The following is a 129,658-nucleotide window of genomic DNA, read 5'->3' on the forward strand; positions in this document are numbered from 1 at the left end:
GTTTTTGTGTTACGGAAATCGATTACGATTTTGGACCGAGATCTCATTTAACTCTTGCATATATCGGACCCATTTGACCTATCGGGACCAAGTTATGTGGATGCACCGAGAAGCTCCCACATCCTACAGCAGGCCCCCCAAACCAGCTTTTTCACGGGCCCCTCTGTGGTTAATTTATAGTGTGAAAAAATCAAAATGTGATAAGAAACGTTCCGGCCCCGTCAGCCCTGTCCTTGTGGGGGTCATGCCGAGAGGTATGTATACGTATAATATACATATATTACCAGTGCTCCCAACACACATGGTCGGGGTACCCGGGGGATTGCACATATACCTTCATGAGGAAGTTAAAGGTTTCATTTGGATTCCTGATTTGGGTCCCTGATGGATCTCATTGTTTTTTGTTGTTTAAATTGCAGAATTTGCAACAGCGGAAGCCTGAGATAAAGCCAGTCTGTGTGGCACCACTAAAATTACGCGAATTGGTTGGGGGCCCTGGATTTTATTCGTTGGTAAAATGAATACAAATGAAAATTTTTCATGGCACTCGCAACTGGGAATGACCGACAAGCTACCAAGTCAGGGGCCCCCATGTTTACAGGTTTCATTTTGGGTGCCCTGGATAAATCTCATTCATCCATCTCTTCATTTCAAAAAATAATGCTGGTATTTGTGTTTTTAATGTATTTTTTTCACATCAAAAATGCAAAAACTTTTTTTAAAATTCCAAAAAAATGAATTTCCTTGTCGGAAAGAGCTATAAGACATATTTAGTGAAGTGTTTTCGCTCACTGATACGTATGAAAAAAAAATTAAAATGTTTAATGCATGACGATGATGTAGCCAAGTGTATCTACACTTTTTTCCTACCTAAGACGACTGCAAGACGAACGATAAAATGTGAAGAATGAGATAGAGGTTTTCGAGAAACTGTTGATGTTTCTGGGATTTCCCACCGAGGCAGACACTGAGAATTCCCCAGGATGATTTCCTAACTATGTCACAGTGAAATATCCCAGAGAGAACGTAATCATGCGTTTCTGAGAAGAAAATATTTTATCCCCCCCCCCCCCGTGTCACTCCCAGGGTAACTTCAGTACTTTTTTTCCATAGCTTTTCTGCGCCAGCGAATTAGATTGCATGTAGACATGCGCTGATGAAAAAATTGATCTACGACCCTAGGTTCTCTCCATTGCCAAAATTGTTTGTAGTGACGTAGATCACTCCTCTGATTTGTCACCACAGTCCCGATTTGGATTTCTAAAAACTCATTTGACCCATTTTTATCCTATACTTTATACTCTCTACTAACAATTCGTAGGCCGTAACAGCTCACTGATGCGAAAATGAATTAACGAAAGAAAAAAAAATTCAGCTGCCCTTGTGGTTATGTAAGAGGCCATTCAAATATTACGTCAGCATCGATGGGGAGAATAGGGTTTCCGATTTACTGACTTTTAATGACAAGGGGAGAGGGGGGGGGGGGTTTGGATAATGCTTACGTCATCAACCACCCTTTATTAAAATATGAAATATTTTTAATGGGATCTCTTACCCGGTGCCCCAAAACTGAGAAAAACCTTTCGATAGTTTGCGGGCGCTTGAAGTAACATCCCCCCTATTTATAAGTGTCATATAGAGCCACTTTAGTGATCTATAAATGTTTCGTGGATCCAATTGATCTGGAAATGTGTCCAGGCCGCTTAAGTGCTCTGGAACTGTGCCACTCATCACTAAAGTGATCCATAATTATATGCCGTGGATCACTTACATAATCTGAGAATGTGCCACGCATAACTTGAGTGATGTAGAACCACACTGGGGGCCACTTAAGTCCTCTAAAACTACGTCACATGTCACTCAAGGGATCTCTAAATGTGTCACGGATCGCTTAAGTGTTCTGGAACTGTGTCCCAGGTCATTTAAGCGATCTGAAAATGTGCCACGGTCGCTTAAATGCTCTGGGAATGTACCACGGGACACTTAAGCGATTTGCAAATGTGCCGCTTAGTTCATTTTTACAAAATTAGGTTTGAGGAGGGCAGGCCACATCAGATAACCCCAATGGCCATATTTGGTTCGCATGCCAAATGCCTTTATGGGATTTATCATTATATGGCTTAGAGGGTGGGTCGCAATGAATTTATTGAAGATAAATTTTGAGTTCATAGCCTTCAAATAACTGAAATTAACGGAAATTGGTTATAATTAACATACAAAAGTATTTTCTTCCGAAATTTTAATTAAAAATATTTTTTTTGCTTTAAAAGGTATATTTTTGATCGTCGGGTGGAGGGGGGAGGGTATGGTACGAGCCCCTCTAATCCCCCCCCCCCCATGCACGTCTCTGATTCCACCAATATGCGTTAGGATTCGAAGGGGCAGAGCTGATGAAATTAATTTTGCTGACAAGGGGGAAGGGTTCAGAGTTTTGCTGGCAGTGGGGGGGTGGGGGGTGTCTAAAATTTGCTTACGTAATACTTGAACGGCCTCTAACCTAAAATATGTGATACCGATACCCAATATAGATACCCGAGTCACACACACATTATATATACATTCATTACAATATACATTCCCGAAAAATGCTATAAATGCATCTCCTTGGAAAAATTAAAAAAAAAAAATTATTTGCATTAAAAATATCGAATGTGATATAATTTCTTTCTTTCTTTATTTTTTCGGTTATCACGTTCCTTTTAAAAAAGGTGCTCCCCAATTAAAAATCTAAAATAAGTCAAACTGATAATTATTGTTTCGCGCATTTGGCGTGAGAAGAGAGAGCTCACCCATGTTAAAATGTACTTCGCTTATAGAATCATAGCCGATTTTAGATAGGGAACGGACATAGCCAGGCACGGGCTTAGGGTAGGATCACCAGATTATGCGACTGCGAAACCGGGAAATATCCGGAAAAAAAACCGGAGCTTAACGCAAATTCACTGATAAAAAACGGATATGATCAAATTGTAGAGCGATTGATAACATTACCCATTGGCTCCAGAAATATCTCTTATACGATTTAGTTCAATGTTCTTCAACGGTTTTATCTTTTTTTTATTGCAGACCACTGAAATTAAATGATAATTTTAGCGAAAAGGCATAAATTGGAGAAGTAATTTGTGGACCAGTGGAAAAATTAAAAGATTAGGAGAAAATTTTCTAACGTTCTGATCACAGAGTATTTCATATTTTCATAGTTTTTTCTCTAAATATAGGGTGGGCGAAAAGTCCGTAAAAACATTAAAAATTCATAAAAACCGGAAAAATAACCGAAATAAAAAACGGTTTGCAGGGTTATCATCGCTAGGTCACGGGAATTTTTTTAAGACAGGAAAAAACACACAAAACAGCGGATAGGTGGTGCTGACGTACATAAGTCAAAGAAAAGATACGCAAATAACGAACAGAATGCCCCCAAATCGTTTATTACAGCAGTATGTGTTCCACATGACCACCCCCACAGGGGATAACATATCGCAGACGAGTCACAAATCCAGCAACGACAGAGTGCAGCAGGTCCACATACACGGTTTACAACGGTGAACTAATTGTGGATTAGGAGAGCAAGTTCTTATAACCGTCTCATTTGCATATTTCTACCGAAGTCGCTTGTTCCAGTGCCACCTATCGGCTGTTTTTGAGTTGTTTTTTTTTCCTGTCAAAAACATTCCTGTGACCTAGCGATTCTAACCCTGCAAACCGTTTATTTTTATTTCGGCTTTTTTCCAATTTTTATTAATTTTTAAAGTTTCTACGGACTTTTTGTCCACCGTGTACGAGAAACCGCATTAAGCCACGACTGCTGCTGTCACCTATTGAATAACAACAAAACTATCAGTTATAATTTTTAAAATAAAATGATCGGTAGTTTTAAACATGTGCAGAATGAAGATGTAGAAAAATGTAGCAAAAAATTATACATATATATTTTTTAATTTTTATGCTTCATACTGGCGTAAATTTCATGCGTCAAAATACCGGTTATTATATGTTTTAGAGTTCACTAAACGTCATTCAACACAATCATAGAGAATTACGCGGTATTTTGAAGCATAAAATTCACACCATTTTGCAATATAGCAGTAAATAATATATGGTACGATCGTATATTTTGTTCTTTTTCATGTTGCATGCCGGTTCCAAACCAACAACTAATATTACATTACTTGAAAAATTAAAATAAAATTTTGTTTTGTTTTGATAGCTGGCCGCATGAGTCATATATTTTTGCGATGTATGTTTTTCTGATATTTCTGTGTATTTCCATTTCCGCAAAAAAGTCAATGACTGCTAAATATTAGGTCCATGGCTGCCAAAGAAAGCATTTATATAGAATTTCACGCATGCGTGTAAGAGCCATTTGCATCATCATCCATGACATAAAAAAAACGAGTTTTAAATGCTTTTTATATATGCCCACATCAAGCATATGTCGATGGAAATATATGCCCAGTTAAAACGTTTCCGTGCATGCAGGGTTATTTTTCTAGCCCTAGGTTACACTGCTGCAGAGCATGAGTAATGTATTTTGAAAAAAACACAATTATAATGAAGGTGATAACGAAAACAATCCTAATAACCCCATATATATATAAAAATCAAATTTCATCTAGATGTTTTAGAAACACAGTAGTTTTGGGCATAAGGAATACATTTATCAACCGACATTTGTTTGGAGAGAATACGGTAAAAACCAACACTTTTTACGTTAATTTTATTCTGAAAATGTTTGCCAAATACTCAAATACCACAATTAATTTGAGTTCTTCACAAAAGAATGTTTTCTTCCGGCTTCAAACCGCGGCACTTACCCCGGAAAATACGGCGGAACATGTAGAGAGAACAAAGGTAAGTACTCACTCACATGTACAATTTAAGTATATATACATCGAAGCTAAAATATATCGATTTTCCACATTCCGCGAAATAAAAAGGAAAGAATTGCGCAGAAAAGAAGAAAGAAAAATAAAGCCTTAAACTTGTCGTTTCCTGTGAACACAAAATCCCATCGGGGCTCATTACGAAAGGTATAAAAAATATTAAGTTATTAGGTTGCAAAGGATACATGATAGTGAATTGGAGCATTTTTTCTCTAAGTACGGATAAAAGGTATTGGTACTTGCAATATCTGAAAATAAAACGGAAACTAAAAAGAAACATAAGCTTTTATTTTTCTCTTTACGATCACTAAAGCAAAATATCGAATTCGATAACTGCTCTTAAGATGGGTTTTTTTTTTCAGTTTTATCCGATTAATGTAAGTTTTCTAGTGTAAGACTTTTCGCCTTTAGTCAGTCATTGATTCTTATATTATTACGAGATATTACCTTTTAACGGCCAGTTTTCCTAATTGGGAACGTCGCTTTATTAATTAGAAAATTTTTCTTACGTAAAAAAACATTTGATTGTTTTTCTTGAATACGTGAGATTCCAAATTTTGCTTACATTCATTCCAGCAATAATATACTAATTATGTCAAATATTTTATACGTATCCATTTTTTTAGAATATTATCAAGATATTATCTAATGATAATAATTTTATAGATCGGAAAATGTCAGAAGAGGAAACTAGATGTTATAAAGATGATATGTTTAGGGTGAAATACTTTTTTTTATGATACACATTTTTGATACACATTGTTAGAACTACTATACCTTTGTTATAGTTCGCCAAAATTCTAGATGGAAATTAATTCATTTTAGTTGGATGTGAAAAATTAGTTGCTTTATATACACTCTTCATGTTTGATTTTTCTATATTATTCATCAAATTTAGCAGTCATTGAAGGGCATGTTACGTATAGAAATTCTGATGAAACTAGAATTATATTTTATTGTATTCATTGTCGCAATGGATTTATCTTTTAAGATAGGTAGTTTTATTTCATGGGGTCATTTAGGTATTACGTCATCATAGAGGGGGGGGGTGTTATGATATGCTGACTTTTGATGACAAGAGGGAGAGGGTTTGAAGGTTGCTCAACTCATCAATCAACAACCTTTTTTGAAGATATGAAATATTTTAAGCTGCTGACAAAATTTTGCTAACAAGGAGGGGGTCAAAAATGGCTAAAAATTTGCTGACATAATACTTGAATGGCCCCTATTCAATTTATTTTATAAATCAATTATATTTTATTAATCAATTTTATTTTATTCAGTGAATACTTCACTTAGAAACATGGAAATCCTTTTTTGTTCGCCTCGGGAGGGGTAGGGCAACAGGACGGGGGAGGGAGACTGTATAAAAACGAAGATTTTTTTAACTTTATCACACTGTATTTTCTTACTCTCGAAAAGGGATGGGGGGGGGGGGGGTACAAGGTGATTTTTAAACATATTTTGAGCATTTTTTAAATTAGAACCGTATCCTTACAACAAAGGATTGATGAGATAAAGTCCGGATTAGGACTTGCAGGTCACCCTGTATATCAACCATTATGCGCATAATGTTTACATTTGTAAATTATGACAAATATGTTGCTAGTTAGAACTCGTAAAAACTCGTTGTCTTTTGGTGCTGTCTTCGGTACATTTTACTATTTTATTTTTGTTCCCTGTTCATCCCATAGAGCGTGCTTTTTCAATAAAATTGAAAAATCTTTAAAAAAAATGAAAAAAAAATTGCACCAAAACGCCATGGCTTCACGCAGTCATGAAATTAGGAAAATGACCAAGAAAAGAATTTGTGGTTTTGCAACAAAAAATTGAAAGTTTTTCTCCCGCCAAACATAGATGGCAGCATTTGTTGGAGCGAATGTTAAATTTTAAAACTAATGTTAAATGTTTATTCACATCAAATCATAATATTTTCAATTTTTGAAAAACGGGAATCGTTTTCTAAAATAAAATTATAGTAAATTCGAAAAAGAAAATTATCTTTTTAAAACTTAAATGTATATTGTGACATAATTCAACAAATCTTTTGATTTTATCATTTACGTCCTCAAACGTCTATTGATATATATTCAGGTTTAGTTGTGTATGATATACGTCGAATCAATTGTCCGAGGACCAGAAGAGTTGCAAGCGTGCTAAAATGTCAAACCTAATATAATTAACGAAGAAATAAAAAAATTAACCTATAATAATTAACGAAGAAAAATTTTCGTAAAGAACTACCCAGGTAAGAGTTTTCTTATGAAGTATTTCATTTTCTTTTAAAAGTTTTTCTTATTAAAATAGACCTATCCCTTCCAAAGAAAGTGGACTGCGTATAGTTGTCTAGTCCTTTCTAAGACGGGTCATACCAAGTTCGGCCCTCTGAAATTAGTAAATTAGTTTGGTGCCCCCCCCCCCCCCCGCCATGATTAAAATATCTAATATTTTGAGAGTAAATACGTAAATTGGTTGGTCGGTACTTCCAGTCAGGTATATAGTGAATGAATTCATAAATGGAATAGGCTGAGAATATTTTGTTTTTAGAATACAAGTCTATTTTCTCGTATTTTACAAATACGTATTTTACAAAATAAATTGAAACAGGACAGGTATTTCATTAAAAATTGCTTAATAGTGGAGTTAAGAATCAATGTTGAGCAGCTGAAATGAAGAGTTGGCATTCGAAAGTTTTACTTTAATTTTCATTGTCAATTTCTTGGAGATTATTTTTTTGGAAACAAAAATTAGATGCTGCGTCTCTGTGTAAGCACGACGAGCCTTCAAAATTATGCTTTTCATAACGTAAGCAGCGTGGCGGATAGGCCAATAAATACGTTAATTTCTCCAGAACTCTCCGTTGGGAAGTTCGATCGCAGCAAAACTTTCATCGTTTCGCAGATAATTTTTGATATGTTACATGGATTTTAAAATAAAATGTAGAATTTACTTCTTACTTTTAACTTACTTTTACTTACTATACTCTTTTTGTACACTTCGAGTGAAGTACCCGTGTAAAATACCTTAACTGAAACATTTGACCTCGCAGTTACTGATAATCCGGTAGTATTTTTTGAGTGGGAAAAATCCAAATAGAAAATAAGAAAATAATAAACTCCCTAAAAGCAGCCAGACAAATTGCTGCCAAAACTAAGAAAATAGAGCTAATGTGTGTCTTCTACTAAATTCTGATAATTATCTGCTTTGACGTTGTTCAGAAAATGTTTTGACACTTGATAAAACACATCCCAGATCATATCACTCTGAGAAGTAGTTTCTCTAACGTCGGGTCTCCGAAAAGCTGTCAGATCTGGGGACTGACAAAAACTTCAATTTTCACTTCACTACTTCTCGGAAATTTTTCATGCAAAACATTGACAGCTGTTCCATTTTTGTTCTTGGTTTTCGACAACACCAAGCTTGATTTAAGTAGCGTGTTGTTTTTATTCCATTCCGCAAATTCATTGTGTTAAATATTCTTAAGGCCACGTTTATTTTTGCAAATTTATTCCCAATCATTACGTCAGATGTCCCATTAATTAACAGAGAAAGCAGCAATAACCCAAACGCTGCTGGAGATCCGTGATCTACTTACAAGTCTGTGCAAATATTGCAGGAATATACAGGATAGTAAGGGAAGTCCCTAAGAAACCTTTCCTGGATAAACCGTTGATCCTAGAGGCATACTTCCAGTAAGAAAAAGCATCCGAATAACGTGTAGGCAGCAGACGCGTCATTTATATTGCAATTGTAATGTTATTGTAATACAAAATTACCTTTTTATACTGACACCCTGTCCTCAAATACCCAATTAGAAAGTTGTTGCCCTGTCTATTCTGAGGCCAATGGCACGTTTGTAATTGCAATATTCACTGAAATATTTCATTTACAAAATTGGAGAAAATTGGGGGAGAGCAGCAGAACGGACAACGATTCTTTTCCTTATTTATACTATCCGCCCCCTCCTCCTGATTTTTCTCCATTTTTTAATTCAAATATCTCAGTGAATAGATAAAGATCCCTTAGAAACGTGAGATTTTTTTTCTTGTTGTCCTTAGAAAAGACAGGGCAACGATTTTCTAATTGGGGTTTCGAAGACATTTCGATAGTTCAAGACATTTCACAGGAAATTCATAGGACATTTCAAGTTTTCCGTATGCAAAGTTATTTTTTTGTATTTTAATAGCAGTACAATTTCTAACAACATGAATGACGCATCCGATGTATACACTATATTTGCATACTTTTTCTACTTGGAAGTATACCTCTAGGTTCAACGGTTCGCCAACAAAATAGCCTAAAGACTTCTCTTCCTACCCTGTGCACTACAGTGATTCCTCTCCAGTTGGAGCGTAGTTTGTCATGAATGTCTTCCACGAACTCTACTGTTACATGCCCAATAGTTTGGGACACCCTAGGATTATACAGGTCAAGCACACCATAATAAACACAGTCACCATGCTGCTTTTCTATCCCAGCGTTTTCCTCGCAAAATTTTGAATGCTTGTTTGCAGTTCTCGCTATTTTCGATTAGAAGTAGCCGCCAAAACTCTCAAAGATTTATAGGTAGATATAATCTCTTAGTAAAATGTGTTATCGGATATTTTAGTGCGATACAAAATTTTATTTCCGATATCCTGTCTTACGTTTTCGATAGGGAATACCATAGGACTATAAAGCACGCTTTTGTGTAGCGTAAAATAGTAGAATCTTCAAAGCGAGAGCCAATAAAACTTTTTATTGGGGAATTTGTTTTCAGGGGGTGAAAATCATTCAGAACTGTATATTTTTGTGATGGATGAAGTTTCCTTGTTGTTCAGTCTTATTGAAGACGAGTCTTGTGTTTCCGGCAATGAAAAGATAAAGGTGACGTTACGGAAATTTGGGTGGAGGAATGCAATATCAGGTTGTTAAAAATTGACAACAGTTGACAGAGAAGTTTTATTCTTTCCATTACTGACAGTACTTTAAAACACCACCATATTTAACTCCAGTAAAATCCCTTAAATACGTTGTGGTGTTGGTATTTTGATGTCTCAAGGCTGTAAAACTACTTTACAATCACCAGATGACAACACGTGTGTGGGACAACTAGTTTTTCTTTAATATGTTAATTAATAAAATCCACTTAAATGTTCCGCTACCTTCGTAGAAGTTTTTACTGCATTGTACTTTCGCGTTATGCGGTAAAATACTGCTTTTGCAAAATATTCCCTGACAAATGTAAAATAAATAAATAAAATAAAACGTTTGGTGGTAAAATAAATAAACTTTCCTTAATGTGTTATTCCACATACTTTGAAAATTGGTAATTTTTTTTAGAAGTCATTTTTAATAATAGTCGAATCACATTATAACGAACTCGAAAAGATAACGAAATTATAACGAACGAGAAATCACTTCGTTATAACGAAATTTCGTTATAAAGGAATTCCAGGTGTTATAATTGTTCCTACGTAAACTCATCAGGGATATTTGAAAATTGTTCGCTAAAACGAGATCTTCGTTATTACGGTATTCGTTGAAACGGGATTGGACTGTATCTAGCGTATGTCGCTGTGAAAACTTTCAAGTACCGGGTTAATTTATTCGTTGCACTAAATAATTTTTTTTTAATTTTTCTTTTTGTTTTTAGGTATAATTAGAAGTAAACTGACCTACCAAAACATGTTTACGATTTTTTACATTTTTTAATAATATTGTACTGAAGGGGTTAAGCTAGGCAACACGTAATCAAATATTGCAGTCAATTTGGAGTTTTGAGAAGAGGTTTGCTAGCGGGTCAGAATGTCCTTTAATATACGGGGTGTTTCAAAAAGAATCATCGCATTTAAGAAAATCATAATAAATAAAATGAACTACATGAGTCCGTATCTATTAAAGTTACAGTAGTTACATTTTCCTTTTTCAAAAATAAAAAGTTTATGGTTATGAAATGAAACTAATGAAATATTTCATAATCCTAAGTCAAACGAAATTAGTCAAATACGTAAATCTTGAATACAATCTCCGTTCTCTAATGTATTTGGAATTTGCAATCGCTTATTAAACCTATCACTCGAATTACTGGATTCTCTGTTTTTACGAATTTTTTGAGTGAGACTTGACCGTATTTTCTTCCTTTTTTTGGAATCATGTCTATAATATTCACAAATAGAAAAAATAATTTTTACTCTTAAATTTTCATAGCTTTGCATATGTGCAAAATGCCCTTTAAACGTTCATTACTGTAGCAAGCTTGAAGATATAAATTCAGAATCACCTTTCAACATAAGGTATGGTCACATTCTTTCGATTTTATTTTTGAATTTGCTGTTAGATGCCCCGTCAAACCGAAAGATACCCAGGCCACATCGCCATATGGCAATATCGGCTCGTTGTCCACAATGATGCCCCAATTAAAAACAGCAACTATTTGTTTGTTGGCCGTGATTCCGCTAATTTGTTAAATTTGTTTGCATTTCTGTTTTTTTTACCTTGAAGTTTGCAACCTGATTTTTTTTTCTTACAATGATTTGAATAACAAAAAGGAAGTTATATGTTTGGAAAGTTATATTACACATCGAAACATTTATTTTATGACATTTTTTAGGCTCTGTACGTACTCTTCGATGCCCTGTTTTAGCGGCGCAATTCGGAATGGATTTTTAAGTGATTTTTCCCGATTTCTTTACGCGTGAGTAACCTGGAAAACAATTATCAGCTCGAAAAAGAAATCATACACATAAGGGTAAAATGTGAAAAATGAATATTACATCATTAATCGATAAATTTCTGATTAATGTCACGTGAATGATATATTAGATTATTATTGTTATAGTGCTTTTTTTGAAGCACCATTGAACCAAAATCGTTTTTATCATTTCGATTGATAAAATGTGAAGCTGGAGAATAATCCGTTCAAGTGACTGTAAACTTGTTTTGATTACTTAAACTCTCCTGCAATTTTTAAAAAGCCATCTATGGTATCCGAGAACATACTGTGAGTTAATAGACAGAACTAATTAAATATTTCATTCTTTAGAATTTAAGATCATTAGTTAAGATTTTTTAAATAAAACTTGAATTTAGATACCAAGTTAAAGAAATCAAATCATTTATTAGTCAGTATTAATTTTATCTTTCCATTGAAACAAAATAATTTTGATGATAAGAACCACTGATAAGTTTTACTAGTATTTCAAGATTCACTTAATTAATTTTTCAGACACACATCTGCTGTTATATTGAAAAAGTTATAATTTCTTCACATAAATTTTCATAGCGGGGAGAAAAATCAACAGAGGAAATAATTAAATATCAAAAGAACTTCTGAAAAAAATAAAATAATTTAGATGCAAAATCGAAAATTATATAGAAATAATTACAATAATTTTTAGTTTTTTAATGAATCAATACTATATATATATATATATATATATATATATATATATATATATATATATATATATATATATATATATATTAATGATGTCTACACATAAAAAAGAAATCGATCGAGTTATAAAATGCATTTAAAATAATTTAATTTTCTATGGTTCGATTACCAAAAATAATTACTGTATTTCTCCTAGAGTATAAGGTGTTTCTTTATCAAAACAAATACACAAAAAATGCGCCTGATACGTTGGTACCAAATGTTTGACTTTATGCACAAAGTGCGTACAGAAACATTTCCGTCTATAGTAATTAAAATATTCTTTAAATTATACAAACAAATCAAGCAATACATGTTTAATTCAAATGGAAATATCTCACGGAATATGAATTAATTCAAATATACAAGAAAAAAGAACAAAAGACACACACAAATACTGGGATTTTTACAAAATTTTTATTTCGATCAAAACACAAACACATAACAGAAAAATAAATAAATCCAACATCAGCGTTACATGTATTCCGGATGTTAGTACATGAACAGTAGAATAAGCAGTATAAACAAATATACTCTATTATTTGGATATAAATGCGACGATACATTTTATTTATATTCAGTATAACATCTATTCTAATTTTGCATAAAGGTCCATGCCGACAGCGTATACGAATGTAATAAAAAATATTTTTTAAAGTAGAATATACAAGATAAAATAGATTATTCTTCTATTATCATCTATTATACATTTTATTATCATAATAAAATCGCATTACCTTGATAACTTATATTAAAATGATATTTATATACGCGACACTTATTTATAAATTACCTTTTATGAATGAAAGAATTTATTTGACATGCAATAATATACAGCGATATATTTCACGAATAACATCAAATTTGCATTCCATATAGTTATATAAATGTGCATCAGTTGAAATATTTTTATTTTTTAGTTGTTTTTCTTTTTAGATATAATGCGTATTTGAAGCTGCGTATTGTAAGATATCTCCACGCATACTTATTCAACATCGCATAGAAAATTGAATTTTATTGCATAGCGTGTCAGAATGAATGAGTTTTCGAATATAATGAAGAAATTTTATTCAATTTCAAAAAATATGATTTCATGATGCAGCTAGCTTATGTATGTATATATTGCTTCATGGTTGCCTCATCGCTAGAAGGCTTTTTTGGCGGGCGTCGTAGCCAATCATTTCTATTGTTCCCTGAAGAAGAGAGTTTCTGTGAGGATTTGCAGTGAAATACGCTTATCTAACTACGTGTGCGAAAACTCATATAAACTGGAAGATGAATATTTGTATATACCGTCATACAGATCAACCCGTTCACTAATCAATCAACTGGCACACGATCCCTTTCCCGTCAAATGGCACTTTGATTTCTGAAAAATCCTACGTCTTACGTGATGGCTCGCATTTCATTTCGCGATTATTGACATATGTATTACCAACTTGGTTCTTGGATCTTTGCATACATGTAAAATTTTTCAGTAAAGCCGGGGCCCCACTTGTGTCAAACCTGGCCCAATATCTGCCTTAACCCTGATGTAAAGAAGCAACAGCGCATAGGCTGGTTACACTTTTACCCAGCCTGGCCCAGTATTCCTTCGCGTGTACATGCTTCCAGAACAATTTAACCCACTTCATGTACGATTCTTTGTCAACGAAGTTGGATTATCTCTGTTTGACGAATCGGCAATAAATCTGGTAGCCTCGTTCCAAGCTAACCGTGCGTTAGAAAAGCGAAGGAGAAAATAAAAAGTGAATAGGTAAGGTAGACAAGAGAGGTCTTTTTAGACCCCTACTTTCAATTTCACCCTACGTGTTCTTTTTCGTTCTTACATGCATATAGTACAAAAAATATAATTAGCATATGTGCGAAAAAAATCATTAATAGGTATATAGAAAGAAAAGAGGGAAAGAAAAAGCAACTTCAGAGTTGATAGTGTTACTACTAAGCTTCACGATGGTGAAGATAGAGGAAAGAAAACTCAGGGAACTTGTTTGAATCCATTCATTTATCCTACTGGCGTTAGGACGCAATATTACGTCCGTGATCGTAAGGGGAAAAAACTTTTGTAAAGGGATAACGTGTTATAGTCAGATTGATTGGAAGATCGGGAAGGAAGGCGGTTCCTTTGACTTTGGTCGAGGCTGGAAGGTCCTGGTCGTTATCTTTGACAAGCCTTCGAATACGTATTGGAAAATTCAGGACACGACTGTGGCTCTGGTTTTAGGATATTGTTGCTCGGGGCTTGAATTGATGAGATTCCCGTATGACGTCGATAAAGACGTTGAAAACTGGAAGCTTCTTACACTTCTTTGACTGCGTTCTCAATTTTTAGGTAAACTTTTGCGATTACCTTCATGATGCCCTGCTGTAATCCGGTAAGATGCTCCTCCTCAACCATGAAGGTCAGCGTCAGGGTTCACGTGTTCAAACCGGGGAAAGAACGTACCGTGCCTGAGTGAACCACCGCGATAGATGTGCACCTTCATTTCCCACCTAACTCCATCGGTAGGAAATAGCCGTACAGTGAAATGACCGGAGTTGGTGTGCGATAAAGTAGTAGCAACCACACTTGTAGCAGCCAAATCTATTCTGGATGAATCTCATCCTCACGGTTTTCATCCCTGTTTACATCATGCAATATTTGATGCATTTCTAAAGCTAAAATTCTTTTATAAAAATTTAATTTGATACAGTAGAACCCCTTTGTAGAATTACCATCTTAAACCATCTTAGCTGGGACGGCTGAAGAATGGGGTAATTGATCTCAGCAGAATCCCAATTGTTCTCATTAAATTCATACTTCAATTCACTCTTGTTTTAAAAAATAATTTTTAATCTGCCAATCCAACCATTGAACCAAAATCGTTTTTATCATTTCGATTGTTAGGGTTTTCCATCCATAAAATGTGAAGCTGGATAATAATCCGTTCAAAATTTTCCACCTCCACAAACACACATCTATATCTCGACGCTATCATATGTTATTAGCTTCTCGTCTTTTCGTTCAAAGCCTTCTATTAGTTATATGGATTCCGATCTTTTTTATCGTCTTTTCCTTACTGATCAGCAGTATCTTGTAGAATATTGACCAGTGCTGTTACGGTCGATATCTTAAGTCCGCGAACTACCCAATGGACTTCAAATTTTACCCGTAACATAATTCTTTTCCTGACATTTTGCTGCACGTGAAGATGTGAATAGGAAAGATCTTAAACTAAAAAAGAGAAAAAAAAGTGGCAACCAGTAAAATAAATGACAGCTTATAGCAAATAATGAGCATGTGAACTGCTTACTTGGCTGAAACACGGCGAGGTTCAAAATATACCGCTTTCCGAAATCATCTTCAGAGAATTGGCCTTAGAAATGTTCGCCGAATTTATTTCTCCCCCGAAATAACAGTGTTTTATAACTGAGTTATTTTTTTACTTCGATGTTTGTATTCCTCATACACCGTCACTTACCAGTTCCTCAAGGGTGCTGGTAATTTTTAGAGGTGAATGACTCTTGAAATGAATAGAATTTAAGTTGTAGGCCTGATTGCTCTTCTCACAGGGAGTAAGTAATCTAGGCACTGCATTTGAAAAATTCATTCACAGGTGCAGGGTAGTTATGAACTAACACTGCTCACACGTATGTAGCGCCCATTCTGATGCAGCATTGTCAGTATAATTAAACTGAAACTACTCAGCTTGATAATACTGGCACTGTTCCCACCTATGTAGCACCCGTTGCGGTGGACATATTTCACTGAAATTTGGTACATCGTTATTTGGGTCATAAGAAAATTATAGCTGCGATAAAAGGCGTCATTTTTTACCCGGTGGTCAAAAATTGAACTATTTTCGATAGAATCTTTCTTTACCCCAGTACACATATCATATATACAAAGTTTCATCGAAATTCCTCCCTCAGAATGCACGCTACTTACGTCTGCAGAGTGTAGGTTTATCTATAGCCACCCTGTACAACATGCAAAATAACCTGCCGAGTTGTTTGCTTTTGAACCCGGAAGGTAGGTGGCAGCACAAGCGTTCCTCAGAAACAAACTTCACGTTAGGTGCAGAAAACATACACGGCACATTGCAAAAGTAGTTAGAAGATTCTCGGAGGAATATTCACGAGGTGCATGTGCGGGGTAATATTAGTATAGCCTTTTTCATTGCCAACTCGAAATGAACGATACAGCCGAATCTCGTTAAAACACTCCCGGTTGCTGCTCCAACCCCGCTTTGCGAAAGGAATTTTCAGTGAAGAAATCTTTCGTTTCTAGGCTTTACGCATGTAAAAACCAAGATTCGATCCAACTCCAACCTTGGTATAGCTCCAGAATTAAATGGTGACTTTAAATCGTGAAGTAAATGGTGACTTTAAATCGTGATTCAACTGTTCCTAATACCTGATGGTCCCCTACTGAGATAGCAAAAAAAACAAGCACAGTTCAGCGATGGTTCATTAATGAACGGGTTTATCTTAATGAAGTAGTATTTATTTACTCTGAAAACACATGAGAGAGAAAGAGTGGGAACAAAAAATCTGAATCTCTTATTAGAAAATAAAAAAAAACACCATAACAAATCAAACTGAAACTCCGTAAACTGCTGTACACAGTGAAATCGAAATTAAAAAAAAAAACAATTTCACCGATTGAGATATTGCATCTCGTATTGCCACTATTAGATTGGAGAGAGCGAGAAAACCAATCAGTTTCAAAACAGGTTTGCCAAAATTAATCAAAATCATGGGAATGAGGGTTACAGATAGGGAACGATCACAGCCGAAGAATATTGGCAATGTGATGAGGACAAATAACAATTTACAGAACACCGGCATATCTTTTGGCACTCAATGGGTGCCGTTATCAAGGTGTGGAAAAAAAAAGTTCTGTCCCGTTGGAAAACGTGGTCAGAATGAAAGAGTGTCTGTGGTGGTCAGCTATTTCCTTCCTTCACCTCAGTATTTTTATTCTCAGTTTTGACGTCATAGTTAGTGACGTCGTACGTCCAGCTTTTGGCCCCATCGAATGTTTTTTTTCCCCCAAATGAAAGTGTTCGTTTTCACACCTCGATAACGGCACCCATGAGTGCCGAAAGACATGTCTGTGTATTGTAAATGGTTAGTTGTCCTCATCACACGTTGCCAATATTCTTCTATAGTTACGTGCAAAGTAATTCTTTTTGATTAAGATCACAGTCGTCCAATGATGTGTGGTGCATCGCTGTCATTTCCTCCAGCTCTGTCGCCTTTCCTTTTCCTAGACATCAGTAGAAAAGCGATGCCGCTCATTACAAGGAGCAAAAATGTGATCCAAGATATTATGAAAGAATAACCATAAGTCCATTTGGCTCCTTTTGGATGCCGGTCCAACAAATAGTTCTCTTCGTATCGAACAGAATTCACCACAACTTCTATTACGACGAGTATAGCGACGGCTATTTTGGAAGAAAAAAAACAACAACGAAAATTAAAGATAACAATTACTTTAATCAGCTGCGCATGTAATTTTTTCAGAGATAATTCTGAAAAAAAAATTAATTATATTTAGTACTCTTTTCAATCCCCTAATATTAATTTTTTCTTCATTTTTTTTGATTTTCTTCATTGTAATTTGAAATTTAATTACACCAATGAATAACTCGTATTTCCTCAAAATCGTTTTTTTTTTTCAAAAGATCTTGACTAAAAAAGTTTTCTATTGTGGAAATTATTTCTTTATTGAGTTTATCAGCTCTAATTGTTGCTTTAGTTTGATTAAATTCTGAATTTTTATTGCCTACCCTAATTACTCCAGTTCTGATCATGTTTCTCATCTTGGTGATGAAAATGAAATGAAGTCCCGATGTGAGGTTTTGAATTAGTGGCCACTGTTTGCGTGATTATGAGAAATGCAGTTGAATCCCGTTATAACGAACTACAAGAAATCGGAGAAATCACTTTGTTGTAACGAAATTTCGTTATAAAGGAATTCCAGGTTTTTGCACTGTTCCTATGTACGGTACCTATCTGGAGATTAGAAATGCGTTTGTTAAAACGAGATTTTTCCACTATAACGGTATTCGCTAAAATGGGAGTCGACTGTATGATTGGTTAATTTCTGTCATGACAACTTATTTGATTGGTTAGCATGATTTGTTGATAAATCTTTCTATCAACCGAGCTTGATATGACAAGTCGCGATGCGAGTGCTTAGAAAATTTATCCCGCAAAAGGGCTAGGCATCCCCTTAAAATTTTTATTCTGGTTCTGGTTCTGGTATAAAATTTATATGATTACCAATTGGTTCAAACAATTTAGGCATGTATGTTTGTACTTCACAGGTCTTCATATTTCGCATTTACAAGTTAATAAAATACTTTTTCATAAAAAATACTTTTCCGGTCTCAACTTCTTTCTTTTATTGACTGCCCTTTGATATCCCCTGTCTCAAACTGTTCTGTCTACAAACACAACAAATTGTTTCTCTTGACGCTTAGGTGAATTTCAAAGAAAAACCACCATGCACCACTTTTAGCCAATAGACATGTTTGAATAGAAAATATCTTTAGGTGCGGTTCTTGATAACGCCTGTGGTTTGTGTGGACATACACGCACGCACGCACGCACGCGCGCGCGCACACACACACACACGTGGTGTGAATTTCAAGTTCTTTTCAAACAAATATCCGTTTTAACGGAGCCCAATGTACTCTACAATGAAAATAAATTAGTCAATGATTAATACCTCCTATAAAATAGACACCACCAGCCAGGCGCTTGTAAGTGTAACGTGGGTGTTTGAAGGCGTATACTCCGAAACCCAAACCCATAAACATCAAACAATAGCTTATGATAGAGAAGGCAACTTCGGTTCTAGTATAGTCTATAACAAAGAAAAAAAAAAACAATTCATGAATCGCAATATATTCATGCATATATTTACATGCATCAATATTTATCTTCAAAAAAATTTTCAATAACATATTCAAATTTCTACTACAAAAAAAAATGAATCCCATTAACTTTTTGTGAACCCTTTCATAAAATTTTTTGAATATTAATTTGGATTCACTTGTAGAAACTCCATAGCAAAAGCATTTATTGATTTAAGTAAATCAGAAAGAAAATTGGAAAAAAAAAATGTAATTTTAGCATGTTAAAAACACGAATTACCTACAAATTAAAAATTTGCTTTTATCAATTTTTACTCTAACGAAATTTACATTGTAACGTCTTTATATTTTGAGGAAAATCGAGTAATGGGATAAAACACACTATACAAGTAATTCGATACGAATAAGTCGATTTACACCGATATAAAATGAATTATTCGTATTATTAACCCTTTATTATTCGAGAAAATTCTCTTGAGTGATTGATGAATGATCGATGATCCCGATCACTTTTCTTTTCCTAAAAATGGCACGCCTTTCTTTTTATTGATCCCTTTTCTGGAAATCCAATAAATGCTGCATCAACGTGTTCTCAAATACAAACAACAACAACAAAAGAAATATATAACCAGTAAAATACTGTATTATATGTAAACACAAAAGATTTATGCGACGTCATACGAACCGAGTATCGTTCGATCGACTTCGGGATTTTTTTGAATTTGCTCTGATGTCGGAAAAAGCCTGTGATTGTGACAAGTTCCTGAAAAATAGAAATGAGTTTGCATTAATATAATGTAGGTCACACGGTGAAGCAGCAATAGAGTTTCAAATACGTCAGTCAGAAAAAAAAAACCGTCTTTTGTTTTTCAATAATCAGTTCAGCAATTTCAGTATAAACTAACACTAATCAAAGCTTTTCAAATCCTTCAAATCAATCAGACTCCTTCATATTGTAAAGGATGTGTAATAATTACAGTGGAACTTAGATAACTCTACACCCAAAAAGGATCGAAAAACGTCAATTTAAGTGGACGTCAAGTTGGCAAGGTTTTATTTCATTTCATATTTAACAATTTTTATAAATCGTTTGTGTATACAGGCTGCATTGCTAACTCCTCGAACCGCATATAACTGGTGAACTGTTGATCCTAGAGTCATACTTCCCATTGGTAGAGATATCCAAATAACGTGTAGAACTCAGATACGTCAATCACGTTGCAAGGGCTTTTATGGTTATTAAAATAAAATTATATGCTTTTTTACACTGACACCCTGTCCTCAAAACCCAATTAAAAAGTTGTTACCCTGTCTCTTTTGAGAAAAAAAAATTCAACGTTCCTAAGAGCAATATTGAAAGAGATATTTTATTTTTAATTAAAAAATTAGTGAAAAGTTGGGGAAGGAAAAGAAATGTTTTCCGTTACTTTTATGCTGTTCTTTACCAACTTTTGTCCGATTTTTTCGACAGAAATATCTCAGCGAATGTTGCACTCAGAAAAGTCGATTTTTTTTTTTTTGCTGGCCTCAGAACAGACAGGACAACTAATTTCGAATTTGGTTTTGAGGACAGGGTGTTTGAATAAAAAGTTAGTTTTTGTCTTTTAATCTGTATACAACCCTTTTCAACGTGAATGACGTGTCAGCTCTGCACGTTATTTGGATATTTCTTTGCTGTATTCATTTTTCGCTCTTACTGGGTTGCTGTATTCATTTTTTGCTCTTATTGGATTGCTGTATTCATTTTTTTCTCTCATTGGGTTGCCGTATTCATTTCATTGTTCTCATTGGGTTGCTGCATTCATTTTATTGCTTTGATTGGGTTACTGTATTCATTTTATTGCCCTTATTGGGTTACTGTATTCATTTTATTGCTTTGATTGGGTTGCTGTATTTAGTTTATTGTTCTCATTGGGTTGCTGTATCCATCTTATTGCTCTCATTGGGTTGCTGTATTCATTTTATTGCTCTTATTGAGTCGATGTATTCATTTTATTGTTCTCATCGAGTTGCTGTATTTTTGCCACAGTTTAGACATATATTCAACATCCATATATTTTATGGACCTTATTTTCAGTCACCTCGTGGGGCATTCGGCCTGTGTGGGCCATTGTATTTTCATTTGTATTGAGTAAAATATAATGACCACATACTTCCTGAAACGTGACGTATTCTTCTCTATCTAAACACAACGGGGAAAACCTTTTGTGGTTTAAACTCATTTAACTGGTTGCATATACGGGAGGGTGACCGTAAATAAGTCTTACCTTTTACGGTTAGAAGCCACCAGACCAGAGAGCTAAAACGCGACACCCACTCACATGCAAGACCACTGAAATGCATATGCGACGCCATCGATCCAAACGCAGAGTGGGGAGGGGGGGGGAGAGAAGTGTTAAGCTCATTATCGTGCCTCCTGTTGGGAAAACTATAGCTTAAGTGAGGCTCATGAAACTACTTCTCATGATACACCTCTTTCCTCTCCGTGTATAGCTCTTACCCGATCTCCAACTCTCTCTCCGTCCATCTAGTGCAATACAGATAACGCCAAAAACTGACTTCCAACTTAGATAACGTCTACGCATCTACAGTACCCGAAATTTCTAGCAAAGATACTTTCCCGCTAAACTCCGAAGGCACTAAAATGATACCTCGGAGGAGGATTTAATTTAATTTCGGCCCACCATTTGAATTCCCAGACCATAAACAGCCCGAGGAGAGCAATTAAAAGACTTTTGAGGGTCTTCAAATCCGTGCGTTTTACACGTGGATATATTTGCACATAAATAACGCGAATGGAGATCTAGAACGCAATTAAATCCGCATGTCTGTGTAAAACCTGTATATCTGTAGCCAACGAAAGAGTTATTTTTCAATGGGTATTGCTTACGAGTTAATCTCCACGACGCCGCCGTATCTAGGATTTTAAGATCTGGCACAAAATAAAAATCTTGTATATTAGCCATATACATTCAAACTCGGTTTATAACGACCTCTCGTATCACAAGACGCATGCCATAACGCCAAAAAAGGTAACCCAGGCTGATTCCTTAATGAACGTAATTGCTTTTACTGCCAAAGAGAATGCAGTGATTCGAAAGTAAAGTTACATTTTTTCAGGATTTCGCTTCCGTGGTTTTTACCAAGAGATATTTGGAATTTGAGCTCGAAGCACTCATAGAATGTTTGCCTGAATTTTCTTTTGATAATAATGACGATAAATGGTATCTGCATAACTAATAATAATTTTTTTTTTCAATAATAACGTAATCCCAAGGTGTGTGTGTAAGAAAATTCAACTACCTCTGCGGATCACTGAGATCAACTAACACGTTCTATAGCAGAAAGCCTCTTCACACTCCTGCAGTCGGACTTGTTAATCTGTTATACAAATGTATATAGATATATATATATACAGGATGATTCAGAAAAAGATGAGAAAAACATTAAGAGGTGACAGTACACACCAATACAAACAAATATCATCAAAGAATGCATGGTCTAACATGAATCGCAAACCCGATAGCGCGTTTCGAAAGGGCCGCTCCGCAAACGTTAAAACGGCATCCGTGTTCAAATGTATCGGGGGGGGAGGGGGGGGAAGAGCACATGCACATGTAATCTGGGGAAGAAGAAGAAAACGTATGCAAATCTGCGTCACAGTGTGAATAAAAGGCGCGGATGCCAGTCCTGTGTAGTTATTCCGGCGTGCGCAACACACACACACACACAGTGCTAAGAGTTGTAACGTATGGGATAACGGCGCACTTAAATAATACAGTAGAGAACCCCCCTTTAACGGACACTCTCCGTTAAAGGACACTTTTCGGATCTCCGGTCCTGTGAAATAGGGCTTTAATGCATTTCACTTCCCCTTAGCGGACAATCTCTACAGCGGACAGTAAAATTAGACAAACTAATTTTTTTCCAAACTCTAATGTGTGAATTTTTGTTCATAATCGAGACTATCATGCTCATCGATCGTTATGTATAATTCCAAGCTCGTGTATATAAATATGGAAATCCGTTAATTAACTACTTGATTAATAGAACGTAGCTATGGTCCAGGATGCTGATTCCGAATGGTAATGTCGGTTTTGTTTGTCCATGTTGATATGTGTGAAGAAAGCCAACATAACTAACTGATAATGTTGTTCTGAGAACGTCTGTTTCTTCCTAACATTTAATTTAATTTAATTTTTATTGCAGAATATGTGCAGTGCACGTACGGATGAAAATAATTAATTGGTTTAAAGAAGAGAAGAAGGGTTGAAAGTTTTTCCATATTTATCAAACTTTATTTGGAATTTATGCATAATCACCAGTAAAAGTGATAAATGTAGTGAAATTTAATCAAACTTTCCTTATCGAGACGATTGTTGACTATGCAGAATCACTGGCGTATCACTTTTACACACAGTAACATCGAGCACCGGTTGAGAACCGCTGCTCCGCGGAGCCCTTGGGGCTCCTTGTGTACTCTCCAGGGGCTCCGCGGCCACTCGAGGAAATTAAAAAACCAGCAAAATTTAAAAAATAGTTATAAATATTTTTAAATAGTAAAAATAAATCAGTAACTTTTTAATGAATCAAAATGGGCCTACGGGGCTCCGCGAGTCAAAAAAGGTTGAGAACCGCTGACATAGAGGAACCAGTTGCGACCAAAGCCAAACGTCGTATAAATGTGAAAGTCGTATAAACGGGTTTATGCTGTATATCGTACCTCCCCAACAGTGAATTCTCTATTATCGAGAGGTTCTACTGTACTGAGTCCAAGCCTTTTATTCACTGTGACGCAGATTTGAATACGGTTTCGTCTTCTTCCCCAGGTTGCATTTGCATGCATGGTGTGTACTTTTCCTCCCGATAAATTTCAACAGGAATGGCGTTTTAACGTTTGCGGAGAGGCCGTTTCGAATCGCACTAGCGCGTTGGCGTTTCACGTTAGACCATGCATTCTTTGATGACCAATTGTTTGCATTGGTGTGTACTATCACCTCTTGGAAGTTTTTCCCCATCTATTCTAAATCACACCCTGTGTATACATATATTCATTTAATAAAAATTCTGGATGCACCCATCTTTCGGGAACGCTTCGATAACTCCTTCGTCTGGGAAGCGGGTTGTGTCCGGTCGTTCTATGTTCAATGATCAAGCAGGAAGCCTTTTCTGCGCGAAGCTCATGACGTCACTGAAGTCACCCATTTCACCTATAGTCATTCGATATACTGCAAAAAAGGTAAAGATTTCGCATGTGTCGACTTACTTCGGGGCCGTTTAAGTATTACGCCATCATCGATGGGGGGGGGGGGTTCCGATTTGCTGACTTTTGATGACAAGGGGGGGGGGTTGGATAATGCTTACGTCATCAACCACACTTTATGAAAATATGAGTTAGGATTCAGAGCGGCACAACTGATGACGAAATTTTGTTGACAAGGGGGGCGGGTCAAAAATGGCTAAAAATTTGCTTACGTAATACTTGAACTGCCCCTTTATGCTTTATAGAATGGCTACAAGTGAAATGGACGACTTCATTGACGTCAAAAGCTTCGCGAGGAGGCTCTCTGCTATAGAAGGTGTTGGAGCAGCTGATTCGCTGCGTGATTCGAAATTTTATACACCAAGATTATCGATGATCACTCGATTAATTGACGATTACTAGGTTTTTATTCGTTAGACGGCTATATACGCCATTACCTTATAATCGTTTTTTTTATAATTTTAATCGCCTCTATTGACGTAGTTTGTTAATATTTATTTTCTGTTGTATGATTTTCGATTGACGATTGCTGGGATGTTTCACCGATTATATCGATTTATTTTTTTGCTGTCTTTGCCCGAGGAAGTTATACAGGGTGTCCTGTAAGTACTAATGCGGCCTTTATCTCATCAACCGGCCGTCGTATAGGTATGATTCCAATTTAAAAAATGCTCAACAGGCGTTCGAAAATTACCCTGTACCAGTTCAGAGAGCGAAAATACAGTGTGTCACAAAATAAAAAAATTTAAATTTTTATGATGTCCCCCATGTTCTCTAACTTCCAATTGGAAAGTTGTTCCCTTGTTTCTCCTGAGGCCAACAAAACCATTTCAAGTTTTCAAGTGCGATATTCGCAGAGATATTCGAACTCGAAAACCGGAGGTAATTTGGGAAAGAATAGCGTTTAATGCGAAAAATCCGTTTTACCCGCATTTAACGCTGTTATTTCCCAAATTTTCTCCGTTTTCTGAATTTGAATATCTCTGTGAATATAGCACTTATAAACGTGGATGATTTTTTTTTGGCATCAGGAGAGGCAGGACAACAACTTTCTAATTGGAAGTTAGAGGATGGGGGAACCGTATAAAAATTTATATTTTTTACTTTGTTATTTATTACTGTATTTGCTGAGAAATTGAATTATCTGGATGTTAATGCCGAAACTGATATTTGGAAAGAAACGTGATTGCAAGGGGACACGGATTCGATTCCCGGAGGAGGCAAATCACTTTTCTTTCCAAATATCAGTTTCGGCATTAACATCCAGAAAATTCAATTTCTCAGTATATTTCAGGCCGAAAAAATGCCATCTCTGACTGTATTTGTTTTTATTGGAATTTTGCATTTTTGCATTTTTTTTAAATTGTCATCATACCTCTACGACGGACGGTTTTAGAGATAAAGGTCGTGCTAGTACTTACAGGACAGCCTGTATATTCCTTTGTTTTCAATAAAATTTCGGGATACACCCATCCTACTGAAAACGCTTCGACATTTCTCCGGGGTGTGTCCAGTCCTTCAATGTTTCCGTGTGATGTAGCAGTAAGATGCTCGTCTTCCACCACGATGGCTATCGTCAAGTGTCCACGGGTTCGATCCGGGAAAATAACAAAAATAAAGAATAACAAGTTATTTATATATCTAGCCTGGGATTACCACCGATAGGTGGTGGCTTAATTTCCCACACATCAACACTGGTACGAAATTGCCTTATGGTGATATGAACGGAGTTCATCTGTAGAAAATTAGAAGCCTTGCGGGGAATCAAACGAATGCCCCCCCCCCCTACTTGCAGGGTGAGTGCGCTAGACCAATACGCTAGAAAAGCAAACAACCTCTTTCCTTAGCGTTCGTGTGCCCTGAATGGGCCCTGAGTAAGGCCTAACTCCTAATTGCTGACACTGCCACCAAATGGTGACTTATCCTTTGTAGCGTAGTGGTCTGGAGCACTCAACTGGCAAGTGGAAACACGTGGGCTCGATTCCCCGCAGTCTTCGTCGAATTTTCTTTCCTGAATTCATCTTCACATCAGCCATCTCTCAAAACCTTCGAATAACGTAATCTTAACATTTTCCAAAAAGATCCGTGCAATTCTTTCAGGAAAACTGTTCTCCAGTTTCCATTGGTGGTGCATAGAAAAAAGTCAATATACCGCCAGGTTTCACAGAAGCCATAGCTCCTTATTTATTCTGTGTTCGTTTTTCTCCATTTTTAGTACCCATAGCGAGCTACAAATATGTCTCCAGGCATCGAAATCGTTTTTGCTGGCTCCGTATATTCGTTATTTATCGATATATTAAGGTTTTGTTAGAAGGGACTACTAGAATTCAATAAAAGCCTACTTCAAAGATTAATGTTAAAAAAAAAAAAAGAGTGCTTACTTATCATTTTTGTGACAAATGTTTGGATTTTTAAGTTGTCTTTTGTGCATCTCTGTTTAGAAAAACCATGGTTGCACGTGAAAACGTTGCAGCATGAAAAAGCTTAAAATTTTAAAATAAATTACAAATTTATTTTACTATTGATAATAAATGTTACTATTGATTAATAAATGACAAACATTTTGTCGATGTTGACCATTTTTTGCGTTAAATATACTTGACATTTTCAATTCAATATGATGTGAACCTGAAAGTTTCAAGCATGTTGCTTGGTTTTTAGTTCGTTGCACAGCTAGAGCAAGCAAAGTACAGTGGAGAAACAGAATTCCGTTTTCGGAAACACTGTTCTGTTTTATACCACTCGAAAATACGGTGGGGGAAGTTTCGTATACATATTTTGAAAAATGCTTAACCAATGCTTAAGTTTTTCGCGAAGTGGGAAGCAAAAAAAAAACGGTCGCGCAATGAAAAATTGTATTAGAACATTTATTTTAGATGATTAAAAATTCGTTTTACAATAATAAATAATAATAAATAATAATAACCCCAGAAGGCATGAAATGCACTTATACTGGAAGAAAAAAAAAAAAAATAGTCAGAGTACAGGAAGCACTTCGCATACGGAGCCAGGTCGAAATCCCCAATAGTGGAAGCGAATCTTGCGTAGGAGGCACATACAAGTTCTGATGGAAGACTGTTCCATATTCTTGCCACACGGCATCTATATCCGAGGAAAAAGCAATCCCTTCTAGCCGTTGGTATTCTTATTTGGAAGCGATGCCTACGTAGGTTAACACGCCTGTCTATGATCTCAAAGAAAGGCTCTCTCGATGGTAGATAAACAATTTGGTGGACTAGTTTGTAGCACATCTTCAGATCTGCAGCGATTCTCCGCCATTCCAGTGAGTGTAAACCCAGAAATTGAAATCTCTGGCAATAAGATAGACCGCTCATGCCAGGTATTCGTTTAGTAAACGACCTCTGTGGCTTTTCGAGGAGCTGTATGTCCTTGATTTTGTAAGGGCTCCATACTTGCGAACAGAACTCCAGAGTCGGGCGAACGTACACACAGAAAGCATATGACAACGTATGCGCATCACACTTACGGTATGCCGTACGTAACATATATGAAATTCTATTAGCTTTGCAGACTATGCCATGATAATGATCAGTGAAATCCAGAATGCGGCTCATTGCAATTCCTAAATGAAATAGGTAGCTTATACTGACAACTCCACTGGAAAAGTTGTTGGCATGCAATTCCTAGGCCCCTATGTTTCCACTGGAGAGAATAACTTCACGTCATCAGCGAATTGCAATAGAGAGATGGGTGTCACAGCCTGAGTAATATCGTAAGTGTACAAAGTAAATAAGATCGGGCCTAACACCGATCCCAAACTTCGCTTCTAGTTTTTGTAGAGACAAAAATTTCCAGTTTTAGATTTTAGAATAACTGCACTATCAAATGAATACTTTTTTTTTGTGAAATTAGTCATTTGAAGGCAGGCAGTCGCCTTAAAATATAATTAACAAGATGAATAATAATGACATTGCAAAATAGGTACTGTATTTCCTCCGCATTAGCCGGTATGCCGGGAAACATCGAGGAGACCAGTATGACGCTAATACACGTCTTGGTAGGTTGGTGAGTCATGAAGTCAGAGAAGGGGGAGAAAAAAAAGAAAGAGTTCAGAGTGCATGGGTTCAAACCCACCCACAGGAAAGCGTCAGATTTCCTACGCCCGAGTGGCGCGATGTTACCAGAATCAGAACCAGAATTAGAATTTTAAGGGGATGCCTGGCCCTTAAAGCGGGCCATCTATCCCCATACAGGCTGGCGGCCCTTGCGTCCCCCTGATGAAGGGAAAGACAAGGGAGTAGTGTATGTGCAATTGTGTATGTGCATGTATGACGCTGGAAAGTTTTTTTGACAAATTCGGTAAAAAAGTATTAAATGGTTCTTGGCTTAACGATTGATAATTTAAGCGATTGAAAAATGCCGCCACTGCCTTACGTGTTTAGTATTATTATTATTAGCTTCGCTGTGAAGAAGCCCGGTCGGGAAACGTTAGATGTTGTCCTTGTCTAGATGTTAGATGCTCGTCTTCCGCTATGAAGGTTGCTGTCAAGTTTCACGGGTTCGAATCCGGCCTGAGAACATCAGGAAAATGCTCTTTACCTACCGAACCTGGGATGACCACCGATAGATGGTGCCTTCATTTCCCAACTCTATTGGTTGGAAATTGCCGTATGGGGACATATGTCCGGAGTTGGTGTACGGTAAAGTGCGTAGCTAATAGCCGTATTTTCCTGCATAATATGCCGGGAAATTCGAATCACAGATTCCAGAAAATCCTTAAATGTCTTTATTATAGAACTGAATCGGCTATTTTTAATATATATAATTACATATAATTATATTTATTGAATCGCCTGATTGCATTCACTGATCCTTATTAAACCTCTCTTTAACTGACTAGACCTCAACATTCAAATCTGGTGGTCTACGGCATGCCGGCTAATGATGGGCAATGCGGTAAATAGCTTCAACGAAGGGAGTTTGAGTGCGTGCAGTTCGAATTTTGGCAGATTTTTGCAATCGCTGGGGTTTGGGAAGTGAGCCATGGATCTCGTCCATCTTGAGTAAAATTAACTTTTTCTTTTTTAGAAGTAGATTCTGGAAGCCATCTCTGATAATCCCTCTTCGTTTTGACCTACGATCGAATAACTATTTGGTTCGGGATAGTTATAATCATACTTCGAGCATTATTTAACTTTCTTTGAAGGCTCTATCTATCTTGCTACTGTTTTCTAAGATAATACAGATGTTCCACAACCATCTAGGCGTTCTATGTGACACACCTGTTGTGCTGCACAAGCTCTATCACACATTCAATTTTTATCTAGCTCCGCTTCTGTTGCCAAAAGTTCGTGACAAAACTGCTTGGACTACTCGATCACAAAAGTCTTTGTTCTTGTCTCCATTTCACAAGTGCCGGTAGAGGTAGGGAAGGTATGTACAAACGAGGAGTTTTTGCAACGCCATTGTCTGGTTCCATTACATGACATTTCAAGAGTGCTGCCACTTTTTTTAAACCCTCGTATGAAAGAAACATTTTTTCCATTACTCATTCAATACCATCGATGATTCAATGATCTCACGTTCCAGTTTTAGTATGACGTCAGCATGAGAAACATCGAGTAAACACTCACACAATCATTTTATGACGTAGTAGTGGTTGTTTCCACATCGGATGTTACTTCCATACTTTTTTTCCCCCGATAATGGTGGAAGTAAACAACTCTCACATACACACAAGCAAAAAAGGAACTTCCATCATCCCCTTGAGGAATATTCCGATAGTAATTCGTCCTTGAACCAATTCCATTTCCCTCTAGAAAATGTCGTCGGTACCCATTCTCGAGCTCACGTTGAAGATAAATGCTCCAGAATCTTCTATATATATAAAGCTCCAATTTTTCCCGGTTCCAGAGAGATCTCTCTCTTTCTTCTCTATCTTACTTTTCTTTCAAGAAAATTCGGAATAATACAAGTAACGTCCATGTTCAAATATTCATGTTTAGATTCTTTCATTTCGTCAAAATAAAGCTCTCTATTTTTCAGTCCTCGTAAGCGGATCAGAATCATTCGGTCCAGAAAATTCTGGATAAAGGATCCGAAACGAAAAAAAAAAGGCTCCTTATATATATTTTTTCATATTAATCCTTTTCTTCATTTTTTTCAGTAATGAAATGGTACTTTTTAGACTTATATAATTTTTGTGATTTATCAGAAATAATAATATTTTTTCTTGCTAATCCTCCTGAATCCTATCGCTAGCATTTTTGGAAATTTCTTTCTTTTTTGATTGACTGACCCGTTGGAAAATGTCAGGGACGTTTTGACCTTTACTGTAGAAATCTTGCCCAAGTTACGTAATTACACTGGACAACAATTGAATTGCGTCCCACATAAAAATATACAATTCTGAATGGTTTTGACTTGCTGAACACGAATATAACCATTAAAAAGTTTTATTGCACATCATACAGGAACATAGACAGTACAGATAGGGTGTGGGGGGGAGGCTTGTGACACGCCATTCACGAAAAATGCTATCATTAGCATAGGCGGCAGGGTGAAAGAAGATAGTCAATTCCTCCCCGATCACTATGCACACACCTCGGTGAACAACGCCCCCCCCCATTCGGAAAGCATGTATCCGCTTATGTACAGAATCCAAATCACTATGTCCAGCAAATCACGCGCGTGACGCGCTGAGTGGACACAAAACCGTTTATAGTCGATCCCCTCTCCTCTCATAAGTGAAAACAACACGGGCGGGGGGCACCTGTGGACGACTACTAGAGAATTAGGTCTAAATAGCGGACTTATCAATAGGGGGGGAATGTTAATTCAGATGCCCACAAACTAGGGAAAGAGTTTCCTTGTTTTTGGCATACCCAGTAAAGACGTCATTAATTAAGAATATTTCACATTTTCATAAAGAGTGGTTAATGACGCAAGCATTATTGAAACCCCCTCCCCCTTGTCATTAAAAGCAACTCCAACCAGCAAATCCGACCCCCCTTTTTTCAATCGATGCTGTTGTAATACTTGAATGACCCCAGTAGGTGTACTGTATATGTCTCTTAGGGCATATTGGAGAATTTTTAAGGAATATTTTTTATTTCATGCATATTTCGGTACTTTTAAATACGTAGTTTCACAATTTTTATGAATTTTTCTTTTTTTCCTGTCACTTTTTAAAAAAATGCATATATTTTTTTTTATTTCTGCGTATATTTTCCATTTATTAGGCCCATACTTCGCCATTATTAGGTGAGCTTATTATCATTTCTCTCACATATTTTTGATTTCATAGCGTAGCCTATCTCGGCATATTTCAGCATTTTTAGTGCACATTTCAACATTTTTTGAGCATATTTTCCAAATTTATTGCGTATAATAATCAACACTACCTACCGAATAGAAGATGGATCTTCTCTGTGATATTAAACGAAAGGATTCGTTTAAAGTTATCACTTCATTAGACTTTGGATAATGTTTATTATTTATTTTTTCCGTCAAACGTGTTTTTTTGTTTTTGCATTCTGAAGCTAATATTTAACCAAACTTATATTTTTTCCCCTGTAAGTTATCGTTATCACGCTACAAAACTATGTAGAAGGCTAGAAGTTGTTCTCCTTCACTATCCATGTTGACTGACATTTCCGTACTTAATACCGGAATCGGTCCGTAGTATACGTTGCGATCCATGTATGTGTGGAGCCGCTTCTGTAATGACCTGTTTATAACGAAGTCAAATGTGTGACGGAAGAAAAAACATTTTTCGTTCAGTTGTCGATCAGTTTCTTTCATTTGACCAGATTTAAATTTCGTTTCCCGAGGGACTTTCAGCAATGGAATATATGGAATGTTCTGCACATTATGAAAGATATTGTGATTTTTAATACACATTACAGTTTCAATCTGACGAGCCTCACAATGGCTGAGTAAACAAAATGCAGCATTTTAGCTTAAAGGCAAAAAAGAAGGCCCATTTTGGAACAAAAAAGAATCAAACGAGCGAACATTCTGCAACCAATTATTTTTAACGAAAAAGAGTTGTGCCGTTTTAGAAATACCAGTTTACCACACATCCTGTTCGACCGAACGGGATGTGCTATTCGGATATAGCTATTATTCGGTTATTTTTATTATCAAACCCCTGAGTCCCGATGTGATCGTATTAAGTGACGTGGACTATATATATATATATATAATGGAAATTTGTGGTTAACTATTAGCGTTATTCATTCCGTGAACGTGCTCGTTATATCCGAATAGCTCGTATAACGAATCGAACTTCTCCTAAGGAAATAATGTAAACTCGGATGATTCGTTCCACAATTATTCAGTCACATAAAAATGACTAATAAAAGCGCTTCATCAATAATGCAACACAATAATAATTTATTTAATAATGCAATACACCATATAAGTAAATATACGATACAATAATTTTCCAACGACCAGAGAGAAAGAGGAGGACTATTTTTTAGGACTAAATTGTAATCTGCTGGCTCACCAAGCTTTATCTTTTTGTACGGAATTAAATGACGCTTGCTTTTGACTCATTCTGAGAATTTTCGAGGATATGAAAGATTGCATTGTCATTGAACAAATTCATTGCTCGCACAATGCTACAGCTTTGCGTGGATGGTTCTTTACCACAAAATTTTGCTCGGCTTCTCTCATCTCTATAATCTCATTTGAAGTGAGGAAATCTTCCTTATTTCTCTTTACTTCAGACAAGAACTTGTCGGTAAGCTCTTGCACGCGATGGTGATCCATCAGTTCGTCTGTGGTGAACTCCTGGCTATGTCCCTGCGCTAGTTCTTGAATGTCGTTCTCTTACACCTCTAGTCACATGGTCTTGCCCAAGAACGTAACCTCTTCGAAACTTTACTTATTTATTTATCATTCCAACAACAGAAATATCCAGTTACAGATGAGGAAAAAAAATGAACACATTTGCTACAAACAATATAAATAGTAACAAATAAAGCTGAAAAATGAATTACATGAATAAAAATAAACAGGTGTCTACGATCCGATATAGTCTTAATAATTTACATAATTACATAAATTTGTTCTGTATCTCTTAATTGCGAATAAATTTATAAGATCTCGTTTGGTACATTGGAACATTGATATTAACTTCCTGTAAAATTTGCATACAATCAATTTTATTATGGAACAGCTTATGGAAAAATGATAGCAATAAAAAATATCTACGATCACTTAGACCAACAACATGAAATAACGAGAGTAAAAACGTACCAGTAAGAATATCATGATTAACACCGAACTTCTTGAAAAACAAATGCTTGAGAAATCTGTATTGGACTGACTCCAATAATTTTATTTGGTAATCATGAACTGGGTTCCAAATAATGCAAGCAAATTCAAGTTTAGATCGAAGTTTAATGCTCATGAGCTAACCCCTCAAAGTCACGTTCAATAATGTAATCAGCACACAATTTTCTTCAAACAGAATTAAGAGTCACTCTATCCTCAGTCATCTCGAAGCATTGCTGCACAGCTCTTTGGTTTTGAGCTCTTTGATGTCGGATATTATATATTGGTAATTGCAGATCGGAAATTTGAGACTGAAGGGGGGGGGGGGATATTTTTCAGCCAACTCGTTGGGCAATTTTCCAGTTATATATAGCCTTTGTATTTGAACACATTTGTATATTACACACAATTCCACAGTACGTGCGTGGACGAAAGCGGAAAACCATCGGCTAAGTTGTGATGAACAACTGGAAACTAAATGAGCTAATAAAAATGAATGAATGAATTGAAACTAAATGAACAAAGTGCAAAATTGTTGCTCGCAATGCGAATCATCGCTCGTTAACTGAGTCAAAGTTTAAATATTTTGCTCGTTATGCGAATTACTCGTTAACCGATACATTCATTATCCGAAGTTCAACTGTACTTGATTGGCTTGAACTGTTGTAAAATGTCAGGAACGTTTCGACTCTCACTACAGAAATCTTTTCAAAGTTATATAATTATCGAAAAACAAGACAGCATTTTATTGGCTTTCCGATAAATACCATAAGAATTCTTCTCCAGAATGAATTGCGGGATTCTTTTACGAGTCCTGCATTAAGTTCTTCATTAAGTGCACATTGACATTCACTCTTCGAAAATGTTCTTCTTCTTTATTTGTTTTTTGTTGAATACTATGTTTTCTAAGAATTTCGTGTCGGAAATATTTCTTTTTCGTAATAAAAGGAAACATTCTCAACTGAAAATGTTTGTTTCAATAAAAATTTTCTTTCCGGGTAGGGTGAGGGGAAAGAGAAGCCATTAACATTCATGAGGCAAAGTACTGCTTGACAGCTCGAAGAATTTTCTCATGAGCAATTGTATTGATTTCTTGTCCCTGAGTTCTATCAGAATGCCTAAAGAGGAAAGTGTTTTTGTCACTAATTGCTGAATTCGACGAACGTTGACGAAAATTTAGAATTTGTTGCATTTCTAAACACCATCTCTCAATAGTTGTAAAAAATTTATATTTCATACATAATGAAGCTGTAAGTTAGAGCTTACAGTAAACATCTTCATGTTGATAAACTGAGGAAATTGAGCCAAAACCACACGTGCAAATCTAAAGTGTGGTATTGAGTAACGCGAATTTATATAAAAAGAATTGTAGATTATTGAAAAGTCTTATTGATGGGGCGGTAATACGGGGGAAAATCCCCCTCCGCAGCGTCAAAGGTAACGCCGACTGATCTAATACATTTGCGTATATATGAATTGGCATCATCATCATGCCCCCTCCGCCCACTTTCATGTCTGTACCTCCTATGATCTTATTTTATTTCGATAGTATAGTATTACGTACGAGTTGTATGGTGTCTCTATCCCATATGCAAGTAGAGTCACCGATTTGGTTTGGGAATTCTCATTGACGAGCGGCTTAGGTTTTCTGAACATTGTTCAGCGGTAGTCAAAAAATCGAATATAATGCTTGGTTTGATTTTCGAAAAGGTCTCTTCGCGTTCTACTAAATTCATTCTTACCCTTTTTTGAGGCTTAGTTTGTCCTGGACTGGAGTATGCTGTAAGGTTTTGGAGACCATACCTACAGAGGGACATAGACTTGGTTGAAGGGGTGCAGAGAAGAGCTACGCGTGTCCTGAGACTTCATTTTTTGAATATGTTTACATTGGATGAACGCATGTGTCAAGGCGATATGATCGAAGTGTTCAAAATTTTCAAAGGGATAGATAGGATGGACCATGAAATTTTAGTACACCGCCAATGGACTGCTTTTACAAGGGGACGCCAGTATCGGTTGGTGAGGGACAATACGAGGTTATGGTGTCGCAGGGAATTTTCTCTAATAGGGTTGTTAATAAATGGAATAGCTTACCCCCGGAGGTAGTAAATTGTAACACAATTGACACTTTTAAAAAGAAATACGATAATCATGTTGGGGTAAATCGAGAAGCTATCCATACTTAGAATAAGACAACCTAATATTCTTTATGGACATTTTATAATATTTTATCCTGTGTATATATTGTTTATAATTTCTGTGATTGTGTTTTTAATTGGGTTGCTGTATTTTTGAAATATATGACATCCATATTTGTTATGGATATCTTTTTCTCAGCCATCTCGTTGGGTATTTTGCCTGTTGTGGCGTTGTATTTGTATTTGGATTAGGGGAAAAAGTGGTTGAGCGTATATATGTTAAAGTAAACGGGATAAATCGGTTATTATGTATAACATCCGGTTATCATGCATACTTACCAATCGAATTGGTGAATTTGATAAATTTATCACTTTTACCTCTAAATATGCATACTACCAAAGCGTCGTAGATAAATTTTATAAATATGAAAAGAAAAATCCAAATTAGTCTAATATGTGTGATGAATAATGGGGCTAGGATTTTTATCCTCTAAATACTTCTGAAATATGCTCTGAAAAAATGCATTTATGACCTTAAAAAACTGTAAATATATATGCCCTATAAAACGAAAAATATGTATAATTTTTTTTTATTCCTATCTCAAACAACATTAGTTTTAGCAAAATAATATGATAATGAGAATTGTTCATGCAGTCCAAATTATCTTGTACTTATTGTATGCACAAAAAAATTCTTCGTTTTTCCCTACAAATTCAGAATTAATGGGCTGCCATCTATAGGTGAAAATACCTAGCCAAGTACGGTATTTAGCTTTAGAAAAGCATTGCAGAAAATTTTAAAAACAATGTTTTAATAATTATTTTTATTTGAAAAGATTCTCAAAATTTCCCACAAACGCTAAAGAATTCCCCCATTTACCAATTTTTGCCAACATTTTTTCCCCACGAGCTACCATCACCGACTCAGATGATAAATCTCTTTACAGCCACACACCAGTGTCCTTAAATGGCTAGTGTTTTTATGCTAGTATTTTTTGCCTATTGGTTGAAAAACCGGAATTTCAGATTTTTTTCACCAATCAGCAACGACGTTCCATTTTTAGTGAATAAAAATCCTAGTCAGAGAAAGGAAATGCAAAAATCAATCTGAAGCGGGATTGGAATATCAAGGAAAAAATTTCCGTTTTATCGAAAATTATGAAATATGCAAAATATGCCTTTAAATTTTTAAAGCTCTATCACGTAAAAAAAGTAAAATAGTGCAAAGTTATAGAAATCCAAGAAGTAGGGATGATATTCGCTACCCGATATAAAGATAACAAATTTTACGATCATGCCCCTATATAATGATGACAAATTTCATGATTATACCCCAATATAATGATAGAGAACTTTATGATCGTACCTCGATATAATGATACATGTACGAATTGTCACGAATAGTATGTTATATAACATGATTTATCATGGTTTACCAACGACGCGACGATTTGGTAATTATGCATAATTGCCAGTAAAAGTGCTAATTTTTAGTACTTATTAAATTTACCAACGACGCTTGGGTACTATGCATATTCGCCGGTTAACATGATAAATTTGTCAAACTTGTCAAGACAATTGATAAGTATGTATAAAAACCGCATTCACCACATTTACCGTAACATGTATAAGCGTGGATTTATATTATTATATATATAATTATTTTTTTTGCTGTGGCAGTAGAACAAGTAAAAACGAATATGATCAAGTTAACACGTGTGTTTTGAAGTGTTTCACGAAGCCGTCAATATAGGCAGAATATGAGAATTAATCTTAATTATTTTTCGCGAATAGAATATCGATGAGAGCTTTCAAGTGTTAAACTATTACGAATAACATTCTCTATTGAACAATATGATGAGGGTGACGTTAGAATTTAATTGTATTTCAGAGGGTGTTGCTATTTATGAGCATTTTAGAAGAAAAAAAAGCAATATACGTTTAGCTAAGAGTATATGCACATAACTATGATACAAGATTTCTCTGCTAAAATGAAGTGAGTCTGGAAGTGAGGAAAGCAAAGGCTGGTCTAGACCATAAAAGGAAGTAAAATAGAGATGACGTGTTCAAAAAATCCCTGAAATCTGAGGAGAAAAAAAAGCTCAAATTCTTACCGAAAAACCGATTTTTTCAACAAGTTTGACATGCAATGAAGAGTCCATCTACCCAACCTATGGACAATCTTGCTATGAAGAATGAGACTCAATATATAAGAAGTGGGTAGCTCTGGTTGAAAAGTTGCGGTTATGCACTTACGACTACTGTTAAATCTTTGAGTAAAAAGCACTCTTGGCCACCTGTACTGCGTTCTCTTACCCGACAATCGAAATTAATTTTTAGAACTTTTTCAACGATTTTGCTCATAAACATTTTCAATTTTCATTTCTCGTGTCATTGGTTTGATAAACTGTGTTTCAAGAAATTTCTATGACTCCATTTCTTCGAGAGTCAGCTTTCGGGACTTTACAAACGCCAGTCACCAGACCACTATTTTGAATAAAATGTTGGTATTGGCACCTATATAAAATTTTTTTTGGTGTAGTAGCTAAATTGAAGTCTAAGAATAGCCATAAGATGTTTGCAGTTTATAGGAGCATATATGCCAACATGAAAGAGGGCCACTACGCCATGGAAAACTCGGAAGAAACATTATTTTGAACCTGTTTTTTCCAGTAAGATATTGCCGTGATAATCTCGCGCGATAGAAGTGAAACTTCTAGGTTCTTTAAGTCTGATTCGACATGACTAGATTCACCTCGCATCACATCTATCTTTTACGGGTCGCAAGATATCGAAGCGTGGAAAAAACACACACAATCCTTCCTACTCTACCCTAACCCAATTTTCTTTTCATCCAAACTGTGTGCATTGCCCATCCTACCATATCCAAAGGGGACGTTCTATGATTCCAGCGGGTTCACGGAGTTATGTCATTTCCGTTTCACTTTTTCTGATGTGGATCTAAAAATTCACTACCCCGCCTATAAAAGGTTTCATTTCAAAAAAATTTTATCTCCTAAAAAATTGCTCTGGAATATAGATATTTTTTTGCGCTTTGGCAAGCCCTGGTCAACTTTATAACAAAAAATCCACAGGCTCCGAACTCTTAACCACCTTTCCTCAAAGTGGAATTAGGTAAGTTCATTTTTTTGTATTCATTAGTTTACTCATATATCAGCAGACAGAGCCCGATTAGATAGATGGAAAACCTGGAGAACAAAATTAAAAAGTGCAATGAAGTGATACAGAAAATGCAATCAAAAATTTATTTAAAAACAATCCTATGATATCCCGATATGTGGCCTTCTATCAGTTTTCTTTGTCGTGTGCGCAAAGACTCAGTCACGGACTCATTGAAACTGAACCTTCGTGGCTCTGTTCCAAACTCTTAGATACTTCTCAAATCAGAAGTCGGCGCAGTTGATTTCGTTAACCATCATACGAAAATATTCGGTTTTTAATGATTTAAAGAGCTTTCTTATCTACGTATCCATGGAGTAAAGCAGCAGCACTATAAACATTTTCAGGGACAAACTTGATGAAATTCAACGTATGGGTTCTTTTGGGTTAGTCTTATTGTAACTGTGGTTCGTAATTATCGTGGTTCTATTTCAGTGGTGCTCAAACTTTTTGAAGCGTGACAACCTTTTGACCAAAACAAACTTTATGCGCTACGTAGGATGACTGTAAGTCCCGGTTTTCCGGGACATTCCAATTTTTGGCGGGTAGTAAATGTGCGGTCCCGAAAACACTTTCCGGAACGCTTGTTTCGATTTTAATTAGGCGTTATTGACTTCCAAAGATATCCAATTTTTTTAATTATCATATAAATATTTACTTTTGATACACTCAGTGTCTCTTATGCAAGATGGAAGTGCAGCAAGGTGTATGGTCTTTGAATTTCGTATACAGGTTGATTAGGAAAGAATCATTCGATTTCAAAATCATAGAACGGAGACAAATTTTCTCCCAGTTATTCACATATTACTTATTATTCTATTCTGTGTTTTTAATTTCTAAGAAATATAAAATTTTGCAAAATCGGGTGATTCTCTCGAAGTCACCCTCTATAAGTACTAACTTGATATCGTCCACCGCATGCGCGCCCCAAAAGCACGAATGTGCAAATTCCTTTCTTTTTTTTTATCAGCTGTTTGGATACCTTGTTTTGCTATCTAAGTTGTGCCTGAAACGCGAATGTCTATCCCTATTGAAACACGTTTCAAAACATTTTATGAAAATAATTTCCATAGAAAAAACATGAGTAGATTAAAAATTCAAACGGCATTTTTTACGCTTTGTTTTTGCAAGGTAATTATACATTCGTCATTCTGGCATTACGGGGCCGATATATTGATTCCTGTAAAAGTAGAATTTGATAATAAAATTACATAGTATGATACACGATAATTAGTTCAGTTGAATAAAGACATTCTTTAGTTTTGACATATTTTTAAATAAGAATGATTTTATAATTTGAAAGTTTTTATTTTGGAGAATCTCATGGTTTGCGCACCACTGTTCTATTGCATGGTGAAGACCATTGATCTGGTCGGTGGTAGTCCATTGCATTTGGTGTACTGTTGCTCTCCAAAGTCGAAGAGCGCATATTTCTCAAAAACTAGATGACAACAGCATCGAATACAACATACAACGAACGCCGTGAAGCTTCTGGAACTAAATATTTCTACGAAATTTACTTCTACGGGCTAAAAAGCGATAGCCATTGCCTCACAATGAATACAGCGTTTTAGGCGGTTCATAAACGAAACTTTCCGCTATTGCAAGGTATTGTCAGAGTTAGTATGTCATTCGTCAGCAAGTCTGTCTGCGATGCGGAATGTTTCTCCAATTCCAAAGCTAAAAATACACGTAGAGAACTCGGAGACAAGTGACGAGGATCATGAATGTCGTACAGCTTAGAAATTAATCTCGCGAAACAAGAGTTTCCCATTCCAACGATCAACACAGAAAATAAAAAGTGAACAAGAACGACTTACAATGATTATATGAGGGCTCTTTCAAGTACCGCGGTGAAAATACCACGTAAAATCCACGAGGATTATATCAAGTGCCGGCTATGCCAAGAGTGATACACGTGATTTCATAGAACTTGTAACAGAGCCAAGATATACAGTTTCTACTGTTTGCCAATCCATTAACACCACAATGCTTATATCACCTTAGCTTTTGAGCTGAATCAGATGACGATTCCATGACAATTGACAATTTCTACGCTACAGGACAAATTATAGAGTGCAGTGGAACCAAATTTCAAGAAAACATTTTCTGTGTAACTTTTTAATTTGAACACTGATGGTTTAGTGCACAAATGCAGTAAGTGGCATTTTTTTGCAAAAATGGAGTGAGTGCATGAGTTGGAAGCCACACAGTTCCAGATATTCTAATGCACAAATGTAGTAAGTGATAAGTAAACAGGGAAAAGCTGAGTTTCATCATTCATTGATGTGCTATGTGAATTATTTGTAATTTGATAACTCACGCTATTCAGTTTCAAATCCTCCCTGTTTGTACGAAATTATTCTATATAATGTACAATTCTTCAAGCCAATACAATCAAAGATAAAATGGGTGGGGACAGATTTTAGTGAGAATAAAACGTGTATTTATCCACTCTCATAAAAAATTATTTTATTGTTCTGTGTTCTTGTGGGGTTGCTTTCTTATCTCAAAGCGATTTCACTTCACAAGCGAAAGAATGGTGTATTTTTTTCCATAGAACCTCCGACGCAATATGGCGTCAGAAAAATTGGGCAAGTTAAGGAACTAGTTTGTGGCTTGACAGTTTCAGAACTTGCATGTTTCTTTATGGCAGAGAAGGATTTCGTTACACTGCTCAACACTGATTTTTTTTCTCAAAAACATTTCTGTGATTTTAGAATAATTTTGGGACGCTGATTTTGAATTGGCATTCGTTTTGTCAGAATGACATTGGTTTCTCAGATAAAATGAAAATTAAATTACAATGGCAATACATAAGCGTAGCCTACAAATCACATTGAATCTGTGCGTTATCAAGTCATACAGTAAAACATTGGCAAATATATTTCAGTAATTTTATAGTGGTTCCAGGAAGCTGATTCCAAATCTGGCATGGGTTTTGTCATATTGGCTTTAGTTTTTGAGATAATGCGTACTCTCAACAATATGCGATTTAGATGCTGCTTATTACCATTTGAATTTAATTTCCACTTTATTTCAAAAACTAGAGTCAATCTGACAAAACCAACGCCGTATTCGACAGCTCCAAAATAATTAATACTTAATCAAGAATATTTAAAAAGCAATTCTTTTGTTGAGCAGTAATTCATTTAATCATCGAATGAAAATATAATTATTTATGTGAGATATGATGTATAAACTTAACTATGTACTTACTTATGATGGGTCCGTGTAACGTCCCATTAATCACATATTTACAAATGGTCCATATCCCAGAATGGCTCCTCACAAAAAAACTGTTTGTTCTATTCATGTAAATGTAATTCTCATCGGGCGAACTGACGTGGAACCAGAAGTTCGTGGTCACTGAAACTGTCCACAGGATGATCGCGATGATGACCGCTATCATCGCTACGACTAGGACTCGGGCCTCAAACACGAGTCCCGACGACGTAGCGGGGACTCTCTTGCGAAGCTTCTTCATGGCATTGTCCGTTGTTTTCTTCTTCGGTTGGTCAGCTGAGGTAGTTTGGGAGCCAGAGTCCGTTTCTGGTTGTCGAATCGAACCAGGTCGGGATTCAGACATAATAAAGATGATCGACGAGGTGAACACTGATTTGAAACGGAAGCTTCAGAAAGATGTTGAATGGTATTTAATTGTTTGTAGGCACAAATAATTATGAAGGTTGAATCACATCCATCATATTTTGAAACTCATTTACATCTTTTAGCAATGCTAAGAAACCATCCGAGAATTATTCCGGTGAGGCTTTGAGCTCCTGTTACGCCAGCAACAGTTATGAGGTATATTCAGGATATGCCGATTTCTTGACTAATTATCGTCTTTCATTCATTCCTGTAACATAAATATAAATTTTATAAATCAAAGACAACCGTTATAGAGTACTGAATTTTGCGGCAAAAAATTATAATTCGGTACATTTGAAAATACATTTCATCAAACTTTAGTGAAAATACAGATGGATAACGATTACTTCTTGGCAGGATTGTTTGGTTTAAACCATGGTTTAAACCTTGGTTTTAAAAAATCTAACCAAGGTTTTTCAAAAAATCAAATAAAAGTTGCCTAAATATCATTTTTTCCTTGAAAAATATCATATTGATTCATTATTAGCCAAAATGTTAAATTTTTACCACATTTTATATCCTTGGGGTACATTCTGATGGTATATCTTTAAATGACATAAGATTTTATAAGTGGTTTTTTTCAAAAAAGTCTCATAAAAGTGGCCAGAATATATTGTATATATACTATATATATACGAATATATATTTTTCATATGAAGTATCTTAGTTATTTAAAGTTATATACATAATCCAAAATTTCTCATTCTTGCCACATTTTCTAACCTTTGGCTACATTCTGATGCTCTATCTTTAGCAAATTCATGAAAATTTCCCACATGTTGGATGATGTCATTAATTTTACATTTTTAAGTATTTTAAATTAATTTTATTTGATAAAGGGGAAAACCTTCATCAAATAAAATTGAATTTTTTCCGGAATATTCATGTCAATTTTCAAGTCATTCTGACAATCGTTCTTTTTTTACAGCGTTTTGAAATCAGAACCTTAGTTATAATCACCCTGTATATCGTAAATCATTGTTAATTAATCTGCATTATTTATGCTTCATTAAATACATTATATTCACCCAATTTTTATTACTTTTTGCAAAATAGCTTCCTAATTAAGTATACTGAAAGTAACTGGAGAAAAGTCTTTATATATATTGTATGACTAATAATAACATTACAAGAATTTTCAAACACGCAGTAATCCATAGAGTTAAGCAAAAAATAATTAAATTGCAAAAGTTGGTTTTTGTTAAAATGTAATAAGTATTTATTGATTAATTAGCATGGGAATAGTGTTAATTACATTAATAAACATTTTATTTTAGTTAATTATTAAAGTTTGAATGATTTTTCAGAAATTTCATTGTTTTTAATGTTGATACCATTTAAAACAAAAAACCGGTTTAAACCAAAAAAACCCGGTTTTTTGGTTTTTTTACCAACCCTGCTTCTTGGCCCACGATACATCAAATCAATACGCTTTCCGGATATCATGCCGAAGAGAATTTGGGGAAACCGTTCTGTTGTCTCTACAGGGAATTGAACATTGAACCTCTTGCAAACCGGGAAAGTGCACTGACCATTACTCCATAGAGACGTGAACTTTTTTCTTTTAAAACACGCACAGTAGCGTGACTTGCTGAGTATAGACATTGCTGATTTTACAGCTTCAAGGTGCGAATTCAAGCCGGTCACCCATTTGAAAAAAGGCTCTTCGCAGACAGGCCAACAACACGATGTTGGCATAACATGAAAATTCAAGCATTCACATCTTTTTACTTCAGAAAATGGAAGACAGATGGCAGCACAAATACAAAACAACAACATAAGCGCAACTCAACAACATAAGTACGTTAGGGCCACACATACACTTAGAACACTCATTCCGGCACGTGCCGATCCGTTAGAAATTCCGTAGAGGAATGTGTACGAGGTGCATGTACGGTTAAATAGTAAGTAGTTGCCTCTCTCAACTTCAGCGATTGGCCTCTAGGTGGCGGCAGTAGAAATTAATAATGTTTTTTTTTTTTTTCGGGGGCTGAGAAAACTTCGTTATCCATCTCTTCTCTACCAACTGGATGTCATTCACTCAAGTTAAGAGAGGCTACAGTTTCGCAAGACTTGCGAAACTGGCTTGCTACTCGCAAGTCACGGTACTGGACGTGTTTTAGAGAAAATAAATCGCGTCTCTAAATGCATGTAATATGTATGTATGTATGTATATATCTTCATGTAAAGGTCATTGCGCTTGGCCTGAGTTCCAGGGTTCAATTCTTGCTAGAGACAGCGAAACTTTTTCTTCCCAAGTTCGCCTCGGCATAATATCCAGAAAGTATATTGATTCAAAGAAATAGTTTCTTTTAAAAAAATGACTTTTTAACTATTAGTAGAATGTTTTTATTGGAGTTGATTTATGTGTGAGCTGAAAGTTCATTTATGTTAATTGTGACACATCACTATAGCAATATAAAGTTGAATTTGGTTGCAATGACCTGAGGTATAACGTCAATAATTGGCGGTTCCGACAGATTCCCATAGAGAATAATGCTAATGAAATTTATTTATAACGTCAATTAAAACGCCTAGACCTCGGATGTAACGACATACTTTTTATCGCCAACCGCATTGTTTCTTACATGATTAAGGTGATTTAAGACATGTAAACGGGGGAGTTATTAATTTTGTCCTGCCTGAAGTTTTTTATGAAAATGTAGTCTTTTTTTTTTTAATGAAGCATATTTTGATTCATAATCCTTAGCAAAATTAGAGATAAATATAATTTGCACAAAATTTAGAAATTATTTTGCGCTCCATATTCCTCTCGGATCTGAGCATTCATTTTTTTTTTGGAATTTTCAATATGTTTTTGCATTTTTGGTAACCAAAAATACATCAACATAAATATCAAGAACGCTATTTTTTTTAATTTTTTCTTCAAATTTTAATTTTTTTGTGAAGAAATAATTCAATTCAATCAATTGTTTTTCAGCCAAGTTTATGCAGGATAAATTCAAATAAAATAAAATACAATTTTTCTCTTAGAATTTTAAAGTAGCTACATGTAAATGATTTTAATAGAATGCAGCAATAATGATACAACAATATTTTCCAAGTACCAAATATGTAGCCACAGATTCATTTTGATGAGAAAGAAAACTATATTTTATAAATTTAATTTTATTAATTTAATTCAAATCAATTTGCATTTTAATCTAATCTGGTAGAATCTAACGAATTTCAAATAAATAATGTAACGAATAATTACGTTTCAACAACAATCATTAGAATGCTTATAAATGAACAATTACAACTTACGATTGAATCTTACATTTACATTATGATTTATGTGAGCATCAAATTCTATTCAAAATAAAATTTAAATAAACAATAATAATTAAGGAAACAATTATTTTCTGGATATTATGCTGAGGTGAGCTAGGAAAGAAAAGTCATCACGTCTCCGCCGGGACTCGAACCCAGGCCCTCTTGCACACCGGGCAAGCATGCTACCATCTACACCACTGGAGACACATGAATCGGCCTTCCTAATTTCACGCACTGTGTCGTGAGGCGCTGAAGTAGAGGCAGTAGTAGCCTCTCTTAACTTCAGGAAATGATATCTCTGGCTGAGAAAAAAGCCATCTATATCTCTCTAAACCGTCCCACCCGGGGGCCATTTCCTGAAGTTAAGAGAGGCTACTAATGCCTCTACTTCAGCGCCTCACGACACAGTGCGTGAAATTAGGAAGGCCGATTCATGTGTCTCCAGTGGTGTAGATGGTAGCATGCTTGCCCGGTATGCAAGAGGGCGTGGGCTCGAGTCCCGGCGGAGACGTGATGACTTTTCTTTCCGAGCTCACCTCAGCATAATATCCGGAAAATAATTGTTTCCTTGATATCTCTGGCTGAGAAAAAAGCCATCAATAATAATTAAGTTTGAAACAATCAAAAAATAGACACAGGTTTTTTTGATACTCAAAAGATATATTAAAAACGTATGTCAGCGAATCTTTATTTTCTTTTTCAAAATTTTAATTTTTCTCAAAGTATATTCACTTCGTTCAAAATTTTTCAACCAAGATGATCCAGGGTATACTCATCTTAACGTAAGAAAAAATCTAGAATTTTAATACTAAACATTATGCAATAAATCATACTTTTCCCCCCCCTGAAGGCGCTTTCTCTTTTAGAACCCATCTTACAAAACCCCTGGAAGTTCAACTTCAAGTGCTGCCCTCTAATGAAAGCCCCAAAAGTACATATTCACCGTATTTCTATTTCAGAAGTTACTCAAACATTCAAGTCAGAACTCAACTTCCTGAGGTCAAAATAAAAATCTTCTGTGAAAAAGACAAATAGTAATCTACACAATACCGGCATCAGAGACTGTTAGGAACATGTGTATATATAAATACAAACAGTGATATCTTGACGTCAATGATTACGTAAATACGTTCGAAGCATTGTTTTAGTATTCTACATTACATATTGCACTTGCCGTCATTGACAAAGCAGAAAATATTTTACAGCACTATGAATTTGGCTTAGGGGATATTTTGTGGCCAGATTATGTTGCGGGCAGAAACTTTGTGGCTTTGACAACTGGGATTATAGATTATATCAATTAAACCAGATATGGACCCTAACATTTAGTCTCATCTTGTGGTTCATTTTTTTTTCAATAACTTATTATTTTAATGATTTTCATTATTTTCACGTTATGCACAGGAGGTGCTGCTAAAATTTACACTAGAAATCTTCGGGAGATGCCAGGAATGGATTAATTCATTTCACATTGATTATTATGAGGAACATTGTTTCGGTTTGCGAAGGATTCTACTAACGAACGGACTTCAGGAATGAATCAAGTTCGTAAACCGAGAGTTGAGTGTACTCATATCGGCAAATGATTTTCCACCCAAAGAATTCTAAAGGAGGAGAAACGAACAAAATTAAATACGGTGAATGCGAAGTCAACCATCCCAGACTATTTTCGTGAAATCGGTTTTGGGTGACCAAAGAAAAATGGAGCCTTTGCTTAACCATGTATTCGCTATTTTAAATTTTTTCCTTGCGAAATATATTTTTAATCACCTCAGACTTGCTGTAATTCTGCATTTGCCGCCAAGAGTTATTCATAAGGAACATAGTTGACAATTTCACCTCCGATTGGCGACATTTTCAGCCAGGATCGGTGAAGTCTAGTATTTAAGATACCGATTTCCCGTATTTTTTCTCGAACAAATGTGGTCATTCCTAATCATAATTAAATAACAATTTCAGGCACAGTAATTGATTCCACTGATAGAAATTTCCAGTCTAAAAGTGCGTTGAAAACTTCAACCTCGTGTATAACGACACGTTGTTTATATCAACAAAAATTCGCAGAATTTTCATCGTCATAACCGAGTTTGACTGTAGTTTTGGCTACGAAACTTCACTGGTAAGTTACTCAATGACTCCAATGTTCTCCAATGACTCTATGTAGTCCGTGCCGTTTCGTATTTCTTCATATTACCACCTGAGCTACTAAAAAATATTTTACCCTTTGTCGTTGATTTGGGTACTAAGCAACTGAGTACAATATATTTTAATTTAAGCCGTAAATACCATAATTTATGTTTTGAAAACAAATACACGTAATCACTTTTGAATAAAAATAATTAAATGCGATGACTTTTAAAGAAAAGGCGTCAATAAAATAGTTTCGTGATCAATCGTTGCCAACCGCTGCCTATAGAAAATATTCGTAAATGTTCGCTCAAACATGCACCTCAACTAACGCTGTGAGAATTCCAATCCGTATCCCAGAGATTCGGTTAAAACTATCTGCTGGATGACTAATGTCTATATGTTTCTCTGTAATTAAAGTTGGCGCGTTCTGAGCTGTCTACAGCTTTGACAATACATCAGAAAGCTGTAAAACATTTTAAATGTCTTAATGCAAGGGGTTCTCAACCTTTGTCCCGCGACGACGGCGTAGGTGATCAGCAGGCAGACTTGATAATTCAATTCTAACTGCATTGAAAATAATTGAATTGTTGTAATTGTTATAATAGTAATATCGATATCGAGATTCTCAAATTGAAACTGCACCTTATAAAAGGAAATGCCGGAAATCGCGACGGGGTATCACTAATTCGCAGCTCAAAAATTTAATTTGCGACAAATTTGCTAATTACGGCAAAAAGAGGTGAATGTTGAAGAAATGAAACTATGTTAAAAATGCAGTAAACAAAAATTTGACAGAAAAAAACCGATTGAAATGACCCGATTACTGTGAAATACGGGACGTCGAAAATTGTCTTTAAAATGCAGAAATGTCCCGTATAATACGGGACGCAAGTGGTCTGTTGACTTGTTTCAGACATTTTACTGTGCCTTGGGTTCAGAAAAGTTGAGAAACACTGCCTTAAAATGAAAGAGTAGGAAATATTTTCAGTGGTAAAATCAGTTTTCCGGCATTCAATCCTTAAAAGTTATTTTCTGTAGAAATTAGCGATATGTTAATATTTTAGTGAAAATGTTACCAAACTGCTCAAGCTCCAAGTCATTACCTAAATATCTGAAACATAACAATTTCCATTCCCATGTCTTAACCAAAGGGTACCAGTTAGTAAAGTTTACAAAAACGCGGTTCGCTAGCGAAACATTTTTACGAACACGAGGATTCTGCATATTCAAAACTATGTAGAGATTCCCGGTCTTTGAAAAGGCTTCAAAAATTCCCCCAGTCTCTTTTCATTAATTCGTTCCCAAAGTTTCATAATCTTTTCATGAGTAGTTAAAGCTGTAACCGGCTTAGATAATACGCCATCTCTAACAATTAAAGTAATTAAGTATAATTATTTTAGACGTCCTGTGTATAAGTGGCTCTCAAACTGTGGAGGAAACAAACTTTCTTCGAAAAGAGGTGAGGATTTCTGATTTTTCATAATTTATTGATAGAAATAAGACATGGAAAGTGAGCGAAAATTTTAGAAACTCAGGAAAGTATGATCGAATTTTGGAAGGTAAGAACCAGTCAGGCGCAAAACAGTGGGGGGGGGGGGTTGCGTTAAGAGAGAAAGCCTCTTGTAACAGCCAGGAAAATAATGGTGTTGTCCCCCGTGAAATACGGGACGCATATTCAACGTACGCCCGTCATTCCCACTAATGCACCCTTCCCGAAATATAGTCTTGGATCTGCACTTTGAAATATCTGTAGCAAAAGAAAAAATTAATATAAATACAAATACACTGCTCAAAACAATGTAGATTTCAGATGGCGTTTGGACGCAATATAATGTCCTCGATCGTAAAGTGGTTATTCTTTGGCGAGAGAAATGCTGAAAACTTCAAAATCAGAAATATCTCCGTTAATATTACATTTAAAAATATACACTATTTTTGTAAATGACTTATCACAGCTGCATTTACCTATTAGAAGTTTTAGCACACAGGGTCTACATAAAAAGTAATTTTTTTTCTTTTTTTTCCATACAAACGATCCCTTGAGACATTTAAAACTTTTTGAGTAACTATATGTCATTTGAAAAGATTTTGTGGTTTATAGCATAATTCTGAAGTCTACGGTCGCAGAGATATCCGGCATACAAACAGTTTGAGACAGCCTGTATAATAATGCACGATTATTTTTGTTTTTGGTCAGATCGAAACCACAAACGAACATTACACATTTGTTCGGGTGGGTTCTCGAATATACACTGTTCGGGTAAAATAAATGCTATAATCGATTATGTGATTATTATCACAATGCTATATTAAGGCAATGGGCAATGTTTTCTTACTACACTGAGAAAAAAAAAGTTCCTTTGATAACGTTGTTTGTGTGTTCTCCGAAAATAACCCAGCTTGGGATTATATATTTCTCGCAATTACAACTTATCATTCATTTCTATCAATGGTCAGACACCACGTAACGACGCTTCTTCAAGCAATTCATCGCCAGTGGCAACCTCAGTATACACAAACAACTCATAGTTGAATACGCACGGCGTAAATCTAATATGAAGTAGCTCTCTGCACTCTGGGCATTGTTTGTGATTTTTGTGCTACGAAAAGTTTAAAATTTTACGTATTATTTATTCTCCGAAATGCCACTGTTGAAACACTTTTTTTGAGCACTTTCAAAATTCTGTCCTTGTAGAATTTAGTGATTGAAGTGAAAAAAGAATATATACATTCATGTGGCTTGTGACAATACAGTCACCCCTCAGTTCACGGACGGCTTTGGTTTACGAACACACAAAAAAGACAATCTCGAGTGTGGGAGGGATGTGTCCGAGGCTTTTGATCACGTGGCTATTTGACACAAGAGTTGGGTGAAAAATTTTATTTCATCTGAGTAATATAGTCACGGCCCCAAATACGACTCCTATTATCGATCGCTTTATCAGCCGGTCATTTCAAACTTCAAGAGCTCTACATCACTGTACTCTTTAAAAAACGTTTTACAATAATTTTTGGCATAAAATTAACACTGACTTCTCAAATCATTATTTTAGTAACCTACATTGCATATGCTTTTGCTGTCATTGACAAAGCTTAGCAGAAAATATTTTACAGAAATATAAATTTGGCTCGGTGTATATTGCGGCCAGAAATTTTTTGGGCTTTGACACTGGGATTATAGATGGTATCAATGACACCAGACATCGCCCTAACATTTAGTCCCATCTTGTGGTTAATTTTTTTTTCAGTAACTTATTATTTTAATGATATTCATCGTTTTCCCGTTACGCACAGGAGCTGGTGCTAAAATTTACACTAGAAATCTTTGGGTGCCAAGAGTGGATTAATTCATTTTGCATTGAATATTATTAGGGAAAATTGTTTCGGTTTACGAGGGATTCGACTTACGAACGGACTTCAGGAACGAATCAAGTTCGTAAAACGAGGGTTTGACTACTCGCATCAACAAATTATTTTCCACCCGAAGAATTCTGAAGGAGTCGAAAGAAATAAAATTAATTACATGGTGGATGTGAAGTGAGACATTCCAGACTATTTTCATGGAATCAAGGAATCGGTTTTGGGTGACCAAAGAAAAATGAGGCCTTTGCGTTTTATAAACATCATACACCTAATATCGACCCATACTCCTTTTTCTCCTGATTAGTTTCTTGATATAACTGTAATGTGTGTTTTCAGAATTGTTTGAAAGCTCTTGGAAAAAAAATTGTGAGAGGTCAATTTAAGGGTTTTCATTTCCGATCTGTTTTTGGAGGAATAGCCATTTTTTTGCCACAGACCCATCCTCTCTGATATTCGTCTCCTGAAATTGAAATTACCCGATTTGAAACTGTCAAACTGGAGCATCATCTCTCTCAAATAATTCTAGTTTTTGAGCATTGACACATTTATTGTTTTTTAGTAGTATTTGAAAAGCGACTTTTGATGAGTCATATTTGAAACCTTAAAAATCATATATTCATAGTTCATTTCACGCGGAAATGAACAGAATACTTTAAAAGTTAATGAAAAGAATAATATCAGAATTAATGAAAATTAATATCAGAATTAATGAAAATTAATATCAGAATTAATGAAAGGAATAATGTCATAATTAATGAAAGGAATAATGTCATAATTAATGAAAGGAATAATGTCATAATTAATGAAAGGAATAATGTCATAATTAATGAAAGGAATAATGTCATAATTAATGAAAGGAATAATGTCATAATTAATGAAAGGAATAATGTCATAATTAATGAAAGGAATGATGCCATAATTAATGAAAATTCAGAGCTAATGAAAATTAAGAACAAGTGAAAGGAACTATTTCAAAATTAATGGAAAAAATATTTCAGAATCAGTGCAAATTCAGAATTAATGTGAGGAATAAGTTTAAAATCAATGGAAATTTACAACTTTTGGGAGAAATAATCTAAAAATAGATGACACTTCATAGCAGATTTAAATGAATAATTTTCGTGTAATGAAGAAAATTTGCAGTATGACAAATGGAACAAATTAAAAAAAAATTAAATTATATGGAATTGCAGTGTAATGAAAATATATGAAAACTCTATAAATGAAAAAAGATGATTTCAAAATTGATGAAAAGATCACTTCAGAAGTCATGAAAATATGACTTCAGAATAAAGGAAAAATATGATTTTTCAGAATAAATGTAAATCCACGTATTAGGAAGAGTTTTGGATACACATGAATGAACGAACGAACGCCAGAACTTTGCCACTGGACTTATCCCGTTGTCGAGATCTCTTCCAGCCCAGCTTCGTGGCAGAGTCTGGAACACTTTATTTAGTGTCAAAAACAAAAAAGAAAAAAAAAACATACAAACTTTTTTACAACATATTTTCCCCGGACAATTGGGTACTGTACGCTAATTTTGTGGTGATTACAGACGAGATGGGATCGGGAGTTGAAGAAGTTTCAGGGTTTAGTTAATATGAATGTACACATATATTAGGATGGAGGTGTGTTTTAAAAGCAATTGAGCACCTCCCCCCCCCCCACCATGCCATCTCATCTGTTATCTTACACTTGCCATATTATATACACAGGGTACAAAAAAGAAAAAGAAATGAGAATCTTATTGTGAAATATTATATATATATATATCCATCGTAGCGAGTCATCTCTCTCGCTTAACACCTTATTGGTGAGCAAATAGGTTTGATAACTTGCGACTAGAAGCAAGCATCAGTTTTATTGGGTTGAGTTCTCTCGCTCCGGCGGATTTAATGAAAATATACAAAATAGAAGTATTGTGTGGGGGAATATATACAATTAGGGAGCACCCGTGACATCTCGTTTAGCACCTTATTCGGTGAGCAACATGAATACGACAATATGTGTACGCACGTGTGTTGTGGACATGAAATGCATGAACAACTTGAATAGAGGATTTTTGATACACAGAATGAATGAAAGAATTCGTAAAGCATAAATAAAATGAATTAGTTTTGAAAATGAATGAAATAATTTCTTCCAGGATAAATAAAAGAAGTTATCTATTATATGAATGAAGTATTGTTTTAGAATAAATGAAAACAAAATTGTTTCAGAATGAATGAAATTATTTAAAAATTTTAAAATTATTTGAAAATGAATAAAATTAAGAATTGAAAATGAATAAAATTAAGAATTGAAAATGAATAAAATTAAGAATTGAAAATGAATAAAATTAAGAATTGAAAATGAATAAAATTAAGAATTGAAAATGAATAAAATTAAGAATTGAAAATGAATAAAATTAAGAATTGAAAATGAATAAAATTAAGAATTGAAAATTCAATTCATAATAAATGATAAATGTAAAATTCAGAATCAATTTAAGTCCTCAAGGTGATTAAAGGTCCTTATTCGACTCGTGGTCCTGGGCCTCGTTGACTTTCCCTTAAAGAAATACTAACTATTGCCAAGCGATATTTCGTTAATAGAATACAAATACGTAGAACATTTACGGTTACGTACTAAAAATGTACAGGGTGTCCCGTGAGTGCTTTCACGGCTTTTATTTCATCAACCGTCCCGCCTTGGAAGTATGATTCAAAATTTCAAAATGGTCAACAGGCGTTCAAAAATTACCCTGCGCCAGTTCTAAGAGTGAAAATACATTGCGCAACAAAATAAAATATTTATACGGTTTCCCCTTTGCTCTATCTCCCAAATAAAATGTTGTTGCCCTGTCTCTCTCTTCTGATGTGAAAAAAAAATTCCTCGTTTCTAAGTGCAATATTCACAGAGATATCCGAGTTCAAAAAACGAAGCAAATTCGGGAAAGAACTACGTAAAATGCGGGTAAAACGATTTTTCCGCTTTTAACTCGCTTCTTTCCCAAATTTTTTTCGTTTTTCTAATTAGAATATCTCAGTGTATATTGCAATTAAAAACGTAAAATTTTTTTTCTTTTGACATCAGGAGAGACAGGGCAAGAACATTTTAATGGGTTTTTAGGGAAAACGGAGAATATATAAATATAGTTAATATTTTTTCATTATAATAACTATACAGCCCCTTGAAAGACAAATGGCATATCTGCATACTACACATTATTTGGAAACCTTTTCTAATTGGAAGTATACTTCTATGATCAAGGTTCGCCGCTAAAATGTCATAATCCCTGTTTGCAATGCGCACTGTATATTAATTATGAAAATTATTTTAGTATGAAATTGGGTGCCAGTTATCACTGAAGATGAATCGCTGAAGAAGTGTCGTTACGTGGTGTCTGACCATTGATAGAAATGAATGATAAATTGTAATTACGAGGAATAATCTCTCACGCTGGGTTATTTTCGGAAAACACAACGTTTATCGAAGGAAATTTTTTTCTTAGTACAGTAAGGAAACACTGCCCCATTGCTTTTTTTAATAGCATTATAATAATAATCAATATAATAAAACTTCAACGAACTGGATTCGAACCTCACTCTTCTGGTTCACAGTCTGCTACACTACCACCTACGCCAATTCATTAACATGTTCTCATGTGGGGTTTTAGACACCGGAGGTGGGTAAAATCAAGGGATAATTTCGATTAGTTCTATTGGGAAATATATGACATAGTCTACTACTCCCATGGAACATTGTAAAAACAATAATAACAACAGTGGTGTGTTAATTAACAGTTATGTGTAGTGTCTTTAGCGTGTGGGGCACATACATTCGAGGGGGAAGCTATGTGGGTAAGTGTGTGATTGAGTGAAATTATCATACTTCATAATACATTTTCCTTCGAATTCTATGTAAAAATATAGAGATGAATAATATGAATATTATTCTAGACATTTCCTCGCCTATACCATGTATGTGAGAAGAATTAAAAGTCCACCTACATGTACATGTGATCATACTTGCAAACTTATATCTCAATATTTATGTCATTCATGTGTTCACAATTTAGCTAATTTTTCCAACTTCCCTTTACATAATATCGGTGATAACATTTATTTTAAACGGACAGTGTATATTCTAGAATACACCGAAACAAATGCGTAATGTTCGTGTGTGGTTTCGATCTGACAAAAAAAAAATCATGCATTATACAAAAAAAGTCGTGTATTATACAGGTTGCCTGAAACTGTTTGCATAGTGGATATCTCTCTCTCTCTCTCTCTGCCACCGTAGACTTCACAAACTTACTCTATTACTCTTACACTATTTTTATTGAAATAATTTTTCCGAATGAATGAAAATAATTTTCAAAACGAATGAAATTATTTAAGAATTTAAGAAACTATTTAAAAATAAGTTATTTCATTCGCAATTAAAATTCATAATGAAGGGGATACGATAACTTCCGAATCAATTAGTGTCTTTAACGCGATTAAGCGTCCGTATTTAACATGGTTCTGGGTCTCGTAGTTCCGCCCACAAAGAAGAAACACTATCTATTGCCACAAAATGTTTATTTAATAAAACACAAAGACAGTAAATTAAGAGTCACCTAATAGAAAAAAAGATTAATGCTCAAATTATTCTAATTTCAGTTTAAAAACCAAATTGTTTTTTAAATCCAACATATAAATCAATACTCAAGTTTCCCAGTTTTATTCAAACATGCGCAGAAAAAAGTCTGGGATATATATTACATCAATAAAACATAGGCTCTTTTTATAATCCTTACATCTATTCGAGCAATTACCTCGAATAACTACGTCAATCTATCACGAAAAATTATAGATATATATTCACGTTAGCTCCTTGTTCTAATTCCAAGAAAAAGAAAATATTCAAAGAAAAATACACGAGAGAAGCCGGAAAAGACAAAGAAAGCACTAAAAAAAAATACACAATACCATGGAATGGAACAAACGGTAGTCAATCATACTGTCAAATCCTTTTTTTTTTAGGGTCCCAGTTCTGGGGCAACGCCCAAAATGGATTGATCGTTTCACACAATTCCACGGAATTGTACAATTTTCCTCTTATTTCTTGCAATATCTTATAGTTATATAATAAATATCTGATAGTTTCTTTTCTATTTAAGGGAATCTTCCTGAGCACGCGATTCCCCATTTACTCTGGAATATAAATAAATAATAATAAAAATGTACTATAAATAACTTTGAGAATTTTTTGTTGTATCTTTTAAGGTCATTTCTGCGAAGAAAAATGGTTTTTGTGGGTGAATTATGTATGCAAAAATAGCTGTCTTTAATTAGTTTTTTTCCGTTTCCTTAGAAATTGTTAATTAGCATATTATGAATTGAAATCCTTTATAAGTATGAAAAGAATGTCTTTTGCGTAAGTAATTTGTATTCATTAGCTGCGTAATTTGCATAGCTTCCTGGAACATTTTTTGAAATAGTTTTCATTAAAATCACGGATACATACTGATTAGTATCACTAATGTTTTTCGTTTGACATATACTTCTGTTTTTTTTGTATCTTTTTAATGGGTTGAAATTGTAGAATATGGAAGATCCTATTTTCAGATTTTCGGAATCAGTGACTAAGAAGATGTATCAGGTTGTCAGATTTGATTGAAATGCAATGACCATATTTGATGTTGGACTTTAATCGATACTGAAATTAATGTTTGCCTGTTTATTAAACTACAGGGTGCTTCAAAAATAATCACCCGATCTGAAATGCGTATGTTACGAAAAATATTGAACATTAGACACTTAAGATTAATTTTATGTTACATGGCTAATCATAAAGTTTTTTTACAAACCAAATTACAGGTGCTCAATATAACCACATTGGAATGCACGGCATATGTCTATACGGTAGCATAGCTGCCAACTTTTGAAAATGAAAATTCGGGAGATTTTCGTGCAAACCTGTATTTTATGCTTAAACCACTCCCTAATAAATACAATAGGGATTTTCCAAACATAAAAGTTAAAGCGTAGGGAATAAAATCCCTACTCAAAAACTGAAGTCAAATTAAAATAGGGATTTTACACACATGGGAGTTAAACCCTTGGGAATAAAGTTCCTGCACGAAAAACAAGTGAAATTGGAGGCCAAAACTTTAATGATGTAAAAATAAATATTGTGTTTAATCAGAAACGCTGTGAACAAACATTCTGCGCGAATGACCCCAAAATCATCGGAAGATGAATCGAAAAAAGCGTCAATTTTTGAAGAACACTGACTTTTTGTGACACTTGCTTGATGTTTTTTTTTTCATTTCACATGAGTGATGATGGCAGTCTTTCCATGACCGATGTTTATGTCCGTAACACATGTGCAAAAAGGAAAAATCGGCCCTTTTCTGGAACGTTTGATGAAAGGAAATTCATCGGAATAAGTATCTTTAAAACTGATTAAATATGTTTTTTGCTTATCAGTATTCATTTTTTGTTATATCGCACGTACGTAACTTCAACAAAAGAAATTTTGACCATACGCGCGTCACTATAATCTTCAATTATTATCCAGGACTATTGGCTGCTAAGCTATTTCCCTGCGCGATAAGACAAACAGCTTTCTTGTTACCATCAGAGGGTTTGTAAAACTTCCTTTAAAAGGGAATTTCCCCATTTACGACGTGTGACGTCATTTCGAAAGGGGGGAAAAAAGAGTCTTCATGCCCCAAAATAAATTCCTTAGGGATTGTTTTCATAAGCGGGGATTTTTTTAATGAAGTAGGGAATGTTTAGGGATGTTAGGGATCCCTAATGTTTAGGACAATTAGGGATTTTTTGTGATTTTCTTAAAAATCGAGAGATTTAAGAACTTTTCGGGAGGTCGAGCGATGAAGCTAAAATTCGGGAGATTCCCGAAAAATTCGGGAGACTTGGCAGCTATATGCGGAAGTCAAATTCGCCCCAAACATTTGCGAGCATGTTTGCATCCAATGCGAGTGGATCTCTGTGGACTACGTGCGAAACTCTGTCGGATGCGCTCCGCATTTTCGTCTGAAATGCGGGGACGACCAGAGCACTTCCATTTAGACAGACAACCCGTATTATGGAATTGTTTATACCATCGCCTAATGCTCTGAACGGTAGGAAGTTCAACACGAAGGTATTTTCGACGAAAATCACGATGAATAGTTGTTACGGACTCACACTTCGCGAAGCTTAGAACACAAAACGATTTCTGTTGCGTAGTCGCCATCTCGACAGACACTAGAATGGCGGCTGAAGGAAGAGAGTTAGCGCTACCTGTCGCATACTGTGTGAAACTCGTGATTTTCCTCTTTCTACCTATACATTATTCGATCAAAACGGATTAAAAGCTGAATAGTTATGACTTATTAAATCGGATGATTCTTTTTGAAATACTCTGTAATACTACTACTAATATTTAACCGTACATCGACCTCATATACATTCTTCGGCAGGATTTCTATCGAATCAGTACATGTAGAAAAAGTTTTGCGTGTATATGCGTGGCCCTCGCCTAGTCATGTTGTCAGAATTGTGCTTTTTCTGTGCTCTTGCCAGTGCTGCTATCTGAGCTCCATATCTTAAAGTAAGGATGACAAATGCTTGAATTCTCATGTTATTCCAGAATCGTTTTGTAGTTTTCCCTGTTCTCTGCGGAGAGACCTTTGTTGAACTTTTCATACAAATCAGCCTTGTTATCAAAAATGAAAGCAATCACGTTTTTGCCTACAGCATAAGAATTCATGCATTTATAGACATTCAATCGATTGGCAATTTGTCATATTCTAATTTGAAATGTAGATGGTGGCATTTTCTCTGCACATACAGGTGTATGTGATAAGCCATTGTGGAAATCCTTCCTTCAAATTTTTTACAATTTCTCATGGGTAATAGCTCCTGAAGGCCAACATCTGGAGGCAAAAGAAAAAAAACTCTTCACTGATGCACAATAAGCTACGACGAATAAACAATCCGACGATAAACTATACAGGGTGTCCTGTAAGTCCTCATTCGTTCATTATCTCATCAACCGTGTCCGTCGGAGAGGTATGATTCCAATTTGAAAGTTACCGTATATTAGTTTTGATAGTCGAATACAGTGTATCACGAATAAGTCAGCTTTTGCCTTCATTTTTCCAGATTTTTGTTTGCAGTACGTTATTATAATTTTCTATGCTGAGATAGTGTTTTAAGTATGTTATATCGACAGTGTATGTTTTAAGTGGGGTATGTAATAACAGCGGTAAAAATATATGGGAGTGAATGGGCCAAAATTCAAGAATTACAAAACCGTATGTTATATCCACGATACATTCTAAGTGTACTCGACTCTAGTTCACGTGAAAGAAACGATTTAACCCTTTAAACGACAATGACGAGATATCTCGTCTCTATAAAAGCATCTTATTTTAGCATTGACACAAGCTAAGATATTTTATAAAGTTCATTTCTCCGTGGAAAACGTATCCTTATACCCCTTAGTTTGCACCCGTTGAAAATCGGAAGAAAGTCTGCTTCATTAAAAAGGATATGGAATTTTGAGGGGGGGGGGGGTTAATCATTTCTAATTGCCGCTTATAAAGGTTTAAACTTGCGTGTGTGAGTAGAATTTACTGCTGAATACATCAGAATCGATACACATTAAATTTTCGGATGATGATATCTCAGTGGGAAAGACATCCGTTTCGATTCAGAACACACGCACGGGTTGGTAATGTTTCGGGACTCGAATGTAACAGGTCTTAGAATAGTTTTGAAACAATAGAACGAAATGAAGAAGAAAACAGGAATGGGAATTCCCATCGTCTTTCGAGGGATTCTAACCTCTTTTTAAAATAAGAAAACGCTGAAACAATACGACCATTGCCAAAAGGAAGAAACGCTGCACCTCTCAAATGATAGAAAAGGCCCCTCACCTTTTTTTTTTTTTTTTATCCTTTGGGATTTATTTTTAGGGCTTTTTCTGGGGCTTTTCAACACGGCCGTACGCTAACGGGGCGAGAATGTTATTTCACGCAGTACAGACATGCACTTTGACAAGACGCGTTGTAAGAAAAGTTCGTATACGCGCGTGTGTGTGTGTTATTTTTCTACACATTTAAGACATATTCTCTCTTCCGCAACTTTCCACACGGATGCGTTTTCTTTGCTTAATACGTTATTTTGTACGTTTTGGAAACAGAAAAGGTCACTTATAATACCTTATGAAACCTTTTTTTTGCTCGAAATTCGACGAAGATTTAGTTGTTTCAAGACATTCTTTTTTTATATTTCAGGAAATAAAATAAGAATTTATTCGAATTTTTTTTGTCACAATTTTACTGGTTTTTACGGGTTTTTTTTCACTATTATCAAAAGTGTTTTGAAAGAAACTATCGTTGTGTCAAATGACGAGAAATGTGTTTTCTTGAAATGATTCCAATCGCTATTCGGGCTTAAAAGGACTGAAATGGAAATTTGGGGGAATATTCATAAAATACTTTTTTTTCTGCGCTACATAATGTCGACCCCATTCATGGGAATACAGGGAATCATACAACAGAATATTGTCCATTTTCATTTTCTGGGTAGTAGTAGAATAAAAGAATTGAAATATATAAATATACTGGGTGTGATCACATGATTCTCCCTGTCTTATTTTACTGCCGAACCACTGATCCGAAAGGCATACTTCCAATTAGACAAAATATCCAAACAACGTGAACTCAAATACGACATTCATGTTTCAAAAGGTTGTGCAGCTGTTAAAATATGAAAATTAACTTTTTATACTGACACCCTGTTCATAAAAATCTGATTAGACAGCTGTTGCCCTGTCTGTCCTGAGGCAAAAAAAAAAAAAAATAATCCACGTTTCTAAGTGCAATATTCGCTGACATATCTGAATTCGAAAATCGGAGAAAAATTGGGAAGAACGGGATAAATGACAGAAAGAAGTGTTGTCCATCCGTTATTTTAGAGACAGGACAGCGACGTTTTTAATTGCGTTTTGAGAACAGGGTGTTCGTTAATTTTGACATATGAATAACTAGGCAACTCCTTGCAACATGAATGGCGTGTCTGAGTTCTATACATTATTCGGATACTTTTTCTTTCTGGACGTATGTCTCTAGAATCAACGGTTGAGCAGTAATTTGCGTCAATGGGAGCTATGGAATCACCCTGTAATGTTTATATCCAGAATTGTTTTACCATCAAACGTAGCTTTCTTAATCTTGAATAAGAAGTTCAAACATAGTTTAAAAACCTCAATGAATAGGGGAATGGATTCATCAGAGTTTTGTTACGAGCCAGTGTTTTCATGTGTCAGTGTAATAGTTACTTTTCAGTTTCTATTATCATCTAAACTGACAGAGCGGCGGCCTCTTTTACAATGTCTGAGTGCAAAGAGAAGACTATTACCAGACTTCACATGTGACCGAACCTCCTATTATATCTGGATGTGCAATCTGTCTATCGAGGATATGGGGACTTTGCCAACATTCACACCCGACAAACAAATGCATCCAAATACGCAATGAAATCGCTCCGACGAACCTATTGCCGTGGAATTTAGGAGAGAAAGAACGTTTTTTTTTTTCTTTCTCGTTCCAGAGCTCTAGATGCACTTTGCCAAAACGAGATAGCTTTTGAATTTGTAAACAAAATTCATCGCACACAGGTTGGTCTAAACATGTTTCATTGCAAACTTTTTTAAAAGTTAGTTCCACACCAATCACTACGTTATACAGCCAAAACTCTGTATCCACTTAAGAGTTCAGACATTTTCTCGCATTTCTAGAAATTACTAGTTGAATATCTCTGAAATTTCTGCCATATATACCTTATTTTAGTACTCACGATCTCCAGTGAAAATTTAGTCAGGAGTGTCATTTAAGGAACCAATAACAAATTAAATATGAGGACATGTTTTTGATCAATCCTGTAACAGAAAAAACTACAAATGACGTGTAACTTTGGCAAAACCTTGTACTTTATGCAATATTTCTGTGAATTTTTTTGAGAATCACATGTGTATTCATGGAAATATAAATGTTTTCTGTAAAAATTCCAATCTCCATCGCATGTCTTTTGCTTTATAACACGCGGAATTTTCAACCAATTTTTACAAAATCGGAAAAAAATGCGACACTATACATGAGACATACAGTATAGAAAATTTAAAATGCGACAAATTATTATTCAATGAGATATGAGTATATCATTATAACGATTATAATAATAAGTAAATGATTATTAATTATGTATGCACAAGAAATATATTTTTATTATTATTAGAAATATATCAATTTTATTTTTTCATAATTGAGCAAAAAAAAGCGATAAAAATTAGAATTTATGTAGAAAATATTTATATTTTCGTGAATGTACGTCCACAGAAAATGCACAGAAATATTATACAAAATTAGTACAACATTTTGCCAAAAATTGGTTTGAATGAAGTCATTTTTAGCTTCTTCTAAGGCCGAGATTAAATGTAAAAGTTTGATAAAATCACTTTTATAAAACCTAAAAAATGTAACCAATTTCAAGCAAATGCAATCGGTAAGCATATTGGTTAAATTTTTCCAGTTTTATGAAATAACTGTTAGAAAACTTTTATAGTGTAATGCCGGATTAATACAAGGGTTTATCAAAAACATTTTTCTTTTTCTAATTTTTTGTCGCCCCCCCCCCACCTCCTTAAATGTACCTGTGAAAAATTTTTCACTGGAAATGGTCAGTACCAGCATAGGGTATATAGAACTGAAATTTCAGATCCGTTCAGTATTTTTCTAGAAAGTCAAGAAAAATTTTAAACTGCTAAGTGGACACAGACTTGTGTCTTGATCTGTGTCTTTTCAGCATAGACACAGTGTTTTATAGCATGGACATTTTTTAAATCACGAACGCTTGGAAAAACTTTTACCAAAACCTCTCTTTTTTGCTTTAATGAAACATGTTTCCATAAAATGCGCATCAAATTTTGAAAAAGATGCGTTGTAAGGATGAATTATCCAGACCTAAACAATGGTGGTATGTTTTAAAACTAACAATAATAATAGGGGATGTAATCTAGAAATTTCTCTTTTCTAGAAGACATTAATCTTCGTCATCGAACCAGGATTAAGCCTTCATCCTGTCAGGTCATCTTGACCTTAATGATGTAGAAAATGGAGTCCTAGATGCCCTATCTCTTGTGTTCCAGGACCATGTTTCTTAGAGCACGAGGTTTCTAACGATAATGAATTTCACTCTGTATCGGAATGAAGTTTCATGTTACCGTGGTTCATGAGAGATTTTTCGTACAAGATCTAATTTTAAAACCGTTATACTAATTGTGTCTAATTCATGTCCAGAATGAATATTTCAAGAATGGTTTTAATGACAAAAAAATAAGCCTTTATTGTTTGCATTGTAATCCATATAGTAATTAAATGATTAAAAAAATGTTTGGTTATATTAGCCGGATTTTTTGATAGGAAAACATGAATAGCTATATCGATTACGTTTTCATGTTGGTCATATCATCAACCAAAATAGATCAAAGTCACGCAACATTTAGTGCTAAAAAAAATCGATCTATTTCATATGACATTAAGAGTCGACAAATGTTTGTAAACACAGATGTTGTTTTTTTGATGAATTGTTTTTTTTCGTCATTTCTGCAAATAATGTTTTTTCTAAAATGTTATAGAAAATTCAAAAAAAAAATTACAGTAGAAATATTTTTCAATTTTTTTTCAAATTAAAAAAGAAAACAAACTTATATGCATATTTGTTTTTTATTGTTAAAAAGACAATGTGTTTTTCTTCTTTTTTTTCATTCATGAATAGCGCTTTTATCCAAAAACAATAGACCCTCACTAATCCGGCACAGATCAGACCAAGGGATGCCGGACTATCGAAATCGTCGGATTACTGGAAGTTAGTTTAAAAAGCCCATTTGAATAATACAATAGACGCCGCTAATTAGAATTATGGATAATGTTATCATTGAGACATTGTTATGACTTTACAGACCAATATCATGACATGGAAAACATTCGTTCATAGTTATCAGGATTCCGGTTGATGTTATCACTTATTTTCTATCACTTTTGCGTTGTTTGACGATGAGGTTGAACCAAACTTTCTTTGTCTACAAGACGTAGGAGGTCAGAAGGTGTACCCTTTTCTTATCAACAATCATTTCTCTACTCGGTTCACCATGACCTATTTGTAGTAGTAACAGATATAATCCATGTACTCATGAAGTTTCTTTTGCATTGGTCCATCTATAGTGGAAACAGATGTAATTTAAAAAAAAAAAAAATCCTTCCTTCAGTTCTCGGTCAGTCTTTCAGTTACGCGGTGACAAAGATTTTCTCAATTGATGTATGGAACGTACATTAAGAAATATAATTTGTTAACCACATCAGCCAGTTCCATTTTACTTCTCACTAATGGCAGAATAATAATAAGAAATGCAGGATTTTAGCTTAAAATGAAAAGCTCCTGTTTCAGAACAATGTGAAAAAAGAAAACCGTAGATTGAATATTTTTCAATCATATGTATGGGAAAAGAAGAACGGAGTTCTCCCGTTTTCATGCGTCCCGCTCAATTTAAGTGGAGGTATGGTCATCAAATTTGCTTATTAATTGGTTATTATTATCAGAAATGTCATGCCCCAATGTGAGCACATTAAGCGGCAGACACTGTATAAACTTCTGAGCACAGACATGTTTTCCTCTTCTATGCTTGAAGTTAAAACGGCGGTTAACAATCAACGCACGGCCGTATTATCGAGAATCTACTGTAATTTTATTTTATTTTCGGGAACATGATTTTATATTGTTTAAATTATCAAAGAAATGATGCTAAGCTTTGATACTGTATTTTATAAAACTTAATTTCTGGACATCCACGCTGCATTCATTTGGAAAATCTTCTTTTGAAAGTTTCAGGGAATCTCAGGTCTCGACCAATGCATGTTCAGCGACGTGCGGCGTTTACATTTTCAAAATTCGATTTTTTTTGAAAAATCATCTAGCTTAGGTTAGTTTTGAAAACATAATCACACATAGGCTCACTTCATTAGTATTCTTCGAAATTGGTTTTTTTATAAAAAAAATATGGTGATGATTCATGCTTGTTTCAATTAAAAAAAACAAATCATAAGCCGCACTTAATATTATTAAAAATCCCCTCTCATTATTTTCAAAGAGCCTTTCAATTAATTTCTATTCAAGGACCCATATCGAAATAGATCTCATTAGCAGGTACTTCATACATTTTAGCATATTTGGACAACTTGTGAGGCACTTATTCCGAAAAATTATATAAAAAATGCCAATTTTCTTCCACCTGTATTCACTAAATTTATTGAAAAAAATATTCAAGAAAACTGAATATTCATTAAGAAATGCTACATTGAAGGGAAAATTCACATAAATATATGCGTTTTCACGTTTTTATAATTTATAGTCATTCTATTCAAATTGCGTGAAAACTCACAGTTACGATATTCTCGTCTGAACTGTCAATAATGACAGTCTCATTTAGTTTTAAATTAATAAAATGAGAGATAATTTCTTACAAAAATAAAAGGTTGTATTTTAAAAATACATGTTTTTCTAATTTATCATAAAAAAATACATAGAAGGAGTATTATTTCTAATGTATTTTGCATAATTGAGGGTCGTATCTGAGATATTTGTGGGAGGACAAAAGTTATTTATATATATATGCAGGGTGTCCTGCAAGTGCTAATGTGGTCTTTATATCACCAACCGTCTGTCATAGAGGTGTGATTCCAATTTAAAAAATGCTCAAAAGACGTTCGAGACCAGTTTTAAGAGTGAAAATACAGCGCGCCACAAAATAAATAATTTTTATATACTCCCCTTGTCCTCTGACTTCCGGTTAGAAAGTTGTTGCCTTGTCTCTCCTGAGACCAACAGGAAAAATTCCATGCTTCTCCGTGCAATATTCAGAGCTATTCGAAGTCGAAAATTGGAGAAACGTTGGGAGAGGATAGCATAAATAAGAGAAAGAAGCGGTGTCCGTTAGTGTTTTTGCTGTTTTGTCATAACTTTTCTCCGATATTTGGATTAAAATATCTTAGCGAATATTGCACGTAGAAGCATGGGATTTTTTCTGTTGTCTTCAGGAGAGACAGGACAACAACTTTCTAATTGGAGAATAGACGAAAAAGCGACCGTGTATGAGTTTATTTATTTGTGACGCACTATATTTGCACTCTAAAAACTGGCACAGGGTTATTTTTGAATGCTTTTTGAGCATTTTCTGAATCGGAATCATACCTCCAGGACGGACGGTTGATGAGATAAAGGTCGCATTAGCACTTACGGGGTACCCTGTATGCACTGTAGTTCTAAAAATAATAAAAAAGCTCGCATTTTTTTTACACATGTCGTTTAAATTCATTGAAAACAAAATATGTAAGGAAAATTAAATATTAATTAGTTAATGTTTCTTTCACCCCCCAGAAAACAGGAAAAAATATGTACAATGTATCTTTGAAGTTAAAGTTTACGAATTAGTATAATATTTTATTAAAATTGCAGAAAAGTTTACCGCAGAATTTTTATCTCATCTTGTAACAATGATGGTTCTATCTACTTTTGAACGAGTAAAATTAGAAACAATTTTCAGCAAACAATGCGTTTTTGTAGTTTTGATGCGTTTTGATACCTATATTACGCGAATTTCGTATTTTATCGTAAAAATATTTACTTAATTAAGCATAAAAGCTTATTAACTAAATATCATATATACTCTTGATACATCATATCTCTTGATTTCAAACGCGGGAAACAAACGTTATTTCCATAAAATAGAAAGAAACAGATGTGACGTATATGAAAATGGAAACACAACAAGGCTCTTTTTTATGTTGTTTTTGTATGCTCGTAATCATTATTGAGTAGTAAAAATACAGACACTGACAGCAGCAGAAGAAAGATAACACATGAAAGTAATAATCTTTCTCTTCATGCTTTTGGGGTCGGTAATGATGTTGTAGCCTTGACAACGCACTAGCAACAATAATGGACGCAAGTGCGTTGTAGCTGCTGCTGCTGCTGCTATTTAATAACACTGGAAGTAGTAGCTTTATGCGAACGAACATCACCATCATCAGGTGAATTTGTTTCCCCCGAGAACAAAATTAAAATTAATATTCCTCACGAACACACACGAGCCCTATAATAAAACTTTTACCCGGAGCAATATTCTTGGGAATCGATTGAGACGTTATAGGGGTAGCCATTTGCATTTCGTGTAGACATAAGAACGGGAAAGATTAAAATAAATTGCATTTGAAGACTTCGTGGTGTCTGGCGGTAGGTTATGTAGTCGCGTAACATGACCGAATATTTGTTTTCGGCCGTTTATAAACGTTTACCCGAGGGGAAACGGATTTAATGACGGAAAGTAAAACGAAATTTACATCGTTAAGGCAATTTATTAGGAACGGATATGTAATTATGTAACGAAAATAATGTTTCAGAGAGGATTCATGGTTAATGGGTGGTTCTAGTTTCATCATCTCTGAATGCAACGTCGTATCTGATTATTACGCGCAAAATTCGTTTTGTTGATTTTGAAGGATCAGATAATGAATCCATGTTTTAAACCAGCCCCCCCCCCCTTTTTCTTCATGCCACACTCTCGGACCATATTTTCATTGCATGGCTCCTCGTTTTATCCAGGACCCACCTTCTACCTTCATCGGTGGTAACGACATCCTTTCTACTTACTACTTAATGTTTGCTTAATAGAAGAAGAAAATAACCCAACAGGTAGCATGCAGAAATGGTAGAAGAATATTTAAATACTAATGGTTCTTGATCAAAATTCAAGAAAGTTGTTCACATTTGAATTTTAGAAATGTTTCGCTTTGAAAGATAAATAGTGGAAATGCTACCTTTTGATTAAAATTTGAGCTGGCCAAGTCTGAAAAACTGGAACCTGTTGATTCTAGAAGGTTCTATAACTAGCCCAGGAAAGTACCCTTACTGCCCTCTCGTCATTAACATAAGAAACACGACCATTCTACAGTGAAACATAGCATAACGGACACTCCCGTTGGAGGACGCCTCCACTGACCGACATAGTTTTGAATTACATAGACGGGACTCGTTGTATCTTACTATCCATCAACTTTCACTTCTCATTAGGGGTACAAAATTTTCTGTCTCACGGGTGTTCGTTATCTAGAGATTAAAAACACCGAGGTCTATGAAGATAGCGGATATGTTCCTTTTTGAGAGAAACAGCTAATTAAAAAAAATAATTACTTGTAAAAAATTTACAGTGTACTTTATGCCAAAAATATTTCCGTTTGAATAATCCCGGTTGCATCTTGTCGCAATTGGTTCTTATAGGGTATATTTACAGTGATAAAACATTTATAAACAAAGTCGATTATATACCGGACCCTGGGTTACGGACTCCAGTGAACTTATCTCTTGAGACGGTTCTACACGAGGCTGTTTAAACAGCAGGAGTTCCTTGACAAAGTGATACTCTGGGAAACACTTTTAGCTGGAAGTAACAGCTTATGTTCTCAATAATCGTGGTACCAGATCTCTCATCACGTAAGTCCCCAGGCAATACCTGGATAGGTGTAAGGGTTGACATGACAGTGTTTATATAAGCAGTTCTGTTAGCTAATGAAAGTAGTTATACTTTTTCTATTATATTTCACTTACAAGCTTTATTTCTGAATTCTTCCACAGCTTTAGTGCCTTTCTCTTAACAACCGAGCATATTGTGCGCTCTTCTTCTTTATCTTCATCTTTGGCCTAATTAAGGAGATATTTCGTCAAAAATGACCCTATTATACTGGTTCTTTCCATTGAAATTATTGAGCTTCAGATTTTGTGTTTGTGAAACCACTAACATAGTTATACAAAAACCAGTGCGTGTAAACTGGGTAAAAATTTGATGACGATGACTACCAATTTTTTTAAACTGCAAATTAAATTTTTTTCTAACCTGTTCTACAAGTATTTACTAATGTTTTCAAAAGGATTACTGAGACGCTGTCTGGTTGTACTCGTCAGGTTCTTACCATGGCCTACACCCCTCGGGGTATCTAACTTATATCCCCCTACAGCAGTGGTTCCCGAAGGGTGGGTTTTGGAGCGGTTCTTCAAAATAAAAACGTTCAAATAAGAAATTAATTTTTATTTTAAAATATATATAAAACTAATAAAATGTCTTTACTGAGCTGAACTAATTACCATGTATCATAAAATGTAATTTTATCAAATTCTACTTGTACAATAATCAATGTATCAAGTTAATACTTTTACACGGTGAGTCAGAGAGTAAGTATCACTGGATTAAAAAAAAAAATTGCATATTTCACAAAAATTGAAAACACAGAATATGATAAGTAGAGTTCGGGAGTTCAGGTAAAATGCCATAAATGCCTTTTTTTTCACTTGGTTTTTTTTCTAAAAATGTCTTTTTTTGAATTTTCCTGCCGTAAATTCCTATTTCGATATTGTTATATGTTTATTCGTGAATTTTAGAAGCGATATTCTGTAGAACTTAGATGTTTTTAGCATTGAGAACTTCAGATTTTTTTTAATTTTTAACCCTTAGTATTGAGGGGTTCGGTCGATTAGTTTCTAGATACAAAGGTTTGAATTTCAAACGTGTCGATTGTCCCCAGCCGGATTTTCTTCATTGTAGGTGATGGAATGGGGAAAGGGATTTTGAAACTTCTCACGCATGTTATTTAAGTAACCAGTAATTCCATGTAAAAATTATGCTCAATTTGGTTAAGAAATTTGTAGAGCTATCACAAAAATGTGTTGATGATGAGCTATCATGTGAGGAAGAACTACCAAAAACATTGTTTTCACTAGCGTCCTCTGCTGTTAACTTAAAAAATTAATATTGAACATTATTAAGAACATGTTTAATTCTTTTTTTTTTTAGAAAAATTTATGTTTTATGTTGAAAATTAAATAAAATCCATTATAAGTGAACTCAATTATAGGGAAATTTGATTATTTTGCTGGCTAAACGAATTTTGTTTCCATCTTTCTTTGTGTGACGTACTTATGAGAATATTACTTTCTAGTTTTACACGCATTGGTCTTATTTTGGTCCTATTTTTTAGATTATATGCTTTTTTGTTTTAATTCGAGAAATCAATTTCTTAATAATTTCCAAAATAATTGATTATTTGAAAAAGTTGCGCCCACTTAAACCGAAACGAGCTTTCCGAAATGTGCTTTCTGGACAGTTCATTTACTGGCAAGAAAACAACAACGTCCCGGAAAACCGAGACATATGGTCAGCTTGTGTAAGGACCGACCATATGTCCAGGTTTTTTCGGGGCGTTCTGCGTAAGGAGCGCCCGAGTGCTGCCGTGGTAAGATGCTCTTCTTCCACTATGAAGGTTACCACCAAGGTCCATGAGTTTGAATCCGGACATAGAACGTTAGAAGTAAGTTATTTACCTACCGTGCTTGGGGTGACCACCGATGTCGATGGAGCCTTCATTTCCCACCCAGCTCCTTCGGTTGGAAAATGGCGTATGGTGACATATGACCTGAGTTGGTGTGCGGTAAAGTAGCCTGTGTAAGGAGCCGCCGATAAATATTTCGGACAAGAGAAGAGGGTCGCGCTAAGTTTGGGATACACTACCCAACAAGGACAGAGAGGGGGCTGGTTTAAGATCATAAATTGGTGAAGACTTCTAGTCTATTTGGGGCTCTCTCGGCGCCCTATCAGTTACAAACACAAACTCATGGAATATGAACTCGGCAAATGTTGGCCAGTCTATTTATGTAACTTTGATTCGTAAACATGGATAGTATTTCTTGAGACATTGATTTGCCCACAATTTATCAAATTGTTCTAGAAACTGGAGAAAGCCAAGGCGATGGACAAAGAGGTACATTAAAAGGCCCCCAATAAAGACATTTTATATATTAGCCTACGTCGGCGGATCGCATCTTTCAGTTCCGACAGATTGGAGGAACCGGATCGATACTCCCGGGATTTCAAATATCCCCATAACAGGGATGCATGGTGATGCATGGCGATGATCAGGTGCCTGGCTGTTCATGTACGATCCGGTTCAGCGCAAACGAACTCCGCAAGTGAGAGGATATGGGTTCGATTCCCCGCTAGGGCAGAGATGAAATTTTCTTTCTTGGATTTATCTTCGCATCAATCAGCTGTCGAAACCTTCATAGAAAGTGGGGAAAAATCTCGATGGAATGGCCCGGAAGGTGGAATAGAAGCTGAAGGGGTTTAGTATATAATTCTATGGTCTGGCTTGAATTGGTGGGGAGAGGTATAAGAGTATAACATAGGATCCCATGTATTCGCTTGAGTTAGGGAGGGTGCGATGGAGAAAAATAATTTCTGAAGGAGGGGAGGAGTGATGTGGAACGAAACAATGACCTAATATTAAACACTACTCGATACAACGGTACCCTTTACTACGATAAGGTCATACTTTACTAATAATATACCTCTATAACGATGTTTTTAGGACATTTTGAAATCGGTATATCAAAAAAAGCCAATATTTTTCTATATTTTGATCAAAATCATTTCGAATTTAATTTTAATTTCGTCGCTTGTTTAGGTTCTTCTGAAGGCGTCTAATAATATCGATATTTGCCACTAAAAACATCAGTGAAAGTTAAAGGAAGTTATTCGTATTGCTTATTTCTGTGTAAGACAAGATAGTGATATATGGTAAACGTCTTTACAGGGGCAATGCGTCAAAGTGAATTTTCACAAAAAATAATTAACACATTTTTAAGACAAAATTTCTAATGTTTGACAAGTGAATTTTACCAATGAACGAATCAATTAAAATTTTTTAGCGGCGAATGCATACATAAAAACGAACTTTCTGATGGTATTAACAGTGCTGATGAAGAAATGATGGCAACAACAGCATAAATTTGACCACACGTGAGGATAATTTTTCCGCTCGATAGAACGATAATCCCTCTACAACGATACTTTTTCCTGGTACACAGAATATAAATAAGTCCGCAGAAGGTGAAATCGTTATATCGAGGCTTCACTGTATTTATTTATTTCAAGTTGAAAGGACTTTCCTATGTCCCGATATGTGTCCCGTGTATAATGCCAAGAAATAGCAATCACAATAGATATATTTAAAAAAAAAATAAAATTCCCTGTTACACTTATATCCAAAATAAGCGACACGTTCATGAACAAAAATGTAAAAAAAAAACTAGTTCGTGGGTAAGTATTCAAGTTGTCAATTCTTTCGAGCAATACTTTTCCGATTACACAGAAAGAAATGGTATAATCTTCGGTAGAGAACGTCAAAGAGCTTCGGGGTTTTGCAGAAAAGAAACTACAGTATGTGTCAAAGATCTTGACGCGCTATTCGAAGAAACGTCCAAAAATACATATAAAAAAATACCGGATATTTCTTTACTCGGTTTTTTTTAGTTATTTTTCCATGACAATTACTATTTTCATTTCAACCAACTTTCTCTTTCTTTTTTGACAACTTGACGAGAAAGAGTCGAAATTCGATGGAACAGGAAATGACTCAGGACACGGAATGCGTTGAGAGAGATCTTTGGACATGAAAAAAGAAATTCATGTCATGATTTAGGAAACGATAAAAAGAAAGACTTCGAAATTCATTTCGGCAGTTATTTTCTTTGACACTTACGTAATGAAAATATATATAAGTCATAAAATTTACGAGATTCCTTAGAAGTCTCTTTTTGTGATTTTGTTTCTGAATTTCGATCTGTCGGATGCGTTCCTAAAATTCTAGAAGATGTCTGTGAAAAAATTCTGTATCAACGCGTGTCATTACAATAAATTCGTTTTCGTAACCTCGTATTATGTGTTCAATACTGTATAGGGGGGCGCGATAAAGAAATGGATGCTTTCAATATTTCGTCGAAATATAAATTGTTACAGATGTATAGAAATTGCTTTTACTGTATTAGATTGTAAGATAAATCTCTTAAAGAAGATAAATCTTTGCGAGAAAGGTTTCTTGGGAATTGAATTATGAATGTCTCGAAGTGGAATGAACTGAAACATGTTATCAGACATGAAATAAGTGGCAAGGATTCGGGTAGAAAGCGTGGCGTTGGGTAGAATGGGTTTCAGAAACAATGGTGATTCTGAAATTATTTCTTCTTTTATTTGTTTTATTACGTACTAGCTATAATACCCGGCGCTGCCTGGTTTTTTTTTTTTTAATGAGGCTTTCTGGATCACGTGATATCTCCCTCTTTGAGGGACATGCAAACCCTAAGTTAACCAATATGGCGACTTCTTGCCTGAATCATGAAATAAACAAATCTAGATTTAAAGAAACATAGAAATGGATGTATATATTTTTCCTCTTTTAAGGGGGTACTAAGTATTTTGATCCTTCCCCCCCCCCCGCGAGCTTCAAGTTACCCACCCGCCTGTTTCAGCTTCCAAGAATGCTTAGTTAAAGCTGTGGAATTTTTTCGACGTATATTTTACAGGCCCATAATTAATTCTAACCCACATGAATTTATGCAGTTGAATATCAAAAGACGATACGGAGACATTTTTATTAAAAATTTTCATGCTTGAGAAGATATAAATAAAAAGTTGAAATCAATGTTATTGCATGGATATCCAACTCACAGGTAGGTCCAGCTAATTACTTCATATTTAATTTTCTAGGCTTCGTATATCTCTAAGCGAACTCACTATTTCAATAATCGGGAGTTCTATACAATTTTTAAAATTATTTATGCGGCGGAAAACCCCACCAAATTTTCCGCATTTCTACAGTAAAATCGGCAATTTTAACACTGATTTCTATGAGGATCACCCTTTTCCCGACCCTCAAAGTGATGCTGATGGTGATTATGACGTCTATCCAAAAAGCCTCATTACTGGGAGTATTGAAAATGTGGCAAAACCTTGTGGAAAACGCATTGCTAGGGAACCACGGTAACCAAAGTAAAAGTTCCGAAAGTGATTGTTGAGGTCCAAAAACTGTTGTTGCCCGACGATTTTTTGCCCATTTGGGGCATTTGCCCTGCTCTGACGAAATTTTAAAGTACCCTATCGTTCAAGTCGGGTCCCATTTGGTATATATGCAAAATTTGGTGACGATCGATCTAAAATTGTAGATTTGTATAGAGAACATACACACACACAGAAAATCAATTTTATATATATAGATAAATTCTCATTCTTATTTTTATTCTAAGGTTGGGTATTTATTTTATGTACAGTCAGCCCTCGCGGTATTCGCGGGTTTCATATTTCGAGGTTTCCATATTGCGGTCTCTTTTCTAGTCTTCCGGAAAACACCGTTATAGTGCTAATAATATTCAAACAGTAACATTCAAAAGTCATTTCGAAGTTCAGTAAATTTAAACATTAATGCTTCTAATGAAGGGGGACGATATTCAATTAGCTTCAAGCAGGCGGCCTTTATTTCTTAATATATTTCTATCTTTGTCTACATCCATTCAGTGAATAGATGCGTAAAATGAACAGAATGAATTTTAATAGCATCAAATAATATTATATAGTTATCAACACTTCGGTGGCTATGAATGAATAGAATTTGAAAATATTCGATTAAAATTCGGTTAATCGGTTAAATTTTTTATTAACCAGTTAACATTTTTAATCGATTCTCAGCCCTAGTTTTAAACTTAATTTCTTTTATTCGTTCTAAAGTTACTTTCTTCAAAAAATTCGGAAATTGCTCATTTTTTCCCCTTAATTCTGAAATTAAGAGTATTTCTTCTACTTCCGATTTGAAGTCGTCGTCATTTTGGAATTGAAGTTATTTTCATTGGACTTATTCATTATTTCAATCTTTCTTTATGATTGAAGGCAGACACTCTACACAGAAGACGAAAATGCATACCCAATCTTATACAGTACAAGCAAACACACAGGCACACATATGTGTACGCCACCTATACGCCATTTTAAGAACCTCACCTTAAGCAAAAAAAACTCCATTTTCTGAGGGTTAATAGCGGTGAATTTAGACATAAACAGGGCCACAACTAGATGCTTGGCCACCCGTGGCAAGCGCGCATTTTGACGCCCCTCCCCCTTGTAATATTGAAGGAGAGGTTTCAGAATGAAATTTGCGTTCCCTCGGGTCTAGCGCCCGGGGCACGAGACCCGCCTGCTCCGCCCTAGTTGCGGCCCCGGACATGAATGTTACCACTATCTACTGAACATCGCTGACGCACACAACATAGTTGCAGTTGCAGATATAATGTTTAGATTCATTCTATATCTTTTACTTGTTGTATTTGTTGTTTAGAATATTCTTGATGGATTAATAAACTAAATTAAAATAATTATATATGCTAAAAATCCAAGTGATTTCACCCTTACAATTTTTATAACGTTCGACAAGACTAAGTATAATACACTACTAGTCAAACTTATCGACATGGGTTCCACAGCTATCTTTAGGAAGAACCTTATCAAACGTGTACCCAGTAAGAGCTTCAGTTCCGCAGTGATCCTGTTTGGGCCCGCAGGTCTTCTTACTTTATATTAATGACATTCTTGCACCTCTGGTAAGAATCGTAACATTTTTTTGCTGACGATTCAATCATACTCACCAATCATAGGAAATCTAATAAATGCCGTGAAAATCTTCAAGAAATCGTCGAGGCCATTGAGGATTGGTGTCGCATCAACGTCACTAAGCTGAACCCCAGCAAGTGCCAATTTATTTTGTTCACAAGAGAAGCGGATCCAGGAAACGCTCCCATCTATATCGGTTGAGCGGCCGTTGAACCAGTAAGAAAAGTGAAATACCGAGGTTATATTCTGAACCGGCCAATGAATTTTGGTCCGCAGATTGACTGTCAGGAACAAGACCACCTAAGCCCTAGGCATGCTCTCCAAAATGACATTTCCCCTAGCTCGTCTCTCCTTAAAGAATAAAGTCGTACTACATAAATCTATACTTCGACCAATTATGACATATGCAGCCCCGGTCTGGCTGCAAGTCATAGCAACGTGCAGAAACTACAATCTCAGCAAAACAAGATTCTAAGGTCTCTTGTGAGAGCAACTAAATTTATACTAGGAGCTGACATTAGGAAAGATCTGGGTATAATCCTTATACTGGACTTCATCAAGGAGCTATCTACAACCCACTATGACAAACTGCAGAACTTTGAATATTTTCATGTCAATGAGATAGTGGATTACGACCCATTACAGAGAACAATATACCATAGGCCAAAAAGGGTATTGCGTACTGACTGGACAATAGCCTGATAAATAAAATTATGTATTCTATTATTATTTTTGCTATAAAGTTTTCGAGAAAAAATGAAAAGAAGGAAAATGAAAAAAAAAGAAGAAATTTAAAAAAAAGGAATTAGAAAAAAAGAATATATTGGTAAAAATGTGTGTGTGTGTGTATATATATATATATATTGCGCATTTCTATTTTTATTGTTCTGTATACGTCATCATATTATATCCCACTTTATGTACTTTGCTACTGGTATGTTGTACTCCTGCATCCGTATGGTGTTATCTCTATATCTTATGTGTTATATGGTTTTTATGTACCAACGGTTTTTTAAATGTTGAATATTTTAATTTTTCCCCCTTCTTGTGATCTTTTTAGAGCACATACTACATTTGTACTTCGGACATGACGTTGGACTGGATTTTTGTTTACACAAACACAAACTCATGCTTTACACATACATGTACAAACTTGTCTTTCTTCTTCACAGCCTCAGAAAGGGTATTTGTAAGTCGCCAGACAGCCTCATTGGTCTAGGAAACGACGAAATATCTTTTGAAGTGACTCCAGCAGTGAATTTTTACATGCGACTTTAATATAACCACATAATAAACCACACAAACCACAATGATTAACCATATAAGTCTAATAAATCACATAATTTTAGGAAAGTTTGATTAATAAAGTTTACAAATTTGCAGCAAATAAATATACGATTTCAGATAATATTTAAATTTAATTAAAACGTCATTCTTGTCAAAATTCCTCGTGTATATCTTGATATATTCTACATTTTTTCTTGGATAACATCCAAAAAGAAAAGTGACTGACGTTTCACTTACCATTTCAAATTAATCATCACAATTGCTATTTTTTTTTATTATTTTCTCTATCCATTAAAACTTATGGAGTTAAATTCGTAAGCCATTTTATTATCAGGAATGAGGTCTTGGGCCAATGAAAATCCCGAGTAGAGAATATCGATGAAAGAGGAGTTTTACCGCGGCATTCTTTACCGCCTTGAGGGTTGCACTCACTGTACGTGGAGGATGATTTATGGTGCTCATAAAATTGTGCGAAATTCTCGTAATGGTTATTCTTGACAAGATAAGTGACAATATTCCGAACATCTATTAAATATTCAAAAAATGAATACGAGAGGAAGAAGAAAATGCAGATTTATCCCCTCAAAAACCGTCCGTAATTTTATATGTTACGGTAAATGTGCATAGTAATCGGCTTATGCACAATCGCCGAAATTTTTTAGTTTGGTAAATTTGTCTAAATTTATCATTTTTATCAACGGTTACGCACAGTAACCAAGCGTCGTTGGTAAAGTTAATAAATGCTAAAAAACATTATCATACATTTAACCCGCGATTATGCATAATACCAAAGCGTCGTTGGTAAGCATGATAAATCGTACTAAATTCATCGCATTCGCCGGTTATTATGCATAATTGCCATATCGTATTAATAATTGTGGCAATTCGGTCCGAATGCCGTGATCACATTAATTATTTAGATTACTATACTTGCGAGCCAGAGTGTGAAGTGGTCATAATAAATTCTGATTTAACGAATTTTTCCGAACATCTCCGAAATAACTCCTATTTGAAGAATTCTGAAATCGAACCTCAATATAACTCAATCTCCTATTCAAAAATTTTACGATTGTACCGCGATATAACGAACTCTCACTTAAAAATTCTTTGATTTCAAGATTTTGTACAAAATTTTGTGAGTATATAATTAGACCCCGATATAACTCCTATTGCACGTATTCTAAAATCGACCTCGATATAATTAACCCTTTTTGAAAAATTCTAAAATTGGACCTCTATATAACGAACTACTGGTTAACAAATTCTACGATCGAATCCCGATATATTGAACTCCCACTTGACAAACTTTGCGATGGTACTTACCATTTTACTAAATTATCATTACATTCAGTTTTTTCAGCATTTTTGGAATATATGAACGATACTTGGGTATTATGCATAATCAGCGGTTAAATGTAATAATTGTCTAGTATTTTCAAATTTATCATAATCGCTGAAAAATGTGAAAAAATTTATCTAACCTACCAAAACGATTGGCGATTACGTATAATAAGTGAAGATTATGCATAATAAGTGGCGATTATGCAGAATAAGTGGCGATTATGTAGAACAAGTGGTGATTATGTAGAATAAGTGGCGATTATGAATAATAATTGGTTATTATGCATAACAACCGATTTATCACACATTCACCTAAACAGATAAATACAACTGAAAATATTTCGTTCTGTTTTGAACAAATAATGCCGCAGTAATCATTGTTATGAATTTCTGAAAGCATTATTACCTCTTTCAAATCATTTTCCACTTTAAAAAAAAAATGATATCATCTAGATGTCCTTTGAAATGACAAGATGTCTTCTCATGTTTGTTCTATATTTGCAATTATCAGTGGAGTCATTCCAATGAAGATATCAATTTCCTCTTCGAATAAAAGAGGAAATGTGAAGTACATCAAAGCAATTGATTCAGGGTATTTGTAACGTGTATTCAATCGGAAAAATTGCTTCACATTAGCATTAATAGTTTGAGACCTCAACTGCAATTCGATACGGAGTCTGTCATGCATATGGAAACAGATTTCAATGAGATTCCACCACTCAGTATGAACTGTGCGAACACATGCAACCTTTCACACATAAAGAATGGAAACGACATCAAATCACATTAAAGCTTCGTGTTAATTTGACTGAAGATTTTGTTCTCACAACTAGAATTCACATGGAGATTGTGAATTGAAATTCAACGTTGGAAGTTGAAATATTTTTGTTTTATGTTTTATTTCATGATACCAAAACCCCATAAAAGGTTGGAAAAAATGGTAGTTATTTAGTGATTGGTAAACTATATCACGATGCAAATAACAGATTCCCAAAGTTTTCTAGGTATATAGAGTTCTCATTATAAGGAGTCTATATCAGCTTACGCCAACCTCCAGACCTCGCGGATTGGTGAAATTTTTGTTAAAAATTAACAGATAAAAATTTGTCTAAATAACAACTAGGGGGTCCCCGGGTGAAGCGATGTTCTTGAACCAACATTTACACTTTATTTGGCAATGTCGCTCTCAAAAGCATTATGAGTTACAAGATTCATCGAAAAACTGGTTATTTGTGGAGATGAAGATTACAAGGAAGAAAATTCATCACTGCCCCCACGGGGACTCGAACCCCGGTCTCTCGCTTGCCGGACGAGAGCGGCAAGCGATCTACTTAATGTTTTACCTGCCCGGTCCCTGTCACCTAAATGCACATTATTTTTAGCTTTGGGGATATTCTTAACCCTCTATGATTCACCCCATAAAAATTTATTGTTTTTTTCATTCGTAGAAAGCTCTTGTTACCATATTTTTAATTTAATCAATACACCAAGACGGTAACTTATTTAATTAGAAGGGATTTTTCAAATAAAAGGATAAAATATACAGTTTTATTTTTATTTTATTGTTATCCATAAACTGATGAAGTCTTGCTCAACAAAGTTGAATAGCTTTTATCTTTAATTTTATTTTCAATTTCCTGAATTTGGTTTGATTCTATAAATTTTTGAACAAACAAAATTTCAGCAGCTCTCACGAAACGACACCTACAAGAAATCAATTTTTCCTAGCTAACAAGGTATAGCACTTATATAGTTATATAGTTGTACTTTTTACTGTGAAATGACACTAAAAAACGTACTTCCAGAAATACTGAAAAAAAAAACTGAGAAAAGAAATTGGTATAAGGGGTTTGTTTTATATCATGGAATTTCCGTGATATTCAAATATATACCGGACTATGTACAGGGTTAAAAACCCGGTCTGCCAACGAAAAGATATTTTTCAAATTTGAAACATAGCTTGTTGTTCCATGCGCACAACATTTGAAAGCATGCATTACGCTCGATTGTTGAACACGATATATATCAAGATTTCATAGAGTAGCTTACAATGTCTCGGCCATCGTGTTGAACCTGTTTCGATCTCATTAGAGAAATAACGAAGTATTTCAATGTAAAGTTCTGAATAACACTGAAATACACCCCCCCTCTAATGTTGAACTTTAGAATTAATCTTTCATTTCGGCATAGTTTACCCTCTGATTATCAAGACAATAGAATTTCATATCTTTCTAATAAACTTTTACGGCTGTATACAGCTCAAAACGAGATATAACTTATAGCAAGATAGTTATAGACAACCCACAAAATACATGGGGGTTTTTCCCAGGCGTGTTTAATCGAGCGAATTTAATTTGTATGAACGTCAGTGAAAATTGGAAACTAAATTAGTCTAAATTACACGGGAGTTTAGTGACAGAATCGATAATGAGAAATCGATAATTAACATTGTGATCTATGTAAACGTATTTAGCAGGGAAAATAATCAATACTTTTCAATGGCATTTGCGTTAGCTATGAATGACACAAATTGTTAACTGAACATTACATCGCACTACGATTAAATGTTTCCAAACAAGTTTGGAAAAATTTTATAAGACAACCATAGGTATTCTTTATGGGCATTGCATATAATACTTTAACATGTATATATATTGTTTCTAGTTTTTGTAATTGCATTTTCGATTGGGTTGCTGTGTTTTTGAAATATATGACATCCACATTTGTTATGGGCATCTTTTTCTCAGCAAACTCGTTGGGCATTTTGCCGATTGTGGCCTTGCATTTGTATTTGATGTGCTCCAGTTGTTAACTCTATATTGTTCAACCTCGCAAAAACCCTTTGAAAAAAAATTATTTCTTGTATACAAAAACAGATGTAAATAGTCACTGTTAGCGTAATTTTAATTGAAACAATTACATCAACACAACAATTCAATCAATCAGGGTGGATTTTTTTTATCAGTTACAATGACAAATTGAGAGTAAATATACAGTTTCCTTTCATACAAGATATACAGAAGACTGGATGTTGTGAAGATATTTATTATTTTAGATGTTAATTTTTTAAGGAAGGAAAAAACTCATCTCTGCCTCTACCGGGAGTCGAACGCGGGTCCCTCGATTGCCGGACGAGTGCTCTGACCACTAAGCTACAGAGGAGATAGAGATTTTCCTTCGCTAGAGCGTATATGTGCCGAACGGAACCGTGCAATGGACGGTGAAACCGATCAGCTAATAGATCATGGACGACGAGCCACCAGATGGCTATATATATGACATGAATGTCGCTCTCCACTTGTTAATATAAGATATACAGAAGACTGGATGTTGTGAAGATATTTATTATTTTAGATGTTAATTTTTTAAAGAAGGAAAAACTCATCTCTGCCTCTACCGGGAGTCGAACCCGGATCCCTCGATTAATTTATTTAAGATAGATTTATTTCTCGATAGTTTTATTTCAGATTTCCTCAATTTTCGGTGGGATTTTTATAAATCCCTAAACACGTAAAATTTCAGCAGCTCTCAAAAAATGACGCTCACTAGAAATTAACTCTTTCTGGATGAAAAATAATTGTTCTTATACAGCCATATTTTGTACTCAAATCATGATAAAAGATGTACTTTGTCAAATGCCAAAAAACTTTAAAAAAAAATAAATTAGTGTGTTGTTTTTCACCATTATTTGCCATATATATCCAAATATACTGACCATAGATGTTTAAACAGGAGGACAACGCAGAGAAACACGTTGTTGTGGGGAATTCATGGGTGCGGTAGCCCAGGTTGATAAGATACTCACCTGAAGTACCAAAGGATGTTTAGAGATGTCGCAAGTTTGATACACGGTTCGTTCTTGTCAGAAACTTTCGTGACACAAGGGTACAACAGAAATGGTGATATGACCACAGAAAAAGATTGCTACCGCATGGAAGTCCCCCATCAATGGGTTAGAGCACCAACCTCTCGAAGAGTATAAAAAAAAGGGTGGCGTCGGATTCGGAAATAAATTGTAGGTCCCGGTCTAATTATTCCTCGTGTGCAGAAAATGACCGTGGTGAGACAAAATTGATCAAATGGGATGAGTGGGAAATTCATGTATACACTAAATCAGGTATACGTTAGGGTTTACGGAAATTTCTGAAAAAAAAATACCCCCACAAAAAGCATGGTTCTTTATTTAAACAAAAAATCTAATTAAAAAGAATATTGCTTATTAAAAATATTTCCAACTAAGAAATTAACTTGAGAGTATTTCACACCCACACAAACTGATTTTTTTCCGAAAAATATATATTTTATAATGAGTTTCTAAAACTCATTTCAATCTTTTCCTCTCAGTATATATACATTTTTTTTCAATTCTGTTTTACGTCATCATTTTTTTTTAATTACTGAACAAATTAGTTTCCGAATTATACCAAACACACATTTAAATTTTTTGAGCTCTCGGATATTTCTGTGTGTTTGAATTTTTATATATTCCTCTTCCAAATACAGTATATTTCTCTTCCTTTCATTTCCACAAATTTTATTCACAAATTCTACATGGGATATTTTCTGCAAATAATGAAACTCAATAAGTCTTCGTGAGTAACGGAATCATGAGTGGAAATGTATTTATCGACGCGTGTGTCGTCGATGGTAATTTAACTCGTGAACGAGAATTTGCGTTGGGATGTGATATTAATACATCAAGATGGATGTCATATAGTGTAGTATTCAAATGATAAAAGTACGCGTGCGATAAATATTTATATGAATAGGATTTACGTATAACATATAGCATATAATATCTGATATACCACATATTCATGACAAAGGGTAATATTCGATATCATATCTATAAATTTCTAGCCCATATACCCACACGCATTCAGTCTTTTAGCATTTTAAAAACTGTCATTTTTACAGGAGTTCGGAAATTTTCTTATTCGGAAGAGGAATTACTGTTGAATAAAATCTTTTATGTCAGAATTGTATATTAGAAATATTACGCAAATGGTTTTCTTATTCGTTCTTTTTTCAAAAAGTACAGTAGATTGTAAATTAGACGGTCTAATGTAGCGAAAGGATGGGTCCGATAACGGAAAATCGAATAGGCCGAAGTTCTACCGGGTGATTCAGAGAAGATAGGAAAAGACATGGTAGTACATACCAATACAAACAATTGTCATCAAAGAATGCATGGTCAAACGCGAACGTGCTAGCGCGTTTCGAAACGGCCGCTCCGTAAACGTTAAAACGACATTCCTGTTGAAATTTATCGGGAGAAAAAGAACGCCATACATCGAAATGTAACCTGGGGAAGAAGAAAAAACCGTATGTAAATCTACGTCACAGTGAATAAAAAGCGCGTACGATAGCCCTGTGAAGTTATGTGAAGTTATTCCAGCGTGTAACCGTTCTAACATTTGTGACGTACAGGATAATGGCACACTTTAGTGAAAGCTACTGAAAAAGCAGACATGCATTTCATTTACGGAGCTTAATCAGCTTCTCCAGATTACATTTGCATGCATGGTGTTCTTTTTCTCCCAAAAATTTCAACAGGAGTGCCGTTTTAACGTTTACGGAGCGACCGTTTCGAAACGCGCTTGCGTGTTTGCGCTACATGTTAGACCATTCATACTTCGATGAAAATTGTTTGCATTATTGGTGTGTACTATCACTTTAACCGAAACTCGCTTTTACTCATTTTTCCGACCTACAAGTACTGGCGAGCACTTGATAAATACTTGTTATGTACTGAACTGTGTACGTATTAAACATTTATTACAGAATAAACGGTCCAAGATTAAAAATATTGGACACATTTTAGGATAAATTCTACTGCCTAACTTGATTGTAGGAAACATAAAATTATCTACACTGTACAGTATGAACACAAAGTGTGTGCTTTTATAATAAACAAAACATTAACACAAAATGGAGGATTAGTTCTTAAGAAAATTAGTTAAATTTATTTCACTGTTCATTGATGAATGAATACGCAACTGTCAAAGACCTCAAAGGTAGGCCTAAAAGGAAAGAGTCAGAACCTAAGATGAAGGTTGAACTTCGTCAACCTCGTCAGCGACGCAATGTCCCTTCACTTACGCTCCAACTCACGCAAAAACCGGTCTTGAGGTGTGGCTTGCACAGCGCGGGAGATTTTAATGGTAGACTTCGCGCAGCCACACCCCGAAACTGGTTTTTGTGCAGCTTTGGAATCACAGAGAATTATTATGTATTGGTTTGTAACTAGGCCGGATAATATATATTCGAGAGTCTGCTGTACATCAAAATAAAATTACCACTAAAGCTTTACTTTTGAAAAAACATTGTTTGCTGAACCATTTTTTAGCACCATAACAGTGATATATTGAACGTATTGAGTAATACGGAATGAAAACTTGATGAAATATTAATATAAGCGAAAGAAATTTGTAAAAAAAATATCAATATTGAATTTGTTTTTTAAGGAACATTCTTTAAAGAGTTTGTTGAAGATTTTTTATTTTTCCCAACTGCAGAGTATTTTCCAAATGATAGCTCAGTCATTTTATAAGTTGCTTCGAAATTTACATAATACCTCGCAAAAAGGCTGTTCACAATACACCACTTCACAAAATAGTTTTTGCTTGAACCATCTTTAAACAATAGATTTTTGAAATACCTGAAAATCAAATTCAATCATGTTTATAAAAACTAATTCCCGATCTTAATCTTTTATCTATCGTATTATGAAAACTAGAATAAGAAGAAAATGATAATAAATATTATTAAAAATACATAAATATGGTCATAATAATAAGCAATCATGTTGTAAATTACTTGTTAGATCATTTTATTTGTGATTAAAGATGAAAAAATGAAATAAATACGGTTTCTCTCTCATACAAATTAGTCAGTACACAACAAATTATCTAACTTGGTACTCTAAAGCAGTGTTTCCCAACCTTTTTGATAACGCAGACCTTCCTTAGAAAAAGTTGGTGCATCGAGAACCCCCCTCCCCCTCCACCCCACTTCTCCACGGTCGATACCCATAAAATCCAAAATATATAGTTTTGGGTAATTTGCATTGTCTTAAAAAAATTGATGCAATAAATTCTAATGTCACAGCGGTGAATGTGTCATTCATGCAATGGCAGTGAATGAAAATGATACCGCGGACCACAGGTTGGGAAACATTACTCACTCTTAAATGCCGTCGGTAGATATTGAGTTAATATTATACAAAAATGTATTTCAAACAATGTTTTTTTCTTATTCCACCTCCAGCTAATAATTTTCTAAAAGTGATTTAACAATGATTTTAACAGCATTAAATTTTTAATTGCATCACTCAAATTTGAAATATAATGGTTTATTTTAAAATATAATTTTTTTCCCTAAAGTTTCTAAGAATCTTGATTAATTAATTCATTATAATACATCTTATTTGAAGTTTTTTCTGTGGAACGGAAAGTATTTTAATTTTTTTATTTAGGTTATTATCTAATCTTACTTGATATCTTTGATATATACAGTATTGAAATTGAAAAGTGATTTATATCTTATTAAATAACATGATTGCAATGGATTTTTATCAGAGTGTTGCGCTCATGTGAAGTAAAATACTGGGCACTTATAATGTCCATGATGACATGATGAGAACTACTTTAATAGCGAATATATTTTGTTCCTTAATTATGGCTCAAACCGCTTTTTATACACTTATAGGAAAGTTTTAATTTGAGATCTTCATGAATCCAACCTCTGTGATGAGAGTGATTTATGAAAGATGCTTAAAAAATGATTACAGAAATTCCTGTTGATTTATAATCTTAATCCTCCCAAAACATATGTTTTCCAGCTGCGGATAAATCATCTGTTTAATGAATTAATGCCAGCACTTAGTGATATTTATGATGAAATTCTCGTAGGAATCAAAGGATTTCGGGGATAACTTATCATCTAATATTAGTACAGACCTAAGCAAATTTATTAAAGCCGGAAAGTTAGTTAATGTCGCAAAATTAGATTGCTTTTAGAAATGTCAGAATGCAAAGTAATTGATTATTCCTGCTCTAAGCAATTTATTCTCATTTGATGTTTAATTTGCTCTCCCTCTATCCCATTTTCGTACATTAAACGCTGATAAATCATCCAAACAACATGACATTTCCAGTTCAACAAAGTGAAATATCTAATTTACCTAAGATTGGCGAAGATATTTCAAATATATGTCTGAAAAAAATTCGTTCATGTCTATATAAAAATGAAGTGAAATGTCATCTACATCAGACGTCAACAATGTTTGATGTGAACTTTTAAAATTTCCTATAACATACAAAAAACTTATTCTTAAAAAGCTTAAAAATGTGAACTTCCCGAGACAAGGAAAAAAATATTCACTGCAAATATTTGATTTTGCTACACATTTCACGAGGCTCATAAAAATTTCTGAGCTATTCGAGGGGAGAGGCTGCGAAATTCTTCTCGGAGAACGTCGTCGTAAAAGGCTCAGTAAACTTAAATTTATGGACGGGAAGTTTTAAGCAATTAAATCTCCGAGAAATGCGCTCGCACGAAAGTAATATGATATTAATACACGGGGAAAGTCAAATATTCATACGCGGATATATTGCTCCTTGTGGAACGCTTTCAGTATGTGCGTCCTACGTTTTATCTTTCGTACTATAAAGCTTATATTGTGTCTTAACATTGTATACTAACTCTGTATTTCTTTTGAAACAAGTTTTTTTAGTGGGTTTATGAATGTAAATTCCCTCCTGAAACATAAAACACACAGTCATATAACAATTCTGGGAAACGCTATGATGGAGGCTGTTCTTATTTTCCGGAAAGATTTGTTTTGGAATAATTTTTCACCTGTCTTTGGGACATGTGCGCCATTTTTCGGCAAGTGTTTGCAAAATAATTTATATCATATTCTACGTATTGTCCGGCATGTCGCATAACCAGGGGGGATAAATACCAGCTTTTTAATATTGGACTCCAGCCGATTATCGTCATACCGGGAAAATCTAGGTCTAACGAAGATCACAGAATACATTCAAAACAGACAAATAGATTTATATTAAGTGCTGCACAAATAAGCGTATCATAATGGAGTAATCGTTTTTAATTGCAGCAAAAGCGTTTTGCCGAGAATTTTTATGATGATGATGATGAAAATTCAGCATTCACTCATTGTGCTAATTTAATAACTGCCAAAATTATACGAAATAATGTACAGCCACCTTGGACATTTTGCCTGTTCTGGCCTTGTATTTGTATTATTCTATACTTAGATATTTCGCGTTTTTCATTATTCAGCGACTGAAGAAATATGGCACGTCGCTTTTGTATTATAGCATCATGTTTTTCATTCAATTCTTTAATTTATCACCGTGTTTATTTCAATTTTACACATGTGACCAAAAAATTCAGAAATTCTTTTCAGGCTATTTGTATTTCTATTTAACTCATGTAACATACGTGAGAAATAACATGCTTAATATCAGATATTTTTGATGATTGTGGCAAAAACAAGCATATAGTTTGAATTATCTGAACACCGTTATATTAAAAAGAGAGGATTCTAAAATGCAGGTACATTTAGCCTGCTGATACAAAGTTTACTCGTTTCTAAGATTCAATGTACAGGGTGTCCTGAAAGTGCTAGCATGACCTTTATCTCGTCAACTATCCGTCGTAGAGGTATGATTCCAGTTTAAAAAAATGCTTAACAGGCGTCAAAAAATTACTCTGTACCAGTTTTGAGAGTGAAAATACAGTGCGTAACGAAATAAAAATCTAAATTTTTATGCAGCCCTCACTGTGCTCTAACTTCCAATTAGAAAGATGTTGCCCTGTCTCCCCTGATACAAACAAAAAAATCCCATGTTTCTAAGGGCAATATTTACAGAGATGTTCGAATTCGAAAAACGGAGAAAATTTGGGAAAGAACGGCGTGTTAATTTCGGAAAAATCCGTTTTACTCGCATTTAACGTTGTTCATCGCTCTTAAAATCCGGAAGTGTCAATCTTTGACTGTAAATTGCTTGGATCGCTTAAAACGTCTGATGAGGACGGAAGTGCGTCTCTGAAGCCGTAATGGATTCATTGCTTTTTGTTTTTTCAATTTCAGTAAAGCGTACAAAGATTTCTGTAAAAAAATTATCACTGCCATCAAGCCCAAAGCAGATATTTTCAATTGACAGATGCATTTTCACTGTCATGGAAAATTGTCAAATTCGCATCTAACACACTGTCGAATTCAAAATAAAACTATCTACCAAAGATTGAAAAATACAGTTTCCATCATTCGATTCTATACTTTGATGGTGGAAATACAGAAATAACGATGGGTTCTTCACCGATAAAAATAATTAATGTGCAAACAAAAACAAACCAGCAGTAGAGAAGATTACAACTTACATATATTCAGAATAAAATATCAGATTCATAAGTTTCCCCCCGTGTTTCTTAAATATAGAAATATTCGCTTGCATTACAAAAAATAATCTATTAATAGCGTGTAGCGATCATTGAGAAAATACTTCCCACGCGTACATTCTTGAGTTTCAAGTGATCGTCATCGACGTCAAGTGCTTAAATCGAATCATTTTATTACAGAAACTTTTTGATAATCGATTGTAGAGAAATGATATTTTTTTTTTCAAGGAATACGCGCGGACGCAGAATTTTTCAAAAAAAAAATGATTGTAATTGCAAAGTGTTTTTGGAAAATAACATGCAATGCTCTAGTTTCAGAGAGAGAGAAACATGTCTTAACATTTGCTCCCATGAAAATTCTTCTATAATGGATCTCATTTTCCAGAGCGTGATTGTTTAATTCTCCCTGAAGCATTTCACTGGTGAACCCTTGAACCTCGAGAGACATACTTCCAATCAAGAAAATTATCCAAATAACGCGTATGGAACTCATACATGTCAGTTATATGTTGCATGGGATTGTATTATTATCAAATAATAACTTATACGCGCACACCCTTGGCCTCAAAAACTTAATTACAAACTTGTTGTCCTGTCACTCCTGAGGCCAACTAAAACACTTTTACGTCTCTAAGTGCGATATTTAAGGGATCTTCAACAACAAACGCTGAGTCTGCCGAGCTGTTTCGTAACATTTTTATAACATACACCCGGGATCGCAATAAAGTGCCACATATGGTCCATGGTGTGCCAGCGATTGGAAGCGACTGATCTGCAGGGTGATTACTTAATTCCCCTTGCCGCATTTTACTGGCGAAACGTTGATCCTAGAGGCATACTTCCAGATAGAAAAACTATCTAAATAACGCGTAGAATTCGTATACATGTCATTCATGTTGCAAGGGATTGTATTGTCAACAAAATAAAAAAAACAAAATAATCTTTATACTTGTACCCTGGCCTCAAAAACCCAATTGCAAAGATGTAGCTCCGTCTCTCCTGAGGCCAACAACAAAAAAAAAAGCCCCTACACGTTTCTACGTGTAATATTAGCTGATATATTTGAATTTAAAAATTCGGAGGAAAGTTGCGGGGAGAGCAGCATGAACAAACGGGCAACGCTTCCTTTCCCCTTATTTATGCTGTTCTCTCCTAACATTCTTGCACATTTTTTTGAATTCTAATATTTCTACGAATATTGCTCTTAGAAACGTGGAATTTTTATTTATTTTTTGGCATCAGCAGAGACCGGCTAACAACTCTGCAAATGGGTTCTTGAGTACAGGGTATCCGTATAAAGAGTTATTTTTGAATGACGTATATGCGTTCTACCCGTTATTTAGACACATTTTCTAGCTGGAAGTATGCCTCTAGGATCAACGGTTCACCAGTAATGTTAAATCATCCTGTTTAAAATATTAATTACACTAATTATTTTTCTTTTCAAACATTATCTGATGGCGACAGAAAGCAAAATTTAGAGTACTATGTGCCCCATAAATTGTTGGTATATTTGAATGCGGTTTGCAAAATAGTCATTCTCACGAAGGAGGGATTTTTACTTGGTACAGGAAAAAAAATAGTTTAAACTTTCGTGAATACAGGACGCTACTCGCCAGTTCAGCAGGAGTGATTGGAACCTGAATATTTCTTCAATCTGTTCTATGTCTGAAACATTCCTAAAGCGTCAACTACCGATTCGTGTGGTTGAGGTCACACAACTTCACCAACTGTGCTTTATCAAACAAATGCCCACAACACATTAAAAAACCGTATGTCATCGCCGGTAACAGAAAAATTCATAATCATCTGTTAATCGTACACCATACATTTTATAGAACTCTGATCTGCATGTTTCCATTGCTTTTCTTTCGTGCTGCGCCCTCTATCAACAAATATTACAATTATTTCTTTTTTCTGTACCAAAAGAAAAAATCCCCATGAGAATAACTTTTTCACAAACTGCATTCAAATCTAGAATTTTCTTCACTTTTTATGAATCTTTAAAACATTTACGTATTTATGGGCCACCCTGAATTGAATTTACACGTGTAACCCATTTTCTGTCTAGATGATCTTCAGGAATGTAGACAATATTTGACTGATCTTGGTAAAATTTTTGGACTACACTAAAAGTCGACGCTGCCGCCCTGGTGCACCGCAGCCCTTGCACCCTCACTTAAGCTGCTCTTGGGGAATATCCTCGACAATAGTGTTCGGGATATTTCCTTTCATATGGTTCCGAAAAAGGAAAATGATTTAAAATGGTTCCAAAGCTGGTTTTCAATAATGCAAAGACGTACTATATCCCTTTAAAATTTCATTGTAACTTCTTCAATGCCTTTTACCTTTTGCGGTCTTATGTCAAGGTGGATTCGACATGGGTCTGCATCAGGAAACAACGGTACTTCATCGTTAAAAAGGCCCCCCTCCGTGAATTCGGCTTCTTAGCAGAACTCATAATCTATATAGAAAAACCGCAAAGGGACAAATACTCATTGGCCTTCCTCATTGTGGAAAAGGTGCTATAGAGTACGAAATGTACCCAACGGAGTGTGGTTCAGAAAACCTCTGAACCACTAAGAGTTCAGCCAGGGGTCTTCAAAGCATGGCCCGCGAGCCACATTCAGACCTCGGAGGTTTTTCCTCCGAGAAGGAAAAACGATTAATTCGAGAATTAATGAAAGAAATAATTCTAAAATTAATGAAAGGAATAATTCTAAAATTAATGAAATAAATAATTCTAAAATTAATGAAAGAAATAATTCTAAAATTAATGAAAGAAATAATTCTAAAATTAATGAATGAAATAATTCTAAAATTAATGAAAGAAATAATTCCACAATGTGAATTGATGAAGGAATACTTCCAGAACTGATGGAAATTCATAATTAATGAAAAATAACTCCAGAATTAATGAAATTGATGAAAGAATAATTCCGTAATTGATTGAAGAATAATTTCGTAATTGATTGAAGAATAATTTCGTAATTGATTGAAGAATAATTTCGTAATTGATTGAAGAATAATTTCGTAATTGATTGAAGAATAATTTCGTAATTGATTGAAGAATAATTTCGTAATTGATTGAAGAATAATTTCGTAATTGATGAAAATTCAGAATTAATGCTAATTCAGAATTGATGAAGGAACTGATGAAAGTTCAAAACTTTCGAAAGAAATAATTTCACAATTATCGAAATAAATAATTTCAGCATTATCGAAATAAATGATTTGAGAAGGTTTCTAACAAAACATTTTTGGGAATTTTTGAAATAAATAATTTCCGAGTTTGTGAAAAAAAATAACCAGTAAAACAATGAGAGAAATAGTTTCGTAATTTGAGATAGAAAAATTATTTCACGGTCAATAAAAAAAAAGAATAATTGCATGATTTGAGAGAAATAATTTCAAGATATACATATTGAGGAGGAAGAAAATTCTGAATTATTGAAATAATCACACACACAATGATTTAACGTGATTTCAATTAACCCGGACCCCAATTGGCCCCTTCTATTAAGATGTCGCTATAAAATGCATGAGAACTCTAGCAAATGTATATTATTCTTGCAATTAAAAAGTAAGTATCTCAGTATGAGTTGGTGGCCCGCGGGATTTGTGGGAAATTTCAATTTGGCCCACTGTGTCTGAAAGGTTGAAGACCCCTGAGTTAAGCGTATAGATTAGCGGTTTTCAACCTTTCACAGACAATGCGGCGCAAATTAAAATTTAATTTTTCATCAAGCCAGCGGACCAACAAGTCATCTATATAATCACACTATGTACTCTTAGCTGGGGGGGGGGGGGGTTCAACGGGGACATATTTTTTCAGAATTAAATTTATTCTAATGCTATTTTTTCATTTTAAATGTGAACTTCATTAATTCTGAAATTATTTTTCATCAAACGTGAGTTTTTATTTGTTTCAAAAAAATATTCTTCTGAATAATTCTGTGAAAATATGTCTTCATATAATCCTAGAAATATTTTTCATTAATTATGAATTTTCATGAATTGCGAAGTACTTTTATTGCGATAATTCTGAAATTATTATATTATGCTGATATATTTTTGGAAGTTACTTGTTCAGCCAATCGTGGAGTACACACGTTTTTTCTGCAGCACTGCTAGTAATTACTTCGTCGGTGGGCCGCTATAAGTAAGATCTGAATATCACTGCTATGCTCCCAGAAGAATTCGCAGCTTACTACATGTGATTTTCAGATTAGCACACGCGCTAAGTTTGTTTATAAATTTATATAATAGATTTCTACAAATAAAATTGAACGGATAAACAGGGTTTACCACAAATTTGTAAATAGTTTAAGAATCTATAAAAATAAAAGGCCTCGATTAGTATATTTCAATGCGATTTGTAAAAAATGTATTTATTCTCAAGAATGAGAAATTCTTTAATTATGACATGAAGAAATTCAGTTCAAATTTCTGTTGATAGACAGCACTGCACAAAAGCTCACTCGAAATATGCAAATCAGAGTATGTACTATAAAATACAAGATGTGCGATCAACAGCTTAAATTTGAATGTTCCTGTTTCTGGCGCAAAAGAGGTTTTCATTGCGATGTTGACATTTGTGGATGAAGTACTATTTCCTTAATTGTGTTACTCTAGTCACAAATCACCGGCCGAAGCTTTACTAACGTTTCAGATACAGAATAGATTGAAGAAAGGTTCGGTCCTGTCACTCCTATCAGACTACTTCACCAAACACCAACTCTGGCCACATCGCTATATTGCAATTTGCTGCCATTAGTGAGATGGGTTGGAAGTGAAGGCGTTGTCTATCGGTGGATCTTACTGGTTTTTCCTAAGACTTCTATCGACGAAAACTTGAACTAAATATTTTTCTGTTCCAAAAAAAAAAAAAAATTCCTTCATGAGAATAAATTTTTCGCAAACTGCATTTGCATATGCCAATTCCTTCAATTGTTTATGAATTGTAGAATTATTTACTAACTTATGCCCCCTGCATGTAAATAGAATAATTTACAAATCCCTTGGCTCTATATTTTAACTATAATGCGTATATATAAATTGCATTTCTTTATTCCATACCAATCTAAGATATTAGGTGTATGAGAAATTCTCAGAAACTTTAATTCACAACAAATACCAACAGTATCAATATTATCAGTGATAATAATGAAAAATTCCGAAGAGAGAGAATTGAAGCTTATTCTCAGACCCAATAAAACATGAATTTCGAAACTATTCCGGAAGTATAAATTAATGTAAATAGATATTTCGAAATGTTTCCAATTTAAATCATTCGAAAGAAATTCCATATGTAATTCCCGAGTCACTTTATGATAAAAAAAAATCACTAAAAAAGTCATTTAAAGAACATTAGGAAATAAAAATGTTTCCTCTAAAATTTCTTAGAAATTTGTATCTTATTGGAAACATTTTCGCGTTTGTGTAATTCCAGGAACAGATGAGATACCTACATGTATATCTAAAGTTTAAATTCAATTCCCTGTTCATCATCTCATACGGTAAATGATTGAGTGTGGAGAAAATTATTTTCCGGTCTCGAAAAGCGAGATGAGTTTCCCCACGACCAGATGAGAAAGAGCGAGAGGATTAGATGCATGTTTCGGCATCTTGGGAAAGAAAATGAGCCATGCATCTTCATCTGATATTTGTGCTCTCATCCATCAAAAATTCCCACGATGAAGAGATGCACAACCAAAATGATTAGAAATAAGGCTTCCCTTCTCCTGTAGAATGGTACATGCTATCGTTCAATAAACCATCGAGGGAAAGTAGATACCAAATTCCAGTATAAAAAAAAAAAAAAGATACACGTTTTGATTATACCGTGTATCGGGTATAAAAAGATACCTCTCTCTCGGCGCAAACTGCTTGGGGATATTTTATTTCCTTCCGATATCATTTTTCCCCCATTATGTTTTCTTACTGTTGGTATAACTATCTCGCAAAATACGCCGGAAAAGTATCAATTATGTATGTATCAATCGCATAATATAAATGATAAAAGAATATACTAGATTACGTTGATGAAAGAAACTATAACGTCTTAGGTGAGCTTTGTAATAAAAATAATAAAATGCCTAGGGGGCATATATAGGGTGTCCTGTAAGTGCTGATGCGGCCTTTATCTCATCAACCGTCTGTTCTAGAGGTATGATTAAAATTTAGAAAATGCTCAAAAGGCGTTCGAAAATTACCCTGTACCAGTTTTTAGGATGAGAATGCGGTGTTTCATAAAATAAAAAAATTAAATTCTTATAAGGTCCCTTTGTTCTATAACTTCCAGTTAGAAAGTTGTTGCCCTGTCTATTTTCTGAGCATTAGTAACAAAAAAAATCACATTTTCTTAACTAAGATATTTACTGATATATTTTAATTTAAAAGTTGGAGAAAAGTTGAGAAATAATAGCAAAAACTAATGGACAACGTTCCTTTTTCCCTCATTTATGCTGCTCTTTCCCAACTTTTCTCTGTTTTTTGAATTCGAATAACCCAACGAATATCTCACTTAGAGACTTGGAATTTTTTGTTTGACAAGAAGCAGAGGAACAACTTTCTTATTGAAAGTTTGAGGATAAGGAGAAACCGTATGAAGGTTTAGATTTTTTTTTATTTTGTGAAACAATGCATTTTTCACTCTCAAAACTGGTACAAAGTAATTGTTTCAGCACATATTCAGCATTTTTAAAAATTGAAATCGCACCTCTACGATAAACGGTTGATGAGATAAAGGCCACATTAGCACTCTTACAGAACACCCTGTACGTCCCAGTAACAGCGAAAGGGTTGAAGTTGAATTGAGCATAGTATTTCAACTTCGTTAATATCCTTTTAGATCATTTTTTTTTTTCAAATCCCATCTTCTATAGATGATTTAGGAACCATAGTTTCTACTGATATATTTTTATTTTTGCCATCTGTTGTCAATATATAAAGACTTAAGTTTCGAATTTAGTTTTTGTTACAATGTTCATTGGTATACCAATTATTTGCTTCAAGTCTTTTAATAGCTGAGAAATCAAGATGATTTCTATGGATACAAAAAGTTTTACGTTTCGTTGGATAGCAGTAATTGTTAGAAACATAAGCACTGTTTCTGTTGTGGCATTTTAGTGGCGCCATCTGTCGTCGAATAGTTAAGAATTTAGTTTTGTTTTTAAAAATTTCCACAAATTACCATCATTTCATAAAGCATTCAACTGTTTGATTCAGTTTTTGATTCTTTTACAGTTAATAAATGAGCCGAGATTATTTTCGGAATATGTGACAAGTAAGGAATTTTTATGGCACCCATTATGAGTGATGGAAATGAGTTACGATTAAAATTGCTTTTAATTGCATTGGAAATATAACATTTTATTTTTGTTGATGGAGTAAAAGATAATTTTAGTCACACAGAAAAATATTCTGGGACACTTTTTTGAAATGCAAGCTGCTTTCGCATAATAGCTAAACTTATCACTCGATCGGCATATTCTCACCAACAGTTTAAACTGTAATCACAGGTGTAAGGATTGAAGATCAAAACGGATTGGTTAAATTGAGGATTTTATTCAATCTGTGTCGATCGCTGATCCTTTTAACTGCGATTGTAGTTTAAACTGTGTTGGGGTGAATACGGCCATTAGTCGAAAAGCATGAAGTCATCCAGGTGACAAAAAACCCGTGAAATCCACCAGAAATATTATAAAAACATTGGTTAAATGTTTATTTATTAACATAACTATTTAAAACTGGTATTCGAGATGCATATTAATCACTGTTCTTCTGTTGAAAAAAATTAAGGGTGATACTTAAGCCTTCCTGGGTTGGATACCGATGAATTGAATGGTTTTCGTACATTCTGATAGGTATAAATGCAGTACATATATTCTTATTGGATGGATTTCATAGTGATGAACACAAATAAACAGAAATATATTAAAATAGAAGCGAACCGAAGTGATAGAAATTTAATTCAGAAAGATTCAAAGGGATAGAAATTATAATTTTAAATTATTAGTCTATACAATATCTGTGATTTTAAAATAGGTATCTAATATTGATAAATCCTGAACAATTTATTTCAATATTTTCGGTATTAAAAATGAAGAGAAAAAAATTAAATAATTACGATGGGAAATCATGACTTCATATTTATATAAATAATATCTCTAGGCTTACGTTTTTCCCTTCCCCGCAATATGCAACCAGCCTTCTGTGGATGTAATTAAATGAATAAAATAATTTAATTATTTAGAGTGTGACTTATTTTTAGAATTGTCAGTAGGTAAAACATTTTAAGGACATGCTATTATATGAAGAAAACTGCAAATTATAGAAACATTATACAAATTCACTCAATCTTCGACGGAAAATATATTTTTGTCTCTAAAATTTCGCTTACAAGAATTTGGTGTTTCAAAGAGAGAGACATTAAGCAATTTTAAATAGAAAAATATTTTACGTGCCGAAATATATAAAATTCACACGCAATAATCCAAGATATGAATTCCACTTACACCTAAATACTAATTAAATATTTTTATGTATAACATTCAACTAAATACAGGAAAATGCTCTTGAGTATTTTTCCGTCTATTCTAGAAAAATTGTCATCAATAATCCAAAAAACTTTTATCAATAACTGCCTTTTTTTCAACGTACTAACAAATATGAAATAATGATTATTATTTGACGATTGGTTAGTAATATATGTATAAATTACAAATGTGTGAAAATCTTCAATTTTCACAAATTTTTACGCTTTCTTATTACTATCAACAATTTTATCAGATGTTTAAATAAAAAATTTGTTTCTCTTCTCTTTTTAGGATGAAGAAAAACTATAAAATCTGATAGCAAAGTCATACGAACCTAATCATTACACAAGTTGATCACTCTGTGATTACTAGTTATTCAACCAAGAGCGCGTAACTCAACTCCACATTCAGCATCAGGTGTTTTCATTAACGTTTTCTCTTCTCACTGTTTCAAACCTACCGCTTCTTATAGCACGAGTTCAAAATCTAAACAACAAAAGACGGTAAAAAGGTACACTCCGAGAAAGATAAAATAAAAATAGGTTCGAGTTATTTTGGCTGACTTCTCAGACTCAGACTCAGCCAAATATCACCAAAAACCCTGCCAAACGAATAGGAAAAACCGAACAGCCGCGGCTGAGTGAAAACCCACAGGTAGCTTCGGAATTATTTATACCTGGCGAGTTTTTGATGGATTTATCATCCGATATCATATAATATTCCGAATTTCTCGGTGGTAGCTACGGATATACTGTGAATAACGCATTTATTTTGTTTTTCGGAAAATATTTTCAGTATTTTTCTAGCATTTTCATACTTTTTTAATCGATTTTTCGAGGTCGAAATTTTATTAACATCGTCGATTTTTTGCAGTGACGTGCAGACCACGAGTAGAGTATTGAAACTGTATAAATAGCTGTTTAAAGTCATGAAGATGAAAAAAAAATTGGTATAAAGTCTTAAACAGATTTCTTTATCCAGAATTTAGTGTGTCCTTGCACCTTATATATAGTATATATTGGGAATTTAAGAAATTTACTTTTTTTCCTCTCTATCTTCATCATATTTTTTGTATTTGCATAATGATAGAAATAAATTTGATTAAGTTTGAAAGTGTCAAGTAAACAAAAATTTTACAGACAACCTGATTTTTCAAGTCCTCACTCTTAACCTTGAATGGTCCACTCCTATAAAAACGTATTTCAAAAAAAGTTTTCACAAAAATGTAGGTAAATTGGAGCTGTTAGGTTATATTTTCAATCGAAACATACATCTTACTGCAATTTAACTGGATAATATATTTTTTTTTTAAATAGGTAAAATATAAAGTTTTTCTTGATTTTATTGTTATTTATAAAGATAAAATATATTTTATCTGTAATATTTTTGTTGAATTTTATTTTATATCTATAAATCCTCTCAATATATATACATATATTCGGTGCGATTTTATAAATCTTGGAACTTGCGAAATTTCAGCAGTTCTGAAAAAATGACACCAACAAGGAATCAACTTTTTCCAACTAAAAACTTATTGTACTTATATAGACGTACTATTTTACCGAAATTACACTAAAATGTTTGCTTCTCAATGGTATAATTTTTTTTTTGACCATGTATTTGCCATGAATATTCAGATATCGACGGGCCAATAGAGGGTTAATCATGTGAAATACTCAATTATAATTTTCACAAACATATTTTTAAAATTTTTATTCCACTTGATGGTTCCTTGCGCTCAAACTGAACTCCGTAGAAAATTGGAGAAGGAAGGTTGTAGGCCTACTACATCGGAATTTTGAATTTACACCGCGTTTTTATAGATAACTCATATCATCCAGTTAGACTATAGTCATATTTCTGAATTGTAATTATTTCTTTTTATTACTATTACATGAATAATTTTTGAATTATTTTTTTCTTTTTAAAATTATGACTATTATGCAAAATAGCTATAGAATTGATTTTTTTTGGAAATGAGAGACTATAAGTTTATTGAAAACGCATGATTTTTTGTGATCAGTTCAAAACCATATCTATAATGTTGGAATTAGCTTTGCTCGCTGAGGTTTTCAGACTTCTTGCTACTCCCCCAAGCTTCAAAATCTGAATGCGTTTCCACGTGCTCGGTTTTTTTCAAAGCATTGTTACTGAACAGTTCTGAATATCCAGAAATCCTTTCAGTTTTTTTCTTAATAAGAAACTTCGCCGCATTACAGTTCTGGAACCTCTGACAAAGTTATTTATTTATTTATTTAAGTACCATGCTAAAGAAAACAATCCAATATCAGCAAGGTATGGCCTAAATATTGTAAATACAATAAAATCAAACAGAATAGAATGCAATACACAGATATAAAATACATAAAATAGAAACAAACATTAGTCACAATACCAAATAAGTAAAATGAAAACCTGTATAAAATCACCGGAGGAATTAAAAATGAAAATAAATAAATAAAAAACACGAAGATTAAAAATAAAATGAAAATAAATAAACATAGAAAAACTAAATATTTTAGCACAGTCAAATACAAGAAACCATCATTTAAAGAAAAAAAATCGCTGATCAATTGGAGAGAAGCTCTTTGATAATGCAGTTTGATAAAAGGTGAGACTTCTTGCATTCACGAAAATGATTTCGATTCATTGCAATAAATAGTACTTGAATAAATGTTAAATATCGATGAGCATTTACATAGCTATTTGGAAAAAAAACTGTTTAACATTCTTTAAAAATTGATTAAATGATTAATGGAACCGGCTGTTATCCTACATCACAAAAAGCATATTTCCACAATAATGTATATCTTGGACACCTCTGCACTTAAATCTTAGACATTGGGCACCCTCTGAGTTCTTATGTTAGACAGGTGCGGCTCATTGTCTGCTGATTATCTGTTCGAATTTTGAATACTTGATACACTCTGTATATGGAGTTAGTGTTGGGAGTGTAGGTTGCACCACCTTCTCAGGCAAATTTAAAAAAAAAAAGATTTGTTGAAACAACTTCATTGTTTACCTACAAAATATAGTGGTGTAACATTCAGATTATTTTTGTTCTCTCTGCATTTCAAACTTTTATTCAGTCCTCAATAGTGTTCTATATATATGAAGTACCACTTTAAACTTCCTGCAAGTGTGAAATTAAATTTTCACTTTGCATTATGAATGAACGAAAGTTAGTGGAATTGAACATTTTGAAAAGAGAAAAGAGGTTATTGCGATTAATTTAATCTACACAATTAATTACTACATTTAATTCCTTAATTGTAAGCTATTGTTATTTTTAAGAGATATTTTGCGCACTTTTTCGATAGGGTAATGCTTGTAAATATAGCTGGTTTTTTGTCATAATCTACTAGCCTTTTAATGAGATGCCGTAAAAAAAGTGAACGTAAAACATTTCTTCGCTTACGTCCCGCATTTTCCGAGACAGTCAAGGTTTATTGTGCTTTTATGGCCGTCCCGACTTTTTTTACAAAAAAAATGTTTCGGTTTTTCCCGTTTTTTGCATGAAGCGTACTTGAAGTTTTATTCTTCACTGAAGTCAAAGATGGAAATTATTTTTCAACTTAAAAATTATATTAAGATAATTGCAACTATAAATAAGAATATTGATCTCTCACGTATTTGTCTGGGTGAACGTTTTATTTCGTTGAATTCGTTTTAATCCACTGCAACTTGAAGTAATGCTTCATTTCCCGCCATTGTGATTTTTTTCATGATTTAAACAATATCTCAAAACTTTGTTTTCTTGGAGATGTGCCGTATTTTCCCGTATTTGGAATCCCAATTTCCCGTATTTCTTTCGAGGAAATGCGGTCAGCCTATATTTGCATCTCTATATCTTGAACGCTTCTCTAACTTGGGCAGATTTCAATGGAACCGTAGGTGTCAAACTTAGGTTTTACTGTGAGTTTTGAAAGGGGTAATTTATTTACTTTTATATAGGGTATCCTGTGCAAGTGCTGATGCGGCCTTTATTTTATCAACCGCCCTTCTTAGATTTATGATTTTAATTTTAAAAATGCACAAAAGACGTTAAAAAGTTATTCAGCACCAGCTTTCAGAGTCAAAATAAAAAAATAAAAATTTTTGTACGTCCTCCCCGTTCTCAACTTCCAGTTGGAAAGTTGTTGTCCTGTATCGCCCGTGGCAAACAGAAAAAAATTCATGCTTCTAAGTGCGCTTAGTTATTCGCTAAGTTATTTGAATTCAAAGATCAGCGAGAAAAGCTATGGAAGATTAGCAAAAAATAACGAACAACGCTCCCGTCCCTCATTTATGCTATCGTTTCCCAACTTTTTTCCGATTTCTGAATTCGAATAAATCACCGAATATTGCACTTACAAAACTTGGGATTTTTTTTGTTGCCCTCGGGTGAGACAGAACGTTCTAATTAAAAAATAGAAGACAGGAGGGCCGTACGAAAAAATTTATATATTCTCTTTTATTTTGTTAACACTGTATTTTTACTCGTGAAACTGGTGCAGGGTAATTTTTGAACGCCCCGTTGAGCATTTTTTGAAATTACTTATACCTTTATTAATTTATACCTTTACGACGGACGGGTGATGAGATAAAGGCCACATTAGCACTTACAGGACATTCTTTATATAGAACCGTTTATATAATACACCAAATCACTTTCACCCCATTGGCTACATCTAAGATTATTGAGTAGACGGCATCAAAAAATGCCACCATTATACAGGGTGGCCTTCATTCTTGATCCACACTCGCCAGACAGGATTTTTGATGGAGCTCTAGGAAAAAGTCCTTTCTATATTGATGAGAAAGTGCATGAAACTTTAAGATGAATTCAATTTTTTTCCATCGGGTAGTGACTATACATTAGAGCTCATGCAACCTTAGTCTATGCACCGTTGAAAAAACATACATGAACGTAAAAAAATGATTGCATTTTCTGAAGATTTCCATTGCGAAATATTTTTTTAACAAGACATTTATACCGTATCAGTAATTTTTTTGGAACACATTGTTTTGTTTTGCTTACTTTAAGTTTGCTTTATTGATTTATGTTCAGAAAAAAATCTGTATTAAAATCATGTTCTTCCTGAATAAGTAAAATGAGAAATGAAACCATCAAACTCTATAATTCACTCATTTTAAATCAGTTAACCAATACAAATTCTATAATTATTTCTTATGCGAGAAATTTGTTTGTTTGTTTGTATAGATGGTTGGTAATATCTATCACATATTGATAATATTTGTCCTCTTTTATTTGTTTATATAGATGTTTGTTATTGGATCGATATATGTCAATTCTGAAATCAAATCATTATGCTCATTATTTTCTGAATTTTTAATTAAATTATATAGACATATGTTTTTATCGAAGTCATCAATGACAGTCATTTGCAATCAAACAATGAGAAACATAAACACTTTTTTAAACATATTTTTAACCGTTTATCTTCTGTAATGAATTTTTAATGCATAAACACATGAAAAACATTCAAACTCTACAGTATTTATAATTCAATTACAATAACCGATAAACGGGGTTTTTCACGAAGAGTATCCGGAGGTAATGGGGGGAGGGGTTATATAGTTGATTTCAAAATTGAAGTAAAATATGACATACGTCAGTAAAAGAAGAAAAAAAATCCATCTCTATAATTATTAATCGAAGGAAATGTGAGTATATATTAAAGTTTTATACGGCCCACAACCCAAAAAAATTGTAACAACTAAAATTTGCGTCTCTATTTTATACCGAAATACTCGTACTATAGAGATTTAATTGAAATTTTCTGAGGTATCAGTCATTGTAGTTAATTATTTCTGAGTCATTTCAAAAGTTGTGGAAATATTTAGAACCTACTTAATACTCATTTTAGCAAATAAAAAGTGACAAAAAATCTAACATTTCAACTACCTGTATCTTGGCAAATTCCTGTTTATATGCGACGTGATATTTTCAGTATAGTAATCAGGAGTGAATTTTATGCTTTGACACTTTTTGATTTGGCGACAAATAACAAATTTTGTTTTTTTATATATTTTCCGAATTTTACAATCATAAATAAATTTCTCTTTTCATAAATTATGATTCAGCAATACAAATTTAATTTCTTCCTGACACTCTTAGTGAAACACCTCTGAGAAAGGTATTATGAAAAATAATTACACGGATATTTATTATTTCTTATTTTTGATTCATCAAATTTCAGCCCCAGAAAGTCAGTCTCTATGAATATGATATAGAAACTAGAAATAATGGTATTCCGTTGAGGAGATGAGTTCATCACATTCATTTGGTAGCAAAATATGAGCAATATGTTCATGCAAATTAGAACAGAATATTCTCGTCGGATCGGAGCCAACTCATTTCACGATGCAATATCAAGGGTCTGAAAAACAGCCGAATTTTTCTAATTATTGCTGAATACGTACATATTCGAAATCCTTTCGGTGACTTGCAAAGTATTGGAAAACAGAATCGATATTGAGTTTCTCCCATCTTTTGGATTTAACGAGCACATTTGTTCCCCCCCCATCATCCTCTGCCACATTTTCATTCTACCAAAGGCTTTCATAAGCTTTTGGATTTAATTTCGCTGATTCATGAAAGGTTTAGATATTACTTCGGCTCTAGAGTGAAAATTACGGAATCGGCGTTAATGAAAGGCTTAAGTATCAACTTCCGGAAATATATCAGGAGTTTTATCTTTATTTTTATACGGAGAATATCCACTCTGCTGAAAACTTGACCAAATATCGTACTTCCTGATTCAACAAGAAAAAAAGTTAACGATTTCATTTAACGAAATTATAAGATTTTGGAATTTGTTAAACACCAAAAAAAAATTATATAAATTTGCAATAAATTATTTCTTAGCCAAGTAAGCTAAGAAATATAGATATATCTTTCATATTTACACGATAAATTCTAACTTGTAATAGGTGTTATCACGGATGAATACCGGGTGCCCGGCATAAAAATATCTAAATGTAATAGCATATAGTGAGAGGACAACGCATTAGTACATATAAACTAGCCAGCAAATGAGAAAATATCCAAATGAACGAACACTCAAATCCTTACATCTGATTATATCTCAAGCTCCACCGAAAAACTATATCGCTTTAGCAAATCAATTGTTAACGGCACGTGGTGAAACTTTATTACATCATTTCAATTTTTTCTACATATCACATTATCGTATAAACAGTTACATAGTCGTGTAGAATGAAGTAAAAAAATTATCGATTTACAATTAAATCGAATTCTGTAGCGATTTCGTGTAATCGCTTTAAGGAATATAACTGAATATGTATTAATAAATCATGATGGACCATATCGAATGCTTTTTGAAATTCGAAATAGATAACGTCAATAGTTTTGGTCCATACTAAAATATTCGCCCCATACGTTGCTTTCGAAATAATTGCATCATTGAACTCATAAATGAACCGTGAGCTGTTCGGAGAAAAATGGGCAACTATGCACTTGTTAATGTCTTGCCGCATTCATTTGGCCATGCTGCAATCATGTCTAAGTAGGTCTAGGCAGATCTCTGTCACTTGATTTCCTGACTTTATTTCCTAGCTTAAAATAGCCAACTAGTTTAGCTTCCCATCATCGGCGAATTTACTAAAATTCCCACCAATAAACTTTGGGAGTGTTGCAATAAAAGCGAAAATGTATGAAATCAAGGACACTCTTAAATTTATGGGACTCCACTTGTTGCACCTGTCCAATCAGAAAATTCCCCATTCACCGCATGATTTATCCCGCAATAAGGATTCTATACAATTCAACCAGTTACCCTAAATTTTTATGTTATGTGAACGCTTCAAGAGCTTACGATGTGTGGTGGAAACCATGGAATGATTTTTGGAAATCAAAGCATACAACGTCGATATTTTTGCCTTTGCGCAAAGCCTCATTCACATGATCATAGAAGCAAAGGAGCTTGATTACAGACAGACCGACATGACCCCTGACCGCCCAGAGAGACTATCTTGGGATGGTTTGCGTTCTTTCCCAAGGGGATGGACGGTCTCGGAGAGAGCTTGGTTACATATGATTTTCCATTCTTGAACCTTTGCTGGTTCTCTTTCTACACATTATTATTCTCCATCCACTCATCATCCAACTCACTGGGAAAATCATGTTTAGTTCATTAAGTTGTATCAGAAATGGTGTTTTACCACAAATGATTAATATAATGCTTATTAGGCTGGTATTACACTATAAAAGTTTGTTTATCAACTTGAAAAATGCAACCAAATAGGCGGATCGGTCAAGTTCGCTTGAATGTCACACATGTGCTTATTAGTTATATTTTTAAAGTTTTGTAAAATAATTTGTATCAAACTTCTATAGTGTTATACCTGCCTTAGGGAGGTAACAATTTTAAAAATAAATTTTCCTTTGCTTCAGGCGTTTTGTCTTCATTGATTACCTACGTTTTTAGTTTTAAAAGATAAACCGGGCATTGATAAAAATTCAAAAACATCCATCGATATCGTTCATGTTTAAAAGTATCACTTCACTGAATCGTATCTCACGGATTCAAATATTGCTGATCCTATAGATGATTTTTGGACATAATGCAGTGCCCGGGATAGAAGTATCACAACTAGAGAAGAGGTATGGGGAAGTGCGCATTTCCTCACTCATGAAAATGCTGCTCCGTCGATAGGTGAATTGTTCCAAGTTTTTATACGAATTTTGTACCAAGTTCGTACATGCGCTCTGTCAATAATTGCTTTGGGACGATTTTCATAGTAGTTGCGCTGGCTAAAAATGTGAAACCCAATTTCAAAATATCTCCCTAGAGTTTAATCAGGCCTACGACATTCATAATTTAGCATAGTACGTGACACAGGCAAAATAAACTGTCAATTTCGTTGCCTTCGAATCCGAAAGGTAAGACAGCAGTTGCAGAAATGCTCCGTCTTCTCTTTTATTCAGCACTTTCAGAATAAATGAAAATCATTTTTTAGAAGCAAAACTTGACGATGGTACACAAAAGACAAATGGCACATTCCAACATGAACCAAATCGTTAGAAAATGAATGAAAAATGCTTATGAAGTGCATATGCGGTTTAGAAGTAGAAGTAGCCCGCAGACGCCAGAACATAATAAAGTTCAGTACGTGCTTAGGCTAGCTGAATTCAAATCAGTGACGCGTGCGTGTTAAACACCGTGTACGAACCAAATGAAATGTAAACCCTTCCACATGATCTGAAACAGCTCTTGCTGTAGTTGCTTTAATAACATCACATATGCTTTTTTCGGGTTCGAAGACCGTCGTCCGTTTGAGTTTGTTCTCAACGTTTCCCCAACACTAGTGGTTGGCATCATCAGGAGAATTGATAAACTGGATCAAAGTCAAGTTTTCCGGAGTCTCAGACCAGACCAGACCAGAATTAAATTTTATCTCCCGGGCCTGGCCCTTTCGGGCCAACTGCGGGCTTACAAATTGTAGCCACGGGGACTACGTGTGAAGAGAAAAGACAAGAGAGTATATGTAAGTTAAAAGTGCATGTGTAAAAAGAAAGTTGACAAGTTCGGGAAAAAATGATATGGTCCTGGTCATGTTTAAATTAAGTTAAATTTAAACGAATTTTGCAGAAAAGATGCCGGCGCAACCCCAATTTTTTAGTACGATTATTATTTTAGTGCTTTCTGCTGTGAAGAAAGCTAGAAAGGCGATTTTTCTTCAGCTACGCCACTGCTTCGCATCTAATTGGCTGCGGAGTCCTGGTCATCTCTCATTGGCTGGACCTGAAATCGATACTATTAGTAGAAGAAGGGAAAATTTAGAGATAGAGTTAATCGATTATTTCAAAGTTGGGAAACGATAGTAAGAGAAGAATAAAAAATATTATTTTTTTTTTTTTTCCAACTCAGAATTGAGTAAAGTAAGGGTTTTTTTTTTTTTTTTTGAAGAGAATTTTTCATTTTTTGACAGCAAAAGATGGTGAAAGGAAATGAAGAATTAGAAGATTTTCCGATAAATAATTTTTAAAATGAGATGAAGTCGCTTATTTTATGAGAATGTTCCCTGCTTCAGTCAGGAACTTATTCAGGATTGATCTTTTATCCTTTTTTGAAGCGCACTTCATAATGTCCTCCATGCAAGACTTAGCGAATTCAAACATATCATAAGTCGAATTTGAACTGGCCGCCGAGTCATCCGAGAAGGATATCATTGTGGAGCCGTCTTGGTCAGCTTCCTTGGCCGGCATCTGGGCTGCCGGTTTGACGGAGGTCAGTTCTGCATCGGAGGAGATTTTTTCTAAGTTTTCTCTGGAGTCCGTAGACTGATTTTTCACCAAGTCCGTAGAGTGGGACTTCGTTTTTTCTTGGGGCGAGCTTTGACGGCCCCTTTTTCCGGGTTTGTCCTGCTTTTTCGGCGTAGGATTTGCATCGGGTTTCGCGGACTTAGATGGCGTCTCGCTGATTTCTTTATCACTTTGCAATTTCCTGTGACATCGGAAATTTTCCCACACGCTACGGGGAAGAAATGTCGTGTTGGTGTAGACTCTACCAGACTTTTCGTAGGTGGCGGTCCGCACTGCAACGCTCGGTTTCTTGAGTCTTGGCTGAAAAGTATTTTTGTCATTGGCTTCCAGAGGTTTCCCGTAGAGTTCCGCGCGAATTTTTCCAAGTGCTTTCTTGTAAGCGGCACATCCGCGGTAGGTACTGGGGTGACCAGCCGTCCCGCAATTACAGCATTCAGGCTGATCTATCCCGCGGACCTTCTTACACATCCGAACTGCATGAAAGTCCTTACATTTGAGGCAGCGCTGAGGTCTGTCACATGGGCTGCCCTCACATTCCCATGACTGGCACCGATAGCACTGTCTCGGCGTAAGTCTATTAGGGTTCCTTTTGAACCTAGTGATGGTGACAGCTACGAAGGCTAGCTGTTTAAGGTCGAAGATGGCTTTTGACTCTTCGTTCTCTGGCAGTTCGATTTTCCAAAGCGGGAGGTTTCGCATCCGGGCACGTCTCCTTCTAGAACGGAGTTGTTCAATGGATTTTGCACAGAAACCTGCTTCCGCTAAGTCGTCGCGTAAGTCCTCTGTTGGTGTTTCCGGGTCCATTCCGCGAAGCAGAATGAAGAAGGAATCGGCACCAATTGCAGATTGCCTGTTCACCTCGATGTTGTTATCCCGGAAAAATTTTAGTGCAAGTTGACGGTCACCATCATTTTGGAACCAAATTTTGTGTTGACCGCCACTGAACTTAACGCGGAAGTCACTTTTACAAAGATCACTGATTTTTTTCCCGACTTTTGACCACTGGCCGCGGCATCGGATCTCCAGAAAAAATGTCCCGTATGCTTTTTGCGATGTCCCGTGTGCTATTTCATTTTTTCTCTCCGGATCGGGTGAAGATGGTACCTCATCCTCGCAGATCCATTGCGATTGGGCGATCAGGACGTCAGTCTCCGTCGGGGCGGGGCTTCCTCGGGCAGGCCCGTTTCGACACCGCTCATCTGGAGTCCCCGTCCCGTCACCAGGTTGCTCGGGAGCGGCAGACGTGGGTACCTCTTCTTCCGTCGAGGGAGGTGTGACCCCTTTGGTGCTCTCGACGCGTGATTGGTCGGTTGGAGCCTTGGCTTCAGCATGGGCGGAGCCTTTGGGAGACTTTTCATGGCTGTCTCTTGGGCTTTGCTTGAGTCCCTTTTTCGGTTTTTTTCCGGGAATCTTGTCCGGGTTTTTCTCAAGTGAGTTCGCAAATCTTTGGCAAAGCAAGATGTCAAGTCGGTTGAACAGTGATGGCGTCTCAGCTAGTTTGCATTTTTCATGGACCGATAGATCCTTGACAGTGCTCCATATCTTTTGGTTATGCTGGTCCCTCTTTTTCTTGTCGGGGATCTCTTTTGTTAACCATATGAGCTTGTCCAGGATGTTGTCGCTGGAGCATGGCTTGAATTTGTTCTTGCTGGCCTGCAGTAATTTGTAGAAGGCTTTGAAGTCGTGTTCAGCTACATGTATCAGCTGTTCGGCTGCTGCGGCTATGTCGTCAGCTTTGGCTTCCTTGTTCCAGCATAGTTTTTCCAAGTCAGACCATCTCCAGTTTTGGGGGCCCAGAAAAATATCGTGGAAGTAACAATTAAACTGAGTTCTTTTACACGTCATTTCTTATGTATTTAGGTATCCGACTGAGTACGGATTGTGTTTCAAACTTTAACTGAAAATTAATTTTAAGGGTGACTTATAAATTTCTAAGTCCGATATGCTTTGGTATCGGAGCGATTTTTTGCATGACCGTCCCGTCAAGTTCAAGTTCAAGGATTTCTGGCGGGGCCTATCTGTTTGCAGACATCTGGACCGTCCCGTCCGGAGTCTCAGGTTGTATTTATAGACATAAGTGGCTTGAACTACACTATTGTTTTGCGATTGGTCAGTTGATTCTATGGCTGGCAGCGTATTGTAAACAGTTGTTATGCTGGTAGAACCTGATTGGCTGTTGTCATCATTCTGTTGCTGGACCTTGAAGGGGAAGGTTCTTGTTCTTCTGAGAGCTGGTGTCCAGGATCTGCTCAATTTCAAAGTTTCTTCTCTTCTATTATAGCTGTTTTTGTGCTTGTATATTTCAATAGCCTCTCTGTAGATTCGTGGGAAGAAGTGGTCAACATTAGCTATTACCTGTGTTTTGCTGAACTGTACACTGTGGTTGTCGTAAAGCGCATGCTCTGCCACCGCCGACTTTTCTGTTTGGCCCATTCTGCAGCATCGTTCGTGCTCTTTTATTCTCGTGGCCACAGATCTTTTTGTGGTTCCAATATATACCTGACCACAGGTGCACGGTATTCGGTAGATCCCCGGTGTTGATAGAGGGTCACGGTGGTCTTTTGCTGATCGCAGCATTTCACATATTTTTCTGGTTGGTTTGAAAATGGTCTTTATACGATGTTTTTTCATGACCTTGCTGATTCTTGCCGTCACTCCGGGGATAAAAGGCAGCACAGCTTTTCCAATTGATTGTGACTGCTCATTCTCCGTTGGTGATTCCTTGATGGAGCGTAAGGCTTTCTTGATGTCGTCTTCCGTGTACCCATTAGAGCGGAAAACTGATTTTAAGTGCTCAATCTCTTTACCTAGATCTTTTCCTTCACATAGTCTTCTTGCCCTCTCGATCAAGGTTTTCAGTACGCCTCGTTTTTGGTGAGGATGATGATTGGAGAGCTTATGCACATATCTGTTGGTGTGAGTAGGCTTACGATAAATGCTGTGGCCTAAACGTTGACCTTGACGGCTGACCAGAACGTCCAAGAACGGGATCTGTCCTTCTTTCTCTATTTCCATAGTGAACTTGATGTTCGGATGGATTCCGTTGAGATGGTCCAAGAATCGGTGAAGATTTTCTTCACCATGCTCCCAAACAACGAATGTATCGTCAACGTAGCGGAGCCAAATTGTTGGTTTGAGAGGCGCTGTTGTTACTGCCTGCTCCTCGAATTTTTCCATAAAGAAGTTGGCAACTACCGGGCTCAAGGGGCTTCCCATAGCTACTCCATCCGTCTGTTCATAGATGACGTTGTTCCAGGTGAAATAGGTTGTAGTAAGGCAAAGCTGGAAAAGGCCTACTATATCTTTTTAGAATATTTCATCGAGTAGTGCTAAGACGTCTTTCAGTGGCACCTTGGTGAACAATGATACGATGTCGAAGCTCACCAGTATATCATCAGGTTGCAAGTTGATATTTCTTATTTTTTCGACGAAGTGACCAGAATCTTTCACAAATGTGCTTGTTTTTCCTATGTGTGGCTGCAAGATGGTGGTTAACACCTTGGCTAGATTGTAGGTGGGAGATCCAATGGAACTCACAATCGGCCGCAACGGAACCAGTTCTTTATGTATTTTCGGCAAACCATAAAGCGAGGAGGAAGTGCTTCTGTTCTGCAGATACCTTTTTTCTCATTCTCAGGTAAAGACGAGGATTTTACCAAACTGTTCATCTTCCTCAGGATCTTTTGTGTTGGGTCTTTTTTGAGCACTCTATACGTTGATGGATCCAAGAGTTCTGTCATTTTACGGCCGTATTCTTCTGTCTTCATTATTACCGTTGCATTTCCCTTGTCTGCTGACAGAATGAGAATATCTTTATCGGAGTTGAGGCTCCTAATCGCTCGTAGTTCAGCTGCTTTTAGATTTCTCCTGGGTGGCTTGGCTCTTGTCAGAATTCTGGATGTTTCTACTCGTATTTCTTCTGCTTGCTCTTCTGGCATGTTTCTCATGGCTGCTTCAACATTTGCGATGATTTCTTCAGTGGGAATTTCACGTGGGGTGATGGCAAAATTTCCTCCCTTGGCGAGCACTGATACTTCGTTTTCTGTAAGCACTCGATCTGTCAAGTTCACCACAGTCTTTTTCATGTCAATGGGTGGATGCTCAAGCCGGCATTGGTTGGAAAAATAACCAGAGAAATATGTGAAATGCTGCGATCAGCAAAAGACCACCGTGACCCTCTATCAACACCGGGGATCTACCGAATACCGTGCACCTGTGGTCATGTATATATTGGAACCACAAAAAGATCTGTGGCCACGAGAATAAAAGAGCACGAACGATGCAGCAGAATGGGCCAAACAGAAAAGTCGGCGGTGGCAGAGCATGCGCTTTACGACAACCACAGTGTACAGTTCAGCAAAACACAGGTAATAGCTAATGTTGACCACTTCTTCCCACGAATCTACAGAGAGGCTATTGAAATATACAAGCACAAAAACCGCTATAATAGAAGAGAAGAAACTTTGAAATTGAGCAGATCCTGGACACCAGCTCTCAGAAGAACAAGAACCTTCCCCTTCAAGGTCCAGCAACAGAATGATGACAACAGCCAATCAGATAACTCCACATCTCTCGGCCAATCAGGTTCTACCAGCATAACAACTGTTTACAATACGCTGCCAGCCATAGAATCAACTGACCAATCGCAAAACAATAGTGTAGTTCAAGCCACTTATGTCCATAAATACAACCTGAGACTCCGGAAAACTTGACTTCAAATCATCATCGCCCCAGCTCTCGTAGGGGACAGACGTGTTTTTGCTCGCTCCGTCTAGGGAGCCATTTCTTTTTTCTTCCAGCTTTCTTTTAGGTAACCTGTCATGGCAAGGTCCAAAAAGAAGCCGAGGCAAGCCGCTCCCAAGCCAGCGCCTGCTCCCGCAAAGCAATACCAGTGTTATCTACACCATGGTGCCTTTTCTAAGCATTCAGTCGAATGGATGAAATACTTCGCGGAAGTAGACTCTACTCGGCGGAACTGGAATCTCCGTACTCGTGAGGAGGTAGCAGATGACCCGCATCTCCAGTGCCAAGCAGTAGGCCTACTGGTTGATCATGCCAAGGACACTAAGTCATGGGCCAACAAAGAGATCCGCTGTGAACTTGAACGGCAATTCATTGAATTTGTCATTGATCAATCCAATCATAGCTACTGCAAGGACCTGGTTGTCAAACTCAAGGACCTTGAGGGGTCTAAATGCATCCTCTACGAAGACGAAGTATCGCCACAAATCCTCACGGACCAGACCCAGCCTGATCCGCACGAGGTCAATTCCTGTCTTTTCAGATCTCCCGATCCGAGTGCTAATCCGTTGGCACTCGAGGTAATCGCTGAGCAGCCACCATCCACCCAAGAAGCTGTGGGAAAATCTCCGATGGAACCAGAAGAGCTGCGGGATGAGACTAGTCCTGTCCCGTATGCTTCTTCTGAAGGACACATGGCATCCTCTGTTCCTGTAACTGGAGATCCTGCGTCAGCCTCTTCTAGCTCACCCGGATGCGATATCCCCGTCCCAGATGACACAACGAACCCTATTGGTCAAGCCGAATGCAACAGCCAATCAGATGCAACGCCGAAGAAATGGTCCATCTCCATTGAAAGTACAGGAAATTGGATTGGTACAGACATTCACCTTACGAGAATTTGCGCCGACCCTTTTTCTGCTTCCATTTCAGATAACCAGATTGAAATTCTTTTTCAGTCGGAAAACGACCTACTCTTGGCACGGGACTGGCTTCGAAAGGAAGGGCGAATAGTGCAGCCTAAAGAAAAAAGATCCAGTCTTTTCTCGATCCTCCTCCGAGGCCTTGAAAAACAGGCCCGTGCTCAAGATATCAAATCAGCTCTAGAAACCTTGGGTTTCACTACAAAAAAAATTGTACTTTTTAGGAAATCCAAGCACACGAAATCGGGTGTCTGGAAAATCTCACTTCCAAAGAACGAGGAAAACAGAAAAATTTTCCAGTTAAGATCTCTTCACCATCTTGATGTCACTGTGGAACGATTCATCAAAAACTTTCACTCCTTTCAGTGTCACCGGTGCCTTGGATTCTCGCACTTTGCGGCCACCTGCACTCTGCCTTTCAGATGCGTCAAGTGCACGGAGTCCCACGATCCGGGCCTATGCCGCAAAGTGCGGGGATCTGACCCACCGGAGTGCGCTCTGTGCTCTGGTCCGCACCCAGCCAGCTACAGGAAATGCCCGGTCTTCATTGAACACCAGCTTCAGAAAAAAAAAGTGAGACCCAACATCAAAGGCAGAAAGATCATTCCCACCATTACCTTCTCCAGGAGCAACCGGCCTCCAGCGAAGTCCGTGCTCCCGCACGTGGTGCTAAAAAAATTTGAACTTTTTCAGGAAGCCAAAGAAAGACCAACGCCAGCGGTCCTCGCCAAGGAACCCCCCGGCCTTAGGACCACGGGACCTCCTCCGGCCAGCCGGCCGCCAGGCTCGCCCACAAAGCCCGTCTCACCGGCTCACAAGAAAAGTGACTCGAGAAATCTAGCCGCAGTCATCACGGACGTAACATCTATTATCGGCAACATGGCAGCGGACAAAGTAATAGACGGCATTGCTCTCGAGGAACTCCGAGCTTTCTTTCATCAAGCCGAGATGCTAAAGAACCGATGGTCGTCAGAGATAACTTAGGCCTACTCTGAGTTATCTCTCTTCCTTTACTTTCCTGGTATCCTCTTTCCAAAAATCAAAAAATCTCTTCAAAAAAACCTAATAATCAAAAAAAAAAAAAAAAAAAAACTTTCTTATTTAACTAACATTTAATTTATTTTCTAACCAGCTTTTCCCTATCGTCTAGGAACTTTGTCTTCTATTTTCTTTATTTTCAGATCCTAGATTGCAGAGAGGTCCAGCCAATCCAAGGGCTCCATCCAGCGGTCCAATCACAGAAGACCAGTCTCTCCGGCTTTCTTCACCAGCCATTATCTCTTCACTAAAACGACTAACAACATGGGGTTGTGACGGCATTACTCAGCTCCGGAATTAATTTCTTTTAATTCCGAGATACAGATCCACTCTTCAAAATTTACCACGACGCATATTCCTGTCGCATTGTTTACTAAATTCTCTCCCCCGGCACTTTTGTGCAACACTGCAAAAAATTACGAAATTTAAACTTCATTAGCGGATTCTACCCAATTTCGACCATGGCCCTTGGGTCAGGAAATTTATTTCTTGGCCCATTGACTTTTAGCTGCCAGGCCTTTTGTAAGCCGCTGTAATAGCCCTGAGGGCAGGACTCGGCACAAAATCCTCGCATTCCGAAAACTTGACTTTGATCCAGTTTATCAATTCTCCTGATGATGCCAACCACTAGTGTTGGGGAAACGTTGAGAACAAACTCAAACGGACGACGGTCTTCGAACCCGAAAAAACAATTTTTAGCATATGTGATGTTATTAAAGCAACTACAGCAAGAGCTGTTTCAGATCATGTGGAAGGGTTTACATTTCATTTGGTTCGTACACGGTGTTTAACACGCACGCGTCACTGATTTGAATTCAGCTAGCCTAAGCACGTACTGAACTTTATTATGTTCTGGCGTCTGCGGGCTACTTCTACTTCTAAACCGCATATGCACTTCATAAGCATTTTTCATTCATTTTCTAACGATTTGGTTCATGTTGGAATGTGCCATTTGTCTTTTGTGTACCATCGTCAAGTTTTGCTTCTAAAAAATGATTTTCATTTATTCTGAAAGTGCTGAATAAAAGAGAAGACGGAGCATTTCTGCAACTGCTGTCTTACCTTTCGGATTCGAAGGCAACGAAATTGACAGTTTATTTTGCCTGTGTCACGTACTATGCTAAATTATGAATGTCGCAGGCCTGATTAAACTCTAGGGAGATATTTTGAAATTGGGTTTCACATTTTCAGCCAGCGCAACTACTATGAAAATCGTCCCAAAGCAATTATTGACAGAGCGCATGTACGAACTTGGTACAAAATTCGTATAAAAACTTGGAACAATTCACCTATCGACGGAGCAGCATTTTCATGAGTGAGGAAATGCGCACTTCCCCATACCTCTTCTCTAGTTGTGATACTTCTATCCCGGGCACTGCATTATGTCCAAAAATCATCTATAGGATCAGCAATATTTGAATCCGTGAGATACGATTCAGTGAAGTGATACTTTTAAACATGAACGATATCGATGGATGTTTTTGAATTTTTATCAATGCCCGGTTTATCTTTTAAAACTAAAAACGTAGGTAATCAATGAAGACAAAACGCCTGAAGCAAAGGAAAATTTATTTTTAAAATTGTTACCTCCCTAAGGCAGGTATAACACTATAGAAGTTTGATACAAATTATTTTACAAAACTTTAAAAATATAACTAATAAGCACATGTGTGACATTCAAGCGAACTTGACCGATCCGCCTATTTGGTTGCATTTTTCAAGTTGATAAACAAACTTTTATCAAACTTTTATAGTGTAATACCAGCCTAATAAGCATTATATTAATCATTTGTGGTAAAACACCATTTCTGATACAACTTAATGAACTAAACATGATTTTCCCAGTGAGTTGGATGATGAGTGGATGGAGAATAATAATGTGTAGAAAGAGAACCAGCAAAGGTTCAAGAATGGAAAATCATATGTAACCAAGCTCTCTCCGAGACCGTCCATCCCCTTGGGAAAGAACGCAAACCATCCCAAGATAGTCTCTCTGGGCGGTCAGGGGTCATGTCGGTCTGTCTGTAATCAAGCTCCTTTGCTTCTATGATCATGTGAATGAGGCTTTGCGCAAAGGCAAAAATATCGACGTTGTATGCTTTGATTTCCAAAAATCATTCCATGGTGTCCACCACACATCGTAAGCTCTTGAAGCGTTCACATAACATAAAAATTTAGGGTAACTGTTGAATTGTATAGAATCGTTATTGCGGGATAAATCATGCGGTGAATGGGGAATTTTTTGATTGGACAGGTGCAACAAGTGGAGTCCCATAAATTTAAGAGTATCCTTGATTTCATACATTTTCGCTTTTATTGCAAAACTCCCAATGTTTATTGGTGGGATTTTTAGTAAATTCGCCGATGATGGGAAGCTAAACTAGTTGGCTATTTTAAGCTAGGAAATAAAGTCAGGAAATCAAGTGACAGAGATCTGCCCTAGACCTACTTAGACATGATTTCAGCATGGCCAAATGAATGCGGCAAGACATTAACAAGTGCATAGTTGCCCATTTTTCTCCGAACAGCTCACGGTTCATTTATGAGTTGAATGATACAATTATTTCGAAAGCAACGTATGTGGCTAATATTTTAGTATGGACCAAAACTATTGACGTTATCTATTTAGAATTTCAAAAAGCATTCGATATGGTCCATCATGATTTATGAATACATATTCAGTTATATTCCTTAAAGCGATTACACGAAATCGCTACAGAATTCGATTTAATTGTAAATCGATAATTTTTTTACTTCATTCTACACGACTATGTAACTGTTTATATGATAATGTGATATGTAGAAAAAATTGAAATGATGTAATATAGTTTCACCACGTGCCGTTAACAATTGATTTGCTAAAGCGATATAGTTTTTCGGTGGAGCTTGAGATATAATCAGATGTAAGGATTTGGGTATTCGTTGATTTTGATATTTTCTCATTTGCTGGCTAGTTCACAGTACATATGTTTGATGGGGCATTTCCTTACTGAACTGACGTTAGAAGTGGAACACCGTAAGGGTCTCAAATTCTGCTAATATTTTCACACAAATTGAATTTTTATTTGCGAATGAATCTTCAGAAATCGACATTTGATTCATTGTTTTTGGAAAAAAGGACATTTTATACATTAGAATATCGAATAACCTCACCGAAATGTCTATGTACAATCATACCTGAGTAGAGATAGTAGTGAAATATGCGTTTCTGGGCCATAAAAACGCACATTTCACTACTACTTACCTGATAAAAATTACATTTCAATAATATCTTATATACAAGATATACAGAAGACTGGATGTTGTGAAGATATTTATTTTTATCTCCTCTGTAGCTTAGTGGTAAGAGCACTCGGGTTCGACTCCCGGTAGAGGCAGAGATGAGTTTTTTCCTTCCATAAGAAAAAATTAACATCTCAAATAATAAATATCTTCACAACATCCAGTCTTCTGTATATCTTGTATTAACAAGTGGAGAGCGACATTCATGTCAAATATCTTATATATAAATGTGAAAGTGTGTGTATGTATGCATGTACGTTTGTTCTTTATATAAATCTACAATTTTAGACCGATCGTCTCCAAATTTTACACATACACCGAACAGGATGGGATTGAACCGTAGGTCACTTTAAAAGTTCGTCAGAGCAGGCCAAATCCCCGAAATGGGCGAAAAACCGTCGGCCAATGTTTTTGGGTCTCAACAAGGAATTTTGGAATGTTCACTTTGGTTACCGTGGCTCCCAAACAATACGTTTTAGACATGTAAATGCCTTTACGATGGTTTGTCACTTCTTTAATGCTGCCAGTATTATAGTTGATTCCTTTATAATGATTTGTGGTTTTTTTCAATCCTCCCAGTAACTGAAGAAAACCCGGGAACCACCGGATATTTTTGCTAGTAGAAAATAAAACTGGAATTACGAATAAGAGAATATCCGAAACGATAACCAATACTGGCAAACGGGGAGTAAGAAAATACAAAACTGACGCAGCATTTTCCTTCGCTTAGGGTAACCAACAATGAGATTCATCAATCATGATTGACCGAAAACGTAACCACCGATGACATCATCCATCTTCTTTGGAAAGACCATAAACAAGGTTTGTGCCCCATAATCAACTATTTACGTGTGAGAAACACGAGTATTACACAGATGTCTGGTTATAATGACTAGACACTAGACCAGAGGTTTCCAATAATTGCGTTCATACGTAACCATTGGTAGTTACAGATTACATTAAATACTCAAAGAAATATAAATATTTTTTTGTTTAAAACTATAATGAAAATTCTACATCATTTTAGGAAATGAAAGTTGGGGACGATGCTGCCATCTACAAGTAAATGCTTCATTTATATCAAGGATTCAATTGAGAGAGAATCAGTATTCAATATTCCTTTCCCTCGTATATTGTCATGTAAATAATAATATATATTTAATTAATATACAAAAATCTGATTAACTCGTTGAAACTGCAACAGCTAAAATATTGAAGAATTTGTTGGATGGTGTTTTTCTGAAAAATAAACATATTCTTTTGTATACTGAGGCGGACTTACGATTATGCCGCCCTTCTCCCATCTCAGAATCGTTTTCTTGAATAATTATACTAATAATACTAATTCCTCGAATTCGCCGACTTGTGCTATAACCAACCACCCCCGTTACTACTATTCCCATGCCTTTAAGTCACTTTTTTGATCAATCACCTGCTTGCGTGCTCGTTTGGTCACTCTGTAAGTCATTCCCAAACTACACACTCTCTAAGCCACTCTTTTAGTCATTCACATACTTGTTAACTGTTTTATGAGTACGTACACTTGCAAACACTCTATGCCACTTCCAAGCTTACACACTCTCTAGGTCATTCTTTTGGTCACACATGCTCATATGGTTCAATATCTGACTAGTCCCTAACTCTGTAGATCAATCTTATGGTCGCTCAATGACGTGGTTCCTTGTTCTTTAAGTCATTCACATGCTCACACGCACTCCCTACGTCACTCTTTTGGTTGCTCACTGACTAGGTTTCTCAATTTTTTAGGTCACTTCCATGCTCACACACTCTTTAGGTAAGTGGGCACTACTTAGATGTGTGTGTGCATACACTCTTAAGTTTTTGATCACCCAATGGCATGGTTCGTCTCTCTCTCTCCAGGTCACTTCCATGCTAACACACTCTTTAGGTGACTCTTTTCGTCACTCACTGACCTGTTCCCTTGCTCTCTTGGTCATTCCCATGATAGCAGTCTCTACAGGTGACTCACTGACCTGGACTTTTGCTCTCTATGTCACTTCCATGGCGTTATCCTCTGTAGGTAACTAGTTTGGTCATTCACTTGCTTGCACACGATCTAGGGCACTCATCAACTGACCAAGTCCTTCACTCTCTAGGCAGAGGCAGATATATAGTGGGCTATTCAAATTTCGTCACCCTTCTCCCATTCTAATAATTTTCTGATCCATCATTCTTCAAATTTGTCTACTTTTCGAGCTTGGGGCTCTGAGCTATAGTCCCATAATTGAGCTATTGTGTTTGCTGTATAATCTCAATTGTTATTTTTATTGGGAGGGATATTACGATTTGATGTGCTATTAATACACATTGGAATCCCGGTTTAAGCTCTTTAATCAACATTTTCACGTGCCGAAGATGAGTACGTCATGGGCGGAGATACAGTTGGGGGGGTCGTGGCGGGCATTGCCCCCTCAGAGTCATATATGCATAGACATCATCATCATCGTGCCCCCATGGACTTCCAAGTCCGCCGTGGAGTACACGTAATTAAAATTAACGGGAAACAGGGTATTTTGCAAACGATCCACTTTGTTGTATAATTCCCTTTACTTTTTGTTGTTGGTGACAGGTATTCCAGTGTCGAAGGTGAACCGGTCTCCCATTTCAAAAGGTCTCTCCGCAGAGAACAGGCAGACCTACAACATGTACAGGGTGATTGAAAACTCAAAGTACAAACTTTTAGGGGAGGTAGAAAACAAAAAATAAAACGGAATCACATAGGAATGTATCATATTTTTTTTTATTTATTAATTAATTTATTTTTTGTGCATAACTGTTGATGGTAAGGACTTTGACCACTTGAAAAACTTATCGTGTACACATGCTATCCTCGTGTAAAGTGTCATCAAATAAAAAGTTTTTCCACCCATTATAGGCTGGTCATTTCTGCATCTTCGTTTATGCTCTAGCTGATCAGGTTGGGGTTTCCGGTCATATATTTCTACACGATTCTGTTTTGATGGAGCTCAAGAAGGAAAGTCCTTCTAGTGAACCTCTATATTGATGAGAAAGTTCATGAAACTTTAAGATAAATTCAATTTTTTTTTTCCATCGGGTCGTGACTATACATTAGCGCTCATGCAACCTTATTCTATGTACCGTTGAAAAAACATACATGAACGTAAAAAAATGATTGGATTTTCTGAAGATTTCCATTGCAAAATATTTTTCTAACAAGACATTTATACCGTATCAGTAATTTTTTTGGAACACATTGTTTTGTTTTGCTTACTTTATGTTCATTTTATTGATTTATGTCAAAAAAATCGGTATTAGTCAATGTTCTTCCTGAATAAGTAAAATGGGGGGAAGTCATAAAACTTTTGTGTTTTTACCTCCAATAGAAGTTTGTACGTTGAGTTTTAAATCACCCTGTATACCATTAAAAGAAATTCATCATTCAAAAAACATTTGTAATTTAAAATCACGCTATGTTTTTAAAATTAAGTATATTTTGTATTTGTAAATACAGATGTCTAGTAACGGAGACTTGCCCCTACAACTTATACGATAGCAGCGATAAACACCTATATTTTAGAAGGAAAAAATATACTTTTTTCTGTGTGATTGTCACATATAAAGTCAAACAGATCGGACTTCATATCAATTTTTATTATACTCTGTATTTCCCGCTTGTGTTGTTGTTGATGCTGTGTGTGTGTGTTTTTATCAGAATCAATTTAATTTGAGAGAAAAACAAGAGAGACAACTCTGAGTTGTGTTGCCATCTACTGCTATAAGCAGCAACCATTTCCGATTCATGTTCGACATTTTGTCGATAGATGGCAATAGGTAAACATTCAAAATTTCTCCAATCTTTTCCAGGAATTTCCAATGGAGTGAAAAAAACGGAAAAAGTTTATCGTAATTAAAAAAATATTTGTGAATGTTCTAAGAACAAAATGAAAAATGAAAAAAATATTCTTCATAATTTTTTCATTAAAAAATATTGGTTTTTTTTTTCGATAATTCTTTTAAATGGCTCTTCATTTTGTTGTACATTCACCACAGGGTGTTTAAAATGGACGAACTCAGTTGAAAATTGACTGCCTATTAGAACGAGAAGCCCCGTTTGTGCATTCTGCTTGAGAAAATAGTGAATTTTGAGTAAGCAAAAATTTCAAAATAGATTCAAAGTGTCGTGGAACAGATGACACACTAATGTTCAGATACACTAAAATATACCACATTGTCTACACATACACCACTTGTAGCAACAACACAGTATGTATTCTCAGAAATAAAATTTGCAGAAAACCTTTTTGAGCATGGGCGGAGATAGACTTGGAAGTCTGGGGGGGGGGGGGCGGGGCAAGATGATGATGATGATGTTGATTCATCTATACATATATGCATTAGATCTGTCGACTTCACCTTTGATGCTGGGGGGGGGACATTGCCCCCCCCCCCCGCCCCCCTCCCGTATCTCCACCCATGTTTTTGAGCCGGGATTTTGAAAACACCGAACTTCAGTTTCCAAACTAAAGTGCAATCTGTTAATGAACTTGTGGCACTGCTTATCTTGTGCAATTTTTATATTTCTCATTATTTTTTTAATGGCATCCATCAACTAGGCATTAACTTGTGCAGGGGTTGGCAACCTTTTTTGGCTGCGGATCAAAATCAATCAAAATGCGTGTATTAATGAAACGTTTCGGATGTATACAGGGTGCCCATAATTAAAAGACCCTATTTTAAAGTAACCTACCGGTGAATCCAGTCATCAGAAAATTGTAAAATTTTGTGGAGGACTTAATGTAGTGATGGGAAAAAAATCAGTTGCACATGTCGCCACCAGAGGAAGTTTCATTAAGAAATGATACATTTAGGCAAACGTTAACCATTTTAACAATTGTCAAACACTTTCGCAATTGTTACTGCAACAAAACATGTTCTAAATGATGGCCATCATTTTCAGATATCATATGAAATCGCAAGATGGCATGTTCCACAACTGACCGAAATGTGTGCGAGAGAAAAAAAAGCAGCACGTGGCGTGAACTGCTGTCTTTAAGGTCAGGTAGAGTTCTTGAATTGTCACGACGTACCAGACGTTTTAATTGGCCTCCAAACCGAAAACCGCATGGATTAAGTTGCGGGATCGGGGAGGTCATAGATAAGGAAGTGCGGGCTGATGACACGTTCTTCTGTAAAATGTGTTTTAAGAACATTTTCTTAACACACACTGCGGTATGTGGAGGAGCTCCGTCTTGCATAAAGATTGTGTCTTGCTTCCAGATGAACGTCTTCCGGTGTTGTGCTTCCAGAGCCGGAACAATTTCGTTCTGCAAGAGCGAATCATATTGTTTATTATTTATTGATTATCTAAATAATATATTTTTTAAACATTTCTTGAGACTTGAACGAAAGAGTTTTATTGAATTTTTTGTAACAGATTGATTCCAGTCAGAGCAACAACTATGTTTATTTTACACTTGATCAAGTTTTTTATCAAGCATGATAACAACAGGAGATACGAATGTAAACAAACTGCAAAATATTTTGAGTATTAACGGTATTTTTCTCGTTTAAAATGAAAAGTAAATACCATCACTACCCGAAAAAATAACTTTTCTAACGCGAATTTCACAAGAGACAATTCTGCAAGTGGAATGTAAAATATCAGTTCTCAATATTTTACAAGAAATTGAAAAATTCAATTTCCTCAACATCCCAATCAATTTCACTGAATAACCAGTCAACACATTAGAGCCACTGTCCAATGCAACCACAAGAATTTGAAGTTCTTCCACCTGAAGCGAAACCTCCTGTACTGCGTCTATAGAAACTGGTTTTCTTCCTCTTCCAGGACGAACAGCTACCGATACCGTGGTTCCAAATTTAGTTATCGTACTCCGAAGGGTTTTGAACATTCATTGGACCTTTTCGAATCCTCTTCCAGGTCCGACATTTCCGTAAAGCAGTTACTGCGGAATTGCTGTTTTGGTAAAACAATTTGATCAAGAAAGCGTGATCTCGCAAACTTCTCATCATTGTGAGCAGCAAACTAATTGAGAAACAAGATCTCCGCAAATGCTTCTAGGTTTTATAACAGCTGATGCACTACACTTTAACTACAGGTATTCAAAATCAAACGCCCTATGGTGGCGACATGCGCAACTAATTTTTTCTCCCCGAAACAAATTCACATCACTTCATGAAGCCCTGCACAACATTTCACACTTCTCCGATGACTGGTTTCGCCTGTAGGATACTTTAGAATAGGGTTTGTAATTATGGAAGCCCTGTACTTTATATACCCGAATATAATTATGCTTTGTTTTCTGAACTCAAGTGGGTCACTTGAAATCATGAAGTTGGTGGTCACTTGGTGACCCGCGGGTCATAAGTTGCCGAGGGATGATCTAGTGTCTTCTTCCATTGGAGTTCAGTCTGGCTCCGACCGGCGACCGAAAATGTACTAAAAACCTCTCTCTTCTATTTCTATACATTGAGTAAGTTAAAAAAAAGCAAAGGAGTCATGACTCAGTGTATTTCCAATGTAACCAGACATCCACCAGCGCTGGCGTCACCACAAAAATTATAACCAAAAACCAAATTCTGTCTGGATTCAATTCCAGTCAGCCATCCATGCTGACAGGTTTGCACTCGTTTCTGATAATTTCATTCTGAGAATCGAATATGTTATTGTTTAAATTATGGGATATTTTAAAAATATCGTATTTTAGACTACTTAACCGTACATGCACATCATACACATTCCTCTATGGAATTCCTAACGAATCGATGTGTGTCTTCAGCCGAGTTTATGTGTGGCCCACAACGTATTTATGTTGTTAGAGTGGTGTTTGTTTTGTTTTCTGCTGGTGCTGTCTTTCATATTTTGAAAAGAAGATGATAATTTATTTCATCAAATCTCTCTCTCACACACACACGCACAATTTTTATGAATTCTGGCATTGCTTCATTCAATAATGTTCCTTATTTTTAATTCATCAATCCTAAATTTTCATTAGATTTGAATTATTTCTTTCCTTTATTTTTCAGTTTCTTCAGTTCTGAAGTTCTATCAATTTAAAACTTTCATTAATTCTTGAAAAAAAAACCTTTTCAGTAACCCTCTTTATGACGAAGACGAATCCAGGAAAGAAATCGCAACTGGCTCTGTGGGGAATCTACCCTACGTCCTCTCACTGCCCGAGTTAGCTTTGTAGTCTAATAGTTTAGGGAGCTCACCCGGCAAGTGAGAGGACGTGGGATCGATTTCCTGCAAAGCCAGTTGAATTTTTTCTTTCCTGGATTTTTCTTCGTATCCAAAAGCTGTCGAAACCTTCGCAGCATTATTCGAGAATGGCATAATCTTCGGAAAACCCTCTGTAATCTGAAATGATGTATGAATTTCAAGTATTTTTGCAATGAGCCCCGCGATTTGTAAGATCATTGCCATGTTGAGAGGTAAGGAATCTAAAAGACATCGTAAAAAATCATTTTCATGCTGATAACTCAACACCAGAGGCGGATTCAAAGGCGGGCGCGCCTTTGCTCCGATATCTGCAGGCAGGGTCGTAGGTGGCCATTCCTGTGCGAGAATTTGAATTTAGGCCCCTTCTGGGCCCTCTTCCAAGTGGGCCCTCCGCCGTTGCACCTGCCTAGTCACAGCCCTGTCTGAAGGGCCCCGGAAAACCCCACCTTAACAATTTTTTTCCACTGTAAGAGACCCAATATTTCCTTCTGCGCCGGGGCTCTCATTTTAATCGCTTCTGCTCAAGACTATGATCAACGACACAAGTTTTATTCTTAAACTTTATTCCATCGAAATAACGATATACAGAACGAGGTACATAGTACATACGAAGCAACCACATTACAAAATTTCTTTTTTTTTTTTATTTATTCTTTTCTGGTTAGAAATATTAAAGTTGGTATACATATATAACAAAATAAACACTAATATTTAAAATACTGTTTTTCATTTGACTTTGGTAAGCAATGAATTGAATATATATGTTCTTCTTTTTCTCATCATATGAAGGAACATCACTTGTTTTTTTTTTTACTCTTCCGAATCTCTACATCGCTTCCAAAATACAATTTTTATATCATTTTGTACACATTCATTTATAATAATTTCATATGAAATAACGAGACGATGAGACGAATTTCCAAAGGAAAAGAAATCATTGCAAAATAATTCATATTTATGCTAATTAAATACAGCATAGATCATCACCTGGCCGCTAAAGCTCGATTCGAAGCTTGCATTTCGAATAGTTTAATTAATTTTAATTTTTTTAATAATCTTATATATATTTAGAATTACAAAGAATATTAAAAATCCCATTCCACAATTTGTTTGATTTTTGTTAATTATTGAAAATAGAATTATAGATGAATAATACCATAAATATGTGTTTATGATAATTACTATGATTTTCATTTTTCCAAGATCTAACTCCTAAAGAGAAATAGATTGAATTCACAGAATTACTTTCATTGAAATTTTTAATAATTAATTATTCAGCGTTATAATTCTTAGAAATCTGATTTGAATATTTCTTTTATGAGAGAAATAGCAATGACATATTATGGAAAAATTTGAATATTTTTATCTCGTTATATTGATAGTTTTTCAAGTTATTAAAAGGTAATTTAAGCATGAGTATTAAACGATTCAAAAGTTAATTTTGAAAGGTGGTCCATGAGAACTTTTCGGTCCGAGATTTTGCTAAAGTGTCCATAAGTATTTGTAATTGAAAATAAAGCAGAAATTTGAATGAAATTGAATAAATTTAGTACGTAGGAGAAGTATAGATACACTCTTTTTCTATTTTGCTAGTGACTACGGGATAGCGCAGTGAGGGACCTTTGGCTCCCTCTGTGTCTTGATCAAGGAGTGCTGATAGGAAAGATACTATTAAATTACAGATAACACATCAGTTTGGCACTAGATTGTCATCTACCGTCCACGCTGCCAATATTAATTTATCGAATCAAGTCCGACCAATTTTAGCAAATAAAATTTCATATTATCAAAGTACAGTGACGATTTTGCTCCAGGGAAGGCACTGACACTCCTAAACACTGTTTTTGGCGTCTCCGTGTGGTATTTTAGAAATAGATGGCGCCACGATGTGCATGTGTATAATGAAGATTTGTTATAACTAATTATAGTCATGAAAAAAAAATGGAAATTTCAATTTTTTAAGATTATTAAACATATCTGTGGGTGTTATACGAAAGATTATTATCGTATTAGATAGCAGAATATTCATTAATCCATCGTTGCTTACTATTGCCGAAACGCACATATCAGCTATTTACAATATAAATGCAAGATTTTAATTACAAGACCATTTTTTTGTTGACATCTTCAGAATAAATGAATGTTAGGTTATAGTTTATCAGGCAAGAAATTTTCCTCAATATCATTGCGAGATAATTACCTTAGAAATTTATATCAGATTATTCTGTAAAATCTTATGTATAATTATCATGATAAGAAATAAATTTTCTTCCGGCTTCCATTCATATAACATTCAAATTTATACTTCAAGGGTTTTGTTCCTTTATATTTCAAAATTATACAGGAGTTCTGCGTGTCGCGTGAGTGCTAATGCGGCTTTATCTCATCAACCGTTCGTTATTGAGGTATGATATAATTTTAAAAAAAATGCTCAAAATGTGCTGAAAAATCCCACACGGCACCAGTTATGAGAAAGAAAATATAGTGCGTTACAAAATAGAAAAAAAAATTAAATTCGTATACCACCAATGTCTTTCAATTTCCGATTACAAAGTAGTTGCCCTGTCTCCTCTGATATATGAATTCAAAAATTGGAGAAAAGGAGAGAAAGAAAAGCATAAATGAAGGCAAAGAACGTTGTCCGTTAGTTTGTGCTGTTCTTCCCAAATTTTCTCCGATTTTTGAATTCAATATCGGTGCATATTGTACTTGAAAACATGAAAACATTTTTTGTTTGTCTCAGAAGAATTTTAGGACAGGGTGTGTCAATATAATATTTTTTTCCTAGATACTCTATTTTCCATCCCAAAACCGGTACACAGTGATTTCTAAATACGTTATGGGCATTTTTTAAACTTCTAAACAACACACACACCTCGTCCACATTCTGTTGCGGAACTTCTTACAAGTTGCTACATGTTGGAATGTGCGTGTACGTGTTGTGAATCTGATGTGAAGTTTATTTCTTTGTAATGCTCGTTATGTGCTGTGCTGCCATCTGCCGTCAGTTTTCGTAACTGCGAGTGAAGTGTAATGATTGAATAATTGTATCATTGCAGGCCTGTTGCTCTCTGTGGCGAGACTTCCTAACAGCGAGATTTTTTAAACTGGACCCACGCCTCTACGATTGACGAATGATGAGATAAAGGCCGAATTAGGATTTACAGCACTCTGTATATTTTTTATGACAAAGACAGTGTTTATTTTTCTTTGTTACATTATGTTTATAAATCAAATATTAAAACCTAATAAAAACAGAAATATTAAACTAATTATTTCCGTTAATGAAATCATGTTTGAAATACAATTATGTCACTCTACAATTATCTTCTCCCGCCATTTTTTTCACTATGGATGAACTTAAAATTTGAAATTTGTTGAGAATAATACCAGTTTTTATTTACATATGTGGTATGTAAGTACGGCATTGTTAAATTGCAAATGGCCACCGCTAACATTAAAATATTTATTTATATTCGAATTGCGGAGAATGGTACTCTTTATATTACAATAAGTAATGCGCTTCTCATATTATTTATTTACTCAAATTAAATATTTTTATAGTTTTTCTCTTACATATCAACAGTAATTTCCTGAATGATTTCGCTTATTTGTTTCCTATAAATTTTTCTAAAGAAAAAGACACATTTATCATAAATTATTTAGTGAGAGTTCAAAGGCATAATTAATGTTACGCTACGTAAAAAAAAAAAATAGAACGATTTTTAATGTTGAAATGTGAAAAATATTCTGAACCAGTCAGCTTCCATTTTCGTTCCTAAAAAAAATAAATAAATAACAGGATCGAAGCAATGAAAATCCCTCACATTACAAGTATCACAATATAGACATAATAAAAATTGTCTCTGCATGAACAAAAAAAAAATGTACAAATCATACGTAAAGAAAATCCACGAAATCATGATTACATATATATATATATATATATGCATAATATATATATATATATGCTTAATATGTATTGATTATATTACAACTCATTAAGTATAAATTCACAATAACGTATACAATGTCTTGTGTAGCAAAAAAACGTCTCCTATGTGTCTCCATCGCATGTAAAAATCTCTCTGCTCGTAATGTTAGTCAAATATATCTCAGGAAAAACGCATTCATCTTACTAATTATTATTTTTTTCTTGGGATGTTTCACATGTGTGCCGTGTTCTAATGTTTCACTTCTGGTTCTCCCAAAAAAAAAAAAGTAAAAATGTTCTGGAATATAACGTGAAATGCTACTTTTTCCTTGAAGCTCGCAATGCGTTCAAAATATCGTTATCACACACACACTTTCCACGCACACTGTATAAGAATTCTATTCTATGATCGGTTCTTGTATGTATATATTAAAAAAAATGCCAATTCACACACATTAGTTCGATACAATAACGTACGTCCATCGGTAGACTGTATGCTTTTATAGTCACCAGATGATGTTTGTGAATTTTCTTGATGGTATGTTGCAAAAAACTCTCCAATTTTCTGTGAACTAAAGCTCGTTTGATTCGCGTGCCTCGTTATGATTCGATGCCGATTCCATGCTTCTAGAAG

General features: G+C 35.3%; 2 protein-coding genes across 2 annotated transcripts; both read right to left on the reverse strand.

Moving 5' to 3' along the window:
* Window positions 1-12,695: 12,695 nt before the first annotated feature.
* LOC149077140 (voltage-dependent calcium channel gamma-1 subunit) lies at window positions 12,696-98,108 on the reverse strand. The gene is made up of 5 exons (XM_089244869.1): window positions 97,926-98,108; window positions 42,213-42,852; window positions 19,852-19,929; window positions 19,019-19,156; window positions 12,696-17,729 (listed from the first exon to the last, which is right to left on the reverse strand). The coding sequence occupies exons 2-5, from the start codon at window positions 42,580-42,582 to the stop codon at window positions 17,485-17,487; spliced, it is 831 nt and encodes a 276-aa protein (XP_089100995.1). The 5' UTR covers window positions 42,583-42,852; window positions 97,926-98,108; the 3' UTR covers window positions 12,696-17,484.
* A 13,307-nt stretch (window positions 98,109-111,415) lies between these two features.
* Window positions 111,416-111,967, reverse strand: LOC149077141 (uncharacterized). The gene has a single exon (XM_089242349.1). The coding sequence runs from the start codon at window positions 111,965-111,967 to the stop codon at window positions 111,416-111,418; it is 552 nt and encodes a 183-aa protein (XP_089098475.1).
* Between the last annotated feature and the right edge of the window lie 17,691 nt (window positions 111,968-129,658).

Source organism: Pholcus phalangioides, unplaced genomic scaffold, assembly GCF_987345545.1.
Source record: "Pholcus phalangioides strain wild (caught in Gottingen) unplaced genomic scaffold, Ppha-v1.0 ptg000015l_1, whole genome shotgun sequence".
In the NCBI taxonomy this organism is placed as follows: Eukaryota; Metazoa; Arthropoda; class Arachnida; order Araneae; family Pholcidae; genus Pholcus; species Pholcus phalangioides.

What these genes read in the sequence shown, in the direction of transcription:
- LOC149077140 (XM_089244869.1), bottom strand. Translation starts at nt 42,582, where the DNA reads ATGTCTGAATCCCGACCTGGTTCGATTCGACAACCAGAAACGGACTCT. An exon ending in AGTCGATCGAACGATACTCG is followed by an intron (nt 19,157 to 19,851) that starts GTTCGTATGACG and finishes TCTTTGTTATAG; the next exon opens with ACTATACTAGAACCGAAGTT. An exon ending in TGGTGTCTATTTTATAGGAG is followed by an intron (nt 17,730 to 19,018) that starts GTATTAATCATT and finishes CTTCCAAAATAG; the next exon opens with CCGTCGCTATACTCGTCGTA.
- LOC149077141 (XM_089242349.1), bottom strand. Translation starts at nt 111,967, where the DNA reads ATGAAAAAGACTGTGGTGAACTTGACAGATCGAGTGCTTACAGAAAAC.